The sequence below is a fragment of the Artibeus jamaicensis genome, unplaced genomic scaffold, assembly GCF_021234435.1.
Source record: "Artibeus jamaicensis isolate MK-2021 breed Jamaican fruit bat unplaced genomic scaffold, CSHL_Jam_final contig_3214, whole genome shotgun sequence".
In the NCBI taxonomy this organism is placed as follows: domain Eukaryota; kingdom Metazoa; phylum Chordata; class Mammalia; order Chiroptera; family Phyllostomidae; genus Artibeus; species Artibeus jamaicensis.
In genome coordinates, this window is record NW_026521760.1 from 2,253,317 (window position 1) to 2,397,495 (window position 144,179).

General features: G+C 38.0%; 1 protein-coding gene and 1 long non-coding RNA gene across 3 annotated transcripts; both read right to left on the reverse strand.

Moving 5' to 3' along the window:
* Positions 1-4,161: 4,161 nt before the first annotated feature.
* ELL2 (elongation factor for RNA polymerase II 2) lies at positions 4,162-82,981 on the reverse strand. Its single transcript, XM_037153834.2, has 12 exons — positions 82,688-82,981; positions 65,490-65,537; positions 33,874-33,995; positions 28,861-29,024; positions 22,037-22,296; positions 19,925-20,049; positions 19,674-19,761; positions 16,662-17,232; positions 13,707-13,773; positions 10,131-10,302; positions 8,171-8,215; positions 4,162-8,067 (listed from the first exon to the last, which is right to left on the reverse strand). The coding sequence occupies exons 1-12, from the start codon at positions 82,832-82,834 to the stop codon at positions 7,951-7,953; spliced, it is 1,926 nt and encodes a 641-aa protein (XP_037009729.2). The 5' UTR covers positions 82,835-82,981; the 3' UTR covers positions 4,162-7,950.
* A 19,609-nt stretch (positions 82,982-102,590) lies between these two features.
* Positions 102,591-110,270, reverse strand: LOC128627138 (uncharacterized). 2 transcript variants are annotated; one of them, XR_008391250.1, is made up of 5 exons: positions 110,198-110,270; positions 109,756-109,820; positions 108,509-108,682; positions 104,157-104,326; positions 102,591-102,901 (listed from the first exon to the last, which is right to left on the reverse strand). It is a non-coding gene; the product is annotated as an uncharacterized LOC128627138 (long non-coding RNA). The 2 variants fall into 2 exon arrangements; XR_008391249.1 differs by lacking the exon at positions 109,756-109,820.
* Between the last annotated feature and the right edge of the window lie 33,909 nt (positions 110,271-144,179).

Here is a 144,179-nt window from a genome sequence, read left to right on the forward strand (position 1 = left end):
TATTTATTTTTTAGAGGGGAATGGAGAGAGAAAGAGGGAGAGAAACATCGAAGAGTTGCTTCTTGTACATGCCCTGACCGGGGACCAAACCTGCGACCTAGGTATGAGCCCCGATCAAGAATTGAACCGGTGACTCCACAGGACGACAGCCAGGCAACTGAGCCACACCGGTCAGGGCTCTTCCCAACCTCCTCGTCTTGCTAGTAGGTCCCTGGTTCTGAACTGGCCTTCTCACTATCTATAAACCAAGTCATCTGTAACCAGAGATAGAGGAGAATAATACGATGTACACATTAACAGAAGGAACCACACTAGTTCGTGCAGGTGAGAACAGTGAGTTGAGAAGGGAGGAGCAGGTGGGGATAATTGGCTACCACAGCAATAAACACGTGTCAACTGGGGCAGAGAGAGAGGCAGGAAGGCTAAGGGCAGATAGGAGGTGGCTTTGCCACAGTCCCCAGTGTCCCTTTATAGCTGTTCTCAGCTGCAGAGCTCTGTAGCTCAGGTGGCCCTGAGACCCTGGAGGCCCTCCCAGCCCTCCTTTGGCGAAGCCGCCTTAAATGAACTCCATCCTTGGGAGGAGAAGGAAAGGCTTACAAAGACAGAGTCACTTTCACGGCAGGCTTTTCCCCAAAGCATCTTCCCTGAAATGAACCGTGGCCACCCCTCTAGTAACTGGGGAGCAAGAAGCCCTTAAGCTTACTGAAAACAGAACTCTTCGAAAAACTCTCCTCTGTGAAGATAACTGGGAAAAAGGATTAATAGAATGCATCAGCACTGTACATTATTGGTAGCAGTGCTGTTTTGGGCCGCTAATGTGGAACTTGAAAAGATTCACAGAGAAAATTTAGTTCACAGAGCGATTGGGAGCGGAGACTTAAACGTTTTGGGACAGGTGTATCTACCATATGGGCTCGGTCACTGTTGTGCAAACATCTAAATTAACCCAAGAGGGTTTTCAGTTCTGGCTGGCTGCTTGTATGTTGCTTAAAACTGTCCAAATCAAAATAAAGATGGAAAGAATTAGAAAATAAACCATCAAGATATGTGTAGAAAACACACTAGGTGCCATGTAGCACTCTTCATAGGTTATCACAACCACCCTCGGAGGTGGGTACTGTCCCACTCACTGGCGGGAAACTGAGGCTGGCCAGCTTTGTCAACTCGCCCCCGTCTGTGGCTCATGAGTGGCAGACCTGGGGCTCTCTGGCTTGCCTGTGCACTGAACCGCTTGTGAATGGCACATCTTGTTTGGCACTTCAACCATTCTTCTCTGCATATTATTTTCAGGCCCTCTCTGGGAAGGGTGCGCAGGCTCCTGGGGTCTCGTCTAGCTCTGCTGTGGGCTGTCATTCACACCTCTTCTCATTGTCTGTGAAATGAGGCAGTTGTTCTGGGTACTGTTCACGGGCTCTGTTAGCTCTGTCATTACAGGAATCCCAAAGTCCACTGGTTATCCTCCACGTGTTTACTGCTTGGGAGGTTACGGAAGTGCTAGGGCCAGGCATGAAATGAATGTCAATAAAGCACAAGTTGACTTTAGAGAAACATCAGGCTAGGGATGCTTGCTTTAATGAAGGTGGGGAACAGACATACAACACTTTCTTTAGGTTGCTGTCCTCTCTCATACCACTGAGAAGTGAGAGCAAAGCTATTGAAAAACATAATTAGGAAATGAAATCAGAAGCTGTCAGTTCCAATAAAAGCAACTTTTTAAACCATTTCATTTTTATACTCCAAACCATTGTAGACTAATAGAGATTCTCATCTTCCAGAGGTGACTGGAGGGGTGAATGCCAGTGTTGGGAAGAGGTGTCCCCTTCGAGGGTGTCCGGTCAGTTAATCACGGTGAAGGGAGTCCCAAAGTCAAGTCAGTGCGCTGTTTCTAAATCGTGACTTTGGGAAGAGAACGTGGCAAGGCACAAATGAAGGATATGGTGGACTCTTGCAGTAATCCAAATTCTCTGGCCACACGAATTTTAAATATGACATAGAGAAATAGCCTGCTTCATTCGTTCTTTCAATAAATTGTTGAGTATCTTCTATATGCTACGAACTAGGCCTAGGTACTAGCTGGGGACACCCCAGTGCACAAGACAGTGTCTCCTTATTTAATTAGTAATAATATAATTAGCATTCAGTTAGTTATATAATAAGTGCCATAAAGGAGAAAGTCTAAGATGAAAGAGAGAATATACCTGGGTGACCTGAGTTAGTCTGAAGGGTCAGGCAAGGCTTCCTGGAAAATGATATTCCAACAGAGACCTTCAGGGTAAGGAGGACTTAGCTCAGTGAGGAAGGGCTGGAGGATAGAGCTGGTGGTGCAGAAGGGATGGGAGAACCAGGCGTTACTGCAGAACTCGCAGGCAGGCCTGTGTGCAAGGTGTGCAGAGAGGGAGTTTAGCAGATGAGACTGGCAAGGTAGATCGTGTAGCCTATCTAGAATTCTGCAGGCCTACTGCAATCCACGAAGTGCAGGAAGGTGGTTGGCCATTCCCGTGGAAGAGCAGCTGCGGAACTCAAACTTGGAGGCTCATTCTGTGAGCTCGGCTTTAGGAAGCACTCTCCTACATTTCGTAGACCCGATGTGGAATTTTTATTGTCCATCTACAGATGCCTACATCGTATCAAGCATCTGATTACAGTAAGACAAACCAGCCTGGCTGGCCTGTTGAATTAAGCAGTCAGGAGTTGTAAATGACACATCTCCACGGTCACACACAGCAGAATCATCTGACCCCAACTTGAGAATTAAGCAATCATAAAATATCAGAGCAATCTACTGCCTCTGCTAGCCTCCTGTCCATCTCAGAAAGATAAAACCAGTGGAGCAGGTTTCAATAAACAAACCCCAAACACTCCACCTGGAAACCGCACCTCTCTCTCTCTGCCTTTGACCCCTTTGCAATCAGTCAAAATGGGCCCATTGTCACCTGGAAAATAATGCCCCAAACAAATTCTCCCTATTACATTCAGCACATAATATATAATTTAGAGAGCTGTTTTTCATGGAACTCCCAAGTGAGTTATAAACAATAATTAAGCTTTTTTCATACTCAGTAAGAAGGCATATTTTCACTTTACAGCTGAGGAAAGGAGTTACAAGACAAGCACAATGTTGAATGTCTGGTGCGGGGGGGGGGGGTGGCTGCTGCCACAATCATGACATTAGAAATCTCAATTACCCTTGAGGCTCCTCCTAAACCTAACTGGAGTCACTGCTGGCACTAAACATTCTAGATGTTTAACACCAATGTGCAAGGCTTTCTTCTTTTCCTCCTCCATCATTCATTCCTTTAGAAAATGTATAGAAATGGGAGGTTAAGGATCCAGCCAGGACAATGTCTTTATGTCTAATTCAGATGGGACATCTCCTAGAGGTAGTCTGTTGTGACAGAAGGAGACTTCTACTACAAAAACAGTGTGATTCTAAGGCTACACCCCTGTCTCCCATCTCTACCTGGACTACCCCAATCTCCTTCAGATAGCCCATTGTTAAGACTGTGCACATTCATTCAGAAAAACATACCTTTTCTCAAAAAAGTATTTTGACTTTCCTTCAAATTTGTCAATTCTGATAAAATCGACCTACTGAAAATAATCCACTAGACATCACCCTCAAACTCCACATTCTAGTCTCCTTTAAATCAAGAGTTAGCCTAGTCTGTCTGATGTTATCAGAATGATCCCTTTGTGAAGGTCATTATAACCTTGAACAGGTACTGACACACGGGGGCAACATGGGCAAGAGCACGCAGCACACAGAAGCAGTGACCGGGCTTCTCAGGCTGCACTGTGTCTACCTGGGTGACGGGCAGGTTTCTCAACTTCTCTAAACCTTAATTTATTTGCCAACAAAATGGGTATAACTGGATTTTGGTGAGGAGAAGTGGGGCAATGCATGCAAATGAATTTGCAACCCCCAGGAAACCCTCAGTAAATGCTATCATTACCATCCCCCTTGTAGATGTTGCCTGTGGAGTATTCATCCTACACCCACAAAACAGGCAGGGGCCTGGAGCACATTCCCTAGTCCCGCTTTCTAGAGTCACCAATAAATAGTATCTGTCCCAGGAAGATCACTTAACATTAGGGCATCAGAAAGCACTTTGTTGTGGGTTTGTTTTTGTAAGACAAAGTTAAGGGCTTGAAATGAGACAAAAGAAAAACAAGTACCAGCATTGCAATGTTAACATTTTTATTGAACTGAAGTTGGTGCAGGACAACAGGGGCCCGCCACGGCTGCTGAGCTCAGTAACAACTGAAAAGTCCCTGTGACATTTTACCTTCAGGAGCCCTAACACGGTTTGGTTGGAACAACTGGGAAACAGCATAGATATATATAGTCTTTAACACTTCGAATGTTTTGAAATGAGGCTCACAGCCTTGTTCAGTTTCCAGGTTACAAAGAACATTGATAACATCTTCTGTTGCCTTTATTTAGTAGTGTCAGTTAGATATCCTTTCCCAAAATGTTCCTCTCCAAGTGCTGGCTAGAAAATCTCTCCCATCCGGTACATGTACGAAAAAGATTTAGTAACACTTAGGCAAGTAATCAACTGTAAGAACTTCAGAAGTAGTTTATACCAAGAATACGAGACTCAACACTCATACTGCCAGAAAGACAATGAACTGGCTAAAGAGTTCAGTTCCAGGCAAGTGCCAGAAGCAAAAAATAAAGTTATGCGAGGGGTAAGGCAACCAAGCAGTGTTGGAACTGATGGGCCACTTGTGTCTGAATCTCATTTCAACATCTTGCTTCCAACATGCCAGTATGCATTTGTTTTACATAAGGTGAATCACTTTAAGTGAAAACTGCTCTACTAGTTCAAAGATCAATCAGGGATGAAAGAAAATTAATACTGAATTTTTATAATCAATGCACAGAGCAATGATATGAACTGACCACAACAATTACTTCTGAGAGAGCCAGAACGGAACATCTATCACTACTCAGAGTTGAAGGTTAACCCTCTAAATTATTCCACGGGAAACAGAAACCAACAAGACAGGAAATGAAATCCCCACATAAAAAACAAAACCACATCTAGTTCATGTTCTTTTTGGATTGAATTAAATCAGCTACTCATTTGATCTAGAACTCATGAGTGTTGGTAAAAATTTTCAAGAGTGCTTCAAATTATTTTAGATGAAATGTGATGAAAAATGTAACAACTTAACTGTCTCATCTTGACAATGCTGTTTACACTTAATGTTTCTTTAAAAAAAAACTAAATAAATTCTTCGACCAGAGTAACTGATATTAAGTGACCACCCATCTCTGCAGCAATTATTTGACAATATCTATAGATCTAGGAGTAGGAGATGAATAATGATTACAAATATTTTAATAGGCTTATGCCCATCTTCAAAAGAGATGCAGCCTCAGGTTACAGAAGATTCAGAGATTTACAACAGACAGACAGATACACATTTTATAAGGATCTTTCCCAAGGTGCACAACAAACATCTAGATTAAGGCTTTTATAGGTTGGTGGTCAAGTCCATGGGTATGCAATGCTGGATTTTTGTAAAGCATCTCCAGCTTCTATTATTACCCAATTTGTAAACTAGCAGGTGTACTGATATAGATGGGTAGGAGCTCTGAGGGCTAACAATTGACCAGCCAGAAGACTTGTTTGTAAACAAATTCCGAAATAAGAGTTGGCAGTGAAACACTCGAGAGGCTGCCTCACATCCTGGAGGGAAAAGTGATGTGCACTTGCTGATAAGGATGGGCTTCAAAAATGCCAGTAGGTGGACTTGAACATTCAAGACTTTGAGATTTAGAGACCTACTAGTACTATATCCAAGCCAATGAATGATTCTCATTTCTTAGCTTGCAAAAGTCTCCTGGGGGATACTTAAGAAAATGTGGATGGACACCTGGGCCCTATACCCAGTGATTCTAATATGGGTGATAGATAGTGGTCTCAGCACCTTGTTTTTGAGAAATACCACTCATAGCAAATAGCAGCACACTGTCTCTGAGTAAAAGGCCAAGATGCCCAAGAAATGATACCAATGAGGTCATTACCTACAGACACATTCCTCAGCAGACTCCACCTTAATGATCTGAGGACCAAATTTACCCCCAATTAAGTTTCCTTTCCTATCTTTTTTCAATGGAAAGTTGGAAACCATGAACATTTAATAATGATTGTACCAATTCTGAGGTAAAAGGAAAGCACCTGGGATCTTCATGCTAAAAGAAGTTGAATTCCCTAGGAGGTCCGTGCTACATAGAAATTAAATCTCAGCAGTACTGTTACAGAGCTATAGTGCACAGGGTCTTGTTTTAGTCTTTGTGTAGTTTGTATGCTTTTGTATACTTTTAATATATTATCTATTCTTTTCAGTTAATCTTTTAGAAGAACTCCAAAGAGAGAAGTTCATCTATATGCTCTCTCAGGTTTTCTGGACACTAACATTTTTCTGGTTTGCAGTGATACACAACAAAGTTATTTATTTGTTTTTTTGAATGCTGGAGACAAACAGCTTTATTAAAGATACTACCAAAAATTTTGGCAAACATTTCAAAACACACTTGTAAACATAATGCTTCCCTTTTTAACTGGCAGCACTTTGAAAAGACAATACGGTAAGACAACACAACTTGAATTAACATTAGTTTAAACCTTACATTTTTGACATAACTTATGTTCCCACATGATAAAACAACAAGTGATAGTTTAAATCGACGTCAACAGATAAACTCCATGAAATGAAAGTTTGTGCTGTTTGATGAATCACAGTACGCAATGGTTAAATATATCCACTGTTTTTTATATTCCTGGTACAAAGGATGAAGAAAAAAATCTTTAAATATACATTTCATGTAGGTAATAATTTCTTTGCATATCTCTCTTCAAAAAATACTTTATAGCAGTATATAAATAGGTTACCTACATATTTAATTTTATAACTTTGCCCCAAAACTATAGATTTGTTTCATGTTCATAACTTATCAATTTTGCCCAACGACACTGACAAACTGTTGAAATGGAAATGCTTTTGTCTTCTATGACAGAAGAAGCAATTTGACAGGAAAAAAAAAAACAACAACCTACAGTGACACTCGTCAGTTGTTTGACCTGAGCGTTCGGCCTACAGAGAGCAGCAGCTTTTTGCCCTTCACGCGCGCTCACACCCACACTGCCTCTGCACACAGACAGCAGGTCACACACTCGCTTGCAGACGCCGGTAGGCCACGGTGGCTTCCCAGTGTTCCAGTCAGGTGGGAAGTGGTGCAGCTAACGATTAACCACACTATGTACACAACTAGCAAACACCTTAAGGCAATCATTGCAATGGGGGTTAACTTGCAGGGTGGTTTCACTGTTCTACATCAAGTCGGCCTGTATATACACATGTGTACATGCAGCTACACATGTGTACATACTCGAAGACCTTTCTATTTCTTAACCCTCCAAAAACAATGTTTTAATTTTTTTATTTTGTGCAAATTTCTAAATATCCTACCATTTAAGGCAAAGAGTTCCCATTAAGAAAGGTCAGAAAATAGGCTTATGTTTACCCAAAAGCATTTCACCTTGCACATTACTGTTTTTTTTTTTTTAACACACATAACTCTGAAGTGTGGACACTGGATCCCCAATATCTAGAAAAATCATTTCTAATTACAAACAAGTTTTTAAGAAAAAACTGATTTCAAAAGTATAGATACTGGATCCCCAATATCTAAAAATAATTGCTTCCATTGACAAACACAAGTCTACAGGGGGGAAAAAAAGACCAGAAAAAGCAGCTTCAAAAATGCAGGGAAGCAAAGAAAAGTGGGAGGGGAAAAAAGGTAACTCAAGTTTACAAATACTGAAACTTTCAACTGGCAAAGTTTCATTTTTGTTTTTTGGAATCTTAGAGCAACTCATTTGGAATTTTAAATAAATAAGCTTAAGTTCATTCACATCTTCTGGTCCAAGCAGAGCTCTAGTGCCATGACTCCGCTTGCTGTTGGTCAAATTCACCTATTAGTCTTTTGATGTGAGCCAGCTTGTTATGAAGATACTCGCATCTGTATTTTTCTTCATGGTAATTGGGACTAGACTGTGGATGAAAAAACAGAAAACAACACGCGAAGGGATCAGGTTGCAGAATTTGTAATTACTGCCCCACTTCATGTCAGAAAGCCAACAGTGATGATGCCTACCTGCTTGATCTTCTGATATTCTTGTAAGACTTCTTCATGAATATTCTACAAAATTAAAAATTAGAAGTCAGAAGAGAACTTTTTCTGTTTGCAGTATAAAGTTAACACACATTTGGCAAGGGTGTGGGAAATATTGCTGATGGAAGTTTAAATTGGTATAATCTTTAAGGAAGGCAATGTGGCAACTGCTGTCAATATAGCAAATGCAAACCTGACTTGGCACTTACACTTTTCTTTTAGATTTACTTGTGTCTGAGTGAAATGACTTGTGCAGAAGGTTACTCACTGCAGCACTGTTTGTAAGGCAAACGACAGTAAACAAAATCTAAGTGTCCATCAGTTCATGCAAAGGAATACTAAGAGACCATTTGAAGGGGAAAGTGCTTACGTATTTATAGAAAAATTCTCTAGGATGCGTCATATTGTTCAGTGAAAAAAGCAAAGTGCAGAGCAATTTACATTGTTTGTATCATTTGTTTAAAAGGGGGAAGTAGAATAACACCATATTCTAAGAATTTCATTACTTCCAAGATGCATGTCTTCTCATTTTAGTGTAATCAGGTAAACGATAATGTATCATAGCTTAACTTACGGGAACATAAGACAATGGCGCAACTTATAATTGACGACATCTTAGATTTAATTACATATGGTATATATGTGAATTTATTTGTTAAGCTACTTACACACACACCTGTGAAAGAAGACCCTGGGAACAGTACCACTGATTGCCTCTAGGGAGGGAAATCAGGTGGCTGGGGGAAATGGCTAACCCTACATACCATATCACCTGATGTATGATGGATCTGAGCAGTATCCAAATGCTTACATTCATTCCTGCACATGTCTATATTCACCTTACCTTCTACTGCAAGTTAAATAACTTGTCCAAGGTCACACAAGTATATATGGTAGGAGCTGGGAATCAAACCCAGGCACTCTGGCTCTGAAGCCTGCTCCTAACCACTGAGCAATCCTTGGAATCTCTTGCACCCTCAAACACTAACTCTCCTGGCAAAATGCTCTATAATTCTAGGCAGCTTGTTTAAGAGATTAAGGCCCACTAATAGAAGACATAATGAACCTCTAGGGCACGCGCATGCTCAGGCTGATTTCCCCATTGTGGGAGAACCAGTCCACTCTGTCACTTAGGTTCCTGTCAGAGCAGTGCTAGTGGGCCAGGACGGGGGCACCACCTATGCCTCTGAAGTATGACAAAGTGACCTCGATAATGAAAGGAAAGAAACACTCCTTTAAATTAATCCTTTTGCTAAGGACAATGAGAAGAGTCAGACCAGGCTTCTACAGTTCTTTGTTAGCTGTAATAATATTAGCACTTAAGGTAGGGAAGTGAAAACTGATTAACAGCTGTAAACAAAGGTCTGTCTCTGGACTAGCTGGAAGCACCAAGCTTTTCTTCACTTAAATCCCAAATCTCTGTGGTATGAAGCCCCCATTATATTCTATGTCTGTATCTTCCATATTCTATGCCCAACTGAGGTTATTTTTAAACATTAATTAAAATATTTACTTGAAATAGCAGTTTTGGGTAATAGTACCAGATCTAGGAACAATAGTCTGAGTTGGTAGGTAATGCAATCAAATATTTGGATGAATCTGGAGTCCAACTTTTTTCCCTACTTAGTTGTGTTTGGATTTTTCTCAATACACTAAACAATATATTATAGTAAGTGTATAACATATGTTACATATTTTATACATATTACGTTAAATAAAAGTTATTTTTTCCACTGATAGAAATGCAGGTTCATTGTGTTTACTTATTTTCAAGAATCATTCAAATATTTCATTTCCTTGCTAAGTTTAAATGAGAGCCAAAGGCTGCAGAGAAGCCGCTCAGGGAGAAGATGCACTCTGCAGGCCAGCTGGTACCTGGAGGTTGGGCCGCACAGAGAAATGAAATCCGAAAGTCAGTCCTTCTGGGAACAAATGCCTTTACCTGATATTCTTTGGAGCCTGGAGAAAGGCGCTTTCGTTGTGCATCCAGTTTGATAAATTTTCTAGCTACAGTCTCCATTCTGGCATGCAAGGCCCTGTACTCATCATACTCAGCATTGAAGTCATCCTTGTAATTCTGGCGTTGCTCATAGGAAACGATAGCAATGTATTTTCTAGTAAGAAAAACAGGATAAAAGACAGCCATGTGACTCCTTTGAAGACCTTTCAGGTGAAATTATCCTAAAGAAGAGCTCAAGAGCATCAATGAAGGTGAGTAAATGTAAAAAAAAGACATGGTGGCAATAGAATTAAAGTGCGACTGTGCAAAAACAAAACAACACACACAGATGTAGCTTCTGAACTTTTTCTATCCAAAATAATTCACTACAAACTGGCAGGCAGAAGCCAACATCAACTACAAGTCACGTGGGGACAGAGGATGAGGTGGTGATGTGACGCCAGGAAATGCGGCGGGGTCCCCGAATGCTGAAGCTGAGGCTCTAGACCCGCGCTCCCTGGGGAATCTGTCTGCAGGCCTTTCACACCTGCTGCCCTCGCGGAGGCTTATCTCCTCTACCCCTTTCCTCCCACTTCTATTTAGGCAAATAGATCAAATACAAAAGGGAAAGTGTTTATCATTTTTAAAAATGACATAATATAACATGTCATGCTGTGTAAGAGAAAGGCAGTGTTGCATGATGAGTCTGATTTACTTTCTTCTTTTTTAAAAAAGATTCTACTTATTTATTTTTAGACAGAGGGGAAGGGAGGGAGAATCTGCTTGGTTGGCCCTTGCATGCCCCCAGCCAGGGACCTGGCCTGCAACTCTGGCATATGCCCTGACCAGGAATTGAACTGGCAACCTTTAGGTTTGCAGGATGATGCCCAACCCACTGAACCACATCAGTCAGGACTGATTTACTTTCTTAATAAAAATGCCATAAACCTGCTTTACTTTGGGGTATGAATATTTCTAGAGACCTGGTAAATGAAGGCCATTTTCCCAGAGTGTCAAGTTTATTCAGTGCTAAGTAAATTAAACCATGATTTTACTATTAAAACAGAGTTAATGTTTGTGGATCTAAGGGATGGGACCCATCTAAGAGATGGGTCTGGTCTGGGTCTTTGCACTCTGTGCTTCTATCATGGAATGCAAGATTCCCTTGACTTTTTGGAGATAAAAATTGAGATTTCAAAGCAATTTCAAGCAGGTGGCAGGAGATCCAGAATGGCCCCTACTGGTCCATAATATTCTTCACTATGGGAAAACCATGAGGTTCAGTCCTCTTCAGAATGGTTTCAGATAATCTTACCAGTTTTATTTAAAATGTGATGGCACAGATACCTAGTTGGAAATGTAAGGAAAGTCATGCAGTGAGCAACCTTAGTGCCCTCATTAATATTTTTGTTCGTGCTGAGTTAGCGTAGAGGTTTAATTTTCCAGGTGTAACCCAGACAGTGGTAGCGTGCCGATTTAAGGCTGCCCTGCTGGCATCTCTGCGGCACCGGGAGCACTGCCAGCCAAGGCCGGGGCAGAGTCCTCTGCAGACAGGGCTGTCCTCACTGCACAGGGGAGGGGCCGAGGGCCGAGAAAGGGGCTCCGGGAGACCCACACGAAGGACAAGGGCTAACCTGACTGGGAAAGGCGGGGTCACTTTGTTATATAAAATACTGACCCTGCTTTGTCAAAACCACACCCTCAGTGTTTCATTTAATAAATTCCTTAGGAAAAGTAAACTGACCAACAGTCATATTGCTATTATAGAAGATTATTTGATTATGCTGGCATCTTAACAAAAATTTTTTACCAAATATTATGAATTCTATGGTTGGCTCTTAATTCAGTAATGGAATTAAATTTTAAACAGTTTGGATAATTTACAACCAGAAGTAGCAGAAGTATTCTTATTAAATAAAAATTAGGAATCTTTAAATCAGTATGAGTTATTTGGTCTCACAGTGTGGTCTCTTGGTTTTTTATGAAGCAACTTAAATTTAAGTTTTATATTTTTGGTGATATTTCTGCAAATGCATGCTTTCTCATATTTTCAGAAACTTTTCTGGTTAAAATAAATTGCTTTTACTTAAATAAGGGAAGCAAACAATCACACAGGTTATGTATTTTCATAATTTGTGAAGAGCTAGGAACATGACAAATGTGCAAAATACACTGACGCAAAATGCAGTGACTGTCCCCAACCAGCAAGTTCATTTTGTTTTAATGCAGAACTAACTGGTCAAGTTGACCAGACACGACCTGAATCCCTGGGGAAAAGGTCTGAACTATTTTTCAGTGTCCCTGCATGATCTGTCATATATAACAAGTATATGTAACTACAACAAAAAAGAGGAACTTGGAATCAATTGCCAGAGGGTGGGAGCACAGCACTGCAGCTCTTGTTTGAGGGGCAGCACCTTCCACAGCACTTTCAAGGAGAAGGGGGTCTGCAGTTGGAGTGGTGAACCCCAGTACCAGGTGAAACAGGTGCTGTCCTGCAACCGGCCCTTCCGGGGCCAAGCAGTGGCCGCAGCTTTTCAAAGCTCCCCTCAGGACTCTCAAACTATACGCTGCCTCAGATGAAAGAGTACTCAGCATGGTTTCTTGGATTCCTTTTAGTTAAGAGATGATAACCAACATTATGGTTTCCTGCTGTATCATTTCCCAATAAGTATAGCTTTCACAACACTGTTAAGCAAAAGTAACACATTTTAAGTATAAAATGTTCTCTACTCTGAAGACGAGCATTTCATTGGCCATGGAGGACTAAGTAGCACAGTTAAGCTTTGTCCACCCTGAGATGGTACTAAATAAAGATGTTCATACAGCCCAGATTCCATTTTCCATTCTACAGTCAAGCTATTTTGCATATCTGTTAATTTTTTAAGCTACTAACAGTCAGACCTGTTTGCTCTTTCACTCTCCATTTTTCCAGGCTCTTGCATCTTAATTATTTACTTCTTATAGAAGCCTTTGAGTCTGTAAAAAAGCTAGAATTATGTGTCCAAGTTATAATTTCTGTGATAGCCAGTTACGAAAATGTCCCCAGCTCAGCATTTAGCAACTTGTTGTCATAACAAGAAAAACATTATAACCTGTACTAAAGTGAGATGATCAAATCTTACTATTCTCTCCTCTTAAAATTAATTTGAGAGCAGAGCTTTATTTAGATAAAAATCAATGTACCTCTACTTTGGATGAACTGCAGAGGTTTTAGCATTTTATCAGTAACATGTGCAGGGAATGACTGTGCATTAATAGACTGTCAGCCTTAAAGAGTCCGATCCCTGAAATCTTCCATAATCAAATGCGTGGCCTGGCCCAGGAACAAAGGACAGGCTTCTCTATACTTAAACGCCACTGAGCAGGGCACAGCACAGGGGGAGGGACAACCTGCTCAAGCTGACAAGGGCGGATTTGTGACGAGCAGTCTTAATGGCAGTCTTTCAATTGCAGGGGTGGCTCTAGGACACTATTTCTGGAACTTCTTACTTTTCTGATTTGCAAATTATGGGAAAAGAATTTGCAAACTTTCTAAAATTAAACCGTTTTCTCCCAATGGCAGACATCTGAACTTACATCAAATAATCTGGGAGTTCAATGGTTGAAGAAGGCTCCGTGGAGGCAGCGCAACCCTCTTTAACTCCTACGAAGGAAAAAAATTCAAGCATTCACCAAACAGTCCGGTTATAAAATGCCTATAATTCTAAAATAGATCAGAAACATCTGGAACACTTTTCCTCAAATTCTTTTCTTCCATCTCAATAAGCAACAGTGAGCAAGGAATACAATTGAACACGAACAATACAGGCCCTATGACCAGCGCCAGCAGAACTGACGCCAGGCATTGAAAGCACCCGGCGACTGCAGTGTCTGCACAATAAAGGAATTCCATCTTAACCCAGGGTCAGTCTTCTATTCATCCAACAACAGTTGTGGCATCTGCCCAGCAATTCAAAGATTGTGGTGGCAGATGCAGCCAGACAATGGGAGATACAAATTTTACATTAACATCTACTTTTCATAGGATTTGAACAAGGCGGATGAGACAATGAAGTCAGGTAGCAGACTTTCAGCTCCTGTATATTTACTGCTCCCCTTTTTGTATGCAGAGATTGGAAATGGGGAGTTGTCCCATTGGTTTAAAGTAATTTAAAATAATTGGTTTAAAATAAGTTATTACTGAACACTGCTTCATACTCCTCTCATCTCTAACACTTGTAACAATAGATTTGTTTTTAAAAGGCCAAATAAATAAAGTGCTAGTCATTCAGGACTATGCTATGAAAGTATATAAAATCCCTCAGTATTTCATCTGTTTGAACATGCCATTTCCAGAGGGTATGTTTTGACTTTTTACTAGGATAATTTTTTTTATCAATCAAAGTAGAATTAAAATAGTAACTCAAACCCTAACCCTGAGGGCTGGCGAAACATATGCGTTCAATATAAAACACAAGTGAATATTTGAGGATTTCTCGGTTTAATACTTTAAAAGACAAAGCATACTAAACAAAACGTGCAAACTCTGTGGACTTAATGTTCCTGTACATATACAGATATATACAGTTGCCCCCATTATCCATAGGCGATATGTTCCAAGACCCCCAGTGGATGCCTGAACCTGTGGATAACAACCAAGTCCTTTCCCATCCATATGTACACTTTGTGGCTTCACTTTGGCTCATTTGAATCATCAGTGTCACTGTGCACTATGGGGCCATTTAAAATGAGGGTTGCTTGAACGCAAGCCTTGCAGTACTGAGACAGACCATCTGATAACCCAGCCAGCTACTAAGTGACTGTCAGGCAGGAGGTGCATACAGGGTGGAAACACTGGACAAAGGGGCGATTCACCTCCTGGGCAGTACAGAGCAAAACTGTGAGACTCTGTACTCAGAACAGCACTCACTTTAAAACTTACAAATTGTTTACTTCTCTAATTTTGCTTTTAATATTTTTGGACCATGGTTGACTGTGGGCAACTGAAACCACAGAAAGCAAAACTGTAGATAAGGGGGAACTACTGTACACTTGATTGAGGCTTGGGTAAAAGAATTTGTTTTGACAACAGTCTAAGTCTTAAAGGAAAAGGCATCAAGTGCATGTCACCTGTCTCCTTTGCCACAGACACCAGGTAAGTTACAAAAGATACAGGGGACATGGGTCTGGATCTAGATCTACCCTTGGTGACAATCTCAACTGTCTTTGAAAGATACCACATCCTCAGCCAGAGGATTCAACACACTGGGATGCACACAGTCTTCCTAGCACTAGTCTCGGACTCAGGAACACGAACAGTGTTCCTGAGGGTGCAAAGTGTGGAGGGTGGGGACTACCCAGGAACCTGGTTTTCCAATTCTGAACATGAGGTTTTATTACCTCTTGCCTTTTCTCTACATTTCAACAGATAAACTTTGATATGCAATATACTCAATCCAGGTCAATAAAGGCACTGTTATCATATTTTTCTACAATCAAAGGTTCTCCCATAGGGTAAAAATAGTTCAATCTAAAGACTACGGATTTTCAGTATTGTGGGCAAATTACAGAAAGGCAATGTTCCTTCAACTCTATTCATTAAGGAAATTTTCTAAAGTTGTCTTTTCTGGGGAATTGTGCCTGACTTAGGCTGGGTTTAAAATGGACGGCAAATGCTAAATGACAGGCTTGGGTCTTCTGTGTGCTGCCAGGTCAGACATTAAGTTTTAGAGGTTGTTAGGTTTTAAAAGTCACTATACCCCTGGGTAAGCAGCCCTTCTACTGGTTAGCTTCTCCTCAGAGGTAAAGCATTCTCTTAAGCTTCTTTGGGTCTCTAAATATTTGGCTTTTAAAGCTTCCAAAAGCTTGGAATGATTAATTTTGCTAAGAACAACTGATGTAAGTTTACTAAAACAGTGTTCTCAAAAGTGAAAAAAAAAAATAAAATTTAAGATCCATGAAGCAAATTGTCAACAGCCTTGTACAAGACAAACTGCTTCACTCTGAGTGAAGATGATGTCATACGATCTGTAAATGTAATTGTATCTTGTCTGTTTTATAAAGAATTTGACATTTCCCCTGTGCTAATATTAATTAAGGTGAGGGTGACCCTGGTTCTTTGGCAAAGAAGGAAATGAATATTCTTATTGGTAACTCTGTGTCTGGTTAAATCCGTTTAAGAATGGCATAAAATAGGTCACGTGGAGGTCGCACAAAACCATCACTGTTATGGAAGAGCAGCAAAGCCCACCTTCTTTAAAAGGGGTCCCTAGAGGGCCGCAGGGTCATTTTCAAATGTTACTCACCATCTCATTAACAAATATGAAAAATACATTCAGTAGTTGGCTAAAAAGAGACCAAAAATGCCTGCAGTAAAATGTCAAGAAAAAACCCTGCTCAAAAACACAGTACTAAAATTAAGAACTCAATGGAAGCTCATTTGATGAAAAAGCATTACAAATTATGAACAGCAAAACCTCACGTTCACACTCACGACAGTTCCCTCCCCCCACTCATTTATACCTCTGGTCGGTATTTACAAGTACAAAATACCTTCATTGGAATCTGGACTGGAGTTGTTCAGCTTGGCAATTGCCTCATCTCTTTTAAGGTCCTCTTCAATTTCCTCAATTGTCTCAATGTCGTGTTTCTTTATCTGGTCCTTTTCCTTGTGTTTTTTTGACTTCTTTTTGGACTTTTTGTGAGACATTGAATGGTTTTCTTCTATAGGGTCTGGACACTTTAGTAGAACTGAATCAGAGGGTAAGGTTTCCAGAGAAGTCCTAGAGGTATATTTGTCTTGCTGGTCCTCACAGATACCACTGTTCTGACTAAAACTGTCAACAGGTAGGTCTTGAGTCCCCCGGCCTTCTGGAGTGCTAGGGGAGTTGGAGTTAGAGTGTGCAGTCTGAGGGGGGTTGGAGACGGGCAGGTGGGTTGAAGGCAGCGGTGGAGCGGTGGGGATGGCGGCAGCTGCGGGAGGCGGCGCGAGGCCCGCGGCACATTTTTCACTGGTGGGACTGATGTGACCGTTTAATGTTGGCGGCACTCTGTTTGTCAGGTGAGATATTCGAGCTTTTTTATTCATTAAAGGATCGATGAAATCTGAATCTAAAAGTCGTTTCTGGGGGAGAAAACAGGAAAAAAATATGAGCCAGTTTTCATTAACATTCAATATATGTGTCACTGATTACTAGAAGAACAACTGAGTAATTTTATTCACACTTAATTAAGTTTATCCCTGGTGGTGTCTTAAACCTTTCTCTAAGCTTAAGTAAAAACAAGCAATAAGACACCAAAACAAAAGTGAAATAAATCCTCATGTCTAACGTAAAAAACCAGAGTCTGGCAAATATAAGAGAGGACAAAGGCAGGTTTACTGTGCCACTGTGACATTCTTTTGAGTTAATAAAGCCATCATAATAATCACAACTAGCATGTCTTTTTCCATATGAACAACAGTTAACCCACTTTTTGCCCACCTCTGTACAAGAGCAAATCCACCCCTGCAAAAAACAGAATTATCTTCTGGAGGGCGGGTCCCTTGTACAACAGGCTTCCCCCACTAGGTTAGGGACCCAACTGTATCAGTGTACCAGCTGGTGTTGTTGTGAGAGGCTGTGTTTGGCTTCAGTGATTTTTTTCTGATGACTCTTTCAACGCATTTGTCCATTTCACGATGGGTGATTTACGAGCACACCTGCCCACACCGTGCTGAGCGTTCAGCAGTTTTGGACCAGTAACAGCATGACCGCCATGCCCCATCCTCCCTATTCACCTGATCTCACCCCAAAGACTATTTTTTGTTTCCCCAGATGAAAAAAAAAGTCCTTGAAGGGAAATGTTTTGCTGATGTGGAAGAGGTGAAACAAAAAAATGGCCGAAGAACTAAAAGGCATCAAAATTGACTGGTTCAAAAACTGTTTTGAGCAGTGGAAAATTGTCTGAATAGGTGTATTGCATCGAATGGAGAGTACTTTGAAGGTGACTAAAATTTAGACATGTAAGAATAAATACACATAAATAGATACAACTTTTTATAAATAAACTCCAGTTTTGGGGCAATCCCTCCTTAGAAATGTTTTCTGAGTACTCATCTTTTGATTCTACAGCCCTACCCTACGTTCCCCGAGGGACTACGTCATTCAGGAGAGTATTAAAGAGAGGTGGCCAGCAGTTGGCACCATTTCACTCTATCAGAACTAATAAGGGTAAGTAAAAGGCTATAAGCCTACACTTATTTAATCTCTTCTAATGTGCTAAGATGCTCCTATTATAATTACTTTGGCTATCATTTATTATTTCACCTGTCTGAACATGAGAACACCTAGCACCTACATAATAATTTCCCTAAGTCTATCATTGTTGAAATCCTATTCATTTCCCTCCCCTTCATTGGATTGGAAAATAAATCTTAATAATTGGTCCATAAAAATGATATGGAGCCCTGGCCAGCTGACTCAGTTGGTTGGAGTATAGTCCAGTGCACCAAAAGGCTGCGGGTTCAGTTCCTGACTGGTTAAGTGTGGGAGGCAACTGATCAATGTCTGTCTCTCACATCACTCTCTCTCCCCCTTCCTTTCTCTCTAAAATCAATAAATATATATCCTTGGGTGAAGATAAAAAAATATTATGAAATTAGTTTCAAAAAATTTTTAAATCATGCTAATATTAGCACAATTCAGCAATAACAAAAAACAGTATTTAAATTAAAAAGAACATTTAGGCTGCTGAAAAGTATAAGAATGTACATCCAATGAAATACCAGGGCTGAAATTTCAGCTTGAGAGAAAGTAAGTCAATCATCCCATTAATTTAATCTGTTTTCAGTTTAGTACCATTGATTTGGCACTTGGTATATAATTAGATCAGAACTAAAAGCAACTTCATGGTAAGTGGCAATAACACTGAGGCTTCTATAGATACTGTACATGTAAGGGCAGAATTGCTCTTACTTCATTCCTCCTCTATGCCTCATGGTAGGTTGCTAACATTTTCTGACATGTGAATAGGCTTTGCCCAGGGCATGCTTACCGTCTGCCACACATCTGTCCTGTCTCCCTAATGCTTGGGAAGAGGGTCCAGAGAGAGGAACACTTTGTCAGCAAACTGGGTTAAAGAGGTCTGTGCCACTGTCAGTCCTAAAGACCTGGGAGACTGAGAGTTCAAGGCTGGCAGGGTCTTTGGAGAACTAAGCAGGCTTGAACTCTAATACCATCCAAGGTCTCCCCACCTTTTTCCAGGATTAATTGAATCACTGGGGAAACTAAACTGGATGAAAGTCTAATTGCAGTATTCTGATTGAGATCAAACTGAAAAATGGAAAAGCAAGGTAGATGTTAGGTACTTAGACAAGCGCTGCAGGGCAGAGGATAGGAGTTCTGGGCTGAGGGCTGGTCTGTGAATTCTAGACCGAGTTCTGCTGCAAACCAGCTTTGTGACTTTGGGTAGACAGGCTGTGCATCCTCTGTGGGCCTAACTTCTCTCACATACGAATCGGAGGAACTGAGCTAGATGGTCCCTAGGTTCACTTCAGGACTATGCTTACATAACTTTATAAAATACCTGAGGAGAAGATGCAGTGTCTCTACTAGAACATACAGGAGATTCTGAACGTCTGGTGCTCGCAGCATTCTGAGACGGATTTAGTTTTCTGTAAAGGACACACAGGCTCCAGTTATGGAGAGGATTTTAAAATTTTCATGACAGAAAGCTTATTCTTGCTTCTTTTTTCTCAGCTCAACACTAAAATAACAGTGACTAAAATAATTTTGTTTGCATCATTTTTGAAGGAAAGAATTAACAACAGAACTTACCTTGACAGCACTGACTCTAATGACTGTCGGTCCATCTCACTGTATCCCGGCCAATCCCTCTGCAGCTCTTTAAAGACGTAACCCTTTAAGGTGTATGAGAGGTCCTTCGGGTTCAGATTGGCCACCTGGTACATGGTGTGACAACAGAACATTAGGTCTTTTTGCTGTTTCCTAACCTGAAGCAGGAAACTTTTTGGATTTATAATGAAAATAACTGTATCGACTGACCAGAAAGGGACTGCTAGTTTTGCATACACCAGATCTCAATAAATGTTATTCAACTTTATTTGGCAAATAAAATTTTATATACATAGCTAAATATTTTTTCCCCTGAATGGCCACTGCATTTGTCATATTTCTAACCCAATAATAAGTCCACATTAGGCAAAAAGTACAAGAAGATTTTTTAAATCAATGTTATTCTGGTCAAAGGAATACAAAAACAGTTATGTTATCAATATCATTGTTATCACTATTACCTACTTTTGGTTCTCAGCAAAAAACCTCAGTCGCTTGTATTAAGTAGAAACCAAATAGCGCCCAAACGTGAGGTTACAAACTTTCCCATCAGTAATCAACAGAAAATTATCTCCATAAGTGGTATCAATTCTGATAACTGTGTGTGTCATTTTTTGTGTGTGGGGGTAGGTAAGTTTACCCCTTGTAGCTGCCAGTGCTCCTGAAGAACTACTTATTCAAAGCCCCCGAAATTCCTAAAACCAGTAAATAGGAAGAAACCAAAATAACCCTCCAGTTACTGTCACTGGTCAGCCAGTCCATTCCCAAGTGTCGTCTTTTCTTGTCTCCTAACTACAGTTACCAGGGTGTCCAGACCTAAATTCCATTACCAACACTAAGGTATGGATTGAGGAGCCAAACCAAGACATTTTCAAGATCAGCAGAAAAGTATTTCTCCTGTCAGTTCCTACTGGAAAGGTCTTTTAATAACCCGACCTCCTCCTGTGTGAGTGCTATCAAATGTAGTAAGACAACATATGCTTTTCTCACAGCTTAGCTGAACGCTAACAAGTTAATGTTGTTATAAAATAGAAAATGGTAGGTTATCTTAAAATTCAAACTTGGAAATAAATTAACATGACATATAACAAGATTTTTCAAGTGAAATAAATAGAACAATCCTTAGATTTCCTATTATCTGGGGCACTATACATACAACCCCCCAAAACTAGAGATTATGGTTTTACTATTTCATAACGTTTAATATCATGTCTTAAATGTAAGAGAGAATAGATAAAAATAGACTTAAAGTGTTATTATTTGAATAACAGATGAAAACCTGCAGGTTTTTTTTTTTAAATAATGAAATTTAAGAACTTTGGAAATGTTATTGCTTTAGAAAAAAACAAAAGAGGTAGATTACCATTCACGCTGGATTTGAATGCTGACAATATTTATGACCCAAAGTCAGTATGAAAAATATAGGCAGTTACAAACCATTGACTTTAAGGAAATTAATGACCTACTTTTATACTTACACCTGTGATTATGAGGTAACTGATCAGAGGTATTACTTTATACATCCATATCCTTTAATGATGCCAAGTGACAAATCAAGGCACCCAACAGCAGAAAAATGCAGTCATTCAGGCAGCAAGCAGCATGCAGGGCAAAACACATTCTAAACTATGCAGTAGGTAAAAATATTCTAGTTTGTATCAACCAAAGAGTGATTATGCATTGTACAATTTCATTTATATAAGCCAATAAAATTATGACAATAGTTTAGTTGATTCGAGACTAAAAACAGACAATGAAAACTTCTTGCTTACTTTTGTAAGTGGAATTTCAGGGCAAAATTGACTTAACCCAAATGAAGATAATGACTCAAAACTTTAATTTTTTATTAACAATTCAGAAGCCTCTAACTTATGAAACCTGGTATAAATGCCCACATTTCAATTAGTTTTTAATTAAGTATTTAAACCAAGATGATTTAACTTAATATTCAGGAGTTATATTGCATTGCATTGATCAAAATGATCTTGAAATTTTTCTACCTCAATAATAATGGTTACAACAAGAGCAAGCCTTCTTAAATGAACTTCTAAAAAGGTAGGTGGAAGGAACTCTACTCTCTCCTGTGGTTCTCACCTGTTGCAGAATTGCTCCAAGGGAGTTCTTGTCTTTTTGATTGACACCATCTTTCTGCAGCCGAGCCAGCAGCTCAGGTTTCTTGTAGGCTTTCAGGGCCAGTAAGTGAATCACCCTGTCCCTATACGGCCGCTGAGAAACACTGCTGCTGCCGTGTGTCTTTCGAATTGTGTTCGCAGGGTTCATGGGGGTTGACCTTTTCCTCTCAGGCACTGCATCTAAAGCAGCTTGAGGTGCTTTCCGAATTTGCACTCTTTTCCCTAAAGTCCAGTGGAAATGACAATTGTTACATATTTGCGGGCAGTAATATAATGAGCATCTCAGTTTCCACAACTCTGAGTTAGGTGTCTGTTCATTTCTGGAGGGACTAGAGACCACTATTTCACATTTTACTTTAAAGAGATATGCAAAGGGAAAGCTTTTTGAATAATGGCCTAAAATATGAACTATGAACTTTTAATGGAATCGTTTACTGAAATAAATATGTATTATAGAAGTATTGTCGCCACTCAGCTGCATATAGATAACAATTAGTGATATACATTGTAGCAACAAACTAGAAATTTTAAGGATGCAGTTATTTGATTTTCAATGGAAATTTCCAGAAGTTAAACAAACATTTTACATATTATTTCTTTGACAGATATAAATATGGCAAACACGTGGAATATGAGAAATATCTTTTGTACCTCACTAAGAACACACTCTTGGCTGAGCAGGGGCATTACCTTAATAATTTCACAAATTAAAAGAGGGAAGTCAGATATAACATGGGGTCAATATCCTCAAGGGGCATCCACGAGTGATAGTCCTTTTCAACAGGCTGTATCAAATTTTAGGAGTCAAAGGTAAAAACAAGCAAAACCACTGACCAACCGATCTCTGAGGGCCACACAAGCCAGATCTCCCCTCTGTGGTGCTGAGACTACGCAGTTGAGTTAGATGAATGAAAATGGCAAAAAGGCAGACTTCACAACATTCCTGCACAGGCCAATACCATTCACATAATGAATTCACTTTCTGCTTAGACTTAACACACACAAGTGTTTGGCAAGTGGCTACTTCCAGAAAACACTCTGGACTGAAGTGACCTGCATACTATGTGGAGGTGTCAAGCCATCGGGCAGGTTACCGACAACACCTAGTAACCATTCCTTGTGGGAGAAACAGAAATTAGAATGAAAGTGTATAAAACCCTCATTTTATAATTTCTGAGGTGTAATCTTGTAACTCACTTACTGCACGTTAAGCCCCTAACTCCACGCACTCTGGTTAAAGAGAGGAAAGAACTGGAAATGGCGTGCAGCGTGGGACAGCTGCATTAGGTCCAAGGCTAGCAAACACAAACCAGGGATAAGTAAAAGCTGTGGTCTAGGATGAAAATGGGCTGGTTTAATGGGGCAGAAGATTTACTGAATGATAATTCTGCCCCTGCTAGGTTCCCTAGACCTGGCCAGAGGGGCTGTTTATTTGACACCACCCTCCCTAAATAATGGGAAAGGATGGGTGATGTCACCAGCTCTTAAAAGTTCTTTTCTATCTGGACATAAGTAATTATAAATATCAGATCAAAATACTGCACAAGAAAGGAATTCAACATTAAAGGGACATTGCCCAATGATAAGGAAAGGTATTAAAATAAGGTACAATTAGAGTTTTACAGATAATTTAGATTTGGTTTGTGAATTTTTCTTAATTTAGAGACAGCTAAATTATCATGCACCAGTTACGTGTTGGGGAGGGCCCCGTGCTGAGAGCTTTACACACGTTAAGTCTCACAGCACCCTGACAAGGCAGGTGTTGGTCCCATTTCACAGATGGGAAAACAGAGACTGCTTTCAACGGGATACGCCCAAATGGTAAAGTGCTCTCTTAGCGTTTTGAGGGTTCTATGATTGATACTCATGTCTTCCTGCTTGTACTTCTTTGTAGAATAGGTTTTATGAGCAAATGTCTAATGTCTGCTATTGCTTCATGTTAGCCTGCAAGCTCCATATAGGCAGGGCTGTGGCTGCTTTGCCCCTCAGGAGACCTTGACTCAGAATTTGATGACTAGCAAAGTGAAATAACCAGCAAAAGTGTCAAAGTGAATGACAGCAATAGAGCAGAGGTGCTAGAATCAAAACAGCATGTATTCCTACATCGCCAGACGGCCAGAAGCAGAAGACACAGAAGTTTCTGAAATGGCAACTGCCAACTTTCCAACCCACCATTTCTCAGTTGCAATAGTGTTAACACAGAGTGCTATTTTTTGAATTTTTAATACAGGTTTGGAAAAAAGATAATAATAAAAAGGGTTGGGATCACAACATTTAAGAAATGCTGTAAATTCCATACTCCCTTCCCCCTGAAACCTGTTTAACTTGCTCTTAACTTGCTCCTCTCCAAACAAGGTTACTGTGGGTACCTGCACTCCAGCTCTCTAGGGAGGGAGATGGGCAGGGAATGTTTAGCTAAGCTCAACACACCATGACTGGTCATTTAGAATGAGTTCAAGCCAGCAAGGAAAGCAAATAAAAATAAAAACACAAAGTGACAGTACTGCCATTGTGCTCTGGGCTACCCTGCCTCTTCTGTGAGTCTGACCCACCTCTAACCCCTGGGTCTCAGGAGAGCCCCACCCCTCCCTGAAGTACCTATAGGGCAGACAAATGAGGGAGGCTCACTTGCCCTAAAGAGGGGTATAAGTATGGCATTTGACAAAAAATTATAATCTGGCCAGGGGCATGACCGTTGAGGGTCAGATGGGGCCTATTGCTAGACTGTCCATCTATCTGTCCGTGAATCTCCTACCCCCAATATACTCACTTCACCTTTACCTCAATTTTCTTTTACAAAGACAGCTGTGGGGTCATCTATTTCTCTGAAATACTGAAAGGACAACCCACTGGGCCACTGAGTTTTATGCAAAGATTACTCGCTCACTGACTACCCGTCAATTTGTGCTTGTTCAACCAGGAAGGAAAGCAGGAAATTTGTGCCTGTTCAAAAAGAAAAAAGGAAAGCAGGAAAATGTTGGGTTCAAAGTGGGCAGAAGAAAGACTTCATTTTTTTTTTCATTTGTCTCAGAAAAGCCCTTTTAATAAAGCCTATGGGAGAACCTAATTCTCTTCCCAGACCCAAGTGCTAATCAGTTCCCAGGGCTCCCTATATAAACAGCAGCAGTAGGTCCGACAGGGTTGGGTAATCTGGGACTATATCTACACTGTTGTTTCACAACAAGGAGTTCTCTTCTAGCTTCTCCATTTAATGAGATGGCAGAAGTATCTCTCCCTTCATCGAATGGCTCTGAGTAAACCAGAAAATGAATCTTAAAAAAGTACGTCGGAAAGAAAGCAGGACTGTAGCCATCTCCTGCAGCTGGTTTTCTGTTCTGTGGAAACTGACCAGAAGCCCTGGCAACACTGACCCAAGGCTTTAAAAGCCGTGGCAGGACTCTGCCGATGGTGTGGCTGTGATGGTTAGATACCTCGCCCCCTGCGGCAGGGTCCGTCTCCCCCACTTGGCATGTGTGCTCACTTTTCAAAAGGTTTACTATCAAAATGTACATACACAACACACACAAAGTGTTCAAGCTACAAAGAACCTTAGATGTTATCTAGCTCAAATCTCTCTTATTTAATATTCGAGAAAATTAAGGTCCACATATGTTAAATGATTTGTCCAAGACTCAAACGTGCACTATCTCATCAGAAATAAGGAAGACTGGGGTAGAAGATGGGAAAACCAGGAACAGAATCTAAAAAATTAGATTGGTTGGGTTGATTTATATACCTAAATAAATATTAGCATGTAAAAAAATCTGTAATTCAATAAAATTCCAGAACTTAGGTAGGAGTCAGTGAGCAGCCTTAAAGATTCTAGTAACAGAAGCAATGGTGATTAGTGATTTTTTTCTTGATTTTTTTAACAAACTGAAGGGTGATAACACAACCGTGCTTACCACTGATATAAATGCCATGACTAGAAGTGGAAATATTACTGAAGAAATAATGTTTTCTAGGTAAAAGGCTCTCCTGTTCTTTTCCAGGGAAAATAGGCTTTGGTTGTCTTTAGCCCACAAGCAGCTTTCACAGAAACTCATATTCTTGGGTGACTAGGCCAGGTGACCCTTAGAAGCATAGTTTTCATCCCCTTAAACTTGGCCTGGGCTGGCATTATGCCACCATAACTCCGCATGGGACCAGCATTATTCCTATTTGTCCTCTATCTTGGCTGATGCTGTTGAAATAAACCTTATTCTACAGGTACCTTTAAGCTGGCATAGGTGAGGACACGGCACCATTTGGCATCATTTTATATGATATACTCAATTATGAATTACAGAGGTACCTCCGATTGACGTAAGAAAATAAGACAACTTGTCAGTGAGGCCAAACTCATATTATTTGCTATTTGCTGATACCAACAACTCGATATGTAAAGGAGGGGTAATTACAACCCACCCACCTCGTAGGGTGACTGTGACGTGAAATGCTGCCCAGTGCCTCGGGCATCACCAGCACTCAGTACGTGCTGCGTGATGTTACTACTGAAGGGTGACTGAGTGCCTTTTAAAGACCTGGATGAGTCAGATAGTTCTGAGAAAATGAAAAAAGTGGGAAGATATACCTGAGCTACACGGAAGGAAAGAAATAGGGTAAAAGACTGACAATGGAGAAAGTTAAAAGAAAAAAATCAAAACATGCCATAATAAAGAATAGTAAAAATTCAAAAACAACCAAAAGGTCAATCTAGATACTAGTCTTTTTCTCCCCTCTATTCAGAATTGACGAGACTTTTCTTAAGAATAGTGTGTCCAGTTTTGAACTTTGAGGTGAAGAATTGGAGGCAGTACAGAGGAGAGCAATAAAAATAATTAAAGGGTTAGGATACAGGCCCTATTAAGAAAAGTTAAAAGGAGCTGGGTTATTTGGCCTACAGAATAAAAGGCTGAGGAGGTTAATGACAAGACTGAAGACCAGAAAAGAAGCACTGTGCCGTGACAGTGAGTGGCTGGGGTGCTGAGGACACGGCACCAAGGGGGAGACTAAAGGGGGGGCTCAGGCTGGCAGGGGTCACTGCAGGGGGTTTGTCCGAATGGCACAGATGTAATTAGTTCAGATTCAGGCTTAGATAACCTCAAATTTTATGTGGGCCACTCCCCAAAATGTACATAAATTAGTACGGGAATTCTAAAATTCCCGTACCATTCATTAGGAAGTATATAGCCTATGGGCTTCTGGGTATTAAAAAGCCTGTTGTGTAAGCTGCAAATGAACTGTGCCGGACCCTAGCAAAATAAACAAAAACATACAAACATAGGGGACACCCAAGGATCATTCACTGGAAAAGTACAGTAGTCATCTCTGATTTTCCAGCTTTGGAATAAATCAATAGAAGGGTTTTCATCTAGTTATATTGGGAGAAAAAAATCATTTTGATGGCTTGAGTCTTCATTTGTCAAGTGCACCAATTTATCTCACTATTTCGAAAATGGTGGTATTGGGCAGAGTAAAAATAATACTTTTAAAGCAACAGGGACAGCAAATACATAGTTTGTATTTAAACTGAAATGCAACAGATCTTGTGCATTTAAAAAATAATTTGAGGTTTTAGCCTGCTAGCACAGAAAGTTAATTAAGTTATTTGTGAGCATAAAGGAGAGAGAAAGGAGGATGGAAGTTGCTACCTCACTCAGCAGGAAAGGGATGGTAAAAAATCTCATTGCTGATAACTTACTGGGCAGGGAACTGGGCCCCGTGGGTACAGACACCTGGGGAAGTTATGAATTGTTGTTAAACCAAACTAAATGTATCTAAGCTAAGCACCAGGTCCCAGGAGCACTGGCTGTGTTCCAAAGACATGCTTATTAAAGACTCTTGTGGAGCTTCTCAAAGCCAAATGTATTGTAGCTGGGTCAGCAAGGAAAAATACAGAAGCAGAATTCTACCATGGGAAAATATTGATTAAGAGATTTGGTTCGTCAAGAAACTTTTTGTGAGCATTCATATTTCCAAACTAATATCCTTTCAATATTTACTATTCAGTGGCTTGTGTTAGTAAACTAAGGACTCCAAGAACTCATTCTTACTCTTGATAATTCCCTTTATTACTGTTAATAGTCACTGTGGATGAACTCTTTAAAATTGCTGGGGTCATGGCTCATAAAGGAGAGACTCATCTTGCTGATCTAGTCTTCCTTCCCCTCAATTTGAGGGATATTTCAGTGAGCTGATGATAAACATAATAGAAGTGGGGCAGGCTCTTAATTAATGGATGAAGACCAGGATCCATAAATGACATGCCAATTGAGGTACAAAGGAGGCATCACCCGAATGCTTGGTATAAGCACATCTTATACTTTTGTAATAAAAATTCACTGTTGTGCAAAGATCCTCTGAAAATGTTAGTAAAAGCTGCAACAATAAGTTATCAACTCACAAATCCTACTGATAGATTTTTTTGTAAGATCAACCTGACCAAAGTGCAAGACAAAACCCATACCGTCCACCACTGAAATTGCTTGTCTAATGACAAAGAAAACACAATGGCACTATTCTCACAACCCCACATGGTAAAATAGCTGGACCAGGTCCAAATACTGTAAAACAATAACAAACACCCAACATGGGATTCAGACTCATGAAAAAAATAAAGGCTTTAAATCTGTTCTTCAACTAGGTAGCAGTCTGAAGAGAACAAATGACTTTTGACTATGTTACCCAAAATGTTCTGAAAACTAATTTTTGTGCTTTCATGAACTTAAAATTACCAGCATTTACCTACAGTGATCTTGAATTATTCCCATGGTCAGCGAGAAGAAGAAAGATGTCAATACAAACCTACATATGGTCCACCGGGCTTGATAACTTTTGTGCTTCGGTTGCGGGATTCCTCCTCTGCCTGGGTCATTCTTTCTCGTGTCATCTGATACGAGTCATTTGTGGCACACACTGTAATTTTATCTTGTATAAATCCCAGGCAGTTGAGCTGGGAGGCTCCAGAGCTGTCGAGTAAGACGATGGCTTTAATAGAGGTGCCCCTCAGTTTGTACAATAAAGTGCCAGCAAGAATTGTACAACCAGAAAATCACCAACCCAAATAACTTTGAAATCCTAAAATAACTAGTAGTAGTAATTTTTAAATGTAGAGATTATTTAAAACATTTGAGTTCCTCTCTTTATGTCACGTTTTTCCCCGTGAAGTGTGAAGGGAATGGGTAGAGCGCTCTCAGAGACCAAATCCGTGAAATTCTGAAAACAAGCATTTGGAGTAAATGCCAGAATCCTGATGGGCACTACAGTTCTTTCATTTAATGGTCAACTATTTCTTAGAATTAGCTACACTGATGGGAGAAGCGTGAAAAGTCTACTTTTAGTGGAACCGCAATATGTATGTTTTAGAAATGACTGGATGAAACAGACACACTACCATTCTTATGTCTAATAAGATATTCATTTTAAAGTTAAAAGACTGCCAAACATTAAGGCTTACTTTATTAACCCAAAGATCCTAAACATTTGTATAATTTATATTTACCACTTTGTTAAATCTCTATGTGAGGTGACCTATTTATATAGCAAATATTCTAAAAAATACTGGACAAGAGATTCTGGAAGGAATATTTTTTAAAATTTTTATTTAAATAATCATGCATGTTAACAATGGCCCAGAAGATGGCTCTGTTTCAAAGTATTATGCTAACATTAGGGGATCATAGTAACAGTTATACTGATACTAAAAAAAAGAATTACTATGGCCTTGAAACAGATTGGAGTATAAAAGTAATGAAAATGCCACTACAACTCTGATACTCTATTTTCAAACTTAACTGGAAATACCTTTGTTATGATGCTAAGAAACAGGGCTGATAAAATTTTTACATGTTGCTAATAACTATGCAAATACCTTTTTAAAAAATCAGTTTATTCATCTCGTAAATATTTATTCAGCAGGGGCTGCATGCCCAGCAATGGATGAGGTGCACAGGCCGTGACAATGACTGAGACAGACGTGGTCCCTCTTTTAAGGAGCTCTCTGTCTAAAGGGTGATAAGGATGAACAAACTGGAAATTACTATATAATGTGACAAATGCCAGGGGCAGGGAACCAGGCCCTAGGGAAGCACTTCACCTTGACTTGTGGAAGAAGCTAAGTTTTCCTAGAAGTGATGCCTGAGTGACCGATAGGGATGACTAAACAGACCAAGGGGAGAAGGAGAGAAGTGTCTTAGGTGGATAACCAACCTGTGCAGGCTGAGGGGAGCAAGGAAGACTTTTTCAGTTAAGTCAAAGAGAATTATAAAGGACAATTAGAGATGAGGCTGAATAGCACAGGAAAAGTATAATACACAGGGCTTTGGAGATTATGGCATGGATTTTGGACTTTATCTCCAGAATAGCAGGGACTAAGAATAGGAGAGAGAAAATATCTCATCTGTACTGTAGGAAGATCAATCTGGAGAAAGAACACATTGGGAGGAATGGAGCCCAAGAGTGAATGCAGGAGAGCAGTTAGGAGGCTACTGAAGAATTACACACAAGAAGTGATCACTTGAACCAGTGTAGGGCTGTGTGAATGCAGAATAAAAAACAGATTCCAGAGATGGTGAGGAGGCAGAATTGATAGGATTTGGTCAGTCATTAACCACAGGGAGAAAGGGTGGGGAACAGAAGTTAAAGATCATGCCCAGGTTACCAGGTATGTGAAGCTGCCATTGATCGAGACAACGGGGTAGGGTTGGAAGAAAGAAAATGAGTTCGTTGTTGGACATGGTGACTTTGAAGAAATGAGGAGACATGTCAGGAGGGAACCACTTGTGAAGAACACTAATATTTAAAATAAGCAATAGGAAGATAAGAAGAAGACCATAGGAGACTGAACAGGCACAGCCAGAGAGGTAGCAGGGAATCAGAAAAGCAGTGTCATAGGAGACACTGGAACAGAATGCTTCAAGTCAGAGTGTGGTCAGTAGTGTGAAATGCTGGCAACAAGTCTATAATAAGAAGAAACTAATAAGCATTCAATGAACACAGGGCAAGGAGGTTGAGGCCCCCATGGGGGAGTAGTTTCAGTGGAATGGTGGGGACTGAAGCCAGGCCTTAGCTCCAGAAGTGACTGCAAAGGAAGTTGTTTGTCTTTATTTTTATTTTTTTAAATGAGACTCACCTGAGCATGCATGAATGCTGAAAAAACCAGTAAAAGGAGGGGAAGTAGAAAGGAAGAGAGAGGGTTAACCCTCAGGTGATTGGGGATGGAGAAGAATAGGACTAGAAGATTGCAGCAGAGTACAAAAAGGACTGCAGTATGGAGGGTCTGGTGCAGGAAGTTTAAATTTCAACACGTGCCCTTACTTACTAAGTAATTTACATAGCAAGAATAAGCCTTACCTATTGCCAACCACAATGAACTTGTACTTTATACAATTCAAGATCAAGAAACACATCTTTACATGACAACTAAACAGTTAAACCCTGCAGGCAAGAAGGTACTCTCTAGACTTCTCCACTCATCCCTTTTCAACTGAGCTACCTTAAAAGTTTAAATACTTTGTCGTTCATGTATACATATTCCTCTAGTCCTTCTCTGTCCTAGCTCACTGTTTCCCACACTTGAGCGTGCATTACTGTACAGGGCTGTATGCCCCAAGCTACATATGTTCACTAGTTCTGTGAATGGGCAGACATAAGGAATTTTTGAAAGGTAATCTTGACTTTGGGATTTCCTCCATTTTACATTTTAAAAAGTATAGCTTAGGAAGATTTTAAGAAAGATAAGAAAGGAGACTAGTTAATGTGTAATATTGGAACATCTATTTATTGAGCAAGTAATACGAGCGCCCCCAGCAGTGCAAGGCAAGAGAAAAGGCATAAGAAAGCCCCTGCCTTTGAGGAGGAGCTTTGCCAAACTGCATGGAAGACAGGATCCGTGGGAAAAAGAAAACTCAGTCGAACAGGAGAGGTGGATACAGGTTATGAGAAAGTTTGCTTGCCAGGTTGAGCACTGAAAGTTTGAGTCCTTTTGTTTTTTAGTGGAAAATTTCAATTTATCCCCATACTGCCCCAGTTTATAAAGTATCGTGGATCATACTTTTTTATAAAGCGCATTTGGGTCACAGGACTGCATTTGCTCGTTTTCTCACAATAATCATTTCTTTTATCTTGCTGTATCATGTACTTTTTATTTTTTAAAGTGACCTTAACTCCTTCTCCAAACAGGCAAAGTAGAAATAAACATATGTTATTATTTGTGATGTAGGGGAGAAACATATTACCTATGATGATATGACTGGTTTTGAAGAGTCTTAAGTTCCTTAAAAAAATTCCTAATGGGACATAGTTAATTCTGATGTCAAAATGATATCACTATAATAAAATAATTCTCTAAAGACAAGCGTTCTGGGTGAATGAGCCACAGTTAGAAAGTGGTGTGCCCTGTGGTATGTAATGAACACTGGACTGAAAGTTAGGAGAACTCAGTTCTCATTCAGCTCAGTCACTAACTAACCAGCTAAGTAACTGTGGGTAAGTGACCTGTGAAAAGACAGGATTGAACTATACAATCACCAAGGACCCTTACACTTGGTAATTTTATAACTGATCGCATATACTGTCCCAAAGAACCTTCTGCAATGGTGACTACTAGTATCTGTGCTGTCCACTATGCCAGCAGCTAGACATACATGTGGCCATGGAGCCCGTAATGTGCCGTTATTCTAGGTGAAGAACAGAATTTTTTATTTTATTTCATTTTTGTCAATTGAGATATAAATAGCCACATGTGGCCAGTAGCTATCACAGTGAATAGTGCAGAAAGGCCTATATAACCTATAACATATGCAATTTATACCAAAAATATAAGTTTGTAGGCCGTCAATTTTTATCAAGCAAAGTTAACATACTCAAGGGGAAAGGCAGATTAAAAGTTAGCCACCGTAAATTAGAGGAGAAATTTAGCATTGTTTCAGTGATGTCTTACTTTGTATCACTGCCTACTGTGCTTATTTGAAACACAACTTCCCTTTCATCTTACTCCCATGCATAGCAAGCACTTACACAGTTTCAAGATGTACAGCACAGATGAGAGATAGGGATGGACTGCCCAGGGCACTTTGGGCCAATATCAGTATCTCCCAGGAGGTTGGGGGTTCTAAGGCCTTGTCTTTATCCACAGGCAGAACAAACTCCCCCTACTCAAGGGGCCCATTCTCTAATCAGAAACAACCACAGCAAAGAAGAATCAAACAAGTAGCTTATTGTTTACAGAGAATCTAAGTAGATAAGAGCTCCATGGTACCCTAGGATGTGGGTGTGTATTCTTGTCTTTCTCTTTAAAAAAAAAAATCAGAAATGACCACTATACTGAGGTTAATTTGTTTCCATATTGCTGCAGAATAAATTTTAAAATCTACCTTAAAACAAGGTTTGCACAGGGAAGAAGAAAAGGAATATACAATGTAGATATAAATTTTTTCCTACTTTACCCTTGGATGCTAACCTTGAGTGTACTGTAAAAAGCACTCTTATTTAAATGCAGTAAATAAAAGCTTTTTTAAAATCCCCAAAATTGTCTTAAATGAAAATAAGCAAACAAAACATGTTTTGTAGTTTTAAAAAAATCTGTACTTTAAAAATCCCTTGAGAGCAATATTGTTAAAATTTTTGTGATTGTATTCCAGTGATAAATATAATTTCTAGCACAGAATAGGTGCTCAATATTTCTCAAATAAGTAAATAAGCTTTGCCATTTAATTCAGTAAATATTTACAAATGACTACTATGTATTTTACTGTTTAATTTTTAAAAGCCCTCAGAGAAAAATTATTTTACCTTTAGTACACCATGAAATGTACTCACCTGGAGAACCGCTGCTGGACGCAGTCAAAGCTGCCCTGCGGGTTGTCTTTACCCACATTTGACAAATAGAAGTTAAATGTCTGTACTTCATTGATGGGATCGTTTTTGGGAATTTTGACAAGCTAAAAGGAGGGGAAAAGAAAAAAACAGCTCAAATTATAAATTTTACATAAAATGACCTGATGGCTGACTTACTGTTTTCCAAGTAGCATTCATTTTATACTCAAGCCCTATTATGCATTTTAATTAATAGCATTTAAATGACCAAATCATCCAAGAAAGCTGGGAAGCATGCCTATACCTCACCACATTCTCACGTCCACTTTTTACCCTTAAGTGCTAGTCATCACTTCTCCTCGGTGATTAGTGTAGGAGAGGAATCTTCTTCATTGCAAATGAGCAAATGATGACAGTTCACAGGAAAGAGTTACCAGTGACTTGGCCACAAAGTCCATCCTCTTTTGAGCTATGCAGGGTCTGTCTGGCTGACATGACCCCCTGCTGAATAGCTTCTAGGTATTTAAATGCTACCTAAGATAGAGTCTATATCCCAATCTTTTGTTCCCTTAAAGTGTACACATTTAATTTAAATCTTGCCACTTTGAGTAATATTTCTGAAGAGTAACTAGCAGCATAAGGTAAATTCTATAATTACACTCACACCAAAATGATCCCCTTACTCATCCTTGTGTTTACAGAACGGGGTCAGCAGCCTGCAGAAATGATTCTGCAGAGCACTGCAAGGCTGAGCCACAGGGAACTCTGTGAAATGGGCATATGTTTTCTATGCTCTTGTGCAAAGTCTGGTTTCTCTACCGGATGGGAAATCCCGTGAATGAAGGGACAGGGTTGCCCTGGATGTCTGAGCCCCTGCACTGGGCACATATTCCTGCCCATGGCAGAAGCTCAATAAACATCTGTGAAAAAATGAGATGGAACCTTCTCACTGTCTTTCAACTGCTCCACCCTTCCCAGCTGATGAGATCTTTCTTCCCTTGTGTCTTTGGGGGGTCACCATAGAGATAATTACAAAAAGAACTCATTGGCACAAATGTAAAATATCCTACTTTCCAGCCTCGAAATACACACAGTCTTAGTAATTTAGTAAACAAGTAGGGAGGGGAAAGTGTTTTATAATTTTCTTTTTTCTCCCCCAGATCTGTCCTTCCCATGATTGCAAGATTAATACTCAGTGTTAGCTGGCTGCTGCATGTGTATATGTGCACACGTGCTGGTAAACAAAAGCACATACCACCTCTGCTTGGCCCTATGGGACATCTTGCAACTCTGCCTCCCAATGTTTGACCTTGAGAAAAGTATTTGGAGCCACCAATTCCAACTCACACCCCACCACTAAAAAGTAGAAAAAGGTAAGAAAAAAGACAATTTGCAGTGTATGGCACATAGTAGACATGAAATAAATATTTGTTAATAGAAATAAATAAGGAGAAAAAAAAAGAAGTCAGAGAAAAACATCTTCTCAAAGGAGATTCAGAAGAATCATATAGAACTTGAAAGCCCAAATTTCACCACAGATGTTGAAAATTAGATAATACTCCACAGAGCCTCCATCATCCATGAATTTAAACTATCTTTGACTTTATTTCAAATTAGTTCCCATTCCTAGAGTAACAAACTTCTATGTTTGTTATTTACTCTATAAATTATATCTTTTGGGAGCCCTCAAGTTACTCTTCTTTCCCCTAGTGCTAAAATGCTGGGATGTTGTGACCAAGTCTTAGTTTATTTTGCCTCTAATATATATCAGGAGAGGACCCACAACAAAGAATCACCCAGTCTAAACTGTCAGTTGGGCTGAGGTTGAGAAAGTATGAATTAGAAACAGAAGCAAGTCAATCCCTTAAAGGAGAAGTCAGGGACTTCTGACTTCTCTGACTTCTGAAAATCAATAAAGGAGGGAGCGGCAAATGGTATGCTTACAGAAATGAAAGTACCCATTTTATTTAAAAAAGGAGCCACTTTAACTTATTTAAAACACTTACTCCAATTTTTTAACTCCCAATAACAAGACACTGAAAGTAAATACGTGTACATGAGCCATATTTACAGTATATTTAGCCACTGAGAGAATGTGAAGAGTATCTATTGCAAATTAATTTCTGCAACTTCTCCTAAACATTACAAGCCAATGATAAACAAATGGCATAAAAGGAGTTATTAAATAGTACTTCTTTTGGAGTGTCTTCTCTCTCTCTCTACACACACACACACACACACACACACGCACACATATATAGTCTAGAAAAGATACTAATTTACTATGAACGAACTCTCAAAATGGAAAAAGGATCACTTCAGGATAAAGAAAACTAATCTTTGTAGCTATTGTCTCTAGGAATTCTGTTCCCCTAGTAAGTTCCAAAAACCTCACTGGCAACAATAATTTAAAAAGAACTAGTATAGTTTTAACTTAAAACAAAACAAAACAGTAGCACTTATCTGGAGGATGCTTGTAAACCCTACCCGTCCTCCTATTCTTACCTGTACCACACGTGTTAATCAAGTTCTCAGGCTGCTCACTATCAGTGACAAGCAACCTCCACCCTCGGCTCCGTGGAAGAAAGGTAGTATGATGGAGGAGGACAGCAGAACTTCTCAACACTCTCTCCTACCTACCGTCTCACTTTGTGCATGCTGTGTGTGTGAGCAGTGTGTGGTGAAGCCTGGAGAAGGCATCGGGGCAAACCATACTCATTTTGGGACCCAAGGGTGAATCCTGTCGTGTATCACAGTATTTTTTCCAGGTGTGGAAGTGGGGTGGATGTTGGAGGTGAAAGAATGATGAGGGAGCATGTTTCCAAATCACTTTCCACAGTGGTTTTCAGAGCAGCAGCAATGCAGATGGTATAGGCTGACCTAATCTCAGGCTTTTCCTGGAAAAGATCTAAGAGAAAGATATCACCAAGGGGTCTTTGTATCTTTAAAGTTTCAGAAGCTTAAATTACATGGTCTATAGATGTATGCCGAATTTCCTAAAGATGGTACAAATTAGATACAAATTTTATTTGTATATTTGTATCAATATCTAAACATCTCTTGCTAATGAAGTGGATGTAGAAAGGACACTTATGTTGATAGCTGGTAAATTTGCACAACAGTTGGACCCCATGGGCAGTACAGCAAGAGGACCTGGGGAAAGAAGGATTCAGAAGTAAACCAAGGGGACCTCGGAGTGGACCAGAGCCTGTGGGGCAGTTGAAGGTCACAGATAAGGTGGGACCTGAGGCCTTGTCTAATCAAGGGTGATAAATGAGCCATTTCAGAGACTGGACATGAAACTTGCGGATGCTCGTCATTCATCTCTCCGACACATAGGACCCTATTCCATAGTTTGTCTAGATAGTGAAACAGGAGTCAGCCCTTTCTTCCAGAATGGTTACAAGGCATTTTCTTGTAAGCTGGCCTCTGAATTTACGAGGTATGAAAGGAAGGTGAGGATGAAATGACTGTTATTAGAGGACCTAGGGTCTGCTTCCGGGGACTGGACTAGCCACTGTGGGGAAAGACATTCTGAGGTCTCATTTAGAAGCAGTCTTGGAAGAGTATCCCTTTGTGTGATAGGGATTTCTCAATTTTAATTACAGTATTTTAAGCTTTTTCTATAGATCAGTGAGAATACCTTTATGATTAGAGACCCATGGTCTACTTGAAATTTTTAGCTAAATGCATTAAGAATGAAGTATTTTAAAAGTATCAAAGACTATGATTCTAACTAAACAGCTTCTTACTCAAGATGACGAATGTAAAAATATACCATCCTGTCCTGGGTAACTAGAAGAGCAGATTTTAAATTTTATTCTAAAACTGAAAGATTGAAAATCAAAGATTTAGGACCACAGTCTATTTAACCCTCCTTTCCAAACACCAGTCTGTCTGTGATAAAAAGCTATGAAGAAAAACTTTCAGGAAACTTTCAGACATTTATAATTAACATGAACACTGTATACCAAGATTTGAAAGTCAAAGCTTCTAATTATTCTAAGATACAAGTTCAAGCATGTGGCAATGGAATACTGTCTGAAAGGTCACTTCGACGTCAAGTCGAGGATCTCCTATTCACAAAAGGATGCGGGGCAGAAGTGAGTGTGCACCCTGCTGCAGGTTTCTCCCAAAGGCGTGCCAACATCTGCTTCAACGCCACTGGTGCCCCTGCTGCAGCGGTTCCTTACCCTTAAATTAAACACTTTACACTCTATTGGCCTGAGGTAACACACTAGATTAAATATAAGACCATCAAGGTTTTTTTTTACATTTATTTGAAATAAATGCTTTATTCTTTTGTATTACAAATAATTAAAATTTATAGAGGCTTTTCTTGAATAGTAATTCAGTGGGTTTTAATATCCAACCTTTTCTGCTAAGGTGACTGCAAACACTCCACGAGATGCACTGGTGACCCCGTGCACCACACTTGATATGATAATGCTTGGTCTTTAACGCAGACCCGTTGCTGACAGGGTCTTTGAGATCATCTAGTTGAATTTCTTCATTTTTTAAGAAAAGGAACAGAGAGAGTTCCGGTGACTTGCTGAAGGTTTTGACTCTATTTAAATTTGCAACTCCTATACTCTCCACCCCCTAGCCCTGGTCCATGTTTGTCTAAAAAGCATTCAGTACCTGGACTATTCATGGATTTTGTTTATTGTCTTTCTCCCCTGACTATAATATAATCCTTGGAAAAACAGAGGCTTTTGGCTGGTTTGTTCCCTGTATATATCACCAACACCTCAAAAAGTATACCAAAAAGTAGCCACTCCTTACTTGTTTGTTGAATGAACGAAAATGTTGATTAATGCTTGATCCAGGACTAGAACTAAAGTATCAATTTTCTTTCCACCAATATTTTCAAAGCATGTTGAAAACTTTTCTTACATGAAAAAGGAGTTTTATTTTCAAGTAACTGTGGTAAAATGCCTGGTTAAACAAAACAACTTTCTTTGCGGGAGGTCCTTTGGTATTAAATAGTTTCCCAATTTTGGTATGACCTCAGAACCCACCTATCTGGTATCTGAGGAGGTCAGCTTAGCTCTTAATATTATTTGACTAATATATTATTAGTCAAATATTAGTCTACTATTTTAACCTATATAAACTATATGTCTTACCTTGGACACAGATAAAGACTGCTACAAATATTTCCAGGTGTGTCCAACCTGCAGCCCTTGAACCTCATGCAGCCCAGGATGGCTGTGAATACGGCCCAACACAAAATCACAAGTTTATTTAAAACAGTATGATTTTTTTTGTGATTACATGTTGCAAGTTATGTAATGTGTCACCCAAGTCAACTCTCCTTCCTCCAGTGTGGCCCAGAGATGCCAAAAGGTTGGACACCCCTGTAACGTTAGAATTTTGTGTTCTCAAATCCTTTCTGAGCTCTTAATGATTCTATCATTTCCTAACAATCTAGAAAAGTCAGTTTAGCTGGAGAAATGCATTTGCATGTACTGTTCAGGTTTCAGAGGTTAGGGGCAGCATTAAAAATCTAGAATCAGAACAGAAAATAGAAACCTCAACCTGAAAGCCACAAGTCCTTTTTTTCAAACTAGAGCTGCAGTTATAACTTAAGGTCTAACATTATGGGTTTAGGAAAGGAAAAAAAAGACTCTCAGATCAGCCCAGATGTGGAAACCAATGCCAGAGTGGGTGTGGGAGAGTAGGGAAGGGGGGGGGGGGCATCTCTCGCTGGCAACAGGAAAAGTTAAGTAGTATGTTTAGTAGTATTAGAGAAATCAGTAAGAACTCAATATGCCCAATGACAGGGAATGGCAGCATATAGAGGGTCCCATACATATTGAAAACATCTGAAACTGCCACATGACACTTTATTGAGGCAAGTAGTACAAAATTCTAACTTTCCTAGTGCAAAGAGAAGTATTGGTAGTTATCAAAAAATTCAGGCCATGGAGCAATTAAAAATTGTAATTCAGGAGAAAGTAAGTCCATTTATTTCCCTACATCCTTCCTCTTTAGCAAATATATATTAAGGAGAAAAGTAAAGTAGAATATCTTTCCTTATTATTCTTCATATAACTTCCTTAGATCCCCTTATTAGAATTTGTCAAAAAGTTCTTGAGAAAAGGGTAGAGCAGGCCAATACTGAGCTTTCTTGCTTCTGTTACTTCTGCAGGACATGGATATATTTGAAAAATCATTTAATAAGTGTATTTTTAAAATTGTATCCTTTCAAAAGTTATGACCATTTTGGGGAAACCACTAACAGCAACATTTCAAAACTAACTTTAATTGGTTATAAATAAGCAATAACATCTATGGAAATAAAGTGCTAATTTTTGAAAGTCAAATATACCCAAGTTACTATATAACTGAAACAAAGCAAACTGCCCCAAGTAATTTTTAGTTCCCTTAATATGAAATCAGCCTTCTAAACGTGTCTGGCAAGATGACATTGATAGATTAATTTGTTTATTATATATTCATTATAAATATTAACTGAGCACCTACTATGTCAGGCACTGGTGTAGTTTCTGTGACACATTAATAAATAAAACTAACAAAGATCCCTGCACAATTATACAGGAACACAGTAGTGAAATGATGGCTTGCACACATATATACACACATGTATCTATATATGTGCATACAGTACCTTGAATATGATAATGAGTAGCTTAATGTAACTGAATCCACACTAGCTAAGCGCACTAAAACACAAATGAACCATGCCCATTTCATCAACTAAAAGGGGCTTCAAAGTGAGTATTGTTATGACTCATTTTGTAGCATCATGGCTAAAAATTATTTAGAAAAGACCAGGTGGCTGGGTTTTTTGGTTGGTAGTTGGGTATTTCCAGGAAAAAAAAAAAAGGTGCTGGTGGTAGCAGTTATTGCCAGAGGAAAGATGCAAATAGCAAACACTATAGAGATACTGTACCAGGGAAAAGGTATATGGACTATGAAGCATGAGAGAATAGAAGACAAGTTTGAAAATGAAAATGACTGCAAAACTGGTCTCAGTGCCAAAGTAGCTTCTAGAAGACAAGTGAGAGAGCCACTGAGGGAAATTAAGAAGTTTGTTCAAACTTCATGGCTGAGCTAATCCACAAGTCTGTAATGGCAAAAACTAAAACCTCCCACTGTGTTCTGAAATTCATGCCATAAAACTGCTTTTTATTTTTCAGTCCCTTCTAAAATTTAAGTATATTCCTTAGAATAAATGCTTACATGGAAAAGTTCTCATCCCTAAATCTGCTCACCCTCCCCACCCTCCCCCACCATCTATCTCCCAGTTAATAAACTGCCATTCATCTAATTACTGAGGTTACTGGCATCCTGGGGAGTCAAGCTTGATTCTTCTCTCGCACCACTGAACAGCCCTGAACATCTAGATAGCCATAATTCCTGTTGTCTTTACTTCCTAAATTATCTCTTAAATGTATGTTCCCATCTCCTTCCTCTGCTTTGGCTCAACAACACCTCTTGCTTGGACAACTTGTCTTTCAACCTGCACGTGTGCCTGTTCTTGATCCCATCCTCTAATCATTCAGCTGACAAAACTAGTCTCATAAAATGCCAGTCAGACCACGTCAGTCCCCAAAATAATTTATTACTTCATGGCTCTCTACCACACATTACCACACAGTCTCAGCTCCTTAATGGGACACATGAGGTTCCTTCTCAATAGAAGGCCTGGGCCTCCCTCTCCACCTGCATTTGATGTCCCGTTTCTTGTCTTGGCTTGTGCCAACTTATCCTTTACTTAAGACTCATCTCAAAAGCCCTTCTCTCAGGGAGCCACTCCTTCCCCAGTGAGTTGGGTTGAAAAGTCCTTTGTCAGAGTCCCCACAAACAGGTCCATCTCTACTGCTACCTTCACTACATTGCATGCTAAGTAACTGTGTCATTCTCCCCACCACACTGCAAGTGCTTTGGGGACAAGGACTGTGGCCTTACTTTCACATATATTTGGACCACAATAATACTTAATAAATATTTATTGGATTCATCTGAAGAAACTTGGAACTAGATTAAGTTAACTCAGAGAAGCCTTATGCTAAGGATACTAAAAAATTAGAGATGTAGCTGAAATAGATCACTGAAGAGTCTGGGAAACCAGAGTAGGCAAAAATAAATAACAAAATTAAAGGAGGAAAAAAAAACCCCACACAGTAGCCTGCTGTGTTGTACAAATATCAGGATGAGAAAGTTTCTAACCTCCCTTGTGCTATGTTTAGCCCCAAAACCTAGGCCAAGTGGCTTTCCTGAGTTTGTGGAACTTAAATTTATAAGTTTTATTTTTTTAAAGTATCTTTATTAAATACTCACAGAATACTCTGGCCTTACCAAATCTATTTGAAAATATGATCCAGTGTCTTTAAAACCACTCTGTATTTTAAAGGATTTAGGGAGACCACACTAAGTAATTCTCAATTTAGTAATTCTTCTGGTCAAGAAGGGAGCAGAATTTTGTTTTTAAAATGATTTGTTTCTTGGAAACCTAGCCCAAACCTGAATTCTACAAAAAAAATTAAATATGTATGTCAATTTCCAAACTCATTGCCAATGTTCTCTTTTTCTTGCTCTATCGGAGTCTTGAGGAAAGCTCTTCTGTTATGCCAGAAGGAACTGCTGGGGAAACATGGGTGGGAATAAAGCTGACACACCGCAGTCAGCCACAGTTGTGTAAGTGCAGGGGAGAGACTAGTACCTGACGGATGTGAATTTTCAAGATTAAGATGCTAAAAGTGAACCAGGCCCTAGCTTTTGCAGAACACATGGTTCCAACCCAACCAATCAATATTACCACAAAAACATGTAAATTCAATAAAATAAATTTAAAAGAAAAACATAACATAAATTATATGAAGTTGTCCAGGTCAGTGTGGCTCAGTGTTGTCCTACATACTGAAAGGTTGTGGGTTTGATTCCTGGTCAGGGCACAAGCCTGGATTGCAGGTTTGGTCTGCAGTGGGGGCTGCATGCTAGAGGCAACCAATTGATGTCTCCTTCTCACATGGAATTCTCTCTCCCTCTCTTTCCCTTTCTTCCCCTCTCTCTAAAATGTATAAGCATGTTCTCAGGTGAGGATTAAAAAATTTTTTAAAATAATAATATTGAGTCTGAAGCCTATTTCTATACCGATTTGGAAGTATATTTAAATCTCAATTCTCTGTTTTTCAACACCAATAATATTCAAACTTTCTTTAAACCTACAAAATAATATTCTTAAAAAATCTAATGGGGACACCCACTACATATGATAAACAAAGTCAGAGCTGCTCTGGCTGAAGAAAGGGAGGGCAAGTGACTGGGACCGCTAAGGCAGCCACTACGGTAACATCACAAAATCCCCAGGCTCGGGGACTGAAGATGCAAAACCAAGGCTCTACACTAAGGAAAAAGAAATAGCAACAAGATGTACAATATTCACGGGATATAATTTTATTAATTAAATTTTAGTCACATCTTAAAGGAAAAACATGAAAGACTTCACAAAATATGAACTCTTTTGTGCCTTTTTAATGCTAACTAGTACCAAATACTTGATGCCAAAGTTAGGAAATGGTGTTCTGCTGCCTTATTCTCTTTGCTTTTAAAAATATTTATTTTTGGATCCCTTTGTACTTCCAGTTCAAACTGGGTCCTTTCAGTGGGCTGAGAACACCTTTACACGTAGAGGAAAAGAGAGCGGTGCAGAGAGATGGTGCATCCAGGGTGCTGGACCTCGGCCTCTGGAGCCGACTTCCCAGGTTCCCGAGTTCGGCTCCATAACCTACTATCCCTATTAGCTTGCCAAGTAACTTAACCTCTTTAACCCTATTTCCTCATCGGTGCAATGCGGTTAATGATATTATCCCTTTGGTTGTTGTGAAGTTTAAAAGGTAACTCACCTCACTGTCATTCTCTGAATCAGCACTAATCCTGTATGGTGATGGATGCTAACTATTAACTAGACTTATCGTACAGATCATTTGCAATATATACAAATATCAGATCATTATGTTGTCCATGTGAAACTAAGGTAATGTTACATGTCAACTATAACCCAATAATAAAAGAACAGATTTTAAAAAAGATAACCCATCTAAGGTACTTGGCAAAATACCTGACACATAGTATGTGTCCAAAAATGTTTGCTCTGACGATGGAAAGACAATGTTGGGGCACTCACACTATGGTTTTGGCCTGTTTGATTCAAGCACACACATGCCTTCCTAAACATAATAATGTGTTTGATTTTTAAAGTAATTTTCAAATGGAAAAGACTGGTAGTAAGTGCCCTGTGGATAATCAAAAGTTGACAATGCTTATTCTGAGCCCTTGGTATTAAGGGGTTAGAAACCTTCAAGGGCAAAATTTACAAAGAAGCTACATGGGAAAACAACCAAAAGACTAGCAATATTTCTAATTGTTCTAAACTTACAGAGAAAAGATACGAGAATGAATAAGTCACAAGGTGTTTATGAAAGGCTGAAAAATTGCAGATGCCTGCTGCTCCTCTAGCAGGGTAGCAAACACTGCTTCCCATGTGCCCTGTCCATAAAAAGAAAATGCGCCTTCAGAGCCCAAGAGAGTCCCAGATACTAGCAGCAGCACAACAAAGAAACAAAGAAAATAGAATTAAAGGTTCTCATGGGAAACACAACTTTGTGACTAAAGCATTCCATATTCATAAGTGCAAACAATATTTTAAGGTTTGTGTTTCTTTTCTCATGTCAAACCTATAGTTTTAATTTTTATAAATATCTTTCCAAATATCTATCCTGAAAATATATTCCCGAGATAAGGTCCATTTAATAAAATTTATTTCTTTTCAGTTTTCACTCGCTAATTTCCTTCAAGACTATGAAGGAGGTAAAACTATTTCTGACTTTAGACATATAGCGCTACTGACAGGCCCAATGCACCAAGAGCTGAATTAGAAACTGATTCCCAGACAAGAAAAAGCTAAAGGAGTTCATCACTAGCAAACCAGTATTACAAGAGAGTTAAATGGACTTCTTTAAGAAAAGAAGAGAAATAAAGTAACATAAATGTAAGTAAAATGGCAGTAACTACATATGTAACAATAAACACTTTGAAAGGTTAAACACTTCAGTAAGAAGACATAGACTAGCTGAATGAATAAGAAAAAAAAGACCAATTAATATGCTGTCTACAAAAGATCCACATCAAATTAAAAGACATGCAGACTGAAATAAAAGGAATAAAATTGAAAAGACAAAAGCTGAGGTAGCAATACTTATTTAAGTCAAAACAGACTTCAAAACAAAACTATAATAAGAGAAAAAGGACATTACATAATGATAAAGCAATCAATACAACAAGAGGATGTAGCCCTTGTAAACACTTATGCACCCAACATAGGAGCAAATGTTGATGGATATAAATGGGGGGGATGGACAGTAATAGTCTTAGTAGGGGAATTTAATACCCCATTAACAACAATGGATAGATCTTCCAAACAGAAAATCAATAAAGAAACAATGGCCTTAAATGACACATTAGACCAGACTGATTTAATTGATATAGTTAGAGCATTTCACTCCAAAGCAGCAAAATATACATCCTTTTGAAGTACTCATGGAACTTCAGGCCACTTTTAGGCCACAAAACAAGTCTCAAAAACTTTAAGAAGACTGAAATCATACCAAGCATCTTCTTTGCTCACAGTGGTATAAAACTAAAATCAATTACAAGGAGAAAACTGAAAAACATACTCCTAAACAATAAAATCAAGGAAGAAATTACATGATAACTTAAGAAAAATTAAAATGAAAACACAATAACCCAAAGTCTATGGAACACAACAAAAGCAGCCATAACAGGGAAATTCATAGCAATTCAGGCCTACCTAGGAAGCAAGACAAATCTCAAATAAACAATCTAACCTTACACCCGAAGGAACTAGAAAAAGGACAACAAACAAAGTCCAAAGTGAGTAGAAAGAAGAAAATAAATATCAGAGTGCAAATAGTCTACAAAAACACAAAAGGTCAATGAAACCATGATCAGGTTCTTTGAAAAGATATACAAGATTAACAAAACTTTAGCCAGACTTATTAAGAAAAAAAGAGAAAGGAACTAAATAAACAAAATCAGAAATGAAAGAGAAGTGACAACTGACACCTCAGAATTAACAAAGTATAATAAGAAAATACTGCAAGCAATTGTATGACAACAAATTGGACAATCTGGAAATAATGGTTAAATTCCTGGAAATATACAATATTCCAAAACTGAATCAAGAAAAAGAAAGCCTAAACAAACAGATTACTACCAACAAAATCAAATGAGTAATCAGAAAACTTCCAACAAATAAGAGTCCTGTAGCGGATGGCTTCACAGTTGAATTTTACCAAACATTCAAAGAAGAATTAATATAAAATCCTTCCCAAACTATTTTAAAATATTCAAGAGGAGAAGAAGCTCTCAAGCTCATTTTACAAGGCCAGCATTACTCTGATTCCAAAACCAGCCAAAGATATTACAAAAAAAGGACATTATAGGCCATCCTATAATTTTAGGCCATCCCTGATAAACGTAAAAGCAAAAATCCTCAATAAAATATTAGCAAATCGAATCCAGCAATACATTAAAAAGACCATATACCACAACTGGGATTTACTCCTGGGATACAAGTATGGTCCAATATCCTTAAATCAATTAACATGATATACCGCATAAACAAAATGATGGATAAAAATCATATGATCATATCAATAGGTGCAGAAAAGCATTTGATAAAACCCAATCCCTGTTTTTGATGAAAACTCCCAGCAAAATGGGAATAGAGGAAACATACCTCAACATAATAAAGAACATATATTATAACCCACAGCTAACATCATGCTCAATGGGGAATGACTAAAAGTGTCCTTAAGATCAAGAAGAAGACAAGGTTGTTCTCTTCCACCACTTTTATTCAACATAATACTGGAAGTCCTAGTCACAGCAATCAGATAAGAAAAAGGTATAAAACTCATTCAAATTGGAAAGGAAAGAACAGAAATGTCATTATTTGCAAATGACATGACATTATACAGAGAGAACCCTCAAGAGTCCACCAAAAAACTACCAGAACTGATAAATGAATTCAGTGAAGTTGCAGGATACAAAATTAATAATCAGAAGTTATTTGCATTTTTACATACCAATAATGAATTATCAGAAAGCAAAGTTAAGAAAACAATCCCACTTAAATTGCATAAAAATACTTAGAAATAAATTTAACCAAGGAAGTAAAAGACCTGCTAAAAATTATGACACATTGAAGAAAATACAAATAAATAGAATCATATACCAGGTTCATGGATAGGAAGAATTAACATTGCTAAAATGTCCATACTACCCAAAGCAATCTATAGATTCAATGCAATCTTTATCAAAATACCAATGCCATTTTTCACAGAACTAGAGCCAATAATTCTAAAATTCATATGGAACCACAAAAGACTTAACAATCACAGCAATCTTGAGAAAAAAGAACAAAGTTGGAGCTATTATGCTGCCTGATATGAAACTATACTACAAGGCTACCTACAGCAATCAAATCAGCATGGTACTAGCATAAGAACAGGCACATAGATCTATGGAACAGATAGCCCAGAAATAAACCCATGCCTATACAGTCAATACATGACAAAGAAAATAAGAATATACAAGAGGGTAAAGAATCTATTCAATAAATAGTCTAGAGAAAACTGAAAAGACACATGCAGAAAAATAAAACTGGGCCCTGGCTGGGTAGCTCAGTTGGCTAGAGCATTGTCCCAATATGCCAAGGTTGATCCCTGGTCAGGGCACATACAAGAAGCAACCAATGAATGCATAAATAATGGAACAACAAATCAATGTTTCTCTCTCTTTCTCTGCCTTCCTCTGTCTCTCTATAGATAGATAGACAAGTCAACAGATAATAATATTTAATAATATTTTTAAAATAAATAAATAAAACAACACCATTTTCTCACACTATATAGAAAACTAAACTCAAAATGGATTAAAAACTTAAATGCAAGACCCCAAACCATAAAACTCCCAAGAGAAAGCACAGGCAGTAAACACTCTGACACTGCTCTTAGTAGTATTTTTTTAAAATATATTTCTTTTGGCAAGGGAAACAAAAGTAAGCAAACAGCACTATATTATGCTAAAAAAGTTTTTGCACAGCAAAGGGAACCATCAACAAAACAAAAAGACAACCTATTAAATGGGAGAACATATTTGCCAATCATATATCTGATAAGGGGTTAATATGCAAAACTTACAAAGAACTCATACAACTCAACACCACCACCACCACCAACACAACAAAGCCGAAAGACCCAAACAATCCATTTAAAAATGGGCAGAGGACCTGAGTGGACACTTCTCCAAAGAAGGCATACAGATTACCAACAGACATATGAAAAGATGTTCAATGTCAGGAGTCATCAGAGAAACACAAATTAAAACTCCAATTAGATATCACTTCACACCTGTCAGAATGTCTATTATCAATAAATAAACAACAACTGTTGGCAAGAATGTGGAGAAAAGGGAAGCCTCCTGTACTGTTGATGAGATTGCAAATTGATGCAGCCACTGTAGAAAAGAGTGTGGAAGTTCCTCAAAAATTTAAAAATAGAACTACTTTATGACCCTGCAATTTCACCTAGGAATATATCCAAACAAATATGAAACACAAATTCAAAAAGATATATGCATCCCTATGTTCACTGCAGTGTTATTTAAAATAGCCAAGATATGGATGCAGCCCAAGTGCCCATCAATAGACAGACAATAAAGTTGTGGTACATATAAACAATGGAATACTACTCATCCGTAAAAAAAAAAAAGAAATGTTACCATTTGAAACAACATGGATGTACCAAGAGGGTATTATGCTAAGTTAAATAAGTCAGAGAGAAAGACAAATACCATATGATTTCACTTATATGTGGAATCTAAAGAACAAAATAAACTAACAAGCAAGACAGAAACAGACTCCTAGATACAGAGAACCAACTGAGGGTTGCTAGATGGGAGGGAGGTGAGGGGGGCGGTGTGACAAAGGTGAGGGGATCAAGAAATATAAATTGGTAATTACAAATAGTTGAGAGATGTAAAGGACAACATAGGGAATATAGTCAATAATGCTATAATAATTATTTATGGTGCCAGGTGGGTATGAAAGATACCTCCTGATAAGTGGGTATAAGATCCCACTTATCAGGGGGATCACTTCATAAATTATACAATTATCTAACCACTATGCTGTATACCTGAAACAAATATTAAATAATACTAAATGTCAACTGTAATTTTAAAAAATACAGCAGTTTTCATTTCTAAGAGAATTGGCTAATCTGATATAAATAAGAGGGCCTGTGAAGTCTCTTAGATCAACTGCTCTATGACTGTAATAAATACAGAACTAAAGAGATTTCACTTTTAAGAATAGTATGCTCCATCCAGCTTTGGTAAAGCCATGTCTTCAAATAGAGAAAGAAATATGTTGGCAAGGAAAGAGCAATGATTTGCATTTAGATAGCTAGGCTACTGCATTTGGATCATTCATTTATCACAAAGCATTTGCTTGATTATCTTTTAGATGGTTATTTAATTCTACTAGAAGGCAGATTCACATGCACCAGGGCTCCTCTAGAACAATGAAGCTTTATGAGGTAGCAAAACATTTTTCCTGTTGCCAATAACTTCACTTCATTGCCCCATAAAAACATCATCCCTATTACTAGGCTTCATGAGAAGTTTGTAGTATTCTTTTAAGAAATACAGGCATCTATGAGGGTGGAAAGTTGAAAGCACTGAATTAAGACCATAAATAATGGTAAAGAGAAATGGAATGACAAAATAGCAAGATATGTAAAAAGTTAGAGAAATAGAATTTTATAAATTCTAAAATTTCTAAAATTAGAAAACAATTTCTAATAGAGCTTTTTCTAATTCAATTAGAAAAAACTTTTTTAATTTTAAAAACTTAGAAAAATAGACGAATTATTTCAAAGAAAGTCTATGCATTACTAAAATAAAAACTTCTCCCCACTATTTTGGAAGAAACAAATAAAGAAATTAAAAACTCAAAATCACTCCTAGCATTCTCAGATGAAGACAGCAAAATATTTGGTGATACTTCATATTGTAATATTTTATCCATGCCAGATATTATCAAGCAAAACATGCTGTCAGTTTTTAAACATTATAAAATGCTTAATTTTGACATTTAAACATGTATTCAAATCGGTCAGAGCAAACACCTCCTGACAGGCACTTAAAAACAGCTGTGGGAATACCAGCAGCAGCTTTCTGGGGGTGGAGGGGCAGTGGAAGGGGCAACCGGGAGACAGTTATCAGTAACTTTAAAAGCATCCCTACTTTTCTCCTAGTAATGTCACATCTAGGAAGCTAGCCTAAAGAAAACATTAGAAATGGAAGTAAAGAGTTATTCACAAGAACGTTCATCACACCATCACTGCTAATGCAGACACTATATAAGTCACAGGTAATGGGAATGCCAGTGCACCTGGAAAATGAATTGTTAGGTAGGTATTTAAAATTATTTTTATTACTTAATGACTTGGGAAAATTTTCATGATATATATTAAATAGAAAATCAGGATATAAAGAGCAGTAAATACAATGTGAATGCAACTTTTTAGAGGTATGTGTGAATATGAAAAAAAAAAAAGACTAGAAGAAATCCAACACTAACTGGTTTTCACTGTTAGGGGCTTTTAATATTCATCTTTATCTTTGAATGTACTTTTACAATTCTCAAACATGCATTTGTTTTTCCATCAGAAAACTAGTAAATTCTGCTTTAAAAATAATTAGAATTTAAGTTTTCATTATGACATTTGCTCTTTGACTTAATCAACTTTAATCAACTAAATAAACAAGTGTTTATTTAATCATATTTTTTACAGACTTAGAAATTGTGAAATACTGTAAGACTATTCAAAATTAAACCTAACTCATAATTCCTTATTCGAGTTCTCTGAGGATAGAACAGAACACTATCTTCCTTAAAAAAACAAAACAAAACAAAAAACCCAAACATCCCTAGCACAAGATTTTTCTTTATAGTCAAATACAAAACTCTCAAACAGCTGTGGAAGTACGTCAGCATCATCTTTATTGCTTAGTAGAAGTGAAACATTCTTAAGTAGCTTTCCTCCTTCTTAATGTGTGAGGACTGACTTTAAAGGATTAGTAACAAAATTAGATTAAGAGAAAACTAAAAGGCATTTAGATTAGTCATTAAAAAGAATTTCTTAGTATTGATTATTAGAATAGAATATATTCACCAATATGGCTATGCCTGTATTCTCACTCTTAAATAAGATACCCCCAACATAACTGAGTGATTATTAAGCACTCCAAGGTTTTTAAGTATCAAAACAGACTGCCCTTTTACTATATGCCTACTGAAGTACTAGTCCACTAATCCTGTAGGTCCAACTTAGTTCTCCTTAATCAGTGCTCTAATATATTCTGAGTTTTATTACCCGAAACTCCCCAAAACCTTATTTTTTAAAATCCAACTGACTACTACTTTTCATTTCCATAATCTGACCTTTCTAGACCTGACCCATCCCCAGGGGAATTCGAAACACCCCTGGCTCCAAAATGTCAACTGTTAGGAAAGTGGCCTCTTCTTCCAGGCCATGATAAGGCCAGCACTTCTGCCTGCCCCTTCCTTCCACTTGGGAGAAAGATCACAGATGGGGAGAACATTTTGTTTCTCCACTGATAGATGACAAAGCAACTCATCAAGTAGTTGACTAGCAAAATATTTAGCTAGTGTCTAGCTCTAGATAACTTCTTAAAACCTGCCTGCTTTATTTTTATCAACCTGTTTTTTAACCTTGAATAGTCAGCCTTTCTTCTGGATTCTTCATATATTTAAATGTCCTTCTCAAAAAATTCCTTTTATGTAATTATAATGAGGAAATATATAGATATATAGTAAATACAGAAATATACATATATAATATTAAACATATATAGGTAAGTCACAATCTGTAACATTTTGTATACACCATGTCATATTTTCTGTGTGTTTAATATTTGTGTACATATTTATTTATGTATTTATTTTTAATTGATATACAGGTATTCACCCTCCTTGGTTAAATTTATTTCCTAGGTTGTTTTTTTTTTGGTACAATTATAAAAAGAATTAAAAAAATTTATCATTAGTATAAAGAAATACAACAGATGTACATTGACTTTGTATCCTTACTAAATTCATTTATTAGTACTAACAGTTTTCTTAATGGCATCTTTAGGGTTTTCTATATATAATATCATGTCATCTTCAAATAGTGACAGTTTTAATTCTTCCTTTTCACTTTAGATGCCTTTTCTTTCTTTTTCTTGCCTGACTGCTCTGGCTAGGACTTCCAAACTATGTTGAATAAAAGTGACGAGAATGGGTATCCCTGTCTTGTCCCTGATCTCAGAGAAAAGGCTTTCAGCTTTTCACTGTTGAGTGTAGTGTTGGCTCTGAGATGTCATACATTAAATGTTGAGGAATGTTCTCTCTATGCCCTGTTGAGCATTTTTATTATAAATCAATGATGAATTTTGTCAAATATCTTTTTTGTACCTCCTGAGATGATCACATGATTTTCATCATTTATTTTGTTCATATAGTTTATCATACTGACTATTTTGCAGGTGCTAAAAAATATTTTGCATCCCTGGAATAAATCCCACTTGATTATGATGTACGATCCTTTTACTGTATTGTTGAATTTGGTTTGCTAATATTTTGTTGAAGACTTTTGCATCTATGTTCATCAGGGACACTGGCCTGTAATTTTCTTCTCTTGTGGTATGCATGTCTAGTTTTAGTAGGATAATGTTGGCCTCATAAAATGAGTTTGAAGGAGTTCCTGTCATATTTTTTGAAAGGGTATGAGAAGGACTGGTATAAACTCATCTTTGGATGTTTGGTAGAATTCACCAGTGAAGCCATCTGTCTGTGGGCTTTTGTTTGTCAGGAGGTTTCTGATTACTGATTCAATCTTGGTAGGTTGTATGATTCTAGAAATGTATCCATTTCTTCTAGCTTGTCCAATATGTTAGCATACAATTGTTCACAGTAGTCTTTTATAATGCTTTGCATTTCTGTGATATCAGTTGTAACATGTCTTTTATTTTTGATTTGTGTCTTCTCTTTTTTTCTTGGTGAGTCTAGCTAATGATTTGTCACTTTTTTTTATTATTTAAAATAACCAGCTCTTGGTTTCTTTGATATTTTCTATTGCCTTTTTAGTCCCTATTTCATTGATTTCTGCTCTAAGCTTTGTTATTTCCTTCCACTAATTTTGGGCTTTGTTTGTTTTTTAGTTCCTCCAGGTGTAAAGTTAGGCTGTTTACTATAGAGTTTTGTGTTTTTTGGTTTTTTGTTTTGTTTTTTATTTCTTCACATAGGCATTTATTGCTATTAACTTCTCTTGTATAACTGCTGAATCCCATAAATTTTGGTATGGGTATGTAAATTATATTTACATTTTCATTAGTTTCAAAATATTTGTTTATTCTCTTTTAATTTCCTCTTTGACCAATTGGTTGTCCAGTAGCATGTTGTTTAACCACCACCAATTAGTGAATTTTCCATTTTTCTTCATATGATTAATTTCTAGTTTCATACCACTGCGGTTGGAAAGGATGCTAAGCATGATTTCAATCTTCGTAAATTTATTACAGACTTGTCTGTGGCCTAGCACATAATCTGTGTTGGAAAATGTTCCAAATGCACTTGAAAAGAATGTGTATTCTGCTGCTTTGAAATGGAATGTTCTATAAATACCTGTTAAGTACAACTGGTCTAATGTGTCCTTTAAAGCTGATGTTTCTTTATTAATTTTCTTTCTGGATAATCTAGCCATTGATTTAAGTGGGGTATTAAAATCTCCTTACTATTACTGTATTGCTATCTATTTCTCCTTTATGAATATTAACATTTTCTGTATATACTTAGGTGCTCCTAAATTGGGTAAATATTTACAAATGTTAAATCTTCATGTTGGATTGACACCTGTTATTACACGATGCCCTTCTTTCTCTCTTACTACAGTCTTTGTTTTAAAGTCTATATTTTTCTAAGTATAGCTACTACAGTTTTTTTTGGTTCCCATTTTCATGGAATATCTTTTCCATCCATTCACTTTCAGTCTCTGTGTGTTCTTACATCTGCATGAGTCTCTTATAGGCAGCATATATTTGGGTCTTGTTTTTTATTTCATTTATTTATTTTTAAGATTTTATTTCTTTATCTTTAGAGGGCAAGGGAAGGAGAGAGGGAGAGAAATATTAACGTATGGTTGCCCCTCATGTATCCCCTCTTGGAAACTGGCCTGCAACCTAGGCATGTGGCCTGACTGGGATTCGAACCATGGTTGTTTGCTTCACAGGCCTGCACTCAATCCACTGAGCTACACCAGCCAGGGCTGGGTCTTGTTTTTTAATCCATTTAGCCACTTCATATGTCAGGAAGACAGAAAGGAAAAGTAAATTAAGAAAAGAAATTGAAGACACAAACAAATAAAAAGATATCCCATATTCATAGACTGGAAGAATTAATATTGTCAAAATGTGCAAAATTATGTATTTTTATGTATAAATAAAATTCCCATTAGTTTACAAACATCCCGATATTTATTTATTTATTTAGTCCTTATCCGAGGACATGCTTACTGATTTTAGAGAGAAGGGAAGGGAAGGAGATAGGCAGGGAGACAAACATTGATGTGAGAGAGAATCACCAATTGGTTGCCTTTTATATGTGCCCAGGACCCAGGACCCAACCCACAACCTAACCTGCAAAGGAGGCATGTGCTCTGACTCCAACCAAGGCATGTGCATGGGAATCCAATGGGCAACCTTTCATTTTAGAGGGTGATGCCCAACCAGCTGAGCCACACTGGCCCTACTATTTTAAAAAAGACCAATCTTCACTCTATCCCCCACTATTAGGCTGCCAGTAATTTTTTTTAAACAGTGATTTCTGAACTGACCACCTTACTGAAGAAAATCTTTAAAGGTTTTATAGTTTTAAACTTGGGGTACTTGGATTACCTGCAGATACTGGCAAATTTGCTCCCACTTATCTATTATCCATAGCCTTTATTTTCATGTCCTTTCCATGACACTACTGAGCATTCTCAGAACAATGTTAAACTACAGAGGTGATAGTGGGCATGTGTATTCTATTGCTAACATTAACAAGAATAGTTCTATTGTCTCATTACTGTTGTAACTGGCTATTAGTTTGACAGATATTTTTCATCACAGTAAGGAAGAATTCTTCTTTCTATTACCTACTTACCTAAAGTTTTAATACAGATTTAATACTGAATTTTTATCAAAAGTCCTTTTGACATCTATTAAAATATTTTCTGGCTCTTCTCACTTAATCCATGAAGATGACAAATTATGTTTAAAGTTAATAATAATGAGAACAGACTTTAATTTATGTAATGTTTGTTTCACAAAACAAAGACAGCTTCACAGTTAGGAAGCTTGATGACAAAATGAATACCTGTGAACTCACTGCACAACTTAAGAAATAGAACATTAGCAATAATATATCTGCTCCTCTCCTATTCCTTCTGCTTGCCTTTCTCTACCAAACATAACTTTTCTAATTTTTGCCAATTATATTCCTTGTTTTTAATAATTTAATCACATATGTATATACCTACACAACGTCTGTTTGATTTTTGCCTATTATTAAACTTCATAAAAACACAGTTTTCTGCCCCCTTAGAGTTTTCACTGCCATGCTGTACAGAGCTCTGAATCACTTTCATTGTGTACTTTTTCCATGGCATCAATATGCCACAGTTTATCTCTATTAGCCTGCCATTGTTATTAATTAGTGTGAACAAAATCTGGCAAAAGGAGCTTCAAATTTCCTAAGTATCAGTAAATAAAACTACCAACATTCAAAAAAAAGTGTTTACAGATAAACCAGTATTCTTGACAGTTGAAAAAAAACACTTAAATAAGCTGTACACCTGAATTCCATCTGAAAATATATGTATCTTTTTCTCCTCACTAGTGACTTTCAAATATAACTTAGGTTCTATTGAATATCCTGCCCTGGCTGATGTAGCTCAGTGGATTGAGTGCAAGCCTGCAAACCAAAGGGTTGCTGGTTGAATTCCCAGTTAGGGCACATGCCTGGGCTGTAGGCCAGGTCCCTGGTGGGGGGCATGTGAGAGGTAGCCACACATTGATGTTTCTCTCCCTCTATTTCTTCCTTCCCCTCTCTAAAAAATAAACGAAAAATAGTTTTTTTTAAATGTCCTTTGGAGTAGCTTTTTGAACTGTTTTGTTCCAAATCCCCATGCCTTCTAGACAGCTCCATCTCGATAGAATGAGGTGCGGCATTATCTGAACACCTGTAGAGCATTTCCCAAACCAAACACCCCATGTCTCCTGCCTCAATCTGTTCTTTCATCTACTTCAGATCTTGAATAATGGCTTCACCATCCAATCAAATGCTCGTTGTCATATATATGGAGCCATTCCTGACCCCTCCCTTTCCTTCCTTCCCATATATAAAGAATAACTAAGTCAAGGTAGATACTGGCTAAGCATGTTAAATTGCAAATCTGACCACATGACTTCCTGGCTAAAAAAATATTTTTAAATAGATGATAATCTCCTGCAGTGTTTTTTAAACTATAGCTTCTCACCCACTGGAAAGCCATGACATTAACTTAGTGGACTGTGACCAGGATTCTTTTAAAATAAAACAGAATAGAAAATATTAGAGTACACCGATGAAGGATAAATTTTGTGCTGTGAAACTCTTGTTTCACCTATGTGAATGTGCATACCTGGATGTGTGAAGAGTCTCAATGTAAAATTTTTTTCTTATTGTGAATTGTTTCTTAATGTGTTTCAAGGTATCTACTGCAAGTAGTTTTCTCCTTTTAGGGAGTTCAGAGGTCCCTTTCAGAAAATGATGCAAGTTATAAACCTTCTCCCGAGAAGAGAATGTACACACACCTACACATATATTCTTACCATCTTCTTTATCACAGCAAACCCAGCTATCATGAGAAAACCTAGTGGAAAAGTTTTGAAGTCCAGATTTCTAGACCTCATCACAGACCCTCAGGCAGCTTTTGTAGATGAGAAGCACTGATCTCTAAGATGTAATTCAAATTCCTTAAGAAGGTGGGAGTATTTGCTGCACCTGTTTACCACTTTGCTCATGCTGAACTATTAGCCTGAAAAGCATTTTCCTCCTTCTTTGATCTGCCAATCCCTGGTAGTCCTTCAAACCTCAGCTCAAACATTACCTCTTCTCTAAGACCTTCCTGATCTTCACTCTTCCCCTTGCTAGTTGAGGAGGTGCTAAACAAATGTTTGTGTGAATGTAAAAATGAATAAAATGCTCATTGAACATTTCCTATAGGCAGGTGGGTCAGTACAGTGAGGAGAACAAGCTCTGGAATCAGGTGCTTAGATTTGAGTGTAGGCTCCTTCACTCATTGTGCGAGCTGCAACAGTAATTTAACTTGAGCACCATAGTTTGAAAATCAGCAAAATGAGAGTATCTGTTTTATAGCATTCCTGTGAGGATTAAATGAGAATAACATTTAAAGTGCTTAGTAAATGGTTGTTATTATATAATATTTACTAAGTTTTAGCTGCAATTACTACAAAATGATTGAAATCTATATATAAAATAATAAAATTAATTATGCATTTAGGCTAAATACAGTATTAATTATAAGACTAATTAGAGAGATTCAGAAATTCTTAGCTTGATAAGAGCACATTCATTAGCCTCAAAGCAAGACTGGGCTTTTCAAGTTTTTTAAGTAGGTAACTTTCTTCTAAACTTGTTTTCAAAACAAGTTACTTTTGTAAGTTTAGGTTTTTAGCCTAAAAACAAATTTGAGAACATTTCAATACTGTATTCTTGCTCCTTCCAGTTTAAATCACAATTCAAGAATGGTTATAAAAACAAATCTTCCCTATAAATTCTCTAGATTATTTAACATAGTAGGCTAAGGAGCAGGCTGGCCAAGCAGGGAAAGGAGGGGGATTGGGAAATAAAGCCTTTGAAGAGATTCTATTTAGATAAAATCTTATTGCAGAATACAGAATCTCTCTAATTCCACTGCATTGCTGTATTTTATTGAGTCTAAGATGCCAACAATTGTAAAACTATTCATGACTTATATACCACTGCATAATATAAAATGCTGACAAGCTATGACACAATACTAAGATGCCATTAATAATATGTATTCCAATTCCAAAGACATTCAATGTTAAAAATAAAACACAAGCCCTGGCTGGTGTGGTTCAGTGGATTGAGCACTGGCCTGTGAACCAAAGGGTTGCTGGTTTGATTCCCAGTTGGGCACATGCATGGGTTTCAGCTTGAGTTGAAACCCAGTAGAGGGTGCGTGAGAGGCAACCACACATTGATTTTTCTCTCCCTCTTTCTCCTTTCTTTACCATCTCTCTAAAAATAAATAAATAAAATATTAAAAGAACACACACCTTAAAATCAATAGCACATAGGATATATGTTAAATATTGTTTGAAATAAGATCTTGGGCTTGGATATATTTATTCTACTAAATTCTTTTTCCTGCTTTAAATTTTAACTTAAACTCATCTTGTGTGCCTGAGATATGGCCTTACACATAGTAAGAGGTCAAAAGGTATTTAAATAATGCTCACAATTCAAATTTAGGGCTGGTTGAGCTATAAAAACCACAGGTGTTTAGAATGATAAAAAGATTATTATTTTGCAAGCTTAAATTAGTGCTACTAAAATGACAATGTCTATGACATATGACTCAACTTTACAAGTTTCAGTTTCAGGTGGGAAACAAAAAAATCAAAGCTATCAGTAGCAGGTTTTATTGATAAGCAGGTGGTATTAGTTAGAAATAAGAGCTGGTATTTCAAGGTCCTATTTACTTCTTATCTATACATTGTCTACCGTGGTGCCTGGTACACAGTGAGCATTCAAAAATGCTTAGTGAATGAAGATAGTAAGCTTAACTCACTGCTAAGAATGCAAGTTATGGTATTTGTGGCAGCTGCAGATTTCAATAACAGTTCTAGATGCTGCTTTCCAAAGTGACTACAATTTGGTGAAGGGCAGAGCAGGATGGCTTCACCTTCAACTCCTGTTTCTGATCATGTTTTGAGAGGCTTCATCTGCTGTAGCCCACACTGGAGCCTGTGTGAGGCTGTGGTCAATGAGAACTTTGAGTCTCCATAGATCCCACAAACACACGTCACCCTCCTCCCCTCCACTGTCTTGCGCTCTTCCAAGGCAGGGGTGGACTGGGTCACCTTTATGTCACTGGTGCTTATAGTAGGACCTGGTTGAGACGTGAAGATACACATGGATGGTGAATTTAGCTCCCTGCTCTCCTTACTGAGAAACCCTGCAGCTAGTTCTTATCCAGAAAGAAAAGGAAGGCAGAGGAATGTGACAACATAAAATAGAGAAGTTGGTCAATTTACAATAGCTTCAAACTATGATTCAATTACTGTTTGAGATAATATGAGTTTCCAGAATGTCAGCCCATTCCCCTGAACAAATATGAGGTTTTACACATACATGTATAATTGTACGTTATATATTATATTTTATACATAAAATTATATATAAAAGAATCTTTGATATCTATCAAGGTTAACTATTTCTTTCAAATGAGATAATTTACTGTTATATTAATGCCTTAATAAATTAACATGTGGTTAGAGTTATAATGCAATGCAAATATTAAAATGTTATTTACACATGGCAGCCATTGTTAATATGTATTTAAAATATTAAAACAGAACTTCCATTACAAAAGGATATAATTTTAACATCCTTCTAGTATTAATTACACTCAGAGCATGGTGTATGAAGGTAGCTGTTAGTCAGCAGCCTTTGATCACACTGACTAAACACAACTGTTGGCAAAACTAGTGGACTAGCCAAACCAAAAGGAGCAGGGGGACCAGTCAGAGTGCGGGCAGATTATCTGAGAAGGAATGGCAGTGTTGGGGATTTATTTTTATCCCTGCTGCTGTTTCAAACGGAAAGTTATCTTTGCTTCCCAGGTATCGAGTAGGTTAGAGAAGGGGAGCTGCAGGAAGCATGTACAGTGGGCTGAAATTGCCTACTAATTTCAAATACTGTATAATTTAGTTTTTCAGGCCTACCAAAGGAAAATAAACAAAGAAATTGAAAATGTGTTGCTAAGTTTGGAAGTTAAAAAAATAAAAAAGGAAGAGAAGAAAAATCCAACCTCTGTTCTTTAGAGTTAATGACTCTACTGCAGGAGTTTTATAGCACTATTCAAACCTTTAAAGTTAGTGGTTAAATGCTGATTAAATCTTTAGGTGACTGCGCCTTTTAGAAAGATACACATTTAAAACTTCTTAGGTTGGCTATTCCTTGTTTATTCTTGGAAAAGTGTGTATGGCTCGCTATTTTATAGGTACACTACATGGTACTTATAGGAATTATTTTCTATTTTCAGTCCTTTTCTTAAAAATAATTTCTAAATTATGAATGCAAAACTAACTTCTATTTTCTGAAGCTTCTGGGATTGCTGAGTCTGAAGTGAACAATTAAATTAGAATTTTGGGACAACATTCTCATAACAAATATTAAGTTAATACGGGGGTCTGGAATTCCATTTACTGTGACAAAGTTAACACTATTCCTCATTGCCCTGGAGCAATCGCTCCCTAAAGAGGAGTCCCTGAGGCGGCGGGTAAGTCCATTCTGCAGATGTAGCCCTTATTTCCTGTAAAAAAAAACCTTGCCACTTCAGATTTTATACGAATTATAAACATACCACAGATCTGCCTTTTTGTGTATGTGTGTTTACAAGGATTTTAATAGGCCTTTTGTAATTTTACATACCTACTGCTAGACCATAATATTTTGCATCCACTGAAACCTTTGTTTAAAATGCTGATTCTTATGCATTGGAAATATACACATAAGCCTTGTTCCTGACAGTCCTATTTCTATAGAACAGGGGCATCAGACTCGTTTTCACTGGGGGTCGGCCACATCAGCCTCGTGGTTGCCTTCAAAGGGCTGAATGTAATTTCAACTCCTTAACAGTTAAAGAGTAGTTACATTTGTACAGTCCTGAAATTATCTGGGCCCTTTGAAGGCAACTGTGAGGCTGGGGTGGCTCCTGGTGAAAATGAGTTTGACACCCCTGCTACAGAAGTTCCCAGTGGAGGGTTCTGGATAAGCTTTACGTTATTAATTTTTTCTGCATATTAGTGTGCGTATGTTTGTTTGTCACACTAGGTGCACTGGGGGTGGAGCCCATGTCTCACCCATCCCACTATATCTGCACAGCAAACACTGAGCAAAGTACATGGCACTGGTAAGGCACTGAAAAAATGTGCAATAAATAAGGAACAGGCAGAACAATAAAACTATTAGCACATCCACTGGTTATAATTTATTATGAAAAATAATTATGTTAGTAGTTTTGCATCAGTTATAACTGCCATTACTTTAAAATAGTGAGTTAACTTGCTTCCAGCACCTCTCCTTTTGAAGCTGTGCAGCCATAGGGGGGAGAACTTTGTCCTGGCAGTATGGAGGTCCAGAGTGTAGTTACAGGTCTGCCTCCATCATCTGTGTCTTTAGACAATAAACTTTCAATGAACATAAAAATACAGAGTTTCATTTTTAAACTGCACTGTAACACACTTTGGGGGATATATTTCACTTGCCACATTTTCAGTATATTTCAGTTAGAATATAAGTGCTAACTATTTTGATTTGCATAAAGTTTACCTGACAATAAAGACGCACCTTTTGGAAACTGGGTGCATTATACCCATACACACCTCTGAATGTTGTAACTTGAACACTTTAATACTGTAGCTCATGTGAATCTTACCAGATACCTCTTCTGTTCAATTAAAATGGTCTATAGAAATGTATATTCTTAGCCAAACCTTTAGTTAATGAGCATCATAGGTATGGATAATTAGTTGATCTATACTCTTCAGAGAAATCGATTAAGGCATTTTTGGCTGATTTGTGGGTGTAGCTCCTGATATTCATGAGTCCACAAATCACAATCAACTATTCCTACAGGCATTTCTTCCTTTTTCTGAATCCATAAAATGCCTTCAATGACATTCCAATTTACTGAGCACCCCTTCCTTAAAGGAAAGGGGTAAGATGAATTTTCAAAGACATAATTTACAGTTTTTATGTTATAAAACTCCTGCCCAACTGCAATGATAAAAATCCAGGTTATCAATGATTCTCAGAATTTTTACTCTTTAACAGCATACCACTATAATTTGTTTAATTTTACAGTCTACATTTATTTAGAAGAAAATTTCAACCTAAGAGAACATATTCAGGCACAAAAGTAAATATCCTTAAAAGTTAACCTGCCAAGACCCAAATTCTGACCTCCTAAAGACATGACTGAGGGGGAAAATTTCTGTAATAAGTAACAAGGAACAGCACAACCACGCAGGACTCAGCATCAGGGAAACCGGATATATTTTTAACACTAAATGTTCACTTTTAAAATGATATTTTAACAATACTTCTATGCCTCAAATATGCCATCATACGACATTATCATGATAGTTGTATATTTTTAATCACATTCAATGAAAAAACTGTAAATTTGTTAGATTTGCCAAATCCTTTCTAGGAAAACTTTCAAAGTTTCTGAAACATGGTATTAAAAGACAACTAAAATTTCTCATTAAGAAAAAGTGTATTTTGTGGGAAATCTAAATTTAAACCTTTCATTTTAAAGTCCTAAACATTTCCACATAGGAAAACTGTTTAAGTATACTTAAGGGTTTCTAAAGCAATCAGCACAGGCAACGTTAAATTATCATGCCTCTCTAGAAAAACAGAGGAGCACTGTACAGAAGACCCTCACATTTGTGGCCCTGTGTATTCCCTGTGGGCTGTGCCAACCCACTCTTTCCCCTGTAATGACTCTTTGTTTTTACTAAGTCCCAAAGGGCTGGTGAAAGCTGGGCAAAGGGAGGGGGGAGGGGAGGATGGAATGCAGCTGCAGGCTCTGAAACAATGCTGAGTCCATATATTTTGTTCCCAGTTGAATAATAAAAAGGGGACAGCAGTCGGGGTGGAGGGGGTCAAGGAGACAGAACCCAGAGTGAACAAGGTAGGGCCAGGTATCCCGAAGTTGTCAGTCTGCAGCTTCCTCCCCGCCACCTCTCCACCTTCTGCTCTACCAATTCAATAACCATTCATTTTGGGTGAAAAGGCTTATTCATTAAATTCAAACACCCATTAAGATTTAAACCTATCATTTATATCCAAGTTACTTTTACCAGTGAACTATATTCAGAAGAGGACGGAGTAGGAAAGGACAATGGAGCTCGCAGAGATAAACCAGGGAAGCTGGGACACAGGAGAGAGAGAAGCTTGGGGGAAGGAGGTAGGAGGCTTCAAAAAAGGGTGTCCAAAGTTTCAAATACAAACTGCCTGCTTTGAAATGGTGCCTAGGGGCAACAGATATGCCAGAGAAAATCATATTCCTTAACACTGATAAAAGCTGCATTCTGCAGAAATCAAGAGTTTGGAAGCCTGTACATGTCAGTTCCTCATTATTCGTTTAACCTGGTAGCCCTAAGAAAACGGTCTTCACTTGCATTTTCCCGGCCTCCACATCCCAACTGGGAGAGGGAATCAAGGGAAGAAGCAGACCCCAAACAAAGTGACAGCTGCTGGTCAGGGGAAAGCAGTTCAAGCCTTAGTTTTCCCTCCTTGGTCGTGCCCTCTCCTCCCTGAAAACTCTAGATGAAAAATGGGCCACATGCTACCCTGACAAACACAGAAGAGGCCTGCACTTGGGCCTTAAAACCTCTGAGACCTAAAGTAACCACACAGGAAGGTGTGAATAAACACTTTCTACCTAAAAGCACATTACGGTGTATAGTCATGTCCTAAGCCACATCTTTCTTGACAAAGGTCAGTCTTTACATTCACTGAGCCAGTCTATTGTCTTTTTGCATCTGCCAATAATTTCCACTTTCCAGACCCGTCAGGGCACAATCTCCCACCTGAGCAGCAGACCACAGAGCCTCTCATTGTTATTGTTATCATGTTAATTGTTAACTGGTAACTGCCTCGGACTAACCGATGTAAAAGAAATGTCCATTTGTTTTACCTTTTATCCAGTTACAGGTTTCCTGCCTGTGCTTTCTCCTGCCTCCCTAATCTACCACCAGTGGATTTCATATAACCCCTTTCTAAATCTTCCCCTTTGATTCTGATATATAAATAAATGTGAAAACAGTCATTTTCTGGAGCATTTTCTCAATCTTTTTGGCTCAAATAAACTCATAAAAATTCTTACAGGTTTGGACGTTTCTCACGTCAACATAGCCCTTTACTGAATCCATGGAGTAGTCTGGGCACATGGACTCAAGCCTGCCTCTGGAACATTCCTTCAGACATTACTAATGCCATTAAATTTTTCCAGAAAACTCAAGAAGCCTTAGGTAAACAACCGAAACTAGCACCTCCAAAGTAGAATCAGCAAGAGCTAAAGACTACCTAAAAAGCTGTAAAATAAAATTCAGGATACCTTGTTCCAATTAGGATCCCCTTCGTGAACACTCAGTAAGTGGAGGAGGAAGAAAAGGACTTCCTTTTAAAACTATCATGTAGAAAAGCTCTGACATCCACACACAAACATCTTCAATTTAGCATTGCACAGATTTAAAAGTACTCCTAGTTGGTGTTGAATGGCATAATTAATCTCTTGACTCTTGAAATATTTTATTTATTTGCATAGAATTTTTACATTTTGTAACATGATAAAAAGTCACAAGTATGTAAATTTATAGTAGGCAGAAATATAATCTGCCCCCAACTTGCCTTTTCTCTACAGCTCTAAAATCTATTTACGATGTTCTAACTCTCCATACTACAGCCAGTATAGAGACAAATTCAGAAATGCATTATTAATTTAGGTGAAAGAATGACTAAGTCTATTTATTAATATTAAATATTAATAATAATAATTAAATAATATTGACACTACTGGGAAGTTTGTCCTGTATTATAAACACAAAATTCATAGGTGCATTTGATTAGGAGTTTCTTATTTTTTTAAATGTAGCAATAAAATAGAACCCTTTGTTTATTGTGTATACTGGAAAAACTCAATTTTCTATTTACACATTTCATTTTCTAGTATGTACAATCAAAAAAAATTAAATAGTTGCTATTAAAACAACAATCACATAATCAGAACTTGCCTGAAATTAATAATTCCTTATGACTTAACTGTGGTAAACAAAACATTCTTATAATACTTTGTTGCATGCTACACTTCAGTAAAAGGGTTAAAAAGTAAAATTACGCATAATTTGAAACAAACTACTGTCAGTAAGTATACCTATATTATTATTTAAAATAAATCAAGAAAAGAAGATAATTCAAGGGTCTTAAAGTTATCAGAAATTTATATTTGGTCAGAAAGTTCATAAAATATGAGTGATTACATTAAGGGGCACGGATAAAAACAAATTTTAAAAATTAAGTATAATAGTGCATGAGAATAACAGATCTTCTTGTTAAATCAGTGAGTACTCACCCCTTGGAGCCCTTGGAACTGAATTGAAGGTCGAAAACGGATTAAATTCTGTTAACAGAAACATAAGAAACAAACAGGTCAAACTTGATTACTGTGACACAGAATTAAATGTTTAAACTTTAAATCTGTACATTTGATCAGTGCTATACTGTAAAACTACCTTTTCATTATATACTTAGGTTCACATGTTATTATATTAAGATGCCTTGATGAACAGTATTGGACTGTTGACATTCTCTGAATCATACAATCAAAGATATCTTTCAGCAGTGTGGCTAATTTGGTGTTTGAAAATGACCAATAATTTGGCAAAAATATGATTAGTATACTAATTCAATTTTACATTGAAAAAAATACTCTTACTTAGTTTCTTCATATGCTTTTAAAAGACAGAAGAGAGCCCTGGCTGGTGTAGCTCAGTGTATTGAGTGCGGGCCTGGGAACCACACGATCACAGTTCGATTCCCAGTCAGGGTATATGCCTGGGTTGCAGGCCAGTTCCCAGCAGGGGACTCACGAGGGCAACCATACATTGATATTTCTCTCCTTCTCTTCCTCTCTAAAAATAAATAAATAAAATCTTAAAAAAAAAAAAAGACAGAAGATGGCTTGACTTTGGGTGGGCTCACAGTACAATATACAGATCTTGTATCACAGAAACCTACATAAACTTATGATAAATTTAAGAAAAAAATTAAAAATAAGATAATACAAAGTTATACCGTACCTGGATTTTATCATGGTGAAAGGAAAAAACCAAAAAAACCAAACCAAAACCACCCCCCTCCCCGCAAAAAAACCCTCAAAATCCTTGAGGTTAAAATCTTCTTGAATACCTAACTTCAAATCGCTATGTACTCAATAAGATTATAACTGAGAAAAAAAAGGTGGGGAGAAGGACAGATCATTGGAGGAACTTTGCGAAACCCTAACAGGATAGCATAAATATAAAATTAAAGAAATATAAAATTAAAGTATCTGAGGCTTAACTATGGTTTCTGTTTTCTCACATTTCACCTGAAATTGGTTTTTTAGTTAAGGGTAAAACAGGTTACCAATTTTCTCACAAGATTCTTGCTAGGAGAATATAATTTTAGAATAATACATTGTATTATGAGCTCTCATAGCTTTAATATTTTTTAAAAAGCTATAATGATAAGTATCAACCATTCTTGCTATTGTTCTATAATTTTAGAAAAATGCTTTGTTTTACTATGAGCTCTCATAGCTTTAATATTTTTTAGAAAGTATAATTATAAATATCAACCATAGTCTCAGGAATGATTTCTTGTATCTAAAGTCACCAGTATGTTTTTCCATGGGTATGGTTTTCCAAATCGTGAACAGAAATTCACAGGAAAATCAGATTGGGTACCATCAAACCATAACACATCAGCCTGTAAACTGTTCTTTACACCCTTGTATCCAAAGCCAATGCACGAACACCAGGTCGCGTCTGGGTCTGTAATGAAATGCAGAGCAGGCACCCGGTGCCCCACCTTCAGCCACCGCACGCACACTACCTGCCACTCTCGGTTCCTCTCCAAAACTTCTCTGCATATTTAAAAATTTATTAATGGGATTAAAATAAACTAAAGAGAAAGAAGAAAAGGGTGCATTCTTAAAAGATAGGTCATCTGAATATAAAATCACCCGGTAGCATTAACTACTCTATTATTATTTATATAAAGAAATAAACATCTCAGACAAAACATTATAATAGAAACCATTATCTTGTTTTACCACCCTAATATGATCATTTAACTTTAGCCTTAATGAATTCATTCTTTGGTGTGTGAGAAGTGGGTTTTAAAAAATGGGAAGACAGAAAGGTAATAACTGGAATTTTAAAATAATTTTCAGTAATGATTCATTCTTACTCATGGTCTTTTAAGAAAATATAGAATATAGATTAATGCTAGGATTTCCTTACACGGAAAAAACCTACCCGAACCTACCTTCCGTACCTAAACTTCTTAAAGTACTGGCAATGTGCCTGCAGAATCCCAGGGGAGCCTCTCCTCTTAAGGGGGCCCTACAATTTGGGTAGCACAGGTCCAGGCTCCAGTTTTCACAACATCCCATCGCTCCCACTTCCTGACTCCCCCTTCAAACCACAGTGAACTACATCTCTGAGGCTGGTTATCCTTTCCTCCCTTACTACCTGCAACTCAGAAGTTGTCTTCAAGCACACCACTGGAATCTGAAATTCTCTATTTAAAGTTCATCTGTTCTTCCTAGTCAAACAAATGCTAACTTTTCTCAAGTTTTAAATTGCTCATTTGTCTAATGGATATCGCTGCTTCCCTTACACTTACAGACACCAGCCCCCCTAGCTCTTAGATCATGTTTTTCATTTCAAAAGCTAATACCCTTCTCTTGCCTCTTTGTGTTGTAGATTCACTCCTGTCTGGAGGCTCACCTTGGTGATGACTCTGCATCTCTTTTCTATTTCTCAACTAGCATCTGTCCACAACTTGCTACTTATAAGTCAACGCCTAAAATATTACGCATTAGAAACTCTCAATGACAGCGAAACTGGTGAACATTAAACCACCCCACCTCACCCTCCAAACTGGCACCTCTTTCCTACATTTTTGTCAAGGGTACTTCTTCTTCTTTTTTTTTTTTTGGTTCTCCAGGCTTACAACCTTGAATTTAATTTATAATCTTCTTTCCCCCAACTCCCACTGTATTCTATTAGTCAACTGCAGGCCACCAGAATCACACAATTCTGAATCCAGAGATAATATACTTAATGCTCACCAGCACCTGCCCCTTTGTCATGCTTTTCTTCTACCTGTTTACCTAGTGCTCCACACACATCTGCATGGGAGATTCAAGAGTGTGGGAGCCTATTACTTCATGTGAGAGAGTTCAAATTTTAGTTGGGGAACATTGGAGAATGATTAAATACTAGACTGTTTTAATACTACTTATTAAGTTAGTATTAATAAGTAGTATTATTACTACTTATTAGGTATAGTAAGGACTCTCGAGAGAGAGAATTGTATGGGTTAGAAGAGATACCAGAAAAGCCAAAGGTCTTGTGGAATAGGTGGATCTTGGGCAGCAATTTAGAAAAAACAGACTCCAGGGAGAGAAAGTGCCCTACCTGGGCAAAAAAGAAAGGAGACAGTAATGGGTACTATGTGGGCAGAGGGCAAGTGTCTCTGCGTGGAGTTCTTTCAAACTTGAAACACTACACAAAGAATCAGAATTGGATGTGGAAATCCCTGTCTAATCTTTCCTTGGGCTCAAAATTGGTCTTCGACTTTAGCTTGCATCCACTAGAGAATCAATAGGACAGTAATTTAATTTCAGACTTCTGGGATTTGAAAAGGTTTACCACCCAGTGAAATAATCCTGCTCTAATCTCCTCCATTACCCTCTCAGGCAGGGTCTTTGTCATGATAAACAAGTGGAGGCTCTTCGAATTTTTGGAATAAGAAAGTGAATTGCTGAAAAAAGTATTCCAGGGAAAGTAGCTCTTTCAGTCACGTGTAAGAAAGATGGAGTTGGGGGGATTGGAGATCAATTCCAGGGGATGCTTTATTTAGAAGTAATCTGGTGATAAGGGCCTGGATTAATATGACTTCGTCTGGAGCAAACAAGAGTTGGTGGGGAGAGCAGATACTCCCCCAGGAAGAATGATAAAATGTGCTGAAGGCGTGAATACCAGGTGCCAAAGAAAAATGAAGCAAAGGTGACTCCATCTCAGGCCAGTCAGCCCCAGACTTTCTCAAATTAAGCTCTTAGTCTCTACTTTGCAAACCTTGGCCAAGTTCAGACCCCTATTGCCAAGCACCTAAATAAAGGCCTTCCTCCCTTCCTTCGGTTCTTTCAAATGTTGCCCATCTTTCAAATAGCTAGCAGAAGCTCTCTCAGACAACACTCTGAGCAAGTTACACAGCCTGCAGTGGTTTCCTCAAAGCAAAGCAAACTCCTCCACAGAGAAAACAGACCCACCATCTACAGGACTAATTTAATCTTCCACTTCCTCCAAACTGGCATACCTTCCCAAACATATTTTGGCAATCCATGATAATCACTCACTTAACATTCAAGTTTAAGATTCATTTCCTTGGCTAGGCCTTCCTTTGGATATATTAGGAATGAAAGACTCAATGTGTTTAATGACATGAGGCAGGTAAAATGTGAGAGACAGGGTGTAAAGCACCAAAGAGTGGCGAACACCTAGAGAACGAATGTCCAACCTAGAAGGGATTCAAATTTTTAAAGTTAAATCTTTTTCAGGCCAAACAAAAGCACTGCTGCCACCATTTTGCGAATTCTGACCTATGCTCTTTGCTCACTTTGAGTTAATGCCTGTCGGCTGTTGTTTTTCCAGCTGTCTACAATTCAGCGACATTGGGGTTGTATTTTTCCATAAGTTGTCTTACTCCTGGCTGTTAGGATATGGAGGATTCTAACACATATTTAACTAGTATTTATCAACATTATGCTGAGTTAAAAAAGTATAAACTTATTTGGCCATGTTCTCTTTGTATATGCAGTATACACTTTACACATTATATACCGTATTTTTTGGACTATAAGAAACACTACCCCCCCACCAATTTGGGAGGAATAATGGTTGTTAATGCTGCTGTTGAGTTCTGTTTACATTTACATTGGTGAAATATTATGTTATTTATGTTATTAAATACTTTACCACATTTTTTGCTTCAAAATTTTTTTCCCTATTTTCCTCCTCTAAAACCTAGGTGTGTTTTATGGTTCGAAAAATAGGGTACCTTACAGGTTACTATTTGGGAATATATAGAAAAAACAGTACAACTATGCTTTATATCAATTTAGAAACCTTCAAAAGTAATTTTGACTTTATCCAGTTTTTTTGCCTCATCACTTGAATTTAAAACCTAACCTCCTCATATGCTATGTCTATTGCTTTATATAGTTTTGTAATGCACAGAGCATTTTTATACCCATTATCTCAAGTGAGCCTCCTAAAACCAGCCCTGGGTGGTAAGAAGGCATCATTATTCCCTGTTTCAGAAGGGGAGATGTACAAGTCTCCAGTAGGTAATGTATGTTGCTCAGGATCATCAAGTTAGTGATCAGTAGAGCTGGACCTCAAATCCAGCCATCTGAATCCCAGATAGAACCCTTTCTTGTTCTTGCCTCTAAAGCAGGTTACCTCGTAGTGCTGAACTTTTAAAAGCCCTTAAACGCTCATTCATTTCTTCTGGCATTTTGTTTCCAAAGAAAATAAATTTCATAAAACTATTATAGTTTTCAAAGTTCAGTTTCTGATTAAAAAAGTAATAGTTTCCCCCCCTTTTTTTGCTATAAGGATGATGTATAATAAAGGAACATATATAAATATTGTGCTAGCATTTTAATGAATAAAAATAATAAAACCCTCATCTATGGAATAGTTGTGGGTGCTTATCCAAATTACGTAAACTAAGATCACAGTTACTAAGAAACTCCTATAAGATATCTGACAAGCTAGAAGAGAAAAATACATAAGAAAACCTTAAATGCCTTACTGATTTTATTCCCAATTTTAGATAAGATGTGACTACGCTATAGTTCTTGAATGTTTTTTAAAAATGCAAAAGGCAGCTAGAACTCTATAGCACTTATTATGCATCTGACCACTGTGTTAATGGGAGAGCTACCAGGAAAAAGTTCTAAAAGTCAATGCTATTATAAGCAACTGATTCAAGCATTGTTATTTTTTATGTAAATGTTTTTAAGCCTAAATTCCACAGCACAAACATGACCTGAACTCATTGTATATTTTTTAAATGCAGTTTTAAAAATCATGTATAGGTGGCCAAATATGGTATGGCATGTTTTAAAATAATGTTTAACTCACTAAGTACATTCCCATTACAAATGATTTTCAATAGGGCTTCAGCTTTCGATTTCCAACTTTCATTAAATATTTATACCAAGTAGCTCTTTTAAAAATAAAGTAACTCTAGCATTTAAATGAATAGTAGTTGAGCTATAATCTAAGTACGATTGTGATCTGGTATCTTCATCCAACCAAGAAACAATGCAGACTGAAACTAGGTAGGGAAACTCCTTTGGACAAACGCTTCAACAACCTGATAAAGGTGATGTTTTGCAGTCAAAGGTCTCTGTTAAGTTCTCAGTCCTTTCACTGTTTTTAGAGCTCCTTGAATTAATCTTCTGTATCTCTTAGAAAATGTAGGGTATTCTTGAGACTAGAACAAGAATGTAGGCAATACTAACATGCTCAGAAGTTTGATTATACTCTTGACACCTGCCATTAATTACAAGCCAATTCTACTGCAACAAAAACTGTTCTATGTCCACTTGTTTTCAGGGACTATTCCTTGTGATATATCAGAACAATGACAGTAGTATATAATTTACTAAATAATCTTAATTTTATGAGTAATCTTAATTTCTGACATAACTCTTTAAGGGTGAGAGAGAAGGAGCAAAGCTCATGGTTCTGTGGACTTGAAGAAAGTTACCCTATAAAAGTTGTTAAAACCATCTCTTGACTGTTTACATATTATTTACACACACAAATTAAATCTATGATTACGTGCACTCCATCAGCCACCATGTTTTTGTGAATATACAAACATAATAGCATTCTTGGCCTAAAAGAGCGATTTCTTTAACAAACACATTATAGAAATTTTTCTGACTCACTCCCTAAGGTTAGAGATGCACCTGGAACACCTTCTGCCTCCTTTCTGAACCCATTATGTAAGGCTTGACTTAACTCAAAATTAATTCTCGAATTATTTTTGAATTACTTAATTTAAGAATTCTTGAATTACTTAAAATCAACCAATAAGCATTTATTAAATACTTGATATTTATCTGAATACCTATGCTGTGTTATAAATTATGATACAGTACTGAAATAAATTCCAAAGTCAAATAAAATTTTGGAACTTTTCCCAAACCAAAAAAATTCTATAATGGTGACTGCTTTAAGTGGGATTATTTTAAGAAACATTATATCTACCTGGTCACTGTTTATTTTGTGCTTAAAATGTGTCAGGTACTATCACTTTTACTATCACCTCTGGGAATTATCAGAACACCCTTGTGGGGTAGATACCATTATTTCCACTTCTTGGTAAATCCTATGAATTACCTAAAGTTATATAGTTAATAACTTACCTGGAACTCAAACCCTGGCTGGTCTCACTTTAAGAACTATGTTCTTAGCCACACTTTATACAGCGAGCCTCTCCTGCCCCTCCTTAAAATAGTTATATGGAATGTGACACATTCTATATTGGTAATTGCTTTTTAAAAATTTTTTATTGCACTTCAAGCTTAAAGAAAATATCAGATGCTTGAATTTGTTTTCACTTGTGCAAGTAAATAGCAAAAAGTATTTATTTCCATGGGATAAAATTTGTATAAAATAGACCATATTTCTTTTCTAAAACAGGTACTATACCATTTTAATAACTTGTTGCTATAATTTTTTAATTTAAAAAGTCATTTTATTCTGTTTTTTAAAACCTATCCTGATAGAGAAACCAAAGACTATTTAATCATTATATTTTAACTACTGTAAGGAAAAAAAATCTAGGCAGGGAGAAAGGAGAGAGAAAGAAAATTGGAGCTAAAGCAGGAAACAGCACAGGAAATCAGACTGTTGATCCTGAAGAAATCAAATATACTCAGCTCTTGTCATAAACTGGTAATGTTCAGAATGACAGCATGAATGTAAAATTTAGAGATAATCCAAAGCTGCCTTGATAAAGCGTGTCTCCTTCTTTGTCCCCAATCTTTTATTAGACACCAAAAAAAAAAAGGGAGTCATTAAGCTGCAGAACATCTAGTATTTTGTTTTGTGAGCCAATCCAACCTAACTCATAGGAGAAACTCCTCTGTAGATTTAGAAACAGATTAAACAGCATATGGAATAAAGAATAATTTCTTTCTGGCCATCACAGCATAGAAAAGAGTGAAATGTAAAAGGGATTACCAAAACAGTTGGGAGAAGAAGTTGAAAACCTATTTTATTTAACACAATCCTCATTTTGAAAGATAGCTTCTGAAAAACTGTAATGATGCAGGCCAAATTAAAAAAAAAACATTATTGTTGTTTTAAATCTGTCTATTTCAAATAGTTCTTAAAGCAAAAATCTAAACTGAACCACTAGCTAAGTTAGTTACTATGAACCAGCCTTTAAACCAACGATACTTGAAGCATATCCTATCATTTTTTCCAAGAGAGAGCTTCATGTGGGCTTTATAATTCTATAACAAGCTCACATGTTAAATCTGACTGTAGATGTAAATGAAGACTTATTCCCTGGGATCATAATCTCTAGAACGGAAGTATAAGGTGAACTGTACAATACTCTTGGGTCGAAAGATGAAGATTATTTTTAAAAGTACTAAAAATTGCTAAAATGAAGCATCAAAAACACTTTTACAAGGGGCTATTACAAGGCCTGAAATCAGGAAACTGCATGATCCTACTTAATGTTTTAAAAGGATTACTCTGGTTGCGTGGAAAATCAGTTACGGGGGGAAGAATGGAAGCTGGAGGGAGGGCTGGAAGGCGGTGGCACGGTCCTCAGGAGAGACGATGGCTGGGACTGGAGTGATGACTACGACAGAGTTAGGTATTAGATGACTGAAGACCAACAGGACTGAAGGATGGATCGAAGAAGTGAGAAAAAGAGGAGACAAGTCAAGGTTTACTAGTTGATCCCACCAGTTAAAATGGGAAATACTCAGGAAAATTTAAGATTGGGGAGTGGAATCAAGAATTTTATTTGGGCCCTGGAGGGATAACTCAGTTGGTTACAGTATTGCTCGATATGACAAGGTTGTGGGTTTGAGGCCCGGTCAGGGCACATGCAAGAATCAACCAATGAATGTACAAATGTGTAGAACAACAGATCAATGTTTCTTTTTCTTTCTCTCTTTCTCTCTCTCTCCACCCCACCCCCACCTAAAATCAATTTAAAAAAAAAGAATTGCGTTTGGATCTGTTAAGTCTGAGATACCTACTAAACTATGACAAGGAGATGAGGTGCTGAAAGTAAATGCTTGGAGTTGGAGGAAGGTCGGAAGGTCAGAAGGTCAGAGTGGAGATAATACTTGGAAATCATTAACATATAGATGGTACTTAAATCCATATGACTAAATGAGCTCACCTACGGAGTTGAAGAGAAAAAAAGAAGGGAGCCAGGACCTCTAACATTCAGAGTCCAGTCAGGCAGAAGCTAGGCAGCAGAAGATACTGTGCAAGAACGGGCAGGGAGGCAGGAGGAACATCAAGATAGTGTTTCCAACAGGAGGGAGTGGTCAACAGGATGAAATGCTGCTGAAGTCAGGCAAGGCAGGTACAGAAAGATGACATCTGGACTTGGTAACCAGGGACCCAGTCCGTTGCAATCTCAGGGGCATGGTGGAGACAACCGGAGTGGGCTGAGAGGATGGGAAGTGAAGAAGCAGACACTGCTTGTCAGGCACGTCCTCAAACACAATCATTCTCTGTTTAGATGTCCCTTTGAATAAAGACATCATTGCCCTTTTTTTCCATATGTCTGTACTTTGTTGACAGCAGGGCCTGTCCATAACTTATTGATCTTTATATCTCCAGTGCCTAGTTCTATGTCTGGCACATCTCAAAAGGTTAATAAATGTTTGCTAAACAAATACTTCACAGTTACAATTAGAACTGCTTTCTCTTAATCTTTTATTAAAGAAAAACATCTTAAGATACTCAGCTGTGTTTTTATTACATAAATATGTTTTGTGGTTCTCTGAGACATCAGGGTTTCCAATAATCAAAACCAAAAGCAATGATACTAATAAATAAATATGCTAACACTTAAGCTTCCAGGTAAGCATATTTAGATTCTAAGGTATCTCAGTGAATCTTATTGTAAAGTTCAAGCCTGGTTCCACCCTTGAACAAGCTTACTATTCACTGAAAAAGTCTTCTACCAAGGTTGCCTCATAGACCCACCATGAACCCAGCACCAATAACTACTCAATGACAATGACATGTATGACAAAAGCATTATATACTCGTGATGATCTTTTGTTTTCTTTTTCACAATGAAACTGTCAAAAAAGAAAGGAGAGAATTAAAACAGTAAAACAGATATGGAGGAAGTATAGAGGTGAAAACATTATACTTTCAAAGCCTTTAGAAATCATTTCAAAATGATGATTGAAATGTACATCCAGGTACATTATAGAGGATTACTTAATGTTTCAATAATCATCTTGGACAAAAACCACAGATCTCATCTTCATGTTAAAATCAAATTTGCTTTTCATATTATTTGTATTCTGTGATAGTCTTAAGTGCAATTTATAGAGAAGGTTATTAGATAAAGGAAGTACATAAAAATACAAACAAAATTTTAAAAGCCCTGCTAAAAACCAAAATTTCTTCCACCTAATAATTCTAACTTCTCCCCAAATTTCCATCCAAACATAAGTTTATATGAGACATATAAACAATATAGTATTGTTCTAGTCTAGCCTCAAACCCCCAGATATATTTCTCAAATATAAAATATATAATCAAACCTAAGTTCCTTAATCACCAAACAAAAGACAGAGTGAATGTTCATTAAAACATCATCTTTATCTCCCTCAAACCCACTCTACTCTTCCAACTGCTTCTGATTTCCCTTTTACTACACTAAGGGTACCCTCTCCTAATAATGCTAATGGTTAGAAATCTCAATTTAACCCTACTTCCTTAAAACCTGTTGTTCAATTCTATAGATTCTAGTCATCTCTAATGGCTCCCACAAGCATCTACTTTAGGCCGAAATCATCTCTGGCCTGAACCATGTACTTTTTCATAACTTGTCTATGATCTAGATTTATTGGTACCTTATATTCATCATGTACAACAAGGCCACAATAATCCAAAAGCATAGCTCTAATCACCTTAAAGTTTCTACTCTGTGTCTCCCCAGTGTTAATGAAATAAAATCCAATCTGCTTCTGCCTTCCCTCTCTAAATCTAACTACCTTTTTTTCTTCTGCACCGCAAATGAGTGGAACAGGGTCTTCCTCACAACTCTTGGAGACTGCTCTAGCTTTTCTACGGCTGTCCTTTCCTTGCCTGTGATATTCCCTCTGTTGAAAATGTGGTCCCCCATCTAGTCTCTGCCTGCAAAAATCTTGCTAAAATCATTAAAGACCCTAGCATGTTTTTTAGACCAATAACATAATGGATCTGCAATAAGAAAAGAAACAGCATTTGTCTAATAATCTAGCTCTATGAAACTAGTAGCCAAAAGCTCAGACTGTAGAGTCCAATTCAAGGTGCTGATTTGATTCATGAATCTTTAAGGGGCATATAGCCTAAGTAATGAGATTCTCTCTTCCTATATCCTATATTACACTACTAGCCATGGAAATACTAGGTTTGGCCTTCATTGGCAAGTATTACTGGTGGAACTTACACCAGTTCTTCCTAAAGATTTAACACTGGCTGTGAAGAGACATAATCCACAATAGAAATTATAGATAGGTAAATAAACTGGGAGGGAGGGAAAGAAAGAGCAATTCTTCCTGGTAAATCTGACCTGAGTTATACCACGTTTTTCAGCTTTTATTTAGCTGTGCAGACATGGCCATTACATTATTGTATTCTATTCCAGACCTGCTTTTCTAGATTTTTACTTAAGTCATGGGAAGTGTCATATGGAACTAGAGGTATGCAGGGAAGTCAAATGCAGGATTATATACATTTTCTTTATTCTAAAACTTAGCTCATCTTAAATGCAGAATTGCCCAAAATATCCCATTTTAGGGACATCTTCTCAAATACTCCAAATACTCTTGGCCCAAACTGGCAAACAAGTGTGATGAACTCTGGTACCAGGTCCAGCCACTCTTGGTGAATTGTTAAAATGACCTGACACTGGTTTATCTGAAATTCTCATTCATCTCCCTCTGCTGGCTTGATCACAAACATCCACAATAAGTGTGATAAGCATGGTTTCCATGATGCGAACGGAGCAAATGGAAAGGCTTGGATATAGTCATTGTCCTCTGGTAAGCTTTTCTGTAAATCATTCCAAGAATTCTACGCCCCTTTCCTTTTAAATTCTTTTCTTGAACATGTTCCAATCCTTCACATATGTTCTTTCTTTCTCCTCCCAATTCTGGTGCCAAAATTTCCTGTCTATCTTTGTAGGCAATCTGTCTACTGCCTTTCACTGGGAGGAGTACCCTCCTTTGCACTAAGTACCTGATCATTTGAATAAACTTTTCAATCATAAACTTTTCAAGGGGCACAAACTTTACTTCTGCATTTTAAGATCAAGTTCAGCCTGAACACAGGTCTAAGTTAAAAGTCAGTAAGATAAACCTACTTAAATTAAACCTTGCTGCATTTAAAAAGTGCAACAAAAGGAATATGCTAATGCAAACTCACTGTTTTACTTAATAACATGTCAGCTGCCATGTTACTGGCAGCTTTGTGCTGGCAAGTCTGGATGCTAGAGTGGTGCCTTCAGGAGAACAAGGTCTTCTGTAGTATTTATAAGGTAGATTATTGAGTGCACACATTCACACAAAATTGAGGGCAAACAAAAAAAGAAAGAGATAAGAAAAAAGTAAGGTTCTCTGCCTTAAGCCACAATTAATCAAATGCAAAAAAGTTCTGCTGGTAGAATAAAAGGCTAAGGAGAGGAAATCACCTACCCCTTGACCTGTGAGATCAGTGATTTTAACAGGTCAACACATTAAAGGTGGCTGCCATGAAGGATATTACTTTGGAGGTTTAAATAAAACTGTATGCTTTGAGGCCCTGGCTGGTGTAGCTCAGTGGAATGAGTGCCGGCCTGAGAACTACAGGGTTGCCGGTTTGATTCCCAGGTTTGATTCAGGGCACATGCCTGGGTTGCAGGCCAGGTCTCCAGTGAGGGGGGCATGAGAGGCAACCACACAATGATGTTGCTCTCCTTCTGTTTCTCCTTCCCTTCCCCTCTCTCTAAAAATAAAAAATAAAAAAAAACTTTTATGCTTTGATTGGCAATACAGAGAGAGGCTGAGTCCTCATGCAAAATTAAATGTAAGTATATTTGTACAAACTTTCAAAAACACTATTATTTTCCTAGAAGACATTAATCAAGGCAGGAAAAGTAAACCAGTAGAGTTGTCAAGAGAATGTGTTAACAGAATCCTTGAAGGTATCTGCTTTCTGATCTTCAGATGGAGAATGAATGGCCAAGCCCCTGGCCTCAAATGCATCTATGAAAGACTTTTTATATAATTGTTGGGTAAACATGATATTATTATCTGAGCCACCACATCTGAAGCTTTGGGCAAACATTAAAAAAATAAATTGACAGGTGCAGCACTGACAGTCTTCTCAGAATATCTTGATAGGGTTTTTGTTAGTACCAGTAAGTTACTCAAATATCAAAATAAAGCCAGCTATATTACTGAAAAATTTAGCTAAGATATACTTTAGAATTTCAGGCTTTAATTTTAAATGTAGTTTTAGGATACATTTGGGAGAATTATATAATTATAGTAATACATGGTCATTTAAAATATGTAGAGCACATACAGACCACACAATCACAGACATGAATTTAGGACAACTATAAAGTTGTAACTTGTGATTTTACTTATTTAGCAACTTGATCCCTCATCCAATATAATCTATCTGTAGAAAAAAAAGTAGCTTTGCACTATAACCTAGATATCAATATTACTGTATCTAAACTTATTCTGCAAACTATGAAAATAATGTTCCAGTTAACATTTTTATATAAAATCTTATATAAGAATTTGAAACTACTTCTGTATTCAAACTAAGTGGGAAAACAACTTTTAGAAGACATTTATTCAAACCATACCATTCCTGCACCCACAGTATCTCTCTCCCCCACCCTAGTCCCTATTTAAAAAGGTTCCCAAGTTAGCATTCTTAATTTCTTACCTAAAAATAGAAAACTTGAATGAAAGTCAATTAAGTTTGTCTTGTTTGTTTCCAATTAAACATTGCTTTCATGAACCCTAATAATTTCATATACTTGCTCAATTATGTCTAAAGAACTTATGTATGTTGACTAAATCATAGTTTCCTAATATTCCTAAATGTACTTCCCTCAAGCCTCAGTTCAGGTGGATAAATTTAAAAGACAAAATACAATGGATAAAGTAATGGATAAAAATAACTCTCTGATGCTTCATTTAGGAAATCAACCTGTGGAAATTTCTAGCCCCCAGAAAGCCATGAGAAGAGGAAGAGTAATAGCCATAACCTTGCACAGGCCCATGCCACTTGGAGACCCCTGTTGAGGGTTATGCACCTTCCTATCTGAGCACAGGAGTGGTGGGTGCAGTTTTATGTCAGAACAGGCTTGAGCACCAGAAACTTCTTCCCAATTACCTAACACATGCCAACATATTTCCAAACAGCAGCTGTAATTTAAAGTCATGAGCCCTACTTCTGGTAAAGATGGAAGGTGTAAAATGCCAAGTAAGTATCCTTCCACTGGACGAGAAAAGCTCAGCCTGATGGCAACTGTTAACTGCCAGTGGGGAAGCCCTGGTCTGTCCAGAGCCTGGAGTGGCAGTGAGGACACATTCGTAGGAGGCTTTTCTGAACGTGCCAGAGGATCCTGCAATACTACCAAAAAGATGCAGTCACCTGAAGGGTCCCTCATTTATTTTTCTCCAGTCTCTTCCGACTTTTCAACCCTCTGAAGTTAACATTCTCACCCCTTTCCTGGGCCCCAGCGGTTGAACAGATAGATCACTGAGCACCAGGGGCCTGTCTGTCGCCTCATTCTCCCTGGGTACAATCCTTTCCTCCTGTGGGCCTCTTCATGTACCTCATATCTGCCAAGCGTCCAGTGTCTGTCAATTTTGCTGCCATCAGCTGTGCAGCTTGCCTGTTGTTTTTCCAAGGTTGATCTGCTGTCCCCAAAATGCCTCTCTGCCCTGTGTGTCAGTCTTGCCTTTGCTCCCGAGGTCTGTTTCTGACTAGAGGCTGGTTTTTTCCTGCCGGCTTCTTCCTTTCCAGATTGTTCTTCTCTTTACATCCCCTGACCTACCTTTCTCCCACTGTCATTCTTTCCCACTTATATCCCTTGGAACAGGCAGGCTTATCTCTCCATCTTTCAGGGCTGAGTTTCTCTAGTGTCTGCCTCTGTCTCTCAGCCTGCCTATCTGGCTTCTCCCAGATGGCCCTCCCCTCTCCATGCTGGTGCTGGTCTCTTTCCTGCAGGTGCACCTGTCTGGGAGTACACATGCAGTATTGTGTTTCTTGCATCTCATTGCATTCCTATTGCTGGTGTACACTGACCTGCCAGTCATACATGAGACATTTTCCCTAGGACTTCATGGGGTGTAGGAAAGTATGTCTCTCCCTCTGCATGCACTCCTCCACTCTCTCCCAAATCTGAGTGTTTCTCATTTACATGCCTCTCTGGTGGGTAACATATGCGCCTTAAAGTGTACATCCATGTGTTCACTCAATTCTCTGAGTGCCCTCCTGACAGCATACTCACTTCTACCTCTCCTGATGTTTATGCATACACTATCATGTGAGTTCATGTATTTCCCAAGCTATGCACAGCTGAATGCCTCCCCCTGTGTGGATGTTTACGTAGCTGGCCTCTCTGAAGGTGAGTCTTCCTTGGCCCAGGTTCAAATGCTCCCTGTGAAGCAGGGTTCACACCTCTCCTGTGGCTCTGCCTCCAACTCAGTCTTCCTTCTATGCATTTAAAGTGCCTGGCACTAGTGGGAGCTCAACAGATGTTAAATCTCCACTTTTATCTGAATAACTGAGTCTGCATCTGAGTATCCTTCTGTGCCAGTTTTCTGAGATCAGTTCATCAGAGCATGTTTCCTTGGTATAGACTGGGCTATTTGTCAGGATACTCTGTGGGTTATATCTTCCTCCAGCTGTCTCTCCTTTTCGAGTAAATGTTACCTGTCCTCATATGGTATATACCTCCCCGTGTGCAATGTGTCTGCTCTGGTCTCCTTCATTCATGCACAGTAGTGCATGGCCAAAAACGGCTTTCCCATGCGGGAACCCTGGCTGTGCTGCCTCTTTTCTGTGGCTCTTTCTCTGTCTCTCACTTTTTTTTTTTTTTTCAACGTAAGAATGCGTTCCTGGACTTGTACTCCAACTGCGGTGCATGTGCGTCCATATGAGCCTTTGCTGTACTTGAGTTGTGTGTCCATGGGTCTCTCTCCGGAACGCGGTGCGTGGTAACATCACAGGATGCAGTGTATCCTCCCCCAACCCTCACCCTCTTTTAACGTCTTTACATCCGTAAGTCTCCCGAGATGAGGAGCTTCTTTCGGGTACGAGAAGCCTCCACAAATCTCTGTCCCTAGTAACCGATGTCTTGCTCCTAGGAGAGGGCTGGGTGTGTGTAGCTAGCTCCCTGGATCCTGGTGTTGGTGCGTCTCTGCCAACGCAAAGTGCCTGTGTCCCCGAGTCCCAGGAGTGCGGTGGAAGAGTGTCCCCCTCCTCACTCGGGTGCAGAGCGCCTATGTCCCAGCCTTCGCTAATGCACGGTGTGCCGCCGCCGCCCCATATGCGAAGTGCCTGTGTCCCCATCTCTGTGAGTACACAGTGTGCTCCGCCATACCGAAAGTGTCTACGTCCCTAGGTCTGAGAGTACAAGGTGTGCCCCACCTTTATACGCGGACCGCCTGTGTCCCGGTCTCTGCAGTCTACAGTCCATATGTATTACCCCCGAAACGCGAACTGCTTGTGCCCGCAGGTCCTCCGGGGTTTATTAGCAGCACGCTACAACCACTACCCCCACCCCCCGCCAAGTCCTCATCCCACCCTACCCCCCGGCCATGAGCAGCGTGGTTATCTCACTTGTCTCCCTGGTACCTCTCTCCCTCAAAGAGAGAGAAAAAGCCAGTAAACCCACGGGCGCCGTCGGAAAGTCCCGCAGAGGCGGCACTACCAAGATAGAGCAACGGCCGCCTCGACCCCGCCGCCAGGGGCCGCTCGCCGGCCCGCCCGCCTCTCAACGCCCCAGCCCCAGGCTGGCCCAGGACGCCGTCGTCAGCGACCCTGCCCGGCCCTTCCTAGCCGTGCCTTCGCGGGCGCTGACAGCAGCAGCGGCGAGCCACTGCCCGCCACCCCCAAGCCTGGTGCGGGGTTCGGGAGAGGCGCGGCCAGGCGGCAATGGACGGTCCTCCCCCTCCGCGAGCCGGGTGGGTCTGTCCACCAGCCAACTCACCTTGTGGCTCTGGTAGGTCTCGAGCGCCCGGATCGCCGTCTCGGTGAGCTTCACATGCAGCACAGTGATGTTGTCCTGCCCCAACCGTCCGCAAGACAGTCCATAGCGCTGCTCTTCCCGCAGACCCGCCGCCCCCCCTGCCGCCATCTTAAACTCCCCGGGGTGCCGCTGCCGACGCCGCTCCGGCTCTAGTCTCCACTGCGGCCGCGGCTGCTCGCGCTTCTGCAGCCGCCGCCACAGCTACGGCCATCCCGCTGCTGACGTACTGTCATATACTGCGCTCAGCCAGACTCTGAGCTGCCACCGCCGCCACCCGCCCCGCCCTCCTGCCCCTCGCCCCGCCCCTAGTTTGTCTCATTGGCTCCGTTCCCCTCAGAGCCACCCTCATTGGCCGCCATCCTCACGGGGGAGGAGCCCAAAGTCGGTGGAGTTTTGCTCTCCGGACGGGACGTCCGAGAGGTGAGAGGCTGACGTCCAGGTGACGCGCTAACTTAATCACATTTTACGTCACGTCTGGTCGTGGTATTGGGTGTTCAAGTTTCCTGATCTGTTTATCTGGAGTTGGAACCCTGCTGCTCCTTGGGGGGATACTAGTGGCAGGTAGGGGAGAGTCCCATACTGATCTGGTGTTCTTGAGAGGAGGACCCTCACCTCAAATGTGTGTCCGAGTAAGGACTTCGTCCCCCAACGGCCACAGAGAGCTATTGGAGGTTGGTGTGTGCGCGTGATGGGGGACACAGTACGTGGTGTCACTGCTCGTGAGCTTCTCAAAACTCAGTTTAGTACTACTGTTTAGCAGGTGGAATTTTCACCCTAAACTTGAAATTCCCGAGTCGACCCTAGACTTTAGGTTTGCGTTAGACCGCGTGGAACATCTATGCCTATAGTACATCTATAGTACACCACTATGCCTAAGGCTTAAATGCCTGTGGTGTGGTGGGTATGGTATTATAGAAATTGAACTTCAAGGCCTTTCCCTGCCATGACCTCTTGTGATCCCATAGGCATATATTTCTTTCCTCGTGAATTTGCTAAGGGCAGGGTTGTGTGAGCCTGGTTATGGAGAGGTGTCCTTGGTTGGGGGTGGTATCTGCTTCTAAAAGACCGTGGAAGAGTAGAACTAACCTCCACCTAAATTAAATTAAACATCGACCCCTCCCATTTTCTGGTTCTGTTTGAGTTCTGTCCATTTTATTTGACAGGGATGTGGGAAAACCTAGCTGAGATGTAAGCTATTGATATTGAGTATGGAAGATGGGAGTGCGAGGGTGTGCGGAGGCCGGGCATATTTTCCATTCTTCATGAAGCTTCGTATGTAGGCGTAGCTAAAGCAGGAACCTAATCTGAGTCCTCTTGAGGCTGTGTGTGGATAGACTGACAGGTTTCCCGTTAGGGAGGATGAATTAACTGGGTGATCAAAACCACCAGATAAAAAAACCATTGAAAATCTTGAAACTCTTGAAAGGCACTTTTTAAAAATGACTTGAAAGTATATTGAGACAGTTGTTGTTTTCCTCAGATTGTAAAACTTTGTTGCGTTTTACAGGGATTCCCCAGAAAAATTTATAGGCAGTATTTACCATCCTTTTAAAATGGATAGGGCTAGATTTTCCCAAAGTGTGCAAGTGGGAATTTTGGGAGTTTTTCATTATTTACTCCGCCCCTCCCCCCCGCCCCCCCAGTAAAATTCCTTCCTCAGCTTCCTCAGCCCACAGGTACACTACATCTTGATTCAGGCTCTCAAGCATGGTATGTGTACGATATGAATTACAGAACTAATTCTTCTTCCCTAGCTAAGATGGGTTAAGTGAAAACATCTGTATTAAGTGTTGGTTACGTCACTGAAGAGCATATTTTAAATTGACTGAATTTTAAACCACCAGAATTGGCTAGCTGTTAAGACATGATTCACACTTGTTAATTTAGTTTACTACAGTGTTAATGATATTAAAATTCATTGTATAGAGATATAAGGCAATCGCCAAAAATTTCAAAAAATAATTTTAAACTTGAATTATTTGTGTGTGTTTACTCTACTTTAATAGGGAAGTATTTGCTTTGACATATCTAAAGCCTTAATTATTTGTCAGGGGGAGGAGTTTCACCAGGACAAGTAAAACCTGTATCCCACTGCTTTTCCTGTGAAGTTGGGTAAATCCCCTCCCACATGGCATCTTAACATGGCCTTCTCTTACTCAGAACTTCTGATGACATCCGGGGTGGGGGAGGAGCAAGGGTGGTTTTCACTGCCGCTTTCAAATGTCTGACCTGCAGCCACTTTCTAGTAATTGATTTTCTTTTCTTAATTGTAGTAGAAAAAAATGTCCTCATATCCTGTTTTAGTGCGTAAAAATCTTTCATTGGATAGTAATTATTGTAGTGAGTTATTGTTTGTATTTTTCCTCTTTCAAACTTTTTTTTTACTGTGGAAGGAAGCAATGACCATATACAAAGTAATACGGTAATCTAGTAGTATTGCATAAGATGAATTATAACTGCCAGCATCAGATGGGCAAGTTGTGATGCTGATATGGGTAATTCTTTTTGAGAGGGCTGAGGAAAGTTGCTCCTTGTAAAATTCACCATTTTATAAATCTTTTCTGTGTTATTATTCAGTTTAAATAATTAACAAGAAATTATCAAATGCCAATTCAGTGTAAAATGCTATGGGGGGGAGTTAAAATAAATGGGATAGTCTTTTATTTGAAGGAATTTTCTGTTTAGTATGATGAATGAACTAACATACTCAAAGCAAAACAATTAGAGAATAAATGCCCACTTAGGTGGTAATGGTGATAAGCTCAAAAATTCAAAAAAAAAAGAGAAGTCTGGAGAGGTTTTGTGGAGGTGATGAAACTTAAACAGCTCTCGAGGGCTGAGTAGATTCTAGATAAGTGGAGATGGCATAGATGGGGAGAGGCCAACTAAAAATGATCTTAATGAGCATTGTAAGTGAACCTATTTATTTTATGAATGAGAAAATTGAGACACTGTTATTTCAAAAGCAACTGGCTGTCAAACTTAAAAATTTTTAAAGATTTTATTTATTTATTTACTTTTAGAGAGAGCGGAAAGGAGAGCAAAAGAGAAAGAAACATCAATGTGTGGTTGCCTCTCATGTGCCCCCTACTGGGGACCTGGCCGACAGCCCAGGCATGTGCCCTGACAGCAACTCTTTGGTTCATAGGCTCAATCTACTGAGCCACACCAGCTAGGGCTCAACCTTAAAATTTAAACAGCAAAGGTTATTCAAGTAGCAAATGAGTTTATTTGAGAATAGCAGAGGAATTGCAATTTAGGACATACAACACTATAGTGAAGCATAGGCAAGTTCAAAGAGACAAGATAGATCAGCTTTTATTGAGTTTCAGAAGGGAACTTAGGAAAGTTATTTTGAACAGGAATCAACTGGTGGACAATGAGAGTTTGAAGTTGTGATGGTGTCTTATTGGCAACAAGTAGAGAGCAGTTGCTCATGCTGAGTCAAGCAGGGAAGAAACCTTCCTTTGTGCTGGCTCTATAAGCTTCCATGCATGGTAGTGTGAGAGAGCTCTCCCTTCATAGTCCCCTGACTCCAGTGTGATTGGTTCCTTCATTCATTTTCACACTACCTGACTTATTACAAGCAGGAGAGACAGGTCTGAAATCAGCTGTTCAAGTGTCCTTCTAGTCACTATATACACCGAGTAGCTATTATCTGAATTTAACAACTGAGAAAAATATGTCTTACACGGTAATTTAATGCAAGGAAAAAGCAAAAAGAAAGTAATCTGAGGCAGAGTCTATACCATCTCTGATGTCTAGCATACAATGTAGGCAGGAAGACATGTGAACCTCAAGGCCTTTGCCGCCCTTCAAATGCCAGGACATCCCTCATTCCTGGTTACTACAAACGTTCTGAGCATTTCTCACTTATCCTTTGGAGCTGAGGTCACCAATTCAAATGTCTTAAGGGCCATCAGCTCCTCAAAATGAGTGGAGCAGACCAGACGCAATGCTGCAGGAACTGAAGGTGCTGGACTGCAGTGATATGGAAGGTGTTGAAGGCCTCGGTGGTTTTCAGGTGCAGCTGATTGTTTCCAGGTGAAGATGCAGGGGTCCTGTGTTGTCTAACCTTCTTATTTTTCCTGGGATTGGCAACCCAATCTCGGGGGAAGCTACCCTACCCCTAGACTTCTAACTCTATACTCTCTTAGTCTCCAAAGTTCTTTCCTTCTCCTAAAACAGCCTAGTTGGTTTCAAAAATTATAATCTGGGAGTAGGTAAAGTACCCTCCATTCTCTTGTCATCCCCCCAGTTCCACTTCAAACCCCTTCTTTTTTTTTTAAAGAATTTATTTTTCAATTAGAGTTGACATGAAGTATTTATTATATGTTTCAGGTGTACAACATAATGGTTAGACATTTACATACCTTAGGAATTGATCACCTTAGTAAATCTAGTACCCATCTGACACTATAAATGGTTATTACAATATTATTGACTATATTCCTTATGATGTATTTTATATCCCCATGACTAGTTTTGTAATTGATAATTTTTACTTAATCCTTTTCACTTTTTTCACCCATCCCCCCAACCACCCTACTATCTAGTGATCCTCAATTTATTCTCTGTATCCATGAGTCCAACACGATCATTCAAAAAGGTAAATGCACCCCTATGCTCATTGCAGTATTATGTACAATAGCTAAGATATGGAAGCAACTTAAGTATCCATCAATAGAAAAGTGGATAAAGAAAATGCAATGCATATTTACAATGGAATATTAGTTAGCCGTAAAAAAGAATAAAATTCTACTGCGTACAACAGCACAGGTGGACCTAGAGGGTATTATGCTAATTGAAATAAGTCAGACAGCCCTGGCCAGGTAGTTCAGTTGGTTGGAGTGTCATCCCAATGCCCCAGAGTTGCTGGTTCAATCCCAGTCAGGGCACATAACAGGAGTCAACCAATGGGTACATAAATGGTTGGAGCAATTAGTCAGTGCTTCTCTCTCTCTCCCTTCCTCTCTCTCAAATCAATTAAAAAAAAGTTAGAGGGGTATAAGAAGGTAAAATGATAATGGAAAAAATATAGTAAAATTTTTTAATTAAACTTTTTTTAAAAAGAAAAACAAATTATATGAAAGGCTCTATGAAAGTAGAGTGTGAACCTTAAAATAAATGAAAAAACAAAACAGACGAATTCATAGATCAAATCCCTTCTTTACTCTTTGTTAGGCTCTGTGAAAGACTACGTGGTCAGGGTTATCTCTCACTCTTAGATATTTAGAAAACACAACTCTGGCTTCCTAAGACAGAGATACTCAGACTTTACTGACACCTTTTTCAGTGTGTTTCCCTTTCTATTCCTTGCCTTTCTTCACTTGAAGAGCAGTCTTTAGGAAGTTCATATCCTTTGAAAGCAAAAGGCTCAGACTCAATCCTCCTGTACAGGAAGAAAACTCTTGTACTGATTGAAAAAATGTCCTATCCACAGAATTGCACAATCTAGTGACCAAAGTGTCCCTTTCTCCCATATGATCATTGTTTTTATGGATTTTCAGCACAGCACAAAGTGCCCTGAAAAATGATAAACATTGAGAATGAGAAGGGCGGTAAAGAGTGACCTCACAATTTTTACTGTGTCCATGATGTACTAAAAAGGAGTACATGTGTTTCTGAATAAACTGGGAAGGTAGGAAACCTGGAGAGGTCAAAATGTTAGCTTTTTCCAGTTTTTCACTTGTAAACATGCTAATAGTGGGTCAAACACCATCAGCATCAAGAACAAAATCAATATTTAATAACAGCTTATTCTTGGTGGGGCTTTGCAGATTAAAAGCACTTAAGTTACATTACCTCTTTATTTCATACTCATTTTACCATTGAGGTAAATGAAGCTCAGGAAGGCTGTGTATCACCCAATTGGTAGGAGTCTAGCTGGATCCTAAGATTTCCTTTTCATCATATAGCACTTGTGTCTTTGAGCATGGCTCTAAATTCTGAGGAGTTATACTGAATCTGTCAGATTCACAGTAAAATTAATAAATAGGAAATGGTTGGTTGTACGTTTGGGGACAGTTTGGGAGACGGTTTTGTTGCTGGTGTTAAAAGCAAAACTAAAGTCATTTGAATCACTCCCTCTACACAAATATGAGATATACAATCAAATAATAAGAAGGCAAATAAAATGATCCATTCAGCATTGATTTATTATAGCTAGCATATTGACTTTAGTGAGATTAAGGAAAGCTAACTTTACTTTTATGTGTGGCACAGATAATTTATGATATGTTAGAACCCTTGATATAGCAAATGTACACATAGCTGTCCATTGGAAAATGTTCATATAATTTTAAATCATAAGGGTGTACAGTTGTATCTTTGCTTTTATTGCATGTTGTTTATGATTTATTTGATAATGAGTTTTGGTCAACAGCACAATCCCCAATAATATCACTTGTTCCCGTGGGAAAATACTACTCACTTTATAATATGGTTTCTAGAACATATTGTGGCAAAAAGTAGAGAATAAATATATCACACAGATGAACACAGAAGACTTTTCTGTTTCTACTTAGAGAAGTAGAATTGTAGTCACCCTGATTCCATTGTGTTTACAATCAGCCATTTATTCAAGTATCATATCTTTGATGATTTGATGTGTTATAGCCTATTTGGAAGCCTTTGCTGTTGGTTTGGATTTTGGAAATTTAAGAACCAATATGACCTTTGTAGGTTAGAATATTTATATAACTTGAAACATGAAAGTATAATCTAATAAGGGAAATAGGATACGAGGATAAGGGATATTAGATGAGCAATAGCGTCCAGGCATTTACCAGAGTTGTAGCAGTTCTGGACTGCTGGAACATAATTCAGTCAGTGCATTGGGAAAAGTTTCACAAAGAGTTTACATTGAAGCATTGAAGGTTTGTAGCTGTAATAATGGGAGTATTAAAACATTCTAAGTTTAGGGATCTTATAAGTTGTGGTTTGCTATGTATCACAAGATGTTTGGGGGAAAGATAGTAATCTATTTTAAATAGGATTTGGGGCACATGAAGGTGGTTGTGACTGATGGAGACAGAGAAATGGTTGGGGACAGACTGTGAAGAGAGTTTTTCGTATGGGGTTAAGGGGTATGAACTTTTTTATTTGTGACCGGTAGGGAACTGTTGGAGGCTTCTGACCAGGAAGTGGCATATTCCAATCCATAAATCAGGACGAGCCAAGTGATAGCAGTATCAGTAACTGGGTTGGAGTGGGAGATATTGGAAAAAGGAAGCTGAATTAGGAGATAAAGGCAATAAGGTCTGTGCTGGGGTATTGATAATAGGATGCAGAAGAGGAGGAGGATATGAAAGGCTCTATGAAGGTAGAGTTGACTAATTTGGCAGCTTTATTTGGGCATAAGTGAGTGAGCATGAGGAATCTCAAATTACTAGCTAGGAAAGTTGTTAGGTTTACTAGAAGATATGAGGGGGAGCCACCCCCCTGGAATTTATTTGTAAAAAATTGTGTATTTACTCTTACATGTTTAAACTTCAAGTAACCTTCAAAGTACTCTCCATTTGATGCAATGCACCTATTAAGACATTTTTTCACTGCTCAAAACAATTTTTGAACTCATCAATTTAGATGGCTTTTAGTGCTTCTGCCATTTTTCCCCCGCCTCTTCCATATCTTGAGGACATTTTTTCATCCACAGAAACAAAAGAAAAGTCTCTGGGGGCCAGTTTGGGTGAATAGGGAGGGTGAGGCCTGGGGGTCATGTTGTTTTTGATCAAAAACTGCTGAACACTCAGTGCACTACGGGCGGGTGTGCTCGTAAATCACCCATCATGAAATGGGCAAATACACTGAAAGTCTTCAGGAAAATTTGCTGAAGCCAAATGCAGCCTCTCACAGCAACCAGTTGATACAGATGGGTTCCTAGAACGCTCACCTAGCAGGGGAAGCCTGTACTACAAGGGCCCTGTCCTCCAGAAGATAGTTCTGTTTTTTGGAGAGTCCTTCATCATAGTACTAATATGAAAAGAAATAAGGAAATAAGGAGAAGGATCTGGTTTAGGTTAAAGATAGTGGTAGAATATGTGAGTTAAAATGTGTAGCAGGCATTTGGAAATGTGAGCCTTAGTTCTCAGGATCAATTTTATTAAGATAATAGTGGGAGTCATGGAGTTGGATAAGTTTTCTCAGGGAGGTTATGAAGAAGAAGGAGGAGAAGGGAAAAAACTGGGGAGTATTCCCAAACCATGCTCACCGTAAGGGCTGTATCCCTGCTTATTTGGAATACTGGCGGGCTGCACCACTTGACACGGTATCTTATGTGTGAGAGGTGTGTGTGACCCTTTATATATTTCCAAGTTGTTCCTGATAGGAACATCAAGCTCAGTTACTTGCATTCAAACCTATGTTTTGGAATGTGAAGAAAAGGGGTAAATAAACAGTTGCTCCTTCGACATGGCACTTACCCTCAGTGCATACCCATGGAGATGTGTTGATTTGCACGCCTCATTCATTATGTTATGACAGAAAGTAGATATCATATATAGTAGAGCGGGAGCCTGAAGGTACTTTGATTTCAAATGTACAGGTAATGAGAGATTACTGGGCGGATGGTAAGCAAGGAGAACGATGATCAAAGAAGTCTTTACAGCATTTGGGAGTTCGAAATTGGATAATATCAGTGGACATCATGAACAATGTGATACTCAAGTAATTACTTGCAAAAAGCATTTTAAGGGTAAGAGATCATTGCTATTAATAGTAGTTACATACTGAATAAAGTTTGCTGGGTATACATTGAATATTTTCCATCCTAAATAGATTAAAATTTCACTTCAATCCCAGGGAATAGTATGTAACTGAAAAAGGAAAGGACTACATTTATCTACAAGGACTGATATTATTGAATAGTACTTCAAGTGGTAATACCTCTTCTTCCAATTGTTATAGAAAATTAATTTTAACAGTGACTAGTTTAACAGTGTTTGATACTCTGTAATCTGATCTTGAAAGCATGGCCATTAACTGAGAATAAGGAGAACTGCTCTTAGTTTCTGATTCCATTCTTCTAATCCTTGCTTTGAATAAATCACTTCTCTTATGCGTAATGTGATTTTAGGTGATTTAATACTCTAGTTATTTGAATTGTGATAGTTCTCTTCAAAATTCCTCAACATAAAAATTATTTATAAAATAATGTTATGATTTGATTTACCTGCCAAAGAGTATTACCTCATATTGTTGTATAAATTGACGTATAAATTAGCCTCAATTGCTGTCAAATCAATATATTGTATACCTTAAAATAACAGGTTTTTAAACATAGTATTGGCCTCTAACAAGGGTATTCACAGTTTTAAAAAAACAGCAGCATTCCACAGTGTTAATGATCTATTATGCCTCTGACCCATCTGGAAGAAATGATACTGGAGTCAGCAGGTCATATTAAACTTCAGTGATATAGAGAGCCATGCAACATGATTTAGCTTTGCCAAATGTTGACAAGTCTTCTATTTTTCATGGAGGAAGAGGTCTTCCTATGTATATCTTGAATTGATTAGTATCTGTACTTCATTTTTTGTTTCCTGAAATTAAAAAAAAATGATCTTGCCATTTCGAAGTTAACCTGTTTTTACACACTCACTCTCAGTATATATGTTTGAATAGATTGGGTGAATGTTATTTTTGACTATTTTCCAAAATAGAAACATGGCATTAAAATTTTACTTTAAAAAGCAGAAAATTTGAAGATATTTTTTCATTTGAAATGGCAATTATTCTAGAAAGTATATTATAAAATATCGAAGTGTTAGCTCAGAATAAACTCTTTAAAATTATCTTTAATTCATATACAGTAAAATGTACTTTTTATTGTACACATCTGAGAAACAAAAGAGTTCTAGCACTCCACCGAACAAAAATCCCTCATGCAGTTCATTTGTCAGACTGTCTGTCCTCCCTCCACTCTTCACCTTCCTCTTCATCCTCGGCAAACAGCAAATCTGTTCTCTGTCCTTATAGCTTCACCATTGCAGAATATCATATAAATGAAATTGTACAGTCTGTAGCCTTTTCAGTCTGATTTCTTCCCCTTAGCATATTGATCTGAGATTCATTCATGTTGTTGCCTATATCTGAAATTTGTTCCTTTTTTATGCTGAATAGCATTTTATGGTATGTCTGTGCCACAGTTTGTTTAGTCACAGTTGAAAGACATTTCAATTTATCTAATTTTTTTGTGATTCTGAATAAATCTGCTGTAAACAGTCACAGATTATTTTTATGGAAACGTAAGTGTTATCTCTCTCGGGCGATTACCTGAGAGTAGCAGTAACAGCATGTAGGAATGTACAGTTAGTGTTATAATAAATTGCCAAACTATTTTCCAAAGTGGTTGTAACATTTTGCATTTGAGAGTTCAGGTTTCTTTGCATATTTACCAGCACTTTGTATTGTCAATTTTTTTGTTTTTAGTTTTAGTCATTCTAGAGGGTGCATATTAGTATCTCATTGTGATTTATATTAGTATCTCATAAGATTTCCCTAATAACATGCTAATATCTCATTAGAATTCCCTAATAACTAACAGTGTAGAGTATCTTCTTTTTTTTAATCCTCACCCGAGGACATGCTTATTTATTTTAGAGGTGAAGGGAGAGAGAGAGAGGGAGAGAAAAACTGATGTGGTAGAGAAACATGGATTGGTTGCCTTTCATACATGGCTGTGGTAGAGAAACATGGATTGGTTGCCTTTCATACATGGCTGTGGTAGAGAAACATGGATTGGGTACCTTTCATACATGGCTGTGGTAGAGAAACATGGATTGGTTGCCTTTCATACATGCCTAACCAGGAGGACCCCTCACCTCATACATGCTGCACCCGGGAACCAAACTTGCATCCCAGGCATGTACCCTGACCAGGAATCGAGCCCATGACCTTTCAGTCTACAGAACGATGCTCTGATCAAGTGAGCCATGCTGGCCAGGAGTATCTTTTTATGTGTTTATTTGCGATTCTTATATCTTCTTCATTGAAGTGTCTTTCACATTTCTTTTTCATGTTTTAAAGTTGGGTTATTTGTTTTCATATTGTTAAGGTTTGAAAATTCTTTATATAATCTGGATACAAGTTCTTTGTCAGGTATATGATTTACAAATATTTTCCCCCAGTCTGTGGCTTGTTTTTTAAATTCTCCTAAAGTGTCTTTTGCAGAGCAAAATATTACCTTTTTATAGAGAAAAATAAGTTTTTAATTTTGATGAAGTCTAATTTATCAGTTTTTAAATGGATAGTGCTTTTGTGTTACATCTAAAAACTCTTTGTCTAGTAACAAAAATTTCCCCTTATATTTTGTCTAAATATTTTGAAATTTACATTTACATTATGTCTGGCCCATTTTGAGTTAATTTTATGTAAAGTGCGAGATATGTGTCTAGCAAAATCTATATGCATTGCTTTGCATATAGATTTTCACCATCTGTTAAAAAGATGTTTTTTTCCTCCATTGAAGTGCTTTTGCACCTGTGTCAAAAATCAATTGACCATAACATTTATGTGGGTCTATTTCTGAGCTCTCTGTTCTTTAGTTGATCTGTGTGTCTGTCCTTTTACCAAGTAGTATACATTTTCATGATTACTGGAGCTTTATAGTAGAATTAACTTTAGACATCTCCGGCAGAAAGAAACAAGTCTTCTATAGCAGTTTAGTCAATTTCCTTTTCAATCTTATCCAAGCAAATGTATTATTTCTCAATAACTTTAATTTCTTGTATCTTTAGTCACTTTATGTATTTATTATAAACTCAGAATGGGCCCATAGCCCTACTTCTTATATCCCTTCCCTGAGGAGAAAATGATCCTTGTGAACTATGGCATTTAACTAGAGCTTTCTCTGCATCACAGTCAAAACTTTGCAAAAGAACCATATATTAAGCTACTCTCTGTGGAAGTTCCCTTGCAGGGCTTTCCCCTTCTCTTACTGGCCTCACCACCTCTCAGCCTGAGCTGCCTGAACAGTTGTGACACCCACCACCCATTGACAACCAGCTTCCTGTATGGTGGAATGGCAGTTGGTGGAAACCAAGTGTTATAACTCATCCCACTTAATATTTCTGCCATTTGAGAAGTGGTGCTCATTAGGCTGAATGGTGTCTGATTGGGAAGAATTTCCTTTACGAAAGAGTTCTAGTGTTTCACCAATTGGAATTTTTATTTCTAATAGGTAGCTTCCAAATCCCAGTTTCTATGTGAGCTCAGTTGATAGATAAATGTTTTCATCAATCGTTTGTACTAGCAGTTATTTTTTTTTCTGAAAAACAAATGTGGCAAGTCCTTAAAAAGGTTCTCGCATTACCGATTCTTTAATAGTGTACAAGCTTTCAGCCTTCTGATATTCTCCATTCTAGACAATATCAGAAGCCTGAGACATTCTCTGTCCAAGATATGACTTGTTATGGTTTGGATTCGGTGAAGCAATCTCAAGCACTCTTGAGGATAGCCTCACCTCACATACCTTAAGGACATGGCCTTCCTCTTGGGCTGCTAAAGCCAATTTCACAGCCCCCCACACATACTTATTGTAATTTTTCTAGTTCAGATAGACTTATGAATATTATTTCAAAGCAGAATATTTGGTAGGAGGTCGAAGAAGTTTTTAAAATAAATTTTAAAATATTAGTAAAGGAAAAGTGTACTGCTTTTTATGAGTTACTCCCAAGTTAATTTCATCCTTACTTTAGAGAAGACAAGAAAGCACGATGATGAAGGAGAAAGACAGTATTAAGTTCAGGACGTACCAGTCATGGTGCTCGTTGTGTGCACTGTGGGGAAAAAGGGAGCCTGTTACCAGCAGCCTGTACAGGATGGACCTGTTTTCTCAAATGATGTTCTATAGCATTTTTTGCTACATGCTTAATCACACCCCTGAAGATGAGAAAGTAAAATTGTGGCTGGAATTTTTCTAATACTAAGAAGTGCTGGTTTCCTGTAGCCAGTTAAAGTTGTGTTAGAAGTTCAACATTTTATAACATTTGGTAGTAACAAGTAATCTTTAGATTTCCATGTGTGATACACTAGGGCAGAAGTTCTCAAACTTTAACATACAGACAAATCCCCTGGGGAGCTTGTTAAAATTTAGGTCCCTGGGCTTCAGCCCTCAAAGTTGGGATTTGGTAGGTCTACTGAGCAGCCAAGGATGTGCATTTTAACAAGAACCTCACTTGTTTGGCACCCTGAGTCATCTCTTAAGTCGCAGAATTCTTCAAGCAAAAACTGTCTCTTAACTGCATGTTTAGGATACTATTTCACTTACAACAAGTAGGTGCTGTGAAACCTAATGATGATTGAGCTTCAGAGTTCCAGAGAGGTTAGCAATAAATAGTTTAGATTCCCTAGGTGTGAACCAAGATATATAGGCAACAAGCAGTTTACAGAGACTTAAGTTAGATTTCTTTCAATTAGAAGTTATTAGTTACACAATTTCCATTTCCAGGTCATCTATGCATCCACAAGTGGTATTAGATCAGGCAGGTAGACCAGGCATAAATATCTGGGGAATTTCACAAGGTTCTTTATAATCATTTTATAGCCTGCTGTGCCCTTAATGATGTTACTCAGGATCCCATTAAGTTAGCTGTGCATATAGTAATTGGTCCCTTGACAATATCCAGGGGGTGTCTAACCCTGCGGCTCCACCTCATTCTGATCATATGAGTGACAAGATAGAAATTGTTGCCTATAATCTTCAAAAGGCACTATCCTTTCTGAGGACAAGACACCTGTGCTCCAAAGAAGATTTCTTAAAACACAACAGGAGTCCCTAGAGAGTTCTTCTCTATTCAGGCAGGCACTTATGACCCACTTTAAGAAGTAATTTGAAAATCTCATCAAGTACAAGTAATCAAATCTAGATTCTCCACCAGGTATTCTGTAAACCTAACATTGCACATTTCCATCTGCCCACACCAATAGTTTAAATATATTTTGAACAGACTTTTTCCCTCTCTTTAGTTGATGCTCATTTGAGAGAGAGCATTTCTAGTTTCTGTACGCTAAGCAGCTGCACAAATGAATATGATAAAATGTTAATTAGTCTCCCTGTATGTAAAAAAGCAAATAAGATTAACCGACCTGGTGTTCAAGTTTAGACAAAGTTCTGTAGCTTGCAGAATTAGAACACCCGAGCCAGAGGTTACTTTTTCCTTCCTTGGAAGCCTTGTGCTTATGGTTCTTTTATATATCTCTTGAAATTTTTCAAAGTAAAGCTTTGACAAGGCAATGACATTCGTAGAATCTTGCAGAGTTGGAAGGTACTTTAAAGAACATCTAATCCCATCATTTACCTAATTTTAAAATCTCATGTTGCTTCTACTTTAACTGTTTTACTTGTCAGCTCCTTATGAAAAACATTTCTATTTTACTGATATGTATTTTCATATACTAGTAATTAAATTCAGCTTCTTAAGGAAAAAGGCTTCATTGTACACAATTGACTGTGGACAGCAAAAGGGGTTCTATGATTTGGTCAAATATCCCTAACTGGGCAGGTATGGGGGGGCAGTCGGGCCCGAGCACATTGCTTCTTTATAAAAGGCTCATCTTTGCCTTCAGCAAGCCCTGTCCATTGTTATGTGTATCCAGGTTAACACACTTTTGATATGCCCCCTTTCCGGTCCCTCCTTCTAGTGTACGGCCACTCTTTCTGATCCCTGCTTCTAAAGCATGATCACCTTCAATACAGCACATAACCTTAAAATACCCTGTAATCGGATCCCCACCTCGATTTCTCCTAGCCTCCTGTAATCTTCCTTACATTCCCTCCTGATTTCAAACACATAAAAGAAACTAGAAAACTGTTATTCTCTGGAGCATTTGATATCTTGCTCCCTGGCATATATCATCAGTTTGGCTTGAACTCATAAAAATTCTCTACAGGTTTGGACATTTCTTACATCATGACCTACATAAAGATGGGTGAATTTGGTCATAAAATTGGCAAATGTCTTTTCTCATACTGCATTTCCAGGTACATGGGTTTGGCTGTCACATTTCCTCAATTTGGATGTTTGCCCAGTCAGTTACTAGTTGTGTGTGTGGTGCTGGGCAACTTACTTAACCACTCTGTGCCTTAGCTTTCTGTGCTATATAATGGCACTCATCAAATGATGGCCTGATCCTGATCATCACCAGCCTGACCACCTTAAGTTTAGTCATTTCAGGGTGTCTTTGACAAGATTCCTGTCATCTCTCCTATTTGCATTGATGCCTTTAGCTCTCCCTAACATCAATTTCTGTATCTATTAATTTCTGGCTACATCTCGTCCAGCAGAATTCTGCGGTACCAAGACTTATATGGCAGTGCTCCAGGCTTTGAAATGATGGTTCAAAGGGTTGTAACATCGTGCAGCCTAACACAGGCTACGATGCACACTGGTAAGGTCCTAAATCTGCCATGTACTTCAATTTACCTCAGTAAGCCTCAATTCCTTACAGATAAAATAGAGATAATAGTACCTGTATCATAAGAGATGTAATATTAAATGGTTTAACACATGTAAAAGCACTCAGAATGGTGACTAGTACATGAAATAGACACCATGCCCAAGCCCCACCCTAGGATTTTGATTAAATGATCTGCGGTATGGCTCAGGCTACATTTAAACATACTGTATATATGTTTAAAATATACACAGTACTCCCATGCCTTTCCCTTCTCTCTCTCCTTTCCCCCTAAGCATGTTATCTTTGCCTTTCTCTCTCCTAAGTTCCAAGGGCCGTACTTCTGCTTCTGTGTCTTGTTTCCTGAGCCTACACAGTTCAGCTAGCTGACATCTACTACCTTTGTAACTTTCTCTTGTAATTTTTTTGTTTTGTTTTTATTGTTCATATTGTTAAAGTTATTCCTGATTTTTCTCCTTTTCTGCACCTCCACCCAGCCCTGTCCTCTCCCCACCCCAAGCCCATCCCCACATTGTTGTACACAAATGTTCTTTGGTTAACCCCTTCACCATCTTTTCATCCCATCCCCCCGCCCTCCTTTCTGGCAGCTGTCAGTCTGTTTTATGTATCTAAGCTTCTGTTACTATTTAGTTCATTGGTTTACTGTGTTCATTAGACTCTATATATGAGATCACATGGTATTTTTCTTTCACTAACAGGCTTAATTTACTTAGCATCATTTTCTTGACGTCCACCCATCCTGTTGCAAAATGTTAAGGGTTTCTTCCTTTTCACTCTGTGTAGTATTCCATTGTGTAAATGTATCACAGTTTTTTTATCCACTTATCTACTGTTGGGCACTTAGACTGTTTCCTGCATTTGGCTATTGTAAATAGTGCTGCTATAAACATAGGGATGCATATACATTTTTTATTGGTGTTTTGGGATCCTTGGGGTATATTCCTAGAAATAGAATCACTGGGTCAAAAGGGAGTTGTATTTTTAATTTTTTAAGGATACTCCATATTTTTTTCTATAGTATCTGCACCAACAGTACACTAGGGTTCCCTTTTCTCCACAACCTCGCTAACACTTGTTGTTTGTTGATTTATTGATGACATTCTGACAGGTGTAAGATGATATCTCATTGAAATTTTAATTTGCATTTCTCTGATGATCAGTGATGTTGAACATTTTTTCACATGTCTACGGGCACTCTGTATTTCCTCTTTAGAGAAGTGTCTCTTCAAGTCTTTTGCCCATTTCTTAATTGGTTTATTTGTCTTCCTGGCATTGACTTGTATTACTTCTTCATATATTTCAGAGATTAAACCCTTGTCAGATGCATCATTAGCAAAAATACTCTCCCATATAGTGGGTTCCCTATTCATCTTGCTGATGGTTTCTTTAGCTTTATGGAAGCTTTTTAATTCGATGTAGTCCCATTTGTTTATTTTCTGCTTTGTTTCCATTGCCTTAGGAGATATATCATCAAAAATATTTCTACACTGAATACCTGAGATTCCACTCCTTATGTTTTCTTCTAGGATTTTTATGATTTTGTGACTTACATTTAAGTCTTTTATCCATTTCAAGTTTATTTCTGTGTATGGTGTAAGTTGGTGGTCTGGTTTCATTTTTTTTGTATGTACCAGAAATTCTGTAGGCGACTCTCATGTGCAGTAAGGATTGAGAACCACAGGTTAGATCAGAGATTTCATTGTGCCCACAAGAGGCACGCCAGTGTGCCACCAAAAATTTTAAAATATGCAAAACCTGACTATTTAGTCAGGGGCACTGACCTCTTTTCCCTTAAATTGTCAAATAAAAAAATGACAACAGCCAACACAGTAGCCATCTGGTATGAATCAATCAAAATTGTTCCCATATTTTTTTTGGTCACATCAGCAAAAAATATATTTTTTGGCATGCATGTTGCAGAATTTTAGTAATTAGTTTATGTGTGCCAAGAGTTGAAAAGGGTTGAAAATTGCTAAATTAGGTGATTTTCAATATGTAGCCTAATAGGGTTTCCATGTTTATGCTTTATGTCTTTCATTATTTAGTTTAAGTTCTGTCTAGAAAATACTCTATGAAGATAGAAGTTCATTGAAAACTGTTAAGAGTAGAAAAAAACTAAACTTACAATCATTTAGCATATACATAGTAGATATATTGGGTTGGCCAAAAAACTTATTGTTCTTTTCATAAAATAAGACACATTTTTCATTTTCATCAATAACTTTGTTGATTTGGATATTTTGTATGTCGGCTATCTCCTGTGTTATATATATAATGTTGATTGTTCTCATTTAATGTCTCAGTTTGATAGCTACCAACTTCAACTGGTCTGCCTGACTGTAGGGTATCATCCAGGAAGAAGACTCCAGCACGAAACTTTGCAAACCACTTTTGATACATTTGATCAGTCAATTACAGCATCTTCTTCATACACTGCATAAATCTTTTCTTTTGCATTTCAGTTGCATTTTTACCTTTCTTGAAAAAATAAAACATAGTATGTGGAAAATATTATTTTCTTTCATCTTCAGTATTAAAATGGCTACACAAAAATTTACCAATTTTGTTGTTTTTAAAAAAATGCATGCTGATATGACAACTGTCACAATACAATCTAATAAAATTGTTTTGAATGAAATTAAAGACAACGAAGTGATCTAGAGCCATCTTATGGAAAAAATAAAATAAAAAATTTGGCAAACCCAGTATTTTATTATGGTAGGTTCTTTATGATTCTAAGTCAAGCAATTTTTCAATTTAAAATATCATAAGCAATTTTTAGACTGTTTCAACTCACAGTCCTACAATGTAATATGGAAAATAACTGGTTTTAAAAAAGCAAACTTCGTAATTCAGTTAACAAACATGGGATATGTGTGCTTATGTAGACAGAAGAGAAAACTAATTGGGTGTTTGTAGTCCGATATGTTGTAATGAATTGGGTTATCAGGTGGTGACTTAATTGGGCTATTGAATGAATTAACACCCCTTAAATGTGGAAAGTTCACACTTAGCTTCATCAGTTCTCAGTGAACTGGTGGCAGTATCCAAAAGATCAGATTACACTTCTGAAAAAATATCCCAATAGTTCATACTAAAGAATAATGAGTGTCATTAGAGCGTTGTCCCCATATGCTAAGGTTGTGGGTTTGACCTCTGGTCAGGGCACATAGAAGAAGCAATGAATGCAAATAAGTGGAACAACAAATCAATGACTCTCTCTCTCTCTTCCTCTAAAACAAATAAATATTAAAAAGGTAAAAAATAATGAAAATTAGAGACATGCAAGATAAAGGATGTAAGTAAAAGAAAGATTGACTATACCCAGGGAAGAGAAACAAGGAACTGAGGAATAAATAATGTGTGTTATTTATTAATATCACCTTTTGATTCAGTAATAAATTATTTATAGGAAAGAGTTGAAAAAGGCGGGGATTTAAAATTATTTATGGAAAAAGTATTGGATCTCAAAAATGCTTCAGAGAAAATTGGGTTCATTATTGATCTTTTGGGGGGGGTAGCTCAATGAATTACTTTATGACTGGGTTAATGAAGAACTAAATATGTAGGAATATAAATACAATTCCCAAAACTTTAAATCCTTTCTCTCTCTTTCATCCCAGACTTATTTCAAAGTCCTACTTTTTTTCTATATTCTACCACTCAGAACTCTTAATTTTTAAAAGTGGAAAAAGAGTTACTGCTGATTATATCTTTTTTTTAAATTTAGAAAATATGGAAGTAGAACTGGGTAGCAGGTATAAACACAAAGAATTGGGGGACCTGTGCTTACAATGCTTGGTGCCGGCTTCTGTGTTCCACGGTAGAAAGTCTCCTTTAAAGAGAAGGGTATGCAAACCTTAGGTTGCTGAAGGGTTCCTAGAGCCATCTTGTAAGGAAGGCTGCTTTAGGTATGCATTAAATTTCACCCCTGGGCCCCTTGTACTTGCCATGCAGGTGTTAGAAGTTCATCTTTCGATTCCCAGTGGCTTCTGCAACACTGACTACGTTATTTGGCAGGCCTAGTACAAAATGAAAATGTGCAGCTCCTTATTCAAAGAACAAAAAAATTAAAATATAAAATGTTTTCCTTTCTTCCACAGTCTTTCCCTCAATCTGTAATGACGTTTTTATTTGCTATTTAATATTTTGTGTCCTCAGGCTTGGGGAGACTTTCCTGACAAATGAAGATTATCACAGGGCCCCATTCTGTGCTAAGCACACATGCCACCCTCCCCCTGCCCCCACTCCCTGACCCCGGCTGCAGGGTTCCCCTTCCACCAGTCCCTAGATAGACCCATGTTCTGGCCGGAGTTGGAGAAATCACACCAGGTGTCTCTCCTTTCCCTGGGCCCAGTGCCCATGGGAACCCACAGTGGACGGTGGACCCTCCGAGGGTAGTACAAGCTCCGCACCAGAATGTGGTAGGTACCTGGATTGGAGGTGGGTAAGAAGCTCTTTTCCACCCATCAGTCACCTGTGAACACTCCATAGTCTGCCAGTCTGGGATGAGGATGGCTGTTGTCACAGCTTGCCCTGAGATGTCTCGGAGTAACAGCAACCCTTCTGTCTACCCCAGGCCTCTGCTGGAGCTGGAGGCCAGCAGCAATCACCAGATGAGGACCAGGAGAGGAGAGCTGGGGGGTTCCAAAATGCCAGGGCAGCTGAGAATCCATTCCACTGAGGTCCAGAAGTAGACTATTAAGTAAGCTGAGGCTCCTAGCTACTTGTACATGCTCTGAATTTCATAGGACTTCACTTGCAAAACACAAAGGGAAAGATAAAATTAAGAATTTCAAGACAGACTATTAAACCTCAGGGGTGGAGGAGGGTCTTTGGGCCAGTACCCAGTGTGACTGAAGTGGTTGCATACTAATGAATTATACCCTGGAATATCCTTTCTGACATGAAAATGAAGAAACTTTTTTTTGAAAGACTAAGAAAAACTTGAATATCACTAGGGCTTCTTGTATAGTAATGCTTCCAAACTTTAATGTGCATATGAATTATGCACATTATATGAATTATCTGAGGTTATTTGTTAAAATGCAAATTCTAATTTAGATCTGGGGTGGGTCTGGGCTTCTACATTTCTATCAGCTTCCCAGCTGATGGCAAAGGTGGTCTGGGAATCACCTTTCCACATCTCCCTCCCCCACAAAAAAACATTTTTTATCTGGAAATAATTACAGACTCACCAGAAGTTGCAAAAACAGTACATAAACTCCCCTGTCCTCAAATGTGCTCTAAAGTTGTCTCCTTGTCTCTAAGCAAAATAAAAGTTTGAAAAAGTTCTAGAATTTAGAAGTTAGGAACATCCTTGTTAAAACTTTATTATATCAAAACTGGAACTTTTTCAAGACTTCTGAAATAATTAACATGCCATTCATTTTACCTTAGCAGTAGGGTTACTTTTTAAGTTAAAAAAAATTGACTTGTAAAGATGAATGCCTAAGATGTTCTTTATAGCATTATTCATAATAACCAAAAGGAATGAAAATAATTTAGTTATTTATCAGGCCTTTTGTTCAATTTTATATGATGGAATCAAAAGGACAAGGTAATTCCATATATATTGACTAAGATGCCCAAAATGTATTAAACTAAAAATAAACACAAAAGTTGAAATTAAAGAAGTCAGACACAAAAGAATACATCTGGTATGACTCTTCATTGAAAACATAAAAAACCTGAAAAGTTATAGTGCTTACTGATGTATGCTTAGGTAATAAAATTAAAAGAAAAACAAGGAATTGATTAAAAGTCAGGCTGGAGGAAACTTTGAGAGGAAGGGAGGTGGGGGTAGTGATTAGGAAGAATCACAGGGAAGTCTTCTAAGGGACTGGAAATATTTTACTTTTCAAGCTGGTGGTCGCAAGGGGGTTCACTTTGTTGTTTTGGACACTTATCTATGTGTATATTACATTTCAACATATAAGGGAGGACCCTGAAAAACCAGAATTTATATATAAAAAATTGTGTACTTATTTTTACATGTTTAAACTTTAGTCACCTTCAAAGTACTGTCCATTTGATGCAATACACCTATAGAGACGTTATTTTCCACTGCTCAGAAGAGTTTTGGAACTCATAGATTTTGATGCCTTTTAGTGCTTCTGTTGTTTTGTGTTTTATGTCTTCCACATCAGCAAAGTGTTTCCCTGTGATGACTTTTTTTTTCATCTGGGGAAACAAAAAAAGTCAGTGGGAGAGAGATCAGGTGAGTAGAGAGGGTGGGGCTGGGGGTTCATGCCATTTTTGGTCAAAAACTGCTGAACACTCAGTGTAGTGTGGGCAGGTGTGCTCCTTAATAACCCATCATGAAATGGGCAAACACATGAAAGAGTCTTGAAAACAATTCACTAAAGCCGAAACACAGCCTCTCGCAACAACGCAGGCTGGTAGAACACTCTCACATGGCTCCTAGAACACTCTCACCTGGCGGGGAAACCCTGTACTACAAGGGGTGCCCGCCCTCTAGGAGATAATTCTGTTTTGGGGAAGTGGTCTCTCTTGTAAAAACTATATTTTACAACTACATTAGGCATACATATAATCTCTTTTTTATTTATATGTATGCGCATATTGTATTTTATAAAGGCTATACCCACACAAAAAAAGATACATAGATATTATCACCTTTGGGGAATGTGGGGTAGGGAAGATTTCACTGTACATCTTACAATTTACATTTTACCAAAATTTGTATTTTCTCTATCGTCATGTGTTAACTTTATTTTCAAATACTCCCTCAAAGTGTAACCAAACGAAAATGGAGGTTTGGTTGTCTGCCACAACAAGGCCAAACTCGTGAGGCAGATGCTGGTGCAAAAGGAAAGAAGGTTACTTAGGTGCCACACACCTGGGAAAATGGTGGACTCCCTCCTCAAAGACCATCTCAATTTTCTTGCTCGAGCCAGAGGTTCTTATAGTGATAGGAAGTGGAGGGCTTTTCTCCCATCCAATTATCTTTCTAGCTTTTGGTGCACTCAAGACCCTATCCATTCATTTTCCTAGCTTTCCCAGCTCAGTGTAAGACCCTCCCCCTGCCGCTATCTTGGCCAATGGGGGAAAGACTACTCTGGTGCTCTTCTGTCTATGATGATAAAAGATTGTAAATATAGACCACTCCATTTTTATATGCTTCTGTATTGTTTGAATTTTCTTCGTAATCATGTATTACCTTAAAAATACTTTCTCAAAATTTGTGTGTGAATACATGTATATACATATGTGATTATTGTGCATAATTACATGTGCATGGAGAATTCTGGAATGATACTCGTAAAACTTTTGTAGACCTCAGACAAATGTACAAATCTGGTGATATTTCTCCAGAAAAAAATGGGTTTATTTGGGAACAAAGAATTGCAATTCAAAGCATCCAATATAATGGCAAACCACGTGCAAGTCCAGGGAAACTAAGGCAGAAAAAGCTCTTTTATGGACTTGGGAAAGGGCTCTTGTAAAAATAGAGTCCATTGGCGGAAACCGAAAGTTCGAAGTATATTGACTTTTCATTGGCTGACTTATGTCAGTCTCCCATTGGCTGAGCTGTTACTGGGCAAGGAGGAATCTTTTCTTCTACCTGCTAAGTAAGTAGAAGAAGTGGGGACTGAGGCTTCCATCTTTTGATTTTCTGTCTCCTTTTTTTTTCCTTTTGCACTTCTCTCTTCTAGCTTCCCCAACCTCTCTGTGCAAGTTTCCCTTTATTTTCACCCTTTTAATAGTGGTCACCTCTGAGGAGTTTGCTGGGGGCATAATGCATTAAGAGAGGGGAGAACTTTCACTTTTTACTTTATATATTGCTGATTTGTTTTTTTTCCCTTTACGTGAGCATGCAGTGCTTTTAAATTTATAGCACACACCAAAAGTGGTGTTTAGTGTATTGCAGCATGTTTTGTTTTATAAGAAGAATAAACTTGGAGGGAGAGGGAGGGGTTTACCTAAAACAGTCTAAGTTGGGGAGAAAGGCTCGTCTGTGGGAAAACACGCCACCCTGGAACAGAAGCTCACGGCCCTGCCCCAACGCACTGCGTGAGCCTTTGCCGGAACTTTCTAAATTAAACCGCCAAGGCAGGAACCTTTAAAACGAAGCACAGGGTCTGGCCTGTGAGTTATTTGTTGAATTTACTGAAAACAGTACAGTGTTTAAGTAATTTTTCATTTACTAAGTTTTCACTGCTTAGTGATGCTTCATGTTTTGTAATGTTAGGTGTTTCGTTAGAGGTTGGGAGGTACAAACATGATTGATAGGATACAAGTGGGTAATTTAGCCAGCTTTTTTAAAGCATAGGATACTTTTCAAGTTGTTAATTAAGAATGATACTATACCCTAATTGTGAAGGGTTAGAGTAAATTATACAAAATTCAATAGGAATGACTGAGCAGAGAAGAAAAATTCACTTGAAATCTAAATGTGTTCTGGGGAAATGGTACTGGTCTTCATCAAAGCTCTGATACTGAAACTCAATGAGTAATCTAAGCAGATCTAACATTTTATTGCTAGTAATTAGATATTGTCAACAAATAATAATCAATAATAGTGTTCTGTTGGCAAAAGAGTTGATCCAATATAGAGATGAAGAAGGGATCTGCTCACAGAAATAGAGCCTTTAGGAATGAAGTCCAGCACTGGTAGCGAACTGTTTTGTTGAAAACAATAGCAATTTTCCATGTGAGGCCACTGAGCGCTTCAAACGTGGCTGGTCTGAATTGGGATGTTTTGTGTCAAATACACACTCAATTTCAAAGACTTAGTTTGAGAAATGGAATGTAAACTGCTCATAGTAGTGTTAGTAATAATGTTTAATATTGACTACATGTTAAAATAATACTTTGAATTCTATTGGGATGAAAAATTATTACTAAAATGTTTTATGTGGTTATAAACAAATTTAAAATTATCAATTTGACTCACATTTATAGCTCACTTATGATTCTTTCGGACAGTGCTGGTATCAAAAGTTTGAATTAGAATCGAACCGAGGATCCGCATTCTCATGTTTCTTACTCTCCAACAGGGAAAAGAATTCCAGGGAGGAAGGTACTTTGCTCAAAGGCACAAACATGACTGGGAAGAAGTGGGGACCGAGGCTTCCATCTTTTGATTTTCTGTCTCCTTTTTTCTACCTTACACATCTGGCCCCTAATGGAAAATTCCAGGCCAGAGAAACACACTTCCTTAGTACACTTAACACATCACACACTGTTTCTTTCACCTTGTAAGTGCCAGACAATGATAAAAAAATTTGTAGAGGTTTGGCATAGGATTGAGAGTACATAGAGACTAGAAGACTTTAACATTCTATTTTACATACCTCTGTTATTTTTAAATATTGGGCAAGAATTACACTAAGAAAGAAAAAAATGCCTAGGGTATGGTGGGGATGAAAAGCAGCCAGATAAAGTTCACAAGAAATGGCTTGAAATTCAAGTCTGGAGATATTTGAAGTAGCTTTTCCTACCATTAATTATCTTCTTTCACATCTCTAAACACCCTTAGTCAATTCTTTCTGCTTTCTTTGGGGTGCTTCACTTTTTACATTACTAATGCAAAATCTGGTACAAACTAATTTTTGAATCTGTAGCTGTGGCTCAAAAAACCTGTGTGTTTTTCCTACTTTTGTAAGCAGCAGGCTATAAAAATGATCAGTGATTTTGTTTCAAGAGAATTCAATCCTGCCTTCTAAAGGGCACTTGCCAACGGACTAGATGTTTCTATTTGAAGCTATTTGCTGCAATCATCTTTGAAATATTTTGCTCATGACTTTCAGAGCTGTTACTTCTGAAGGCAGATTCTTAGAACACAAATTCATTTAGCTTCCGAGTGTACACAGCCTCCTTCATTGGAACAGCTGTGCTGAGTTCCTGAATGGAGAAATGATTTCCACAGTACATTTTATAGCCACACACCATCCCTGAGGATAATCCGAAACACAATTTATTTTTATTTTCACTCCTTTATTGTAGAGGAGAAAAACATAGTTGGCTGGTCAGATGGGTAATGTTTACAGTAGCATTTTCTGTTCTTGTGGCAGTTTCCTTAAAGCCCTTGCCTTGTTGACTTTCTTTCTCAACCCCAGAACATGATTGATTGAGTGGTCCCCAGACCCAAGGCAACAATAAATGCAGGTGGCCTGTGCTTAACAGGATGCTTGGAGTACGTATGGGTATGTTATAGTTTCTTCTGTTTAAATTTTTGTCAATATTCTCATTTTCTCTTTTTATTTCTTTATTTTCAAGCCCTTTCAATCCCTGAAACAAAAAATAATCCTGAGAGACTATTAACATCTTCTCTATTTTTGTGAGGCAAGTGCAAAGGTTCTAAAGGGAATTTTAATTTGATTTTTTAAAGTTACTTACCATGGTCTGGCTAGTGTGGCTCAGTGGGTCAAGCGTCAGCCTATGAACCAAAGGATCACTGGTTCGATTCCCAGTCAGGGCACATGCCTGGGTTGTAGGCCAGGTCCCTAGTAGGGGGCATGTGAGAGGCAACCACGCATTGATGTTTCCCTCTCTTCTTCCCTTCCCCTCTCTCTAAAAATAAGTAAATAAAATCTTTAAAAATGTTATTTACCAAATACATATTCAGATTTCTGAACGTATCTAGAAGTTGAGTAATCTCAGTCTCTTGCATTCCAAAATCTGCTGCCATTCATTTCACAGTCATAATATTAAGCACCTACTATGTGCCATGGTAGGGTTTCATCTGTAACATTGACAGCTCATCACAAGAAAAAAATTTTAACCATGTATGGCGATGGATGTTAACTGTGCTTATTTTGGTGATCATTTTGTAGATATTGAGTCAGATTGTATACCTGAAACTAATGTAATGTTAAACTAATATAATGTTAAATGTTTGTTATAACTCAACTTAAAAAAAGAACTAATCTTGGCAGAGTGGAAAATGCTGCACAGAGCCCTTGGACCATTCATTCCTAAGGACCTGTGGAGGGAGAGAAGGAAGGGATGGAGAGTGTGCAGCTAACATAGCCTGGGAGAGCTCAGCATTCCCACCTCTAGAAATAGTCAAATTCTACACATTCCCAGCCTTTTTCTACCCTCGGGCTTCCGAGTTGCTGCATATGCCTTAAATCCCTGAGCTTTCCTGCTCTCTGCTCTTTCAGTGTCCCCATAACTCCAGAAAATGAAGCTTTTACATATGACTATGGTCTTAGCTCTATCAAACACCAGCTATGTGACCTCACTCTAGAATGAAGTAGCTGCTCTTTGGTCATTTACTCTGATCTGCAAAAGGAAAGAGTGGGACTCTTTTTAGCATTAAACTGTCAACCATGCCTAAAAAACATAAGCAGAGGTAGAACTTCATCAAAGCAGCCTTTTGGAAATGGTCATCCACTACTAGGGCACCCGGGTCACAAAAATGGTGGTTTTGCACAGTGGAGGTTTCAGAGATACGTGTATGTGCCTGGACCCTCTGCCCCAGACCAATTAAATAGAAATTTCTGAGGACTGGGACCGGGAACAAGTGTCTTTTTAAAAACACAACACCTAATAAGCAGCCAGTGTTGAGAAACACTTGTAGTGAAGACATTAGGCCTCGAGAGAGATAGATGTGGGTGCAAAATCTAGAATTTGCCACTTACTAGATGTAAACCCACGAGCAAGTCAAGAGCAGGGAAGGAACTCCCTCTGGGCCTCAGTTACTTGTCTGTAAAATGGGAAAAAATTGCATCTTTCACAAAGGTAGCCATAGCTATGTAGCACATAATGCATGCGAAGTGAATAGTAGTTACTGAAATGAGTCTATGGCTGTTCTGTCCAGATGACAGCCATTAGCTATGTGTGACTGTTTAAATTAAAATGAGCTAAAATTAAAAAGTTTTTTTCTAAGTCCTACCCACATTTCAAATGCTCAGTAGCCACATGTGGCTAGTGGCTACCATATTAGATATCAAAGATATGAAACATTTGTTTTATCACAGAAAGTTGCATAGATTGGAAAACATTAGCCTATAGAATCTGCTTCACTATTAGCTAAGTTTATTAAGGGAAAATTCATTTTTCCCTCTGTTCTGAAAAACTTACTATAATTTGCAGGTAAACAGCAGGCCTTTTGGCTTGAGCAGAAAAGTGAGGGAAATTCAGTAACCGGCTCTTCTATGGAGACTTTTTGTTGTTCTTATACACCTGGCTTATATAAATGACTTTACTTAGTAATAAACAAACAAGTGGGAACATCCAATCAATTGTTCAAATAATGATCACTCCTCCCCTCCTCACCCCACAAGTTTTGAGGTCACACTTACTATTTAGTCCATTTTTGAAGTCAAACATTAACTTTCTTCTGTCCTAGTTTTTAGTACCACAGGCATTATCAGTGAAACTGCTCATGTGTATGTGTGTACATGCACGTGAGTGTGTGTTTGCTGGAAAGTGCAAGAGGAAGGAGCAGAAAGGGGAAGAAAGAGCTAGCGTTGGTAAGGGAAGTCACTAAATATTTGTCTATGGGGAAAAAAAGGCCATAGATAAGATATGTTTGATGATTTTATGATCAGTAGTGTTTATTTTAGGCCTTTTGATATCTCTTCTATTCTAAAAAGTCTTCAGTGTCTTTTTGATTGTCCAACAGTAGGTAAGAGCACAGGATCTCAAGTCAGGCCTTCCAAGTTTAAACCAAGCGTCAGTATTGACTAGCTCGGTAACACTGGGCAGGTTATTGACCTTTTTAAGTCTCAGTTTCTCTGCCTAAAAAATGAAGATAAATGTTAGTATTTACACCTCATAGAATTGTTGCATAGATTAAATGAGAGACTACATGTAAAGTCTTTCATGCAGTGTCTAACATCAGATCGATGCTCATTTTTAAAAATCACTCAGATCATTTTTTAAAATTACTTAGAGGAAAAAGGATATTTTGTTGGTAAACACATCCCCTACTGGAGTTTTAAATCTGTTTTCAAATGTGATGCTCATCCCTTTGTCATATGCGCTAGGATAAGTAGGCCTCCTTGTTTCTCAAAAAAGATTTATAGTTTCTGTGTTACATAAATGTTCCACTTGCACTACTGTACTGTTTAGTTAAGCACAGGCCTAGAAGCTGGGCATGTGTCAAAGTCTGAAGAGCAAATGTATTGTTGATTTGAGCTACCATGTGTTAAAAATTGCAATATAACCAAACAGTCTTAAAAACAAGGAAGGTTCTTAACGGAAAAGGGACCGCAACCTACCTCTAAAATTCACTTTATATTTGTTTTGTCTTTCTGCAATGGTGTTTTTAGTGGCAACGTTGCTTTATTATTTTTTTAAATCTAAAACATGGCATGTCTTTTGGGTTTTTTATTATTTAGATGTTTCACACTCCTTTGTTTTGTTATTCAGTGTGACATACCTAAAAGCTAGCTCCCCAGTGAGTGGAAACTGCTCTCATTTATTTTTAGTCGGAGGCTGTATTGGTTCATATAGCTGGTTTCCCAGCTGAAATAACATAACAGGTCGGTGCTGTTTGAACACTGTTAATTGCTGAAAGTTTTTAAACTAGTCAATAGGTATGATTAGCTAGAATCCAAATAGTAACCCAAAGAGACCAAGCCACTTTTGATAAGATAAACACTCTACTAACCTTAAACATTCCCTTTGGGTTATTCTCTAGTGGTACAAAATGTTAACTAAAAAAAAATGTCTATTTAGACTTTAGAAAAAAATGTTGGGATATTTGAAACCAAGTTAAAGGTCATTATATCCAATGTATGACTAGTAGTTAAATATCAGCAATGCTGGTACTATATCATTAGCTCATGAGAGCTGAACAGTGATGTTCATAACATAAAGTCTTTTTGTTTAAATTTTATTTATTGGGGTCAGAAAGTCTTGATTTATAAGATCGCATTGTATACTGTCATTTCTGTTTGGGCAGCTTTAAACAAACAGTAGTAACTCAAAGAAGTAAACAATGAGCTTTTAATAAATAAAATATACTATAGATTCTTTATTATCTCAAAACTAGAAAGCTTTCTAGAATAAAAATTCACTTCTATTCAGCATTTAAAATATTCACTGGAAACATAAATAAAATTTTTCCATAGTCCAGGCTGTAGGGCACTTATATTAAAATTAAGTTTGTTTGAGATATATTATTTAAAATTTTAAATTGTTTTAATTAAATATTATTTATGTGAACCATGCTCATTCCCTTAACCCTTGAAATAGAGGCTGGAAGGCAGCAAAAATAACCAAAGTGTGGTATTGTGTCCAAAGATACCAGTTTTAGAGTATTACCACTTCAGGCTGTGGACTTACATAAAAATATTTTCAGCTCTCTGTGCCTCCTATTGGTAAGAAGATTTTCTTATCAATAAAGTACAGGGGGCAAACTAGCTTTCTCAAGTTTTTTCCTGCTCAGAAATTCAATGATCAGGTACAATTTTACAAGATTTAAAAACAATCTTATTGTTTTCTTGGGTCACTGTTGAAAAATAGGAAGTAGGAAGAAGAAAAATAATCTATAGACCCACTAGCCACCACTAAAATTTTGGTATATTTACTTCTGGTTTTTTCTACATTAAAAAAAATAGAGTGGAGTTTATATAGCATATATATATATGTGTGTATATATGCTTAATATTATAACATTAAAAGCTTTGCATAAATAGCATTTTGAAATGGGTGTGTGAATATAAACACTTCTTTTTCTATTAGATTTCAAGTAGTATCAATTTTTTATATATAAACAATGTTTTAGTGAAAATATTTGTGCGTAAGTGTTACTCTTCCTCTTGCTCTATTTAGCATTATTTCAATGGATAGTCTCCTTGTAAATGAAATTACAAGGTCAATGATAAGAATAATTTTAAAACTCTTATGGGTTTGCTTTCCAAAAGAGTTAGCCAAATTGCATTACAATTAAACATATATATAAACTTTATAGAATTATGCCAATTTTACCACAACATAGGTAGCATTGAATAAGTTGACCAAGATTTTAATATGACTCTTCCACATTTGATCTTTCAGGATTTTAAATTTTAACCAAGTATGATGCCATCACTTCATATGGTCAAATTCATTTGACACAGAGAAAAGCTCTGTTTCATGGTCACAGACTGTATGTCTATTAATTGTTGATGAACTTTAAGATTGCCGGTATCCCTAGTACTGATTGTAATTATGAATCTAAGGATATTTTGAGGATAGTAATATGAAATTGTCTATCTATTTTTCCCTGTTCTCCTTCAAAAAGTATTTGAGGCAATGTTGGATTCTTTTTACAGGAATTGCTAAGTTAGATCTTACTGAATTTACCTTCTTTAGATAGTAATTATAGACTTTGGAACTTGTGAATAGTAATAATTAATTAATAATAAAATAATATCAGCCACTTGAAGGTAAAAAAGAGTGAACAAAAACAAACAGATCCTGGTGAGAAATTCAGGCTTAGAGGAGGTGAGGGAAATTAAAGAAGTCCTAAATAAGTGGAGAGATAAACTATGTTTATAGGTTGGAAAACTCCAGGTTGTTAAGATGGCAGTTCTCCCCAAATTGATATATAGAGTCATTGCAGTCTCAATCAATATCCTAGCAGGCTTTTAAAAAGGAAACTGACTTCGAGGCTAACATCATTAGGGTGCATGTGGATAGCAGGTGTCCCTGGTATGATGTGATGAGAAGGATACTTAACCTTGGAGCAATTCTTTCTGAAAACCCATGACACAGCCTAATCATGAGACAAACAGCATATAAAAGAAATTGGGGCACATTCTACAGAATACCTGACCAGCACTCCTCAAGATCATTAAGGTCATGCATGAAAAACAAGGGAAGTCTGAGAACTGTCACAGACCAGAGGAGAGAGGAATAGACTAATGACTAAATAAAATGTAGTATTCTAGATTGGATCCTGGAACAGAAAGGGGGCATCCGTGGAGAAACTGGCGAAATCCAAATAAAGTCTTAAGTTTAGTTGATAGCAGTGTAACAATGTTGGTTTCCTGGTTTTGACAGGTATACTACAGTAATATAAGAGAGAAGTATTAGGAAGAATAGAAACTATGTGAGACATAGATGGAAACTCTCCATACTATCTTTGCTACTTTTCTGCAAATTTAAAATTATTCCAAAATAAAAAGTTTATTAAAAAAAAAGAAATTGGCAAGCTTCTTCCAAAATGTATGGAAAGGCAAGGAACCTAGAATAGCCAAAACAATTTTGAAGAACAAGAATGAGGGTTTTTAGATTACGTAATTTTCTGATTTATTAAAGCTACAATGATCAAGACTGTGGTTTAGTATAAGGATAAACATATAGAAATTGAATAGAATAGAGAGCTCCGTAATAGGTTTCTATTTATATGATCAAATTATTTTGGAGTAAAGTGCCAAGGTAATCTAATGGGGGAAAGGATAATCTTTACAACAAATGGTGCTACAATAGTTGGATATCTGAATGGAAAAAAATGAACCTTGATCCTTACCTCAGCCTTACACAAAATCGACTTGACATGAATTTAGGCCTAGCTGTGAGAGCTAGAGCTATAAAACTTCTAAAAAATAGGAGAAAATTCTTGTGGCATTGGGGAAGGCTAATGGTTCTCACCAAGGGCAATCTTGTCCTTCAAGAGTCAGTTGGCAATGTCCAGAGACATTTCTGTGATTGTGATAACTGAGGTGGGGAGCATGTTATTTGTATCTAATGAGTAGAGGCCCAGTATGCTGATAAACATCCCACAATGCACAGGATAGTTCCCTATAACAAACAACTTCCCTGTCCAAAACCTCAATAATAGAGAGGTTATCCAAGATTTCTGAAATAGATCACAAAAATCATGAATCATAAAAGAAATTGACATGATAAATTTTATAAAATTTTTAAACTTTTTCTTTGTGAAAGACACAATTAAAATAAAAAGGCATCAGAGGATGGGAGGAAATATTTTTAAAACATATATCTGAAAACATATATATTGGATTCAGAATACAAAAAAACGTTTACAACCAATAATAAGAAAACAAACTAACTAAAAATTGGCAAAGTATTTGAACAGACACCTGAAAAAAAAACATGCAAATATGGCCAATAAGGACATGAAAAAATGGTCAACATCACTAGTCATCAGGGAAATGCAAATTAAAACCACAATGAGATACCACTACACACTTAGTGGAATGGCTAAATTAAAAGTCTGGCAACATCAGATGTTGATAAAGATGTGGAGCAACTAGACCTCTCATGCATTGCTGGTGGGATTGCAAAATGTTTCAGATACTTTGGAGAATAACTTGGTATTGCCTTATACAGTAGGCATATATTTGCCATAGAACCCAACATTTCTTCTCCTGAAGTTCTACCTGAGAGAAATGGAAACATGTTTATAACAAAAACTTGTATGTGGATGTTTGTAGCCACATTATTCATAATAGCCTCAAATGAAACAACCCAATTATCTATCAACTAGTTAATAAATAAACAAGGTGTGGTATAACCATACTATGGAATTCTATTTGTTAATAAAAATGGGATAAAATATTGATACACGACAACTTGGATAAATTTCAAAACATTATATCAAGTGAAAAGTCACAAAATTATGTTCTGTGTGATTCTACTCATATGAAATTCTAGAAAAGGTAAAACTATAGTAACAGAAAGTAGATCAATGATTGCCTAGGGCCCAGGTGGCATTGGGGGGAGTTGTTTGTCCAGGGAGGGGATCAACTCCATAAAGGGAAATTTATAACTTGATTATGGTGATGGTCCAAAATTGATTACATATAATTATAAAAACTCATCAAACTGTACATTTAAAGTGAATGAATTTTATGTTAAATTTAACCAATTGAAATACAGTTCAAAATGAATTTGAAATTTTGAAATTGATAGCACACTATTAAAAGATGATGAACCAAATAATAAAGGGAAAATTTAATTATACTTAAAAAATAGCTGAAGGTAATTATTGCAATTGAGCACTAAGTTTAGCTTCATGGTTCCTGGTAGGTAATATAAAAACTGCATATGCTATGTACTTTTCATTACATCATAAATGGAAGAGTATTTGCCTGACAGAAGACTACACATTTTTGCAATCAGAGAAAAATACTTTTCTATAAGCATCTTTACATAAGAACATTAAATACCAAACTGGGCAATATTTTCTAAAAGACTTCAAAAAGTTAGGAATATTTTTCATGTGGTTGACTCTTATACTGACCATGAATAAACCATTTTTTTAAGGGGCAACAGTAAAGTACATAGCTTCCTATTGTCTTACCCTTGGGGAAGCTTTTTAGATGTCAGTAACCTCACCAAGACAGTTGATGTGAGCTCAAGAACAAAGGAGATGTGGTTGAAGTCAATGGAGAAGTTCTAAGACATGATCTAAAAATGAAGTTTGTAGATGTTGATATATTCATAAGAATCAAATACCTTGACACCAATAGAACTCATCCCACCCTGTATGGGGTTTTATTTGCTTAAATGTTTAGACAAGCGTTGTGTTGAATTCCTAAATTTTGTATCATGAGCAGAGAAGACAACTTCCATTGGCAAGAATCAAGAAGTACCTGCTTCTTCCATAGAACTTTAATATGGATGTACAATATTCTGATTTGAGTTGTTTTGCAGCCTGATAAGCTTACCAAGTTATTTTCAAGATATAACTGAGACTTCCAGTGAAGATGGAAGCATAGGTAAATGCTGTACTCGCATCCTCCCACAACCACATCAAAATTTCAACTAAACTACAAAGCAATCATTATTCAGAATGGCCTGAAATTTAGCTGAATGAAAGTCTTACAACTAGGGAATTTAGAAGTCGCATCAGAGACTGGTGGGAGAGGTGGAGATGCAGAATGGCCTGGTCCCACCCCCATGTGTTGCAGATAAAAATTGGGAGCGGCCCTGGCTGGGTATCTTAGTTGATTAGAGCATCATCCCCATACACCGAGGTTTGATCTCTAGTCAGGGCACATACAAGAATCAACCAATGAATGCATAAATAAGTGGAACAACTGCCGCGGTCCAGCCGCAGCAGGGTCCAGGGATTCCCAAAGGTGGGTAAGGAGCTGGCGATGGGTAACAGACGACAACACGCCTCAAAGGACAGTGAGGCTCTGTTCCGTTTATTGCAAGTACAAGCAGGTTTTTATATTTTCATTTTAGGTAGTGATTAACATTTGCAGTTGTATAGCATGATCAGCTAAGCAGAAAAAATCAATACAAAGGTAACCAGGAAAAATACAAGAATTTCCATAGTTTCAGTTATGTTAAACAAAAGTTGTTTTGACCAGGAGAGCCATTAATCAGACAATTAGAAGTAGCTGTATGTACAGAATTTGAATGTCTTAATTGTATATTAAAGTTTCTCAGAATTTATCATGGGGCAAAAGCATATGCTAGATTGAATAGAGGTAATAGGAAATTTATTATAAGGCCTTTGTGATGTCTAACTTAGCTAGCTATGCTTTTCTATCTAAAATGTTTCTCTGTGTACTATAAACTGACTCTCTAGTAACTGTTTCTACGTGTTTAGTTTGTAATAGTTAACCAGCCCTTTTTTAATTTCTTTGCCTGTATAATTCTAATTAATATATATTTTTGTTCAAGGTGAAGGAGGGGCTGTTACTCCAACAACTTTTAGACATTCAGGAGCTATTTCATTCGAGGGGATTTTGTTCTCTGGTCAAAAATTATTCTGTACAACTTCATTGGAATTATGTGAATCAATGAACCTGAAATACAGGTGTCTAACAATCCCACCACCTTTTGATCACCCAAACAAACATGTAAGGAGAGATAGACAGGAAATCCAGCCACAGTTGCCTCTGTCTTGCAAATGCATCTCAACCGTCCCGACCGTATCCCTGAACTGTGGGTCGGGGTCTATATAGTTTTTACTTGTCTTCTTGGAAGACCCTCTGTATCTGTGGGTAAGGAAAAGTCGTGGGAAAGTCTTTCTAATCTGTTATTCCAATTCCTCAATTGTTGGCAGCCCAGCCTGTGCTTGTAACAATAGCCTGGTTCTTTATTAACTGGCCTTAACTGTTAATTTAAGAGATCTAACTTGTTTTTCTCATTTCTGGTACACCATGACAGTCCTGATAGCTTTAAGTTGCTCAAACAGGGTAATTTATACAACTTGACATGTTTTCCCTTATGGTTAACAATTATGTTACCCTGGCTGTTGTACACCCCTGTATAAGGGAGAGGGGAATCTATGGAGATTTTCCCATCCTTTCAGGCAGTTCTGTGGGGAATACTAATGTTTTCCCCTGAACTGTCCCTTCCTCTTGGGTGATTTTCACAGGAATAAGTAAGTACAGTACAATGTCCATACTCAGTAGCAAGAGTAAAATAATTAAAATAAAACAGCCAATTATTAACCCATTTTGGATGCCACGTTCTCCTCCGGGGATACAAATTCCTTGAACTCGACTCCTCCATGCCTGGACCTTATCAGAAAACATGGTTGGAAGAGGACGTGGCAAACAACAAATAGGTCTCTCTCTCTCTCCCCCCTCTCAAATAAATAATAAAATATTTAAAAATTGGGAAGGATATCTCAGCTGAAGAAGTCCCTGAGGAGCGGGGGAGTCACAGTCCTACAACAGGGCCCCCCGGCCCAGGGTTCCAGTGCCAGAAGGAGAAGTCTCCATTATCCCTGGCTGTAAAAACCGGCAGAGATGAGATTACTGACACTAGATGAGATTACTGAATGGAGGGCTCCTGGAGTCCCAGGCAGTTTCTGTTAAAGGACCCATGCACCAACTTACTTAGGCTCACTGACTCTGAACCCCAGTTCTGGGGCAGTAGATAGAAGGGTACTAGAGACATATGGGGAAGAACTGAACTGTCTGGCTTCAGGGCAAGAGCTGGAGTGGCAGCTTTCTGCCACACTAAGGTTCTGGCAGAAAACATTGTTCCTTTTCTGAGAACACCCCCTCAGAGCCAGCAGGTTGGCACCATATCTAAGTTTCCATCGACCTGGCTTACACATGTTTGCCCCACTATAGTGATTCCCTGAGATCCCACCCCACACAACTTGTGAGCCCATCCAAGCTGTTTCTAGTGGCTTTTCCATAGAAATGACCTGTCTTGGCTTATGTTTCAGATGTTCCTAAAATCTCTCAAACAAATAGCATTTGGCCTCAACATGCCCTGTACCTCTCTCTAAATGAATCTAGGCCTGGCACTAGCAGCATCCAGCCTGGGACTGCGACTTGGCCTTCAAGGACAGCAAAAGTAGAAGTCATTTGCAGATCGCTTTGTTGCTCATGCTAGGTAGCCTCAGGAAGAACAAAGGCAGCAGTTGGCCTTAGCCTGTACCTTCTTAAAGGCCCCAGCACTACTGCACCCAGTGGACAGCTTTAGACCACATCAAAGCAGCACCACCATACCACCTTCACAAGCCACACACTCAAGGGGTGGACTCAGCGGGCACCAGAGCCCCACTGAAGTAAGCCCTGCTCAGTGAGGTGGGCTCCTGCACAGCTGATCCTCTACAATGGTGGGAGGTTGGTGATCAGTGGTCATAGCCAGTTCTTACAGCTCTTACAGCTGATGAGCCTGGGGGAAGATCCCTTCCATTTACATGCTAAGAGCAATCAAGACTCAACCACAGAGGAAGGAGTACACAACCAATACTAGAGGGAAGGAGCACCTTGAGTGCTCAGCTTAGGTGATCAGGAAGGCTGTGCCACTGGACCCTACAGAGCACCTACTACATAAAGCCACACTACCAAGTCAGTAAGATATAACAGGTCTACCTAATACATAGAAACAAACACAGGTAAGCTGTCAAAATGAAGAGACAAAGAAACATGTCCCAAATAAAAGATGAGAACAAAATTCCCCCCCCCAAAGAAAAATGAAACCAGGTGGTGATAAGCAATCTACTAGATGCAGAGTTTAAAACAGTGGTCATTAGGATGCTCAGTGTACTTAAGAGAAGCGTAGATGACTTAATGATAACTTCAACAAAGAGGAAACATAAAAGCAGAACTAGAAAACACAGAAAGAAACCAATCAGTAATGAAGAATACATTAACTGAAATGAAGAATACATTATAGGGAATCAACAGTGGAGTAGATAAATCAGAGATTGGGATGGTGAGGAAGCAAAAAACGCTCAATCAGCAAAACCAAAAAGAAAAGGAACTTTAAAAAATCAGGATGGGATAAGTAGTCTTTGAGATAACTTCAAGGGTACCAACATTCACATGAAGGGAGTGCCAGGAGAAGAGAGAAAGTAAGAAATTAAAAACCTATTTGAAAAAATAATAACAGAAAACTTCCCTAACCTGATGAAGAAAATAGACATACAAGTCCAGGAAGTTCAAAGTGTCCCCAAAAAGATGAACCCAAAGAGACCCACACTAAGATACATCATAATTAAAATAGTGAAAGTTAAAGACAGAGAGAGAATGTTAAAAGCAGCAGGAGAAAACCAGTTACCTACAAGGGAGTTCCCATAAGACTTTCAGCTGATTTCTCAACAAAAACTTTGCAGGATAGAAGGGATTGGCAAGAAGTATTCAAAGTGATGAAAAGCCAAGGTTGCTCTACCCAGCAAAGCCATCATTTAGAATTGAAGGAGAAAGAAAGAGCTTCCCAGACAAGAAAAAGCTGAAGTAGTTCACCATCAAATCAGTGTTACTTGAAATGTTACAAGATCCTTTTAACAAGAATAAAAGAGATAAAAAATATGAACAACAAAATGGGAATAAATACATATCTATGAAAAGTTGAATCTAAATAACAAAATAAACAAACAAACAGAACAGAAACCAACTCAGATACAGAGAATGTTTAGACAATTGCCGGAAGGGAGAGGGATTGGGTGGTGAATGAAAAAGGTAAAGGGATTAAGTAGCACACATTGATTGTTACAGAATAGTCTTGGGGATATACAAGACCACATAGGGGATGTGGTTAATAATATTCTAATAACTGTATGATGTCAGAGGGGTATGAAGTTTTTGAGATGATCCCAAGTTATAACACTGTGATGTACACCTGAAACTACTATAATAATTGTATGTCAACTGTAATTGAAAAATAAAAAAATTATTTAAATTTGAAAAAACAGAAAGGAAGAAGCCAGACACAAATGACACATATTGTATGATAACATTTACTTGAAATGTCTAGAACAGGCAAGTCTATAGAAACAGAAAATATGTTAGTGGTTACCTAGGGCTGTTGGTTTAGGGCGAAATAGGGAATGAGTACTAATGGGTATGGGGTTTCTTTGAGAGCTGATGAAAATGTTCTAAAATTAATTGTGATAGTTGCAATTCTGAAAATACACTAAAACCATTGAACTGTACACCTTAAATGGGTGAACTGTATTTTGTGCAAATTACAGCTCAATAAAGCTATTGTAATAAAATTTTAAATAGTACAAATAAAAAATTGGAGGAAAAAAATTGATGTACTATATTTGAGGTGGTAAGATTTGGAGTGATTAAAGTAAATTCTACTTTCCAGTATTTTCTAGTTGTTATGGTATGTACTACTTTTATAAGGAGCAAAAAAAAAAAAAAAAGATATAACCTCAGATAATTACATTAGTTGACCTATTGAGTTATTTAGTATTTCTATCTAAGTGCTACTGAAATTTGTATGTGGAAGATGAAGATTTGGGTCTTGACATACTTGATATTGGATTCTTTTTTTAAAATATTTTATTGTTTATTTATTTTTTTAGAGAGAGTGGATGGGAAAAAGAAAGAATGGGAGAGAAACATCAATGTATGGCTGCCTCTTGTGCATCCCCTCCTGGGAACTGGCCTGCAACCCAGGCATGTGCCCTGACTGGGAATCGAACCGGCGACCCTTTGTTTCACAGGCCTGTGCTCAATCCACTGAGCTATACCAGCCAGGGATGATATTGGATTCTTAATTTTTGAAACAATTGATCAATGGATTCAATACTTCTTGTGGTCTCAGGTCATTAACAGAGGGAAAGATTTTTGCATTCTCATCTATTGTGCCAGGATCTAGTTCAGACTGTTTAGGTATTGGAAACAATTGTATTAAATCCATTTGGGGGTTAGAATACATTCTGTAAAGCACTCATCTCTTCCTACTCCAGACGCCCCTGCAATGCACTGAATGTTTATGTTGCCCCCCAATTTAACATGGGAATTTGGGGGAGACATAACCCCCGAAGCAATAGTGTAAGGAAGTGGGGCCTTTTGGAGGCGATTGGGTCGTGAGGGAAGAGTCCTCATAAATGAGATTAGTGCTCTAGAAAAGAGACCACAGAGAGATCCCTTAGCAATGTGAAGACACAGCAAAAAGACCGTCTATGAACCAGGAAGCAGGTTCTTACTAGACACCGAATCTGCTGGTGTCTTGATCTTGAAATTCTCAGCTTCTAGAACTATGAGAAATCCAGAACTATGAGAAATAAAATTTTTGTTGTTATATAAACCACCCAGTTTGTGCCATTTTTGTTATAGCAGCCCAAACAGATGGAGAGAACCTCCTGTACATTCTATGTATGACCCAGATCTGGGCAATGAGAATACTACTTGTCCCTGGCCACGATTAGAAACAGTGTAAGCAGAGTGGTTAAGATGGTCCACTGACCATACTTTTACAAGCATTGGACTATACTTGAACTCCTTACAAATCTTTCATCCTTACTTATTCCCATTCATCAGTGTTAGCCCAGTGCCTGGCACATGGTACTCTGTAAATATTTGCTTAATGGCTGAATTTGTTTATCAAATGGTAAATAATAAAGAACAGAAATATTGAAAATAGGGATATTTTATATATACATGTTCCTCAAAATCTAAAATGCTTTGAAACCAAAGAAGCAAGTTGAGTAATATTTTTCGTACAGCAATTTAAAAGATTCTCTAAGAATCAAACTTCAGTTTGGTGAGTTTCCAACTAAAGCCAAGATTAGTTAATTTTCCATGCGTGGTCCGACGTAAGATACTATGTAGTGATTTTTGATTCATATATTTATTAGGGAAAATTGTATCCATATGTCTGACATGTTTATCACTGAGTAAGGTGTGTTTTCCCAGAGCTTTCTGAGTTGTATCTGGCAGGATGTTCCCTCCTACTGCTCTTCTAGCCCTCCCTGCTGTGACACCATCTCTGGCTGTCAGGAGCTTAACTTTGAAATGGTACCTTTTAAGATACAAATATGTATTGTAGACGGGAAGATAATTACAGGGCTCATATGAAAGCTCAATTATTTCTCCAAGTTCTCCTCTTTTGATCTGCCATGGTTTGTTTGAGCAGTTAGGGTTGATAACAGAGCCAACAGCAGGTGAATATGGTTTGGCAAGAGAAGAGAAAGACCAGGAACAGGACTGTAGCTCAAAGCACTAGGAATAGACGGACTCACCCACGGGCCCTGGTCAAGGATGTCTTGTGCAACTCATTTCCACCTGTGGGAATTCCGACTGTGATTCAGTGTCCTGTTCGGATGACCCTCTTACAGAAAGACTTTCTTGTTTCTCTCCTCCATCCAGTAGGATCTTGCCATCTTCAGAACCTCTATTTCATAGTTATTTATATGAAGTCTCTATCTTTTTGTCAAATTGCTAGCATTTTCAGGCCAAGGTACCTGCTTGGATAATGAGTCCATAAAATGTGAATGAGCCATTGTCCAAGGGCTCATGCTTCTCTGCTGTGAATGAAAGCCCTGGGACCAACATGCTAAAATGTACTTAAGTACTTTTGATAGAATTTTTGTGTAAGGTGGGGGAAAGGATAAGAATTTTATTATTATTATTATTATTATTATTATTGTTATTTTTAATCCTCATATGAGGATATGCTTATTGATTTCAGAGAGAGAGAGAGAGCATACAACATCAGTGTGAGAGAGAAACATCTATTGGTTGCCTCCCATATGTGCCCCGGCCAGGGATTAAACCCACAACCCAGGTATGTGCCCTGACTGGGAATTGAACTCCCAACATTTTGGTGTGTGGGATGACACTGCACCAACTGAGCCACCCAACCAGGGCGAGGGTAAGAGTCTTAAACAAACAGAGTAGAGAGCTTCTAGAAACTGGCAGTAGATCCATATAATTGAACACTAAGTGACAATGACGAGAAGAATGTTTTTAATATTTGTAAGTGGGATGATGATTCATTCACTCATCTTTTTAAAAAACAACTTAGCCCTGGCTGGGTAGCTCAGTTGGTTAGAGCACTATCCTAGTACATCAAAGTTGTGGGTTCAATCTCTGGTCAGGGCACATAAAAGAATCAACCAGTGAATGCATCAATAAGTGGAACAACAAATTGATATCTCTCTCTTAAATCAATAAGTAAAAAAAAATTAAAAAACAACTTAGGTATATTCTATGTATCAAAAAATTCATTTCAAGTGTACAATTCAATGATTATTAGTAACTTTACTGAGTGGTACAACCGTCATCATAAACCAGTTTTTGGACATTGTCAGCCTCCCACCAAGATCCCGATGCCCATTTACGGTTATCCCCATTCCCACTCCCAGGCCCAAGCCCAGGCCCAGACAACTAGGAATCTACTTTCTGTCTGTAAATTTGCCTTTTCTGGACACAGAATGGACACAGAATGGAACCATACAATACGTGGTCTCTTAGGTCTGTCTGCTTTCACTTTGCATGGTGTTTTTGAGATTCATCTGTGATATAGCATGTTGGTAGTTTCTTTTTCTTACCAAGTAGTATTCCATTATATGAATAAACCATATTTAGTATATTCATTCACCAGAAAATTGGCATTTAGGTTGTTTATAATTTGGGACTATTATGAATAGTTCTGCTATAAACATTTCTATGCCAGTCTTGGTGTGGACGTATGTTTTGAAAATTTTTCTTGTGTAGATCTCTAGGCATGGAATTGCTCCATCATTGGGTAGTTATATGTTTAGCTTTTCAACAAAGAGCCGAACTGTTTTTCAAAGTGGCCATACCATTTTATATTCCCACCAGCAACATATGAGGGGATCCCATTTCTTTATATCCTCACCAATATTTGCTTTTGTCTGCCTTATTTATTATAATTATTCTAGTGGGTATGAAATAGTATCTCATTCTTGTTTTTATTTGCATCTTTTCACATCCTAATTAGCCATTAGTCATTTGCATATCTTCTTTAATAAAATATCAGAGCATATATTTTGCCTATTCTTTTATTGGATCACTTGCCTTTTTATTATTGAGTTGTAGGAGTTCTTCAAATATTCTGGATATAAATTCTGTATCAGATGTGTGTTTTGCAAATATGTTCTCACAATCTGTTGTCTGTCTTTTTATTTTCTTAGTAGTGTCTTTTGTAGCACAAGAGTTTTAAAGTTGATGAGGTCCAGTTTATCAATTCTTCTTTTATGGAATGTGTTTTTGGTATTTGATTTTTTTAAATCTTTGCCTTTTGTAAGTTCTCAAAATTTTTCTCCTATATTTTTTCTATTTAGCTCTTTCATTGAAGCCTGTGTTACACTTGAGTTATTTTTTATATGGTGTGAAGTGAGGATCTAAGCCAATCATTTTGCATATGGATAGCCAGTTATCCTCACTTGTTCTGTATAAACTGACATTTATTGAGTGTCAGCTTGAGGTAGGTAGACACTGGTGATACAAAGGTGAACTATAGAATTTTCAACTTCACGTATAGTTATTGGGAGGTATATGTTCATAACCAATGAATGTAGAATAGAGGGGACATACCAGCTCAAGGTCTGGTGACTTCAAGAAAATTGACTCTAAGATAAATTGAAGAGAATGGCTTTGGTGTCCTCAGAGAAAATACCTGTACATAGTAGCCTAATGCATATAATGGTTTCAGCTTCTCTGATCTCTTAACACACTAGTGTGTTACCATCTGTTTTAAGGTATAGCTCAAAAATGTATAATCAACAAACAGTTCAAATAGAGATATTTGCTAATGATTATATTTTTAAGAAAAAACACTTGATGTGCTTAGGATAGGGGCTATAGTGATAATTTAGAATTGATCAGATATCAGGTTACACCCTGAAAACATGTCTCTCAGGTAGGCATTATTAAAATATGCTGCCCTGCCTGGAGTAGCTCAGTGGATTGAGCACGGGCCTTCGAAGCAAATGATCTCCAGTTTGATTCCCAGTCAGGGCACATGCCTGGGTTGCAGGACAGGTCCCCAGTGGGGGGCACATGAGAGGCAACCCACACATTGATGTTTGTCTCCCACTCTTTCTCCTTCCCTTCCCCTCTCTCTAAAAATAAATAAATAAAATATTAAAAAATAAAAATAAAAAATGCTAAAAACTCTGGTTTAGTGGATGAACATTAGATTATTAATCAAGAGACTTAGCCCTCGGACTCACTGATGACTTTGTGTTCCTGAAACATCACATGACTTCTGAGACCCCCAATTTGCTCCCAGTGTAAAGTGGGAGTTCATTTCCAAGGTTCATTTGGTCAACATTTGCGTACTCATTTTGTGCCAAGTCATGTGAGGTGCTATTAAGCAAAGGTAAGACAAAGATGACAGATGATTTTATAGAGACAGATGTGAAAACAAATCATTAAAAGAAAATGTACATTTTAGGCTAGTCCTGTGACTCCTTTGGTCTAGAATTATGTATTTTTCTGACTGTGGACTTAACCAAGAAGGATGCAGCAAGAAGGAAAGTGACCCCCAGGATTATCTCATAGGACAGACACTGCAGGAGGGAGGCCACATGGCAGGCATGTGACAGAGGAGCTCCAGCCTATACAGCTGCAGCCAACCTTGGGACAATGACATTTCCTTTTCGGACTGTATAAAGAACTTAGCAGATATTGGGTATCTAGCTCTCTTTATTATATTGAAAATTATAATAGATATTTCTTTTATTTTAGATTTCCCCAAGAGCAAACCTTCAGTATAAGACATTTTTGTTAAGAAGTATGTTTTTTATGTATTACAAGAACATGAATCTGATATAAATTGACTTTGTGCCCTCATTCCCAAGATTTGTATTTTAGATTTGAGTCACAAATGCACATCTTTCCAGTGCATTTTCTGAATTTCCTTTTAAAACGACTTCATCTCAGACTTGAACCTAAATAAACTGATAGTCTTTCAAGTATAGATACTGAGCAACTGACTCTTGAAAGCTTTTGAGACCAGGGGTGTCTGTGCTCTTCTGACTTGAGTTCTCCCTCCAACTCTTCTTTGTTGATCTCCATACACATGTGCATCTTCTCTTCTCGGGAGTAGACAATCTAGGGCTGCTTGCATGTCAGTAGAGGACTGTTTATAAAGTTATAAGTAATTCACCCAACACTACATTGCAGTCATATAACTTCATGATCTTTACTTGGCGGTTGTACCATTTGAGAAAAACCATTGTTCAAGTGTACTTAGTTATGCCTTAATTATACATTGTGTTTTGAAAAGGCCTTGCCTTGGTCTGTTAATCAGTATGCATGGTTGCCAGTGATAGAAATCTAACTTAAATTAACTCAAGCAAAAAAAAAATTTACTCTTTTAACTAGGAAGTCCAAGTGTGGATCTGGCTTTAGCACAGCTGAATCCTAGGGCTCAACAGGATTCTTGGTTCTCTCACTCCTTTCCACTCAATTCAGCATACCTGTGGGTAATGGCATCATTCTCGGGCAGATCCTATGCGCTGCAGTAGTCAAAGGTGCCTATTGGTACCTCCAGACTTACCCGGTCTTTAGTCAAGATCAGAGAAAGGGAGACTCTGTAGGGTTCATATACTAGATCTCATCGGGAAATTCTGCTTGGTTCTTCTTGGGTCATATGCTCACTCCTTGCACCAATCTTTGTGAACAGCAGAAGAAGTTATAAAGATTGACTTGCCAAAGAATTGTCCCAGTTCATGAAGCCAGAGCAGAGTAAGGCACTTTGATTGACAAATACCCTAGACTGACATGGGTGAAAGAGAAGCTGGTCCCTAGTGGTTGCTGGGCAAACACAAACAACAACAGAGCCGCTACATTTGCTAAATGGTTAAGCTCTTTAAAGTGAAAGGAGCATAACTCTCATTTGCCACAAAAATGCAAAACTATTAATAATATTATAACATTCATTTGTCTTTGAAATGATCTCAAATACTCTAGGGATTTTTAAACTCATTCTCTTTTGATCTTACTTGTGTAACATTGTGTCAATTCTTAACATTAATGAGTTTTTGTAAATATTACCATAATGATTTATTGCTTGAACTATGTTTATTCACAATAAACATCATAGGTATCCTAGTTGAGAGAGATAATTTAAAAAGTAGTTATTTGATAAGTTAGAAGTGTTGACAGTGTTTGGTTATCTAGAATTTAAAAAATAATTTAGTGGAATTTGTCTTAAAGCTTTGCAAAAGACTAGGAAATAGTTTTTTTTAAGATTATTTATTTATTTATTTATTTATTTATTTATTTATCTTTAGAGGGCAAGGGAAGGAGGGAAATACCAATGTATGGTTGCCTCACATGCATCCCCTGCTGGGAACTGGCCTGCAACCCAGGCATGTGCCCTGACTAGGAATCGAACCGCTATCCTCTGGTTCACAGGCCCATGCTCAATCCACTGAGCTACACCAGCCAGGACTAGGAAAGAGTTTATAAGTGACCACAGTCATAAGCTTCAGGTAAACCACATCTCCCTCATATAGAACATTTTCAGTTCTCACATGTTGTCCCTGATAAGCCTTCTGATAGAGGAATCTTCCAAAACACATATGGAGGAGAGAATTATATTCAGGCATTTTATTTATTTATTAAAATATTTAATTTATTTATTTTTAGAGAGAGGGGAAAGGAGGGAGAGAGAGAAGGAGAGAAACATCAGTGTGTGGTTGCCTCTTGCACACCCCATACTGGGGACCTGGCCTGCAACCCTGGCATGTACCCTGACTGGGAACTGAACCAGTGACCCCCTGGTTCACAGGCCTACGCTCAATCCATTGAACTACACCAGTCAGGGCATATTTATTTATTTTTTAAAGCTAGGTTTTTAAAAAGATTTTTTTTTATTTATTTACCTTTTTACAGAAAGGGGAAGGGATGGAGAGACAGAGGGAGAGAAACATCAATGTGCAAGAGATATATCAATCAGTTGCCTTTCACATTCCCTCAGTGAGGAACCTGACCCCACACCCCAGGTATGTGCCCTGACTAGGAATCGAACCGGTGACCTTTTGGTTCACAGGCTGGTGCTCAGTTCACTGAGCCACACCAGCCAGGGCATATTCAGGCATATTAAATAGCAAATCCAGATATAATATATTTTTAAAGTACTCATAAATTAGGACAGGTTCAGGTTTTAAAATAGGGTAAGAAGAGGTGTCATGCATATAGAATACACCAACACATATATAGCACATTAGAATTATTTGCATATCAACCATGAGTAATAAAATGTAGGTTGATTATGGCTCATCACCCTGTGTTACCATGCTCTAGCTTTATGAGCCACCCACCATTGAAAGAAGAGGCAAAATCATTACGAAAAGGCCCTGTTGCATTGTTATCATTAAATCTCTTTGGACTATGTCCAGTGTAGATGTATTTTATACAGAATTTCTATGTAGACGGTTAATTTTAGCAAAAGCATATCTTGTTCCTTAACCTAATGATCAGAAAATGAGAAGCATTATGTGGAAGAATGACTTGATCCTAGGAAATACACACTGAAATATTTAGTGGTAAAGGGCATGATGTCTCCGACTTATTCTCAAATCATTTAGAACAACAGCAATAATAACATGATACTCTATTATATAAATGTTTCATAATTTATTCAATCAGTCCTATGTGGGTAATTATATGTGGAGGCAGATGAGAAAACTGTATAACTTCAACTCAGGTGATTCAGTTTTTCTTAAGTAGCTTTATTAGTTGGCTTGGAATGCTATACAATACACAGTTTTGGACCACATTCCAAAGTCGATATACATGCCATTAGAGTTAATAATTGAGTTGACTGTACACTTTAAATATTACCTCAAAGGACTTCTGGTAAAATGAGGGAGTAGAGTCATTAATAGATGAGAGATTTCAACACCATTTTAGAAGATAGAAAACACAGAACAAGATGCTAGAACACAAGTCTCCAGTTTGAAAGGGTCCACTGTGTGCTTAGCACAGTGGATAAGAAGAGACCCTTCTAAAACAAGTTTTTATAAAATGTCATTACCCTAGGATTAAAGAGAAAGTGCTGGAAGACCAGCTCCTGTCCAATACGTAATAAAATAGCATAGTACATCTCAGTAGAAATTTTGGAAGAGAGACAATAAAACAATGCCATTAGATTCTGAGAAAAAATGATTTTCAACTGAGAATTCTATACTCGGCCAAATAATTAATTTTGAGTGTGGACAGTTTTAGACAAGCTAAGTTTCAAAAAATTGCCTCCTCTGAGTCTTTTTGTAGGAAACAACCAGAAGGTCTCTCCCAAAAAAGGAGGGTGCACCCCAAAATAGACAAAATCCTGGGGCCCAGGAAACAAGGAATCTAGCACAGAAGATTGGTGAAGGAGATCTCAGCTTCGCAGCAAGCCTAGAGAGCCACCAGTTGCAGACTGGGACAAGAGGATGAGAGTTCCATAATCGAAATAGAGGGAAGGAATGCAATGGTTGAATTATCTGGTAACACTAGACTGCTCAGAAATTAATATTGATAGGTCTGTGATAAATCTGATGGAGCATATGGAAAAATGATCAAACCTCTAATATTTTTTTCATGTATATTTGTTGTTGGTGGTGGTGATGTTTTATTAAAATATCCTAGTTCTTACATAACTTACAAACATGATTTATACCAAGGAGTAGATGGGAAAGCGGGTGGGGGCAGACCAGGGATAGGGAAGCTCCTCTTCTTGCTGCCCCCCTGGGCTTGGCCCCAGGGCCCTTTTGGGGGTGGGGATGCCCCTACACCTCCCTGAGGTCAAACCTCTAACGTTGACAAATTAAGAAATTTCAGTATAAATATGTTATTTAGAATCACAGAAGTTAACTAGAAGAAACATCTACATAGATGAAAGTGGAACCTAATGAACAAAACAAACAAGCAAACAAAATATAAACCAGAGACACTGAAATAAAGAACAAACCGACAGTGACCAGAGGGAAGAGGGGAGAGGGATAATGAGGGAAAGATGGGGAAAAATCGTCAATGAACATGTATCAAGGACCCATGGACAAAGCCAACGGGGGAAAGCAGTGAGGGTGGGGTGGGGGTAAGTGGTGGCAGGAAAATGGAGACAATTGGAACTGAACAACTATTTCTAAAAAGTAATTACTCCTGGGGAGAATGCAGCAGAGACTGATGAATTTGTTTAGCATCTCTTTAGTATTATTTGATTATATTATCAATCATACCAGTTATATGACATAATCTAAAAATCAAATGAAAATAAAAGCAGTTCAAACTAAAATAAACCTTTCAAAGATGTTAATAATAGAGGAAACTGTGCAGGCTGCATAGGAACTCTTCACAGTTTTTCTATTAATTTAAAACTGTTCTGAGAAGTTAACTCTTAAAAATTAATTTGAAGAAACAGGAAAGATGAAACAAGAAAGTAGTAGAGCACAAAGTAATGCATCCATCTCACATATTAAACATAACACAATAAAATTAATGATATCAAAATACACAGAAAATTAAATCAAAATAAAATAAATTATAAAAATAAACTATTGCACTGTTGTTAATAAATATTATCTATACCTGTCTTATATTTTGAATTATTCAATATTACCAATTTATTCTTTATCATGGAAAAGCATTATTTTTAAGATAATGAATGTATACTCTTGTTTAAGTGGTTGACATGTACTTTTCCATCAGTAGATTAATATAGTTTTGGGCTATGATTATTCAAATCTCCTCTCCACCCCCATTTAAGCATCCTAAATCACTTAGAACAGACCACATTAGAAGTTGTGCAGGACTAGCTGGGGGTGAGGTGGTCCGTGAGCCCAGCCAGCTAGGCCATATCTTCAGAATGTTGCACTATCTGTTGTTGGGCATAATTGCTTCTTTGTTCCTCTCAGTTTGGCTAAATGCAAGTCCAAGTCTATAGAAATTAGTGATTTATCTGCTATTCTAGTGATAGAAGGAGGCTTAGAAACCAAACCCTCTGGTACCAAGGATAAAAGTGTTAAATTTGTCCAGGTACACCAAAGATATGTGCTGTCTGCTACTGATGTCATCGTAATAGGCACTGAACTTGAAAGCATAACCTCCAGGACAGTGAGGCTGACCTTCAAGTGAAGCTATGATGAGCACACAGTGCTTGGATTGAGCTGTCTAGCAAGTTTTAAGGCAGGTTTACTTACTTCCTTATTACTTTCTATACTTTTAAAATCCCTTTCTATATTTTAAGAACCAGACGTTGTCGGAACCTCCTCTCATACCTCGTTTTCTGTCTGCAGATCTAGCACATGAAAATGACAGCTCTGCAGCAGCTAAATATTTAAGCTTTCACAACATATTTTAAAAGCCATAATTGGCATAATAACCTGTAATTTTCTTATCCTTTTTGGCATCACTCATTTTATATCTTGTACTTCCAGTTTCCCTCAATCACATAATTATGAGATATTCTTGTGGATTTTAAAAGTGGTTTTGAAGACATGTTCTTCAATTAATTGACCAGTTTGCTTCCATTAAGTATAATCTCTTGTGCTTGCACTTCCTGGCTAGGGGTCATAGTTTAGTTCAATAGTGCCCTTTGAGGCTTTTTTCCTGATTTGTTCACTTTAATACTGGTTCCTGGTTCAAGCGAGTAATCTTGGAGATGGTACAGATGATGTTCTTTCTCCTCATTGTACATGCAGAAAAACTGCTCATAGAGTAATACTTTTTCTGGGTTCCAGATTGGATTGATCATCTTTGGGTCTGTTGATTTTCATTGTGTGAATGACGGCTAACTAAACTGCATTCTTACTTTGACCATTCCCTTGACTTTTGAAGTTGGTTACAGTTCTTCCAAAGACTTATAAACTGAATGGTTGGGTCCTTTCAAAATTCCTATGGTGAAGACCTTTCCCCAGTGTGATAGTATCTGGAGGTGGGCATTGGGAAACATATAGGTTTAGATGAGATCATAAGGGCAGTGCCCCCATGAGGGAATTAATGCCCTTATAAGAAGAGGAAAAGAATGAGAGTTCTCTCTGTTCATAAGCACCCACTGAGGAAAGGCCTCGTGGGTGTACGATGAGAAGGCAGCTATCTACAGGCCAGGAAGAGGGCCCTCACCCAGAACCCAATCTGTTGTCATGTTGATCTTGGCCCTCCTGCAGAACTGTTAGAAATGAATGTCTGTTGTTTAAGCCACAAATGAGTTTATGCTATTTCTTTAAGGCAGCCTGGTTATCTGAAATAAAAGCCTTTTCCAACTTCTACTTCTGTCCAATAAGAATAGAACAGGGCAATTAAACCTTAATCCATATTGAGCACATGAAGGTGATACTCTTCTACATCCTTTGGACCTAACACCCATTCATTTTTTCCTGGTACCACACTCTAAAACCAAATGTAAATATAGATTATTTTTGGAGATAACATCTTTGTGTTTTTAAGAGTCTTATTTATCCTTTCCTTTGGGCATACCCAGCACTTTTGGTCAACAACCTAGATGAGCGCTGTAGTGTAAATGTCTCATTTCTCCTTTCTCTGGTATCCATTCCCCTATAACCTGGTTGCAATGCCTTGTTTTCCTTGGGAAATCACCTTTTCCCATTATCACTCCTCAGTCTATGTGGTTTTAATGGGAGGCTTATCTCATGTATACTCTTACTGTCCTTATTTTACAGGTGATACAATAAGAGTCAAATTTAGAAACTTTCACAGTGCCACATAAGGAGGTGGCAGTTTGGAGCATTTAATCCTGTTTTTTTTTTTATGATGGTCAGTTTAATGGGTCAACTTTGCTGCTACAGTCCCCACTGCGATATTCGTCAAACACTAGTCCAGGTATTGCTGTGAAGGTATTTTAAAGTCCATAATCAGATGACTTTCAGTAATGGATATTATCCTAGATCATCTGCATGGGCCTGATTTGAAGAGTTAAAAGGTCATAAGAGCAGAGCTGAAGCTTCCCTGAAGAAGAAATTCTTCCTGCGGACTACAGCATCAGCATGGGTTCCAGCCTGCCCTTCCTGATGGCCTACGCCATGAATTTCAGACTTGCCTAGCCAGCCTTCGAGATCATGTATGCCAATTCTCTGTAATGACACAGACTCTTAATAGAAATCTCCTTCTGGTTATCTTTCTTTGGTTGAACCCTGACTGATACATTTGTTTAAACTCAAAGCTCAAGCACTGACCTGAATGCTATACTCATTCTCATATGTAAATGGTCCTTGACTTACAGCAGTTCACCTTACAGTTTTTCGACTTTATAATGATGTGAAAGCAATATACAATCAGTAGAAATTGTACCTCAGTTTTAAATTTTGGTATTTTCTGGGGCAAGCAATATACATCATGATCCTCTGTTGTGATGCTGGAGCAGGAGGGAGCTGCAGCCCTCAGTCAGCCACACAGCCAGAGGGTAAACAGGTTCTCTAAAGTATAATCATTGTGTTAGATGATTCTGCCTAACTGCAGGCTAATGCAAGTGTTCTGAGTATGTTTAAGGTAGGCTAGACTAAGTGAGCTATGAAGTCTGGTAGGCAGGGGTATTAAATGCATTTTCCACTCATGATATTTTCAATTTATGATAGGTTTATCAGAACATAACCCCCATGATAAGTCGAGGAGCATCTGTATGTGGCAAATTAGGAATTCAAATCCTAGTCTAGCCCTCTGTCCTGCACATGCATCTGAACCTCACATCACACTTATCAAAAGTGATCATACAGTTGGCTTTCATAATTTGTATTCTGTACTTTGATAAGCATTTTGAAGGCAGACACCAGGTGATGCACATGGGACCCACAGCTGTTTTGTCAGAATGACTTCTGTCACACTTGGACACAGCTCTATGTCATTTGCCTTCTTCTGTAAATTTTGAAACCATCATTATTTTTCATTTTCTAACTTTTCTTTCACTTTTCTGTTTTAATTCTTAACTTGAAAGCTTCTAGAAGCTGAGAACTTCAGTCAATGTTATGTCCCATCTCATTAATTATTAGGAATTGCCCTGGATAATGTAAAACCTTAATGGGAGAGAGGTGATATTCTTTCAGATGTTGGGTAGTGATTTGGTTTAGCTATTTTAATCTGTGCTACAGTCCTTCCAGGGCTGCACCACTGACAAATATTAGTAAGTAAAATTCAAAATTTAAATTCTCAATGAGTACAGGGAGAAAAAAGTTTCTTGCTATATGTTAGCCCTAATTCCAAGGTCAAAATGTTATCGAAGAGCAGATCCTAAGACTTGATTAAGAGATAGGTCCAAAAAGACACTTTTCTGGCTTTCTGCCTCTCTATTTGTATTATATTTAAGTAAGATTTTAAAAAACATGTTCTATCTCCTATCAATTAGGCTCAAAGTAAATCCTTTCCTAATAGTATAATAGGTCTTCCCTCAGACCTTTTTATAACCTAGCAGGCCCATTTTCAATTGTAATAAAGTTCAGTTTAATTTTTACATTCTATAGTCACATTTCTTTCAAAGTACTTGGATATATGGCTCATATGAAAAATAGTAACGTTTGATATTATTATATAACAATTGGTATTATTGTCATGAGTCAATAAATCTTTGTTTTGAGGTATCAGAAAAAGATCTGTATGTCTGTTGCTATTGTAAAGTGTAAGAAAACACAGTATAAAGAATAGTAGGTCCTCTGTTAGCTTTCACTTCAATTATAATCAGAATTAAGACTAGAGCTTAGGAGAGGACTTCCGCCAAGATGGAGGCATAGGTGGACACACTGTGCCTTCTTGCACAACCAAGTTTAAAAACAACAAAGTTTTAGCAACAAAAATGCAGCCAAACCACAGAAAATTGAACTATATGGAAGTCTGACAACAACAAACCCTTCAGCCAAACCGGTAAGAGGGGCAGAGCCAGCAGCAGAGTGGGGTTGGGCAGGAAAGATCCACCAAACCAAACTGGGCACACGACCCAGGCGCACAGACAGCCTTGGGCGGATCCCAGGTGTGGAGAGGCAGGTGGACCCACTGAGGGTGAACCTCGGTCACAAATTCGAGTGCAGATAAACTGGTGAAGGAGCAAGTAGTGAGATGGACCACGCAGGCCCCAGTGACGGGAAGCGGCAGAGGAAACCGCCATTGTCCCTCTCTGACCCCACCCCCACATACAGCCTCACAAACCAACGACCTGGGTGGCCCCGCCCTGGTGAACACCTAAGGCTCTGCTCCTCATACTTAACAGGCATGAACAGATAAAAACATGGCTCAAGATCAACTCAGAGCCCCAGAGCCAATAAATGTAAGCAATGAAGAAATAGCCAAACTATCAGATGCACAGTTCAAAACACTGGGGATCAGGATGCTCACAGAACTGGTTGATTTTAGTCACAAATTAGAGGAACATATGAAGGCTAAACTAATTAAAATGAAGGGAAATGCACAGGAAACCAATAGTGATGGAAAGGAAGCTGGGACTCAAATCAAAGGAGTGGACCAGGAGGAAAAAAATGACCAAACAGAAAAATATGAAGAAACAAGAATTCAAAAAAATGAGGAGAGGCTGAGGAACCTTCAGGACATCTTTAAACGCTCCAACATCCGAATTATAGGGGTACCAGAAGGGGGAAAGGAAGAGCCACCAGTGGAAAACTTATTTGAACAAATAATAAAAAAGAACTTCCCCAATCTGGCAAAGGAAAGAGACTTCTAGGAAATCCAGGAAGCTCAGAGAGTCCTAAAGAAGTTGGACACAAGAAAAAACACACCAAGGCACATCATCATTACATTAGCCAAGATTAAAATGAAGGAGAGAATCCTAGAAGCAGCAAGAGCGAAGGGGACAGTCACCTACAAAGGAGTTCCCATCAGACTGTCAGCAGATTTCTCAAAAGAGACCTTACAGGCAAGAAGGGGCTGGAAAGAAGTATTCCAAGTCATGAAATCGAAAGACCTACATCCAAGATTGCTCTATCCAGCAAAGCTTTCATTTAGAATGGAAGGGTAGATAAAGTGCTTCTCAGATAAGATCAAATTCAAGGAGTTCATTATCACCGAGCCCTTGTTATATGAAATGTTAAAGGGTCTTACCTAAGAAAAAGAAGATAAAAAAGATGAACAGTGAAAGGACAGCAAACTCTCAGTTATTAACAACCACACCTAAAACAAAAGCAAACTAAGTGGACAGCTAGAACAGGAGCGGAGCCATAGAAATGGAGATCACATGGAGGGTTAGCAACAGGGGAGTGGGAGGAGGAGAAGGGGGGAGAAGGTACAGAAAATAAGTAGCATAGACAATAGGTAGAAAATAGACAGGGGAGAGGGCAAGAATAGCAGGGGAAATATAGAATCTAAAGAACTTGAGACACGTGGTCATAAACTAAAGGGGGGGAATGGTAGGGGAGGGGTGTGCAGGGTGGAGGAGAATGAAGGGGGGGGAATAGAACAACTGTAATGGCATAATTAATAAAATATATTTTTAAAAAAGACTAGACCTTAGATTTTTGACTCTATATAGAGATTGAGAAATTAATTTTATTTGTCAGATGGATCATAAACTATGTGAACTGGGCCATAAAATATGGAATCTGTCTCACTTTCCTAGGGTTATAAAAATTTACATTAAAGTTTATATAGAATACATTTATTTTATATAGAAGGTAAAATCATATACATCTTGTTTGCAAAAATCTTGCAACCAACATGAAAACTGAGATGGTTATTCAAATTTACTCTGGGTAATTTAACCGCTGGTACTGTGTTGCATTGCTTACTCTGCCCTGTGGAAAATTTAGGTATTTATGTACTTAATCCCCTGGTCAATCCTTTTCCTCTGCAAGAATTTTGCAAGGAATATTTCCCTACACTGGAGTAATGCAGAAGATATGTAAACATCTAACATACTTTTGCAAATCTGTAAAGTATAAAGTTGAGTAAATTCAACTTTCCTCAATATTAGCTACAGAAGAAAAGGTACAGATAACTGTTTTGAAATCTAAGCCTGTTAAGGCCCTCTGCAAACTATCAAAAGAAAAAAAAAAGAATCAAACTTCATTCAGTTACTTGCAAGCACAAGTTACTTGATAAGGAGGAGCCTTGTTTAATTAAGTGAGCATAGATATGGTGTCAAGGATGTCCATGAATACTACTGTTAAGCATCAAGATTATAAAACACTTTATTAATACTAATGGCAAATTCTATTCTTTTTTTAAAAGATTTCATTTAGCCCTGGCTGGCATGGCTCAGTGGATTGAGCGTGAGCCTGCTAACCAAAGGATCATGGTTCAATTCCCAGTCAGGGCACATGCCTGGGTTGCAGGCCAATTCCCAGCAGGGGATGCATGAGAGGCAACCATACTTTGATATTTCTCTCCCTCTCTCCTTCCCTTCCCCTGTAAAGATAAATTTTTTAAAAGTTAAAGATTTTATTTATTTATTTTTAGAGAGCAGGGAAGGGAGGGGAAAAAAGCAGAAGAGAAATATCAATCAGTTACTTCTCGCATACCCCCAAACTGGGAACTGGCCCAAAACCCAGGCACATGCCCTGCCTGGGAATCAAACCACTGACCTTTCAATTGGCGGGCCAGTGCTCAATCCACTGAACCACACCATACAGGGACAAATTCTATTCTTAACAGGTTTGTATTTGTGTTCTCCCCAGGTAATGCAAGTGGGACATTTGACCCCTAGAAAGTAAATAAGAATAATTATCCTACATTGTTCTCATCAGCATTAAACATATCTGCTAACCCTGTGACTTGTGCAAAGGACAAGCTTGACTTGTAACTTTATAATTTCCCCAAAGTGACAGCATTTAAGCAAGATCTGTTGAAGAACACTTTTGCCTGGAGAGAATGGAACTCTCTAAAGGATGTGGCCCACTCCTGTCTTCTCCTAGTCACTCTCCTTGGTAGCTACACAAACCTTAGGAATCTCTCTAGTCCTTACTCTAAAATCATTGTTTTTAAGGTGCCCGAGTTTGAATCCTACTCTACACCCTCTAGTTATGTGATCGTGCCCAGTGGTCATTAGGGCTGTCCACCAATATTCTGGTCTATTCCTTTGGACACAGCATAGGTTTGCTTTTCTCCTCCTTGAAAGAGGTTGTGGGCACATGACTTCTAGGGAGCATAAGTAACTATCTTTTTTTCTCCTGATGGCAACTAGCTTCATTTCAGTCAGCATATGTTCCATCATTCTACCAAGAGCAGAGGCCTAGTCAAACCACAGTGGACAAGCAGCATGAAGGAAAAATAAATCTGTTGTTTTAAATCACTGAGATTTGGGGATTATATTTGTTATTGTAATCTTACCTATCCTTACTAACATAATGTCCTTGAATAAGTGCTTAACTTTGGCTACTTCTTATCTGTAATATAGGGATAATAGTATTACCACAGTTGGGGTTGATTTGAGTACTAAATGAGATTATGCAGTTAAAGCACTTAGCTTCGTTTGATATCTGGCACAGGAGACATCCTCAATCAGTGTTGGCTGCTACTGTTACTATCCTTATCATTATCCAGAATCTAGGGGGCTAAAATATTATATATTTTTAAAATCCCCAATTTTTAACCCCCTTTATATGGAGCCCTTTTGAAGAATTATTTTTCTTTGCACATTTTTCTAAAATGTATCACATCCTTTCTACCTTAAATAGAATTCCTGAGGACTTAAGGTCATCATTGTACATGTCTGTTATACTGTAATGTAATATAGTTCAGGACACATTGAGGTTTGTAGGGCATCTGCTGTGATATTTTGGAGTTTTGTGTATTTTTATAGCAGTTGTTTTTTTGTCACTGTTCTCAGTGTACCTTTGACAACATTTTCTTTCAAATTTCATTGCCTCAAGTTGTACTGGTTCCAACCTGCTACGAATTTTGGAAGATGTTAACCAGTGCTATTTTTAGAATTCTACGTAACTTAAAAGAAATTAGCCTGAATTAAGTGACCACCTGGTAAGCATAAATCACTATAAAGAATTCCATCTAATCCTCTGTTACTATTGAAACATTTCCACTTCACTGTAATCGAGAGGCTAAATAGAGTCTAAATTGGATAATGTTTGTATTCCATCACTTTTGCCGTCCATCACATGTATGAGTACATTAGCATCACTTCCAGTATAAATAAATGAGCTTGGATGCTTGTGGAAGTTCAAGGGCCTGCTATTATTTCCTGCCTCACAAGCCCATCCAAACTGAAATTTGGGACTAGACAATATTGCCACTATTCCTGTCACTTTGAGAAACCATGGAGGCCAAGACCAAAAAAGGTGGGAAAAGAGTGAGAAAGAGAGCAAATTTTCCCAATGTCCTCCTAATATACAAGCGAAAATGGAAATAAGTCATTACCACTTCCAGGTGATGTTAGCTTCTTCAGGAGTACTGGACAGTAAATGAAATAATATAGTTTCTGACCTTATTTGTCTTATATGTGTGATTATGACAAATTATCATATGAATTCTGAAAACAATAAGAGCAATACTTCTGCACACATAGGGTATTTATTTTCTCATTGATATTTATTTCTTCTTTCTCTGTACAGCCCTTGGACTTTGCTTTCAAGGTGCAAGGCAAAGGTGAGATTTTGGAAAGAGATCTATTTCCCTCAACCAATCTAGACTACTTGAATATTATCTCTCCGAATTTGAATCCCCAACAAAATAAAAAGACAACCCACAGAATCGGAGAACATATTCACCAACATATCTAACAAGGGGTTAATATTAAAAAATTATAAAGATCTTACAAAACTAAACACCGAAAACACAAACAACCCAATTAAAAAATGGGCAAAGGACCTGAATAGACATTTATCCAAAGAGGACATACAGTTGGTCAACAGACATATGAAAAGATGCTCAATGTCACTAATCATCAAAACAATGAAAATTAAAACTGTAGTGAGATACCATCTTATATCTGTCAGAATGGCTATAATCAATAAATTGACAAGTGCTGGCAACAGTGTGGAGAAAGGGGATCCCTTTTGTACTGTTGGTGGGAATACAGATTGGTGCAGCCACTGTGGAAAGCAGTATGGAGATACCTGAAAAAATTAAACATGAATCTGCCTTTTGACCCAGCCATCCTGCTTCTGGTAATATATCCAAAGGAACTAAAAACCCTAAGTCAAAAGAACATAAGCACCCCTATGTTCATTGCAGTGTTATTTACAATCACCAAGATATGGAAGCAGTCCAGGTGTCCACCAGTAGGTGAGTAGATAAAAAAACTATGGGACATTTATGCAATGGAATACTACCCGGCCATAAAAAAGAAAAAAATTTTACCCTCTGTGACAGTATGGATGGACCTGGAGAACACTATGCTAAGTGAAATAAGCTGGTCCGAGAAAGACAAATACTGTATGATTTCACTCGTATGTGGAATCTAAAGAACAAACCGAACAAGGAAAATAGGGACCGATTTATAGGTGGAGAGCAGATGATAGCTAGTGGAGAGGAGGTTAGTGGGTGGAGAGATTGAGCAAAAAAGAGAAAGGACTTGTGGGCAAGGAAAACAGTCGGGTGATTGTAGGGGGAGGGGAGTATAAGGGGACTAAGTGATTATGGAAAAATAATAAAATCAATAAAAAAGAAGCATTTGGGAATCTTGAGTGATGAAAATGACTTACAGATTTGGAATAGATAATTGCAGCAACAAAACCCCAAAGGGAGAATAAACGTCATTAGCTTTTTCTATCAAGACCCTTGCAACTGCCTGATTACTGATTATTTCTGTGGCTTCTGGGATTATCTCACACCCTTCCAGAAGTTCATTTTCTACTTTAGTCCATTTCTATTGCTTAAAAACAATTCTTACACAATAAATTTTGGTTTTTGTTTTTCACAGTGAGAATTAACATAGACATTTTACATGTTTTAAAATGCATTAAACAAGAAGATACATTGTGTTAGAACAAAGATTTAATGATTTTGAGTAAAGACAATTTCTAAAATAGGAGGTTATCTACCATTTGTTGAACACGTGCTACTTACCAACTGTCACACTAAATGTATATGCATGTAGGTGGGTATGTATGTGTACAGTAACTTGTTTTAAATATATATATACATATACATATACATATATATATATATTTGTCATTACATTGTCTCATCAAGTAAGACTACTATCCCATTTTGCATATGAAGAAACTGAATCATCGGATGGTTAATTTGGCAAAGCCACGGATCTGGGAAGTGGAGGCGCTAGGATTCATAGCCAGGACTGGTTGACTGAACCACCATAATATATTGCCTCCTATCAACATAAGAAACGTCCAAATCTGTAAAGAATTTTTATAAGCAATTACTTGAGCCAAAACTGATGACATACGCTGGGATGATATATCTCAAATGCTCTAGAGAGTAAGTTTTGCAGTTTCTGTTAATGCATTTGAAATTAAGAAGGGAACATAAGGAAAATTACATGAGGGTGGGAGAAAGCAAAACTGGATTGGAATATGGCATAGCTAAAATAATTTGGCCTTTTAAGGGATTAAGTCTTAGAAGGAGAGGTCTAAAAGAGGCATTTCGAAACTGTGTTAACCCAGATACACAGAAACAATGGACAGGGCTTGCTTAATGCAAAGATAAACCTCTTACAAAAAGCTATGTACCTGGAGCATGACTACTCACCATGACCAGTCCAGTTAAGAATTTGTGATCAGATCACCCTGTGAAATTACCAACCATAAAATCCTTTTTTTGGTCCACACTCCCATATCAGAAAATGTTATTTTTTGAACTCAATTATAAGCCAATACCTGCTTGGAAAGTAGGTATATTCTCTTTACTAGGGCTCTGATTGCAAAGTAGATTAACTGCTAGTAAAAATAAGCAGCAGATTTATAACACATCTCTAAAGTTAAATGGTGGTCAATATCTATCTTCTAGTCCTGTACCATTATGACATTTGTTTCACATTCTGTTTTCAAAACAAAGATTTAATTCAGTTACCCTAGATAATTCTAAGTTTAGTCAGAAGTTAAAATTAAAAAATCTGTTGTTTAAATTTAATTAAATTAGAATATAATTTTCTATTTTGTTAGGATCTGATATTTTTTTCCTGTTTCTTTACATAACTTATGGTAAGTCTAGAATGTACCTAGCCAAATACAGACCAGGGAAGTTGGTGAGATTGTTCAACTAAGATTCAGTAACTCCAGTATCATGGAATAAATGGAGACAGCATTATCAGTATAACTGTAGAACTTCACAGTTCTACAGTTCTACAGTATACTGATATATAGTATACCTGTGCTTTTCTGAAATTCCTAAACATTTTGTGATAGAAAATTAGTTGATGTGATGGAACTTTTTCACACTATAGAATAATTTAAAAAAATTATAGATGCCTCCCCGTACTTAGGGTTCTAAAAACATACCACAAGAAAACAGCTTTGTGCCCAGAGAGCCCCATTGTTCAATTGTTTTGAGCTATTTTTTAAAGATTTTTTATTTATTTATCTTTAGAGGGGAAGGGAAGGAGAGAGGGAGAGAAATACCAGTGTATGGTTGCTTCTCATGCGTCCCCTGCTGGGAACTGGCTTGCAACCCAGGCATGTGCCCTTACTTGGAATTGAACTGCGATCCTTTGGTTTGCAGGCCTGTGCTCAATCCACTGAGCTACACTGGCCAGGGCTGAGCTATTATTATTTACAATATCCCTATTGATCAGCAGTTTCCATATTTACAATTCAGTTAGATTTTGAAGTTTATGCAACATTTTCTAGGCCCTGGCTGGCATGGCTCAGTAGATTGAGCACTAGCCTGTGAACTGCAAGGGCACTGGTTCCATTCCCTGTCAGGGCATATGCCTGGGTTGCTGGCCCCGTCCTCAGTTGGAGGAGTGTGGCAGCCAATTGATGTATCTCTTGCACACTGATGTTTCTCTCCCTCTCTTTCTCCTTTGCTTCCCTCTCTCTGAAAATAGATAGATAAATAAATAAATAAATAAATAAATAAATAAATAAAATATTTTTCCCTAGAAAGTGGTTTCCTCATCTTAAAGA

Excerpts from the sequence above, each read along its gene's own strand:
- ELL2 (XM_037153834.2), bottom strand. The coding sequence starts at position 82,834 with ATGGCGGCAGGGGGGGCGGCGGGTCTGCGGGAAGAGCAGCGCTATGGA. Across the intron at positions 29,025-33,873 it reads GTCCAGCAGCGGTTCTCCAG|CTCTGGAGCCTCCCAGCTCA; the intron begins GTGAGTACATTT and ends CTTACTCGACAG. Across the intron at positions 13,774-16,661 it reads CAGTCCAGATTCCAATGAAG|GAGTTAAAGAGGGTTGCGCT; the intron begins GTATTTTGTACT and ends TTTCCTTCGTAG.